Raw genomic sequence first — 117876 nt, 5'->3', positions numbered from 1 at the left:
GGTGTTAATCTGTCACGAGAACGAAATCCTAGAGCACACGACTTGGTTTTACGCGATTAAATAACATCAAGTACAAATACAGTGTCTCTTTGCCGCTGAAACATCGCGTCCCCGATTCCTTTACTTCCTAACAATCGATCCTTTCCCCCTTCCTTCTCTCTAACACCTCCCTTTTTCATCCCCCCCCCCCCCTCCCCATTTCTCTCTCCCTCACTTTACTCCCCTCTACCTATAATTCCCCCTCACTCTCCCCATCCCTCCCTCCCCCCCCCTCCCTCTTTCCCCCCCCCCCCCCCCCCCCCCCCCCCCCATCCCTGTGCCCCACCAGGACTCGCACCAATTTCTCCCCGCTCCCACATTCCTTCCTCTGGCTTCTCAATGTGCAATTTTTCAATCCTTTTGTCTCACACCTTCTGCTTTTATCTCTGGCCTTTGTTCTAACCGCCTGCCTATCAATTTTTCTTAAATGTTGCGATAGTACTTGCCTCAACTACCTCCTCCGGCAACTCGTTCCATACACCCACCACCTTTTGTGTGAAAAAAGTTACCCCTCCGGTTCCAATGAACATTTACCTTTGAGAATGTTATGTTTCTGCCTAGGACATGGCTGTAACATTTGTGAACACTTTTTTGTGGGGTTGAAACATTCTTTCTGTTTAACATAGATTAACAACACACAGTTAATAATTCTCTTAAGTGGATTGGAGCTAATATTGGATTAAAAATGAAATGCATTAAGAATCATTCACAAATCACATGAAGCAGATCTTGTGATGAGATCTGTTCAACCGAGTCCTTGTTAGTCTTTGGCTGTGCTTACTGTCAATCAAGAGGCAAGGAACTACATAAAAACATAAGGAATTGCAGGCACTGGTTTAACAAGCAACGTTAAAATCAGTGGTAACTAATGAGAATGAAAAATATAATCAACTGAGCTGTTTATTTACTGGAAAGCAAGAGGACTACAAAAGGTTTGATTATTAATCATATATAAGAAGATATTTCACTCCTGCCATCGGGAAGAAGACATAGAAGCCAGGAAACTGACATCCAGGATCAGGAACAGCTTCTTCCCTCCAGCTATCAGGCACTACAACCTCCAAATAAACTCTGAACAGCATAGATTCTTATGTGTATGTATGTGTGGTATAACTGTGAGGTTATCCACTTAGGTGGCAAAAACAGGAAAGTAGATTATTATCTGAATGGTGGCCGATTAGGAAAAGGGGGAGATGCAACGAGACCCGGGTGTCATGGTACACCAGTCATTAAAAGTAGGCATGCAGGTGCAGCAGGCAGTGAAGAAGGCGAATGGTATGTTAGCATTCATAGCAAAAGGATTTGAGTATAGGAGCAGGGAGGTTCTACTGCAGTTGTACAGGGTCTGGGTGAGACCACACCTGGAGTATTCCGTACAGTTTTGGTCTCCTAATCTGAGGAAAGACATTCTTGCCATAGAGGGAGTACAGAGAAGGTTCACCAGACTGATTCCTGGGATGTCAGGACTTTCATATGAAGAAAGACTGGATAGACTCGGTTTGTACTCGCTAGATTTTGGAAGATTGAGGGGGGATCTTATAGAAACTTACAAAATTCTTAAGGGGTTAGACAGGCTAGATGAAGGAAGATTGTTCCCGATGTTGGGGAAGTCCAGAACAAGGGGTCACAGTTTAAGGATAAGGGGGAAATCTTTTAGGACCGAGATGAGGAAAACTTTTTTCACACAGAGTGGTGAATCTCTGGAATTCTCTCCCACAGAAGGTAGTAGAGGCCAGTTCATTGGCTATATTTAAGAGGGAGTTAGATGTGGCCCTTGTGGCTAAAGGGATCAGGGGGTATGGAGAGAAGGTAGGTACAGGATACTGAGTTGGATGATCAGCCTTGATCATATTGAATGGCGGTGCAGGCTTGAAGGGCCGAATGGCCTACTCCTGCACCTATTTTCTATGTTTCTATGTAGTGTGTGTATATATTAATTTCTCTAACTTCAAGGAACCATTGCAGTACTTTCTCCGTCCCTCCCCCACAGGTCATTGTACTCAAAGATCTTATAGCGCTATAAGATCTTTGATTGTACTAGCTTCAAAGCTGTCTTGTTGAGTCTCATTGTATGTAACTCGTTTTCACCACAGCTAACAATGGCCTGTCTCCATTCTCATTGTTACTTTTTTTGCCTATCTTACATTCATTTTCCTCTATATCTTTCTACATCGTCATCTATATCTTTCCTGACTTTCAGTCTGAAGAAGGGTCTCGACCTGAAACGTCACCTATTCCTTCTCTCCAGAGATGCTGCCTTACCCGCTGAGTTACTCCAGCATTTTGTGTCTATCCACGGTGCAGTTCCTTCTTAACACATAACTAATATCTGTGAACTTCCGAATCATGTCCCATTGAGTTACTCCAGCGTGTCGTGTCTATCTGCGGGGTAAACCAGCATCTGCTGTTCCTCATGATATATGTATTTTTATTTCTATTTACTTGTTATTTGTACTGCACACTGAACGGACACTGGTTGAGCAACGTTTTTTTGTTTCCTCTGGGTATGTGAGTACTCAGGAAATAACAATAAAGATACTGATACTGATACTTCCTACACTCTCCGTCTGGAGAAGGATCTCGACCTGAAAAGTCACCTATTCCTTTTCTCCAAAGATGCTGCCTGACCCACTGAGGTACTCCAGCTATTTTTGTGTCCACTATGTTTACTATGATATTGCGCTGTGCTGCTGCAAGTAAGAATGTCATTGTTCTGTCTGGGACACATGACAATGAAACACTCTGCATGATCTTTGCTCTTGACGAGTCATCATGGTGTCGTCTGGGCGGGGCTTCAACCACAAGCCGTGTCATTGGTTCATGCTGATGTCACTCATGGCAGCGATCAGCCAATGATCGGAGGTCCCGCCCACACGTGACGCAATACAGGGGCGTCCATGCGGTTGCGGGGCGGAGCGACGCCGTGAGGGGGAGGGAGGGAGACGTTGACTGAGGGATGCGGGGCCGGGGCCGGGGCCGCTGCTGCCTTTTGCTCCTCTGCTGGCTGCGGTTAGTTTGCAGCAAGTTCGAGGCCGGCAAGTTAGACACAGACCAGGTAATGCACGTCCTACTGTTGACATTTGAACAAGATTAGGATAAGGTTGAGCCCAGCCCATTAAGCAAGGATCTTCCCTCCCAATGAATGTAGGGCAAATGTCCCACTTCCCTTTTATCCCAAACAAAATTCCTGCGACAAGGTCCCCCCTCAGCCAGAGTGCAGCTGATCTATTTGGGGGCATTGTAGGGAGATGCAATTACATGTTTGGCTCCTTGCATTAATTTATCCATAAAAAATATATAAAATGCCACCCTTCCCTGTCTTGTCAACTTCTGCGTACAATTTGGAGGAGTGTGTTGATGCCCATGATGAGTATTGATGGGCCATATTGATAGTTATTGAAGTTTGGACTCAAGAAACTGCAATGGTTTACAAAAAAAATGCAGATTGCTGGAGTAATTCAGCGGGTCCAATGGTACTTTTTCATTCTGTATGGCTTACCTTACTTTTTTTTATGCAATCAGATTGCATTCTCCTGCATTCATCAGGATTAAATTCTGCCTATCATTACTCTACTTACCAACTGAAGAATACTGTCCTGTATTCAAAGATTACTTGCTCGTCTACAATAACAGAACTAATATTGATAGACTGAGGAGTCTGAAAAAGGGTTCTGACCTGAAGCATCACCCATCCTTTTTCTCCAGAGATGCTGTCTGACCTGCTGAGTTACTCCAGCACTTTGTGTCCATCTTCAGTATAAACCAGCATCTGTGGTTCCTTCCTACATGTAATAACTAATATTGATGCCATCTGTGAACTTGCCAATCAAAGTTATAGAGAGAAGGCAGGAACGGGGTACTGATTGTGGATGATCAGCCATGATCATCCTGAACTTTCTGACGGAGCGACCGCAGGCAGTGAGACTGGGCCCGCACCTGTCCTCCACTATCACCCTGAGCACCGGCACACCAGAGGGCTGTGTACTAAACCCCATACTCTACTCCCTCTTCACTCACGACTATGTTCCTGCATTCGACACCAACACCATCGTGAAGTTTGCAGACGACACAACAGTGATTGGGCTGATCACCAATGGTGATGAAACAAAATACAGAGCGGAGGTGCAGAACCTGGCAGACTGGTGCACACGTAACAACTTGTCACTAAACACCTCCAAGACCAAGGAGCTGATTATTGACTTCAGGAGGTTCCATAATGGAGAATACGCCCCAATCTCCATCTACAGGGAAAGTGTGGAGAGAGGGTCCAGCTTTAAGTTTCTGGGCACTCACATTTCTGAGGACCTCACATGGTCCACCAACACCGCTGCGCTGGTAAAGAAGGCACAGCAACGACTGTTCTTCCTAAGGACATTAAAAAAGGCTGGTCTGCCCCAACAGCCGCTGACAACGTTCTACCGCTGCACCACAGAGAGCATATTAACGTATGGCATCTCTGTGTGGTATCTCAGCTGCACGGAGGCGGAGAGGAGAGCTTTTCAGCGCATCGTCCACAGAGCGCAGAGGATCATTGGGACAGCTACCAGCCTTGGAGGGCATCTACCACACACGGTGCCTCAGGAAGGCCCTCATCCATAAAGACTCCTCACACCCTTGTAACGGACTGTTCGAACTACTTCCCTCCGGCAGACGTTACAAGGCCTTCTACGCCCGTCCCAACCTCCAGACTCAGAGCCGCTATAGCTCTGGGAATAAAGCTGTTTCTGAGTCTGGAGGTTCGAACTACTTCCCTCCGGCAGACGTTACAAGGCCTTCTACGGCCGAACCTCCAGACTCAGAAACAGCTTTATTCCCAGAGCTATAGCGGCTCTGAACCGGCCCTGCTGAGTGCCCCCCATCCCCCCTGGACTGTCTCCCTCGGATGGTCACGTCACACAGCTATTTATTTATTTTACTCTTTTACGTCGGTTGGAAGCTGCATACTAAATCTCGTTGCACTGACGTGCAATGACAATAAAAGATATTATTATTATTATTATTATTATTATTATCACATTGAATGGTGGTGCTGGCCTATTGCACCTATTGTCTATTGTCTATACCATGTACATTCACAATTAAATTCTTAATGTATATAACAAACAATAAGGGTGCCAGTACTGTTCCCAGCGAGCAGCAAATACCTGAACTATCTCACAACTACAGGATCAGACCAAAATATTTGAGTCTTACCTCATCTTTGTTTTGAATGGTGGTGGACAATTAATAGCAATGTTACAAAATTTTGAGATTTTAAAAATTAAGTCTGCAATTTATCCCATCAAATAAAGCACAAAAATAAGTTTAATTTGACACCTAATTCACTTTCATATCTTCAGTATTAAAAATGTTATGGCCATTTTCATACTCGGAAATTAGCATCTTGTTCCCTATCGATTTTCCATTGACTTAACACAAAAGCTGCGATCGAGGACAGTGAAATGGCCATAACTTTCTTAAAAATTATGAGAACTGGAAGAAATGTTCAGTTATTATAGATTGAACCATTCTGAAACAAATATGAAACAATCTTACTTGGATGACCTGAAATTAAAGCATATAATTAGTTAGTTACCCAATTGTAGCTAATTCCAAACTTCAATTACTAGATCTAAACATCTATCCATTTCTTAAGAAAAGATTAACATTTTTAAATAGCCTAAGTGTCCAAATAACATTCACAAAGAATTCACAATAAAACATGATTTTTAAATCTCATTTACATTAATTTATAGGCCAATTGGAAGGAATTTAGTGTTAAATTGCTGTAAATTAATGGCCATTTAAATCAGCTTTCGAGTGGGATCATGTGGAACTCTGTGGAACGCGCTGGTTTAGAACATTCCCATTGCGGTAGATTTGTACCCCATATGCCCAGGAAAATACTACAGGATTTAATGGGGCCCCAAATTAGTTACTTGCAACATAAAACTTTGTATAAAGGGATCTTAAGAAGCGCTTTTTAATGTAAAAATAAACAACCTACCTTCCGTTGTCCCCAGTATGTGATCCGTCCCGTTGTCGGCGGTCGCGGGTTTAGAGGATAATTTTTAACGTACTATAACAATTAAATTAACCCATTAAATTTAAAAATAGCTCCAGCGAAAGAATCTCCCAGCGATTTTTCGTCAGCAACTAAGTAAGCTGAACAACCTTGATTTGAATAGTCTAGGGAAAATCGCGTTTTAAACCCGCCCCCCTCTCAACGGCGCCAAAATCACGCACACGGGGCAGGGACAGATCTGCAGCGACGCTTAAGGTAGGTTTTGCAACATACCCACAATTAAGTGGATAATGGAAAGAGGAAGTAAAAAGGCTGGTGAGGGATTGTCATCTTGGCTTAAATGATGGTGGACAATCAAACTGCTAATGGGAGGAGGAAGTAAAATGGCTGGTGAGGGTCTTAACAATGGTGATGCCATTGAATGATGAGGGGCAATCAGATGTGCCAAACAGATGATCCATCTTGGGTTTCTCTTTCATATCCTCATCACCACAGAAGCTCCTTTAGTTTAGTTTAGAGATACAGCATGGAAATAGACCCTTTCGGCCCACCGGGTCCCCACTGACCAGCGATCCCCGCTCACTAACACTATCCTATACCCACTAGGGACAATTTTTACATTTACCAAGCCAATTAACCTAAAACCTGTACGTCTTTGGAGTGTGGAAGGAAACAGGAGCACCCGGAGAAAACCCACACAGGACACGGGGAGAACGCACAAACTCCATACAGACAGCACCCGGTCGGGATCGAACCCGGGTCTCCGGCGCTGCATTCGCTGTAAGGTAGCAACTCTACCGCTGTGACTACCGTGATCCTTATCCGGCCCATTCACTGCACATAACAGCAAGGACTTGCTGACAACTCTAGATACAATATACTTTACGGAACCAGAGAACATACCAGCAAAAGTTCCTGGCTTCAGAACTAGCTGAACCTTTGGCCAAACTGTTCCGTTCACAAAAAAGCAGGACAGATCCAATTCAGCTCATTGCCAGCCAATGAATCTCCGTTCAATCATAAGGAAGGAAGCTATCGTTGATGGTGCTATCAAGTTATAGAGTTGTACAGAGCAGAAACAAGCCATTTATAAGCACCACTACCTGCATGATCCATACTGATTTTGAGTTCATCACAGGTTCTTCATCATCATTATGTCCACACACTGAAACTTCTGCACTAATAACACCATGGGACTGCTTTCACTCGAAGGAAGGCAGTGGTTCAAAACAGCAGATCACCATCGCCACCTCAACGGCAAGTGTAACGAATGCTGAAACAGGAAATGCTGGTTTGCAGGATATGCATATGCTGGTTTACACAAAATGACTCAGTGCTGGAGTAACTCAGCAGGCCAGGCAGCATCTCTGGTGAACATGGATAGGTGACGTTTGCTGGGCTTGCTAGTGACATCCATATGTCAAAATAAATAAAGGTTCAGTGGCATCTGCAAAAAGTAACTAAGGAAATGTTAATTAATAATGAAGGCCCAAGGAACTGCAAATACTGGAATCTTGAGTTAAGCACAGTCACATACATACACACACACACACACAATTAATATTATTAATTTGCTCGTTTTCCCCCATCCCCCGCACTATCCACTCTTGCATAACCCCCAACTGTGCAGGTGCGGCTAGAGAGAGAGAGGGAGGGGGTGGAGAGGGAAGAAGAGGGGGTAGAGGGGGTGAGGGGGTAGAGGGGGAGGGGGTAGAGAGGGAGGGGGTAGAGATTGAGGGGTGGGGGGCTAGTTCCCCCAAACGCAATAATCTACCACTCACCCATAGGTCCAAATACTCACTACCCCCTAGAGAGGGGAGGGGGGGCAGAGAGGGGGGGGGGGGGGGGCAGAGAGGGGGGGGTAGAGAGGGGGGAGGGGATAGAGAGGGAGGGGGAGGGGGGTAATGAGAAAGAGGGTAGAGGGAGGGGCAGGAGATAGAGAGGGAGGGAATGGGGGGTAGAGAGCGAGCGTTAGGAGGGCCGTGCAGCGTCACAGGGGAGAGCTGGTCCCCGAACGCAATACTCACCACTCACCCAAAGGTCCCAATACTCAGCACTCCCAAGAGAGGGAGGAAGGGTAGAGAGGGAGTGATGGTAGAGAGGGAGGGGAGTAGAAAGGGATGGGGAGGGGGTAGAGAGGGAGGGGGGAGGGGGTGGAACGGGAGGGGGTAGAGAGGGATGGAGTGGAGGGGGAGAGGGGCAGAGAGAGAGGGGGTAGAGACCCCACTCCATCTCCCTCTTCATTTCTCTCATCCTCCACCCCTCACTCCCATTCCCTGCCACAGCACCTACCCAGGTCGTAGAGCAGCGCCAGGGCCTGGAACTCAGCCTGGTTCTCGTACTCAGCCCGGCCCTGGCTGTAGACTGCAGCCGTCAGCTCGGCCACCGCATGGTCTCCAGTACAGGCCCCGACTTCATCTCCGGGCTCGTCCCTGACTCCGGCTCGTCCTTGGTTCCATGGGCGGCATCTTTTTCGGCGCCGGTCGCGGCCCCATCCCAAGCCCCGAGCTCGGCCCTCACTCCAGCTCCAGGCTCTGCTCCAACCCAGACCATTGGTGGGGCTCGGCCCGCAGCAGCAGCCTCCCCGCCAGGCACCGGGCCGTGGGCCGGTATCAATCTGATGACCCGAGCGAGGCCGCAGGCAGGCGTGGACCGGAGACGCCGAGCAAGGCCGGGGGAGGGCGTGGACCTGAGGACCCGAGCGAGGCCGCGGGCGGACGTGGACCCGAGGACCCCGAGCGAGGCCGCGGGCGGGCGTCGACCTGAGGACCCGACTTGCGTGTGCATTGTGATGTCAGTCTGTTTTTTAAATTTTTGTGGTTGGAGCGCTTGAGTCCCCCTCCCGCGTGGAGTGTCCCGTCGTGACTTGTGAGTTGATTGTGACGTCAGTCGGAATTTTTTTCTTCAAAATGAGAGCTTGCAAAATGTTCTAATATTTTGAAGCTGTTTTTAAAAGGTTAGTAACTTGTGAAATATAGGTTGAAATGCGACAGGGAGATATTTATCCGGTCCGCGGAAAAAATGTGAGTAGCATGTGTGAAAATGGGAAGACTTGTGGCCTAGGGTTTGGAAGAAAATAGAAATTAAGGAGATTAAAAGAAATAAAACAAAACCCTGGCGCACACAGACACGAGAACAAAGGGAAGTGGTATAATACTAGACTAAGGGGGGCCCAGCATCACACGGGAGGGCTGGTCACCCAACGCAATATTCCACCCTCTCCACCAATTCCAATATTGCTCGCCAGTGGGGGGGGGGGGAGAGCTTTCTGTTGCGCTAGTATTCTTGGGCTGGCAGTTCAGTCACTTACGGCTGGTGGGCTGGCAGTTCACTTACGGCTCGTGGGCTGGCAGTGCAGTCATTCACGCCTGGTACGCTGGCAGTTCACTCAGTCACCCCTCCTCCCTCCCCCCCCCACTCCTTGTCCTTCACACACACACACACACACACACTCATTCACACACACACACACACACTCATTCACACACACACACTCATTCACACACACACAGACTCATTCACACACATACACACACACAGACTCACTCAAACAGACACACACAGACTCACTCACACACTCAGACTCATTCACACACAAACACACTCATTCACACACACAGACTCATTCACACACACACATCACACACACACACACACACACACACCTCATTCACACAGACTCATACACACACACACAGACACATTCCCACACACACACACTCGTTTACACACACAAACAGACTCATTCACACACACACAGACTCATTCACACACACACAGACTCATTCACTCACACACACTCATCCAATACTAAAATGCCAAGTAACTTCAGAACGTGTTGAATATACAGTGTGTAAACCAAATGTTTAAAGCCTCCTGTAGAGGCTGCTGGTGCTGAAGCAAAAACGTGCAATAACATCCAACAAACACACTCACCATAGACAGAACAGCTCAGCTGAATTATTCAACGGCGCCTGCACTCAGCGCTATCTTGACGTCACCCTCTGAGTGAGCCACCATATTTCCGGGTTTTATAGTCCCTCCCCCCTGCGGGGGCAGCACAGAGAATGTCCCCTCAACGTGCGGCTGCGAGGGGGGGGTGAGGGGGGCGGCCTGCGGTGTCACCCACACACACTAACAATCCCCCGCACACACACACTAACCCCCCCCTGATATATTAATATTATTCATTCGCTCCTTTGATGGGAGAGGGGAGAAGAGGATGTAACTGATCCTTGATTATGCTGGTGACCTTGCCGAGGCACCGTGAAGTATAGATGGATTCAATGGAAGGGAGATAGACACAACATCCTGCAGTAGCTCAGCAGGTCTCAGCAGCATCTCCGGAGAAAATGGATATGAGAAGTTTCAGGTCATGACTCTTCAGACTTTTCAATGGAAGGGTGGCTCGTTTGTGTAATGGTCTGGGATATTTCAATAAGTCTGCAATTTATTGTGGTCGGATGGAGCTGTTCCCAATCCAGGCTATGATGCATCCTGATCAAATGCTTTCGTCAGCGCTTTTGTAGGTTGGTATGGAGATATGCCGTACTTCCATTCCAAGGAAGTAGAGGCAATTGGGTGCTTCCTTGGCCAAAACTTCCTTGTACCAAGGTTGAGTCAAATGCAATTTTATTTGCGTGCTAATTGGATCAGGTAATACTATACTTGTTTTTTCAAGTCAAACTCAAGTACAGTAGGTACAATAGAAGATGTAGAGTGCAGAATATAGTTCTCGGCATCATAGAGCATCAGTTCCATAGACAAAGTCCAATGTCCGCAATGGTAGAGAGGTGAATTGGGTAGTACTCTAGCTTATGGAAGGAATGTTCAGAACGCTGAAAACAGAGGGGACGAAGCTATTCCTGAGTCTGGCCGACGAGAGCAGGGAGAAGAAGGAATGACAGTATGCGACGTCGTATCAAGAATCAAGAGTGTTTTATCGTCATATGTCCCAGATAGAACAATGAAACTCTTACTTGCAGCAGCACGACAGAATATGTAAATATAGTACACTCTAAACAAAATAAAAAAAGAGAAAAAAAAGTACTGTGTGTGTATACATTACATCTACACATATGTTCTCTGGTCTCTGGTCCCTCCGTCCCCATTGTTTAATTATTCTGTATTTCTTGATTATTCTGTATCTTCTCTCTTTCTATTTATTTTTTCCTTATGTACAACTACTACGGACTGACGCAAAACTGCATTTTTGTTGTACTCATGGAGGGTGGCTGGGGGAAATTCAGACGCCTCAAGGTCTGACGGGTAAAATCTTGAGGAGGTGATGGAGCCAACCTTCCCCTATTGAAGGGGGGATAAAACACCTGCTGAACATATGTATTTGTGCGATGACATTAAAGTTGAATTGAATTGAATTGAATTGGCTGCTGTAAGGCAGCAACTTTACCACTGCGCCACCATGCCGCCCCCGTCTTCACTCTCTGTACATTATTTTTACTTAGATACCTTCTCTTGTCACCCGCTGGGATAACAGCTGTCTAAGCAGGCTCCAGCATGTGGAATTACATTTTAATAAAACACTGTTCAGGACCACAGTGGGCAGCACGGTGACAATATGGTAGAGCTGCTGCTGCTCCATCCATCCATCCATCCATTCATCATCCATCCATCCATCCATCCATCCATCCATCCATCCATCCATCCATCCATCCATCCATCCCATCCATCCATCCATCCCTCCCTCCCTCCCTCCCTCCCTCCCCTCCCTCCCTCCATCCATCCATCCATCCATCCATCCATCCATCCATCCATCCATCCATCCATCCATCCATCCATCTTGTTATCTTCTGGTTTGTGCGGTCATACTATTTACGCAAAAACAGTACACGATAGCGCTACGATATTTCACCAGGCTACTCACCGTTCTCCTGAGCTGCGAGGCCTGGATGGCCGGCGGACGTCTCCAACCGGACACAATTTGTGGAGGGAGATTGGGTCGGAGACCCAGCCCGAAGTTGGAGATGTCGCCGATGTCGCCAAACATAAAGCGGAGACTCTGATCCCGGTGGAGAATGACCAGCGCCCGCTGTGGGTCCCCATCGCAACGTCAGCTCCAGCCCCTTCCCCTCTGGTACCCCTCGCTGGCTCTTGCCCCCTTCCCCCGTGATGATATCACCCCTCCCCCCCACAACCTCCGCCTTTTCTCCGAGCTTCTCTTCCCCCTCACACACACCCCCCTCCTACCACCTGCCCCACCCCACACACTCTTCCCCCACCCCCCCCCCCCCCCTCCCCCACACCCCCCCTCCCCATTAATTGGGTGCCACAGTGGAGCAGCAGTAGAGTTGCTGCCTTACAGCGTCAGAGACCCGGTTTCGACAACGGGTGCTGTCTGTACGGAGTTTATACGTTCTCCCTGTGACCTCGTGGATTTTCTCCAGGCGCTCCAATTTTCTCCCACACTCCAAAGACGTATAGGTTTGTGGGTTAATTGCCTTCGCTAAAAATTGTATAATTGTCCCTGGTGTGCAGGATAGTGCTGGTATCCTAGGACTGCAGAAACCAAATTTCGTTTGAACTTCATTTGAGGCTCAAATGACAATAAATAAATTGTATTGTATTTTATTGTATATGGGAGGTCACTGGTTGGTGTGGTCGGAAGGCAGAAGGGCCTGTTTTCACGCTGTATCTCTAAAGTCTAAGCATTGATCATGCAGAAATATCCAGCAATCCACGTGATATCATTTACTGGAATAAAGAGTTCTAGTTCACTCACCAACAGCAGTTTTCTAACTGATTGCTTATCTTGGACTTGTTTAACAGTCATGCTTTGTTTCTACAGTTGCAGAATGATAAATTGGTGGGAATATTTGTTCATAATTGAAATATTGGCAAAGATTGTGGAATCATGTGACCTCTTGTGGGAAACCAGAGCATTAGGCACCTTATGTAAAACCTTGTTTTCTGTAATGTTCTATTTTTAGTTGTGCTCCTTTTAAAAAGGGTGCCTTTTGATTAGGTTTTTTTGGATTGACAACAAAGTCCCTTGTCTCTATGTATTACTTTAAACGAGGCGAGCTTACTGAGGGACAATTAAATTATCATTGCATGATTGACTTTGGACACTGCACAACGCTGAGTACTACCTCAGCAATTTTGATCTCTGTGGACTGTGCCTTTGGTTGCACTACAGATTAAGGTTACTTAGTATAGCTTATTAGTTTATATTATTGATCATTATGTACAAGTCCACTACCGATTTTCCGGCATCCTTGGCTCCAGGGCCTTTCTGGTTCATTCGTTTTGCTGGACCAACAGAGGTCTCAGCCCCTGAGAGGAATCCAACAGTACTGGAACAGTCCACTGAGAAGCCGAGATATGGGCCCACAAATTTGGCCTTGAAAGTCAGCTATAGGAACAGGTCTGCCGGCACCGGCCACATGGGCGTTCCAGGGCCTTGGCTGCAGGGGGAAAATTTGTCCCGTCAATCGGTGTGGAAGTCCTGATGAAGTTGAAATTGGTCGCCTCACCCAACTTAGGCGCCACATTTTCGAGGGGACCTGGGGGTGGTGGGGGGGAGGGCAATTTCAAGTAATATTGACTGGATTAAAGGAGGTGCCGGACCATAATTTGCCGGAAAATCCCTGGTTGACCTGTTTGTGTTGGGACTGCTCCCCCAACACAAGATTCCACCACTCACCCGTTCCCCCAATGCAAGCCGTTCCCCCAACGCAATATTGCACACTCACGCTAGCCCCCAACTGTGCAGGCACAGCTCATTTCTCCTCATCCCCTAACACTCCCTCCTCCTCCTCTTCACCCTCCCTCTTCAATCCCTAGAGAGGGAGGGGTGGTAGGGAGGGAGGGGGGAGCAGAGAGGGTGGGGGGTAGAGGGGGAGGGGGGTAGAGAGGGAAGTGGAAGGGGGGGGGTAGAGGGAAGTGGAAGGGGTAGAGAGGGAGAGTGAGGGGAGTAGAGAGGGAGGGGGTAGGGAGGGTGGGAGTGAGAGTAGATAGGGAGGGGGCATCTCCCGCCTCCACCCCCCCCCCCATCTCCCTCCACCACCCCACTCCCCACCCCATCTCCTTCCTCCTCATTTCCCTCATCCTCCTCCCCTCACTACCATTCCCTGCCCCAGAACCTTCGCAGGTCGTAGAGCAGCACCAGGGCCTGGAACTCGGCCTGGTTCTCGTACTCGGCCCGGCTCTTGCTGTAGACTCCAGCCGTCAGCTCGGCTGCCGCCTGGGCTCCAGTGCAGGCCCCAACTTCCTCTCCGGGCTCGTCCCTGACCCAGACCCAGGCTCGTCCTTGGTTCCAGAGGAGGCTTCCTTCTCGGCCTTGGTCCAGGCCCCATCCCAAGCTCCGGGCTCGGCCCTCACTCCTGCTCCAGTACCACCGTCCCCACCAGGCATCGAGCGCCGGCAGCCGCCGCCACTCCTCGTTCACCGCGAGCGCTGGAGTGTTCCGTCCTGCCTTGCGAGTGCGTTGTGACATCACTTGGGATTTTTTTTCTGAAATAGGTGAGTTTTCAGGGGTGTTTTTAAAACTTTAAACGATTAACAACTTCGGAAATATAGCTGGGAATGCGACGGGAAGATATGTATCGCCTCGACTGGAAAAATCTGAGTAGGATGTGTAAAAATGGGAAGGCTGCGGCCTAGCGTTTGGAAGAAAATAGGAATTAACCAGATATTGACACGCACACACATACACACACACACACTCAAACACACACACACACACACAAACACAGCCACAAACAAGATGAAGAGTTTTAGTAATATAGAGATTAATGGGTCTGCTAAGCTGCAGTAAGTATGAATCTCATTGTTCTGCTGCTGTTGCTTATAATAATTAAACACTCTTGACGACTCATGATCTGCTTTTGTATTTGATTTGTTTGAAATAGGTTTTAGCTGCAGTCAGATTTCACCTTGCCTGCTTTGACACACACCACACCAAGTGTTCCCTGGCTTTTCAAGGAGATGTTAATCAGTTGCATGCGCTTTAAGTGATTTGATATTGTCAGCTGTTTGATAAGGTCATCTATCGAAGGCACTGGGACTGAGTGTTTAGGGGTTTGGGTGGATTCCTTCGTAGGTTTGCAACCGATCTTCCAGCTTTGTGTGATTGTGCGGACAATTAAGAAACGGTACCCAGAGACGAAGAATATTGGTCATGTCTGTAGTAAGTCTTGAATGTTGTTGCAGTGGTTTATCTCTCCGAAGGCTGTTTATGGATTATATTGTTACCTGAGAGAAGATTTATGGTTTTGTCCAGTTTCTTTGGAGTTGAGCCAAATATGAGAAAATGAAGCTGAGGCAGTGCAGGAGATGTCAAAATGTAAGCAGCAACAGTGAGAAATACTCATAGGAATACAGTCAACTCCCCGACTTAAGCAACAGGTGACTTACGTAAACTCATACTTACATAAGCAATTATTTAAACCCGCTGGCTCCCCGGTGGTCTCCGCGTTGGAGCTCCCATGTGGTCTCTGCTTCGGAACTCCCCTGTGTTCTCGCTTCGGAGCTCACATGCATGTTGTCAAGGAGTTAGGACAAAGCCAAAAACAGAGAAGACATTTTTTCAGTTCAAACTTTACACAGTAAACAGTACAGTAAAACTCTAAATAAACCGCTATCTGAACATTGGGAAACCAGATAGCTGGGCAGTTGGTTCACCAGGTAATGTTTCATTTACTGTGTTCTTTCCACTCCCCTGCTAACACAATGGGGCCTCAGTCTCTGCACTCATTTTCCACTCACTGGAGCTCTGTTTTTTCTTGTTCCCTTTCGAACTACCTGGTTCACTGGTATGTATTAAATGTATTAAAATGTATTATCACCCTGTGTAACATCTTGAAGAAAGTGAATTAAAATACTGAGGTATTAATAGTAGCAATGTTACAAAATTTTGAGATTTTAAAAATCAAGTCTGCAATTTATCCCATCAGATAAAGCATAACAATAAGTTTAATTTGACACCAAATTCACTTTCATATCTCAAGTATTAAAACAGTTATGGCCATTTTCATACTCGGAAATTAGCATCTTGTTCCCTATTGATTTTCAATGGACATTACAAAAAAGCTGTGATCTTGGATAGTCAAAAGCCCATTTCTTAAGGAAAGATTAACATTTTTAAATAGCCTAAGTGTCCAAAGATTATTCACAAATAATTCACAATATAACATGATTTTTATATCTAATTTACATTAATTTATAGGCCAAATGGAAGGAATTTAGTGTTCAATTGCTGTAAATAAATGCCCATTTAAATCGGCTTTCTAGTGGGTTCATGTGAACGCGCTGGTTTAGAACGTTGACATCGCGCTGGATTAGTGCCCTCAAATGCCGAGAAAAATACTGCGGGATATAAAAAGCCCAAAATGAACTACTCGCTATAGATAACTTGATATATAGGGTTATATATATGCCCCATTTAATGTAAAAATAAGGTACATACCTTTAATTGTTTGCTTTATAAAACCCTGGGGCTGCGAGAGGTTGCGGAATGAGACAGCAATTTTAAAACTATTATAACTATATTATCGAGGCCTATAAAACTAATAATACCTTTTGCGACCGGGTCTTGCAGCGATTTTTCGTTAATGATTTACTAGGCTGAACATCTGCGATTAGTACAGCCTAGTAAAAATCGCGTTTTAAACCCGCCCCCTCCAAACAGCGCCAAAATCGCGGACATGGCTGTGGGCAGATTCCCAATGACGATTCATGTAGGTTTTGTAACATACCTATTAATAGAAATAACATGCAGTGATCTGTAAAACAGTAAAGAATGTTTTATTGTCATATGTCCCGAAATAGAACAATAAAATTCTTACTTGTAGCAGCACAACAGATAAATAAACACAGTATTCAGTGGAAACCAGAGTAAACAACAAAAATAAGTTCAATATATATAGTAGAACATGGAACAGTACAGAAGATAGACACAAAAAGCTGGAGTAACTCAGCGGGACAGGCATCATCTCTGCAGAGAAGAATGGGTGACGTTTCGGGTCGGGTCCCTTCTTCAGACTGGTTAGGGATAAGGGAAAAGAGAGATTTAGACAATGATGTGAAAAGATAAAGAACAATGAATAAACGATATGCAAAAAAGTAATGACGATAAAGGAAACAGGCCATCGACTTGGGTGGGGGTGGGATAGAGAGAGATGAAATGCCGGGGCTACCTGGTGAGAGAAATCAACATTCATACCACATATAAGCTCCCCAAGCGAAATATGAGGTGCTGTTCCTCCAATTTGCGTTTAGCCTCACTTTTCACAATGGTAGAGACCTAGAACAGAAAGGTCTGTGTAGGAGTGGGCAGGAGAATTAAGTGACCGGCAACCGGGAGATCAGGTAGGTTCAGGCAGGCTGAGCGAAGATGCTCCGCAAAACGATCGCCCAGTCTACGTTTGGTCTCGCCGTTGTATAAGAGTCTACATCTTGAACAACGGATGATGTTGGAGGAGGTGCAAGTGAACCTCTGCCTAACCTGAAAGGACTATCGGGGTCCCTGGACAGAGTCGATTGTTGATCTGCCTGTACGTGATCCATATCCCTCTGTTCCCTGCACTTCCATGTGCCTATCCAAAAGCCTCTTAAATGCCACTATTGTATCTGCCTCCACCATCACCCCTGGCAGTGCATTTCAGGCCCCCACCACTCTGCAAATAAACGTGCCCTGTACATCTCTATCAAATTTAACACTCTCACCTTATTGCTATGCCCTCTAGTGTTAAACATTTCCATGCCGGGAAAAAGGTTCTGACTGTCTACCATATTTATGCCTGTCATAATTGTATATACTTACTGGACCAAGTGGGACCCGTTGGGTCCCTGTCGGACGGGAGACCTGGTCCCCCAACGCAACCTGTTCCCCCAACAAAAATATTCCACCACTCACCCATAGCCCCCAACTGCGTAGGGGCTGCTCATTTTGCCTTATTCATCCTCCCTCATTTTTAACTTTTAAAAAAAATGCAATTGCACTTGCTAGCTGGCAGAACTCAGTGTACAGGGGTAGCAACATTGTTGCGAGCAGGGCTACAATCCCATTATGACATCATAATTGTAAGCACATGGAAGACATTTTTCTCAAATTGGGGATTTGTAAATTAAAAAATGTTAATAACTTGTAAAATATACCATCAATCTGAACGAAAAGATAAAAACACACCATAAGACACTTGTGAGTAAGGTGGTCCAAACATTTTAGTGCCATTGCGTATCATTTTGGTGTTATTCACGGCATGAATCACATGCAGACAGACAGACCGACGGAAGGACAAACAAGATGAGAGTTTAAGTAATATATATACTAAACCAAGTGGGACCTGTTGGGTCCCTGTCACACGGGAGGCCTGGGCCCCCAATGCAATATTCCACCACTAACCCATAGACCCACGGGAGGCCTGGTCTCCCAACGCAACCCATTCCCCAACACAATATTCCACCCGTTCCTCTAACACAAGCTGTTCCCCCAACGCAATATTCCAGCACTCATCCATAGCCCCCAACTGTGCAGGGGCAGCTTATTTCCCCTTATTCACCCTCCCATATCTATCTAAATAATATTAAAACTTTAAAACTGTGTGTGTGTGTGTGTGTGTGTGTGTGTGTGTGTGTGTGTGTGTGTGTGTGTGTGTGTGTGTGTGTGTGTGTGTGTGTGTGTGTGTGTGTGTGTGTGTGTGGTGTGTGTGTGTTTTGTGTGTGTGTTGTGTGTGTGTGTGTGTGTGTAAATAATGTGTGTGTGTGTGTGTGTGTGTGTGTGTGTGTGTGTGTGTGTGTGTGTGTGTGTGTGTGTGTGTGTGTGTGTGTGTGTGTGTGTGTGTGTGTTTCTGTGTTTCTGTGTTTCTGTGTGTTTCTGCCTGGCTTGTGGGTGCCAGCCTTTGATTCGTTGCTACGCCAACACCAGACCCACAAACGCCCAGATTTTTTCCATGTTGGTAGAGATTTCACTTTTCATTCCAAGTATCCATTCCTGATTAAATTTTGTCGTGTTTATGTACACATTTTTAATAAATTCCTTCTCCCCCCGCCCCCCACTCACTCATTTTGTCGCCTCCTGCTGGCCAGCGACCATAACGGCTGCTGGCGCCCGCATCTCGCCTCAAAGACGCCATTTAAAAACAGCCGCATTGCTGAGTCCTGAACGGCTTGAGTTGGAGGACCACGTCTCACGTGGGGGCTACGGGTAGGGAACGGCTGCGTTGGGGGAGCAGACCCAACGCGTCTGCACTTGGTCTAGTTAAACTTAAAAAAAATCCTTGCTGCCAGGAATATTTAAAAAATGCACTCTCTATCATTAAACTTTAAACAAATCCTTGCTGCCAGGAATATTTAAAAATTGCAACATTGTAGTTGGCAATTGCACTTGCTAGGGCGGGCAGGATTCAGTATCCTGGGATAGCAACGTTGTAAGTGGCAGTGCAGAGGGAAGACATCTTTTTTTCAAATTGGGGTTTTGTAAATTTAAAAATGTGAATAACTTGTGAAATATAACATAAATCTGAACTAAAACTTGATACAAACCACCACATGACAATTGTGAGTAAGGTGGCCCAAAAATTGTAGCACGATTAATGTACTGTTTTGCCGTAATTTGATGACATCACTGAATCAGAGATCACAGACAGGCACGCACACACATACACACACATAAAACCAAACAAGATGAATTTTAGTATAATAGATAGAAGATATCAAGTCTCCTCTCAATCTCTAATGTTGTAGAGAAAACAATCCAAATTTATCCAACCTCTCCCTGTAGCTGAAACCCTCTAATCCAGGCAGCATTCTGGTAAACCTGCTCTGCATCCTCTCCAAAGCCTCCACATCTTTCCTGTAATGGGGTGACCAGAGCAGCATGTAATACTCTCAATGTGGCCTAATCAAAGTCCTATAGAGCTGCATCATGACTTATTGACTCTTATATTTAATGCCTCTAGTAATGGAGGCAAGCAAGGCCTATTCTGCTGCCATCTTGATGCTGCTAAGCTATGAACTTGGACTCCAAGATCCTGTTGCATATCAATGTTGCTAAGGATCTTGCCATTAACTGCCTGGAACACATTGACTGGGACGGTGGTGGAGGCAGATACGATAGTGTTGTTTAAGAGGTTTTTGGATAAGCGCAGGGAATGAAGGTATGTTGATCAAGTACAGGCAGATGAGGTTAGTTTATCTTGGACTCACACTCAGGACGGACATTGTGGGCCAAAGGGCCTGATCCTGTGCTGTACTGTTCTATGTTCTACATCACTGAAACAGATGGTCAGCTTTTCATCAATAGTACCTGTCAGTACACAAATTGGTGATATGTTAAAACTTTATCAAGTACTTCATACTTATTTTATCCACCATCAATACATATCAAAGTAAGGTAAAATAATGCAGGGCAACTAAGATACTGAAAGTGAGGTGGAGGGGGTTAGGTAGAACACAAAGTTCTGGAGTATACCTTTTCAAACATTTATCTGTTTTCTTACAAACGTTATTATTTTATTTTTGTTTCAGAATTGGATATTTTTGACTAAATTTTGTTTCCTACCTGAAAAAGGACAGATCAGCTATCATATCAGATACCCCAAGGTAAGCATTAAATTAATGCAGTCTGAGTTTCTGATATGTGTGGAAATTATTGACGGGAATACTTCAGGTATATCAGTGAAATGCTTGACTGACTAATGGACCCAGAAATTAACCAACAATTAACCGACATTGATCGATCTAATACAGTATTATGTAACGTGTAAGAGATTTACATTCTCTTATTTATTTATGTATATCCTTTGTATTTTGTTGACTCATTTAATGTTTGGTCCAGTATAATCAAATATTAAGGTTTGCTCAGGAGGGTTAGCCTAAACAAGGCTAGAGAATTAGCCTATTATTTGCCTGGGTTCCTTGTTTCTTATATATCTATAACTCAATGTCATGCTGTGATATGATAGTTATACAGCGTGAAAACAAGCTCTTTGGCCGAACTTGTCCATGCCGACCAAGATGCCCCATCTGAGCTAGTCCCTTTTGCCCAAAAATCCTATAGCGAGCAAGATAACCTCTCCTGCTAAATGCAATGGGCTGACGTGTAGTACGCAACGGAGCGGAACATGGGCCTTTTTTTCATCCATTTCAGTAATCCGACCCGACCCGACTCGCAGTGTAACCAACGTTGCGGGGGAACAGTTTGTGTTAATAAATTATAATTCTGAAAATGAGACGATTTTTACCAAAGAACTTTTATTTTTACAAGGATGTTTCCGTAACCGGCTTCCATCTCCGCAATAGTATCTTTGCTCCGCTATTGGATCTTTGGTGCGGAGACGGAAGCCGGTTATGGAAATGGGGCCGAAAATTACCCATGAATCTGCCCATGATCGTACTACGTCTTTTTCGTTGAGTGATCTATCTTGCTTGCTATAGGATCTTTGCTTTTGCCCATATCCCTCTGAACCCTTCCTATTATCTCCTTAAATGTATCTCCCCAAATATCTTTCAATGTTGTTAAACCCACTGTATGACAAAGTTGCCCCTCAAGATCCTATTAAATCCTTCCCCTCGTATCTTAAAACTGTAACCTCTAGTTCTTGATTCCCCAACCCCATGGAAAGAAAATGTGTGCATTCACCCTATCCAATCTCCTTATGGTTTTATATGTGTATTTTTACAATACTGGAGAGATTTTGAGGAACAAGATTATTATTCAGGATTTTACACCAATATACTGTTCTTAACAAAAATCTACCCATCATGTGAAACCTTATAAATAACAGATATAAATTAGATAACTTCAAGACCGAAAATCAAAAACTTTTTTCATGACAGACAAATTTCATCGTTTTACCACCATTTTGGGCACCAAAAATGTGACATAAAAACTCTGCCACATTTAGTCATGAATATTTAATTCATAAATAAACTTCATATGGCAATAGACAATAGACAATAGGTGCAGGAGTAGGCCATTCGGCTCTTCGAACTAGCACCGCCATTCAATGTGATCATGGCTGATCATCCTCAATCAGTACCCCGTTCCTGCCTTCTCCCCATACCCACTGACTCCGCTATCTTTAAAAGCCCTATCCAGGGCTCTCTTGAAAGTATCCAGAGAAACGGCCTCCACCGCCTCCTCTCCGTTCAAAACCCCTTATTCTTAAACTGTGGCCCCTGGTTCTAGACCCCCCCTCTAACATCGGGAACATGTTTCCTGCCTCTAGTGTGTCCAAACCCTTAATAATCTTATATGTTTCAATAAGATATCCTCTCATCCTTCTAAACTCCAGAGCATACAAGCCCAGCCACTCCATTCTCTCAGCAAATGACAGTCCTGCCATCCCGGGAATTAACCTTGCACTCCCTCAATAGCAAGAATATCCTTCCTCAAATTAGGGGACCAAAACTGCACACAATCCTCCAGGTGTGGTCTCACTAGGGCCCTATACAACTGCAGAAGGACCTCTTTGCTCCAATACTCAACTCCTCTTGTTATAAAGGCCAACATGCCATTCGCTTTCTTCACTGCCTGCTCTACCTGCATGCTTACTTTCAGTGACTGATGAACAAGGACCCCCAGATCCCGTGTACTTCCACTTTTCCCAACTTGACACCATTTAGATAATCTGTCTCCCTGTTTTTGCTACCAAAGTGGACAACCTCACATTTATCCACATTAAACTGCATCTGGCATGTATCTGCCCACTCACCCAACCTGTCCAAGTCACCCCGCATTCTCATAGCATCCTCCTCACAGGTCACACTGCCACCCAGCTTTGTGTCATCTGCAAATTTGCCAATGTTACTTTGAATCCCTTCATCTAAATCATTAATGTATATTGTAAATAGCTGGCCCCTCATATATATAGGTTTTGATAATGATCTAGGGAAACATCTTCATCATTGCCAGGAGAAAAATACAGTAACATGCCTGGTAATCCACCTAGCAAAGATCCGATAACGGTTGTTGTGCTTGGTGTCCATTGTCGCAATGACCGTTATCGGGGTCGATACCTCCGTAAGTTAAACCACGGAGGCTCCAAACCTCGACTGCTTTTCACAAACCCCAACAAGGTATCCTATGGTAGCAGTGATTTTTGGGCAAATTAATTATTTTTTCTTATATTCAAATTTAATATATCAAAACCATCGTGGTGTAAAAAACACAACAACTGTTTATGATATATTTTCTGTCTTTTTAAAGTCAATAAAAAAAACAAATTGGGCATAATTGGTCATCAAAACTAAGAAACTGAGCCAATCTTCAATTAGGCAACACACTGTGTTGAAAATGTTTGTTTTTCTCTAATAATGGGACACAAAACCTTTGAGGGTCCACCGCAATGTACGTTTGTGTGTATGATCGTGTAACGTGCGTTGCGGTGTCCACTTAGATGGATGCAGTACAGTACATGATCGGGTGAATGAAGCGGAAACGGTGTTTGCAATTTTATTGTTCCATGTGATATTCATAAACATAGAAAGGAATAAGAAATACATGCACTTACTGTGCCAACCAGGTCACTGATGGACACCACGCGACAATCAATTTGTGTTTTCTGATGCCATTGTAACTTGCTATCAATATGCTATCTTTTATATTTTTCATTGATACTATGTCAGTCATGAACCCAATAAAGAGCTTGTTAACTTTTTTTGAAGGGATTTGAAATTTGACCCCCTTTGTCACATTATTGTGTGCCAGTATTGTAAAAATACACATATACTTCTCTATAGGATCACTCCACAGCCTCCTGCGCTCCAAGGAATAATGTCCGAGCCTAGCCAGCCTCTCCCTGTAGCTAGTCCTGGCAATATCCTCATAAATCCTCTCTCACATTTCCAGCCTCATAACATATTGAATGGTTAGTACCTCTCCAGGAATGATCTGAATTGCCTGGAATGAGTCAACACGTTGCTGGTACTGTATTTCCTAAATCTTAACATTGTTTTTAAACAGATGATATCAATTAAAGGGATCTCTTAAATAATGGGTATAACTTAACTCGCGAAATCCCATGAAATTAGGTGAAGCACTGGTTTTACTCATTGTTCAATGGCACTGTCTGTTGCCGACAATGGCATAACGGTAGATCTGATGTTAAACAAACAGCCAATTCCAAGGGTTAGGTTAAAATCTCCCCTAAGATTTCATGGTGTTAGTTTGGTACAAGCTCACTTTTTGTCTCTTCAATACTGACCAATCTTTTACATTAGAAGAAAATTATTTTGAGGATGGATCTGCTGAAAAAAGAAACGTATTTAGGCTAGGTGATTCCGATTCTGAATTTAATTTCGTTGTACCACTTGTTTTGAAATTCTGGCAGCAATCATGACTGGTGAATAAAATTATAATTGAAAAGGACTTTGGTGTAACACAGATGAAACACTAAAGCGATGCTGGTGGCTTTATGGTAGTATGAAGTAATTTGGATGGCCAAAGATATCCAAAGTGAATTTATTTTAAATTCTCATTCATATGCCTGCAATTTTTTCCACTGAGAATGATAATAATTAAACTGCTAACTTCATGGTTTGCCACTGCTATTAAATATGAACCAGTAGGAGATGTATCAGCACAATTCAGGCACTTTCTTTAATTGATCTCTCTCACTAACAACAATTTGCAAATTAGTGGTGAAAAATCGGATTTGCAATCGGTTACATTTGTAGAATATCTCGCAATCTATTATATATCAATGCAGCTTAAATCATTCATTTATATACAATTAAAATTTTGAAAATAGATATTTCAAGATTTTGTTATTAAGTATTGAAATGTTTTTATATTCTCTCTGAAGGAAAAACATGAAGTAAATTTGCTATTTTACTATGATGACAAGAATCAGTGGCCTTCAGTGTACAAGAATAGCTCAAAGGTAGATCTGGCAACAAGTGTAGTTTAAATAAATGCCGTATATTCATAAAAGCTTAAATATTTTACTGTTGGTGAGGTAGCCGTTTCTAATGGTAGCAAGCACTGTGCGCAGTGTGCGCATTGTTGTATATTTATTCAAAACACATTTACCACCACTAGGTGTAAAATGTTGCACTCTGTTTCAACAATGTTTGGAATTCTAGCATGAGTTTACAAAGTCTCGAAGAAGCCTCCATGTTTTTGTCCGGAATTCTAGCATGTGTGCAAAGCCTTTAAGCGTGTTTTTGTCCAGAGAATGGAAGGATTGCAGAAGATGTTGACTTTTAGAACTATTTTTTTCTCACCCCACACAAAGCTTGTTGATTGCCCAGATTGTAGCTGCCTGCGCATTGTCATCATGTGAATAGAAGGACAAACATTTAGCAGCAGGAATTTGACACATAGGCCCTTGAGCCTGCTCTGCAAATAAAACCAACACAAATCTGGTTTTGACTGTAGCTACACTTTTCCTCATGTTCCCTGTAACCCTTGGCTCTCCAATCAACCACAAATTGATTTCAACCTTGAATGAAACCAAAGTCTCCAAGACTCTGGGATTGAGAATTCCAAAGATTCCAAACTCCAGTTGAATCCCAAAGAAATTCCACTTCATCCCTGAATCGGATGTCAAGAGTTATGGAGAGAAGGCAGGAGCATGGGGTTAGGAGGGAGAGATAAGTCACCCATGATTGAATGTCAGAGTAGACTTGATGGGCTGAATGGCCTAATTCTACTTCTATCACTTATGACCTTGACCTAAATAGATCACTCCTTCTCCTGAAACTGTGTCTCCTTGTTCTGAATTCCCCCGCGAGAGGAAACATCTTCTCACAGTCTCCCTTGTCAAACCTCTCATCAATGTTAAATGTTTTGATAAGATTTTCATTCTTCTAAACTCAAGTGAGGATTTTCCTCAGAAGTCAACTTCTTTATCTCAGGAATCAACCAAGTAAACTCTCTTTGAACTGCCTCCAAAGCAAGTAGGTATACTGTGCATTCAGAAAGTATTCAGACCCCTCCACTATTTCCACATTTTGTTACATTACGGCGTTATTCTAAAATGGATTACATTCTTTTTTTTATCGTCAATCTACACATAATACCCCATAATAAAAAAGCATAAACAGGTGTTTAGAAATTTTTGCAAAGTAATTAAAAATAAATAACTGAAATATCACATTTACATGAGTATTCTGACCCTTTACTCAGTACTTTGTTGAGGCACCTTTTGCAGCGATTACAGCCTCAAGTCTTCTTGGGTATGACGCTACAAGCTTGGCCCACCTTTATTTGGGTAATTTCTCCCATTCTTCTCTGCAGATCCTCTCAAGCTCTGTCAGGTTGGATGGGGAGTGGCGATGCACAGCTATTTTCAGGTCCCTCCAGAGATATTCGATCGGGTTCAAGTCCAGGCTCTGGCTGGGCCCACGCAAGGACTTTCACAGACTTGTCACAAAGCCACTCCTGCGTTGTCTTACAAACTACATGCTGAACGATAATTTTCTAAATTTTATTTTTTAAATATATAAGAATTTTTTTCCACTACTCTTCAACTACTTATGCCTCTTAGGCTAGTTTCACTTTTTTGGTAAGATAAGATAAGATAAGATAAGATACATTTATTGTCATTTGGACCCCTTGAGGTCCAAACGAAATGCCGTTTCTGCAGCCATACATACAAACACATAGACCCAAGACACAACATAATTTACATAAACATCCATCACATCGTTGTGATGGAAGGCCAAATAAACTTATTTCTCCACTGCACTTCCCCCCCCCCCGATGTCAGAGTCAAAGTCAAAGCCCCCGGCTGGCGATGGCAATTGTCCCGCGACCATTTAAGCCACGCCGGGTGGTGCGAGGTCGCACACCGGGTCTTGGTGTTAGAGCCCCCGGCGTGCGCTCGCAGAGTCCCGCGGCCATTCCGCGCGGGGCGGTGGTGTCAGGCCCCGCTCCAGGAGCTCTTCAACCCCGCAACTCGGGCGGGGGAAGTCGCCGTTGCGAGAGCCCTGAAAAACGGTCTCCCTCCAGGGAGCCGCGGGCTCCCGGTGCCGCCGACCACAGACCTGTCGTTGGGGCCTCCGACTCTCCGGTCGGGCCGCAGCAGCAGCAGCAGCGCTCCTCCACCGCTCCAACCGTTCCGGACTCGGCCAGCCCCGCGACGGCGACGGTGAGTTGTAGCACCAGAGTCCCCGGCTTCTTCCTGTTGGAGGCCGCTCCTCGTTGCGGCCCCAACGACAACGGAAACCCGACGAGAAAAGGTCGGGTCTCCAGTGCTGATTCAAGGTCATTGACCTGAATATTTGGTTTTGTCTTTCTCTGTACAGATGCTGTCTCAAAATCTCCACATCCAAACACAAAAACAGTTTCTTCCCACGAGCGGTAGCTCTACTTAACAGCCGCACTACACCACTACATTCTGGTCAGACACTTAGGAACTCTCCACGTGCACTTTAGACATCTACAAGTGCAATATATTGCAAAGCTGCCCCTTTTTAGACTTGCACTTTATTTTTACATTTTTTTAATTGTAATTTTGTTTTTAATTGTCACCTGTATGTTGTGTTTTTACCATGTGCGAGCAAAGCACCAATCAAATTCCTTGTATGTGTACCTACTTGGCTAATAAATTGATTCTGATCTGATTTTGATTTTCAGTATTTCATTTTGATGTTAACTTTGGCTTGATTCTGCATATTCATACTGACTCAAATCTAAACATGTTTAATTAGAACTGCTGGAGTAAAGAAGTCGTGGCTGCAAACGGAAACAATCAGCTGTTCAACCTCACGGATGGCTTTGCATTGTCTGGTTGTCAGGTATGTACTCAGTATTAATCTGTATTTATACTCTTTATGGTGGGAATGTTAAAATGAGAGGAAGCAAACATTTCTTCTTTGGGAAAAGGTGGGAGTGATGGGTAACAAATGTAGACGAGAATCCAGAAGAATAAAATAACTGTTCAAGATTGATCACAATCACAGTTACATTCTGTGGACTGAAATAGTGGGGAGAAGAAATATGCAAATAAATTAGAGGAAAGTAAAATATATGCAATAATAATTCATGGGTGATCTCAACCAGCTAGTAATTAACTGACCCAAAGTGACAGATTAAGAGAAGAAGGGACGGGAGATTTATCATTGTTTGCAATGAAGCTAAACAAAGGGGCACTTACAGTCACAAGGAACTGCAGATGCTGGAATCCTGAGTAAAACAATGTGCTGGAGTAGCTCAGCAGGTCAAGAAGCATCGCTGGAGGACATGGATAGGTGGCATTTCAGGTCAGGATCCTTTTCACACTACACTAATGTGGATAAATTGGAGTTGATCAGAAATTCAAGTAGGGAATATTTAAACAAAAGTGTGTACAATGATAAATATTTTAAGTTAGTGTGTTGCTGGACTGGAGGGCCTGAGCTATTAGGAAAGGTTCAGCAGGCTCGGAATTTATTCATTAACGTGCAGGAGGATGAGCGGTGATCTTATATGGGCGTACAAAATCATGAGAATAGATCAGGATGACGCACAGAGTCTCTTGCTCGGAGTAGAGGAATCAAGAACCAAGGACATATGGTTAATGTGAGGGGGGGTAGGGGAGATTTAATAGGAACCTGAAGGGTAACTTTTCCACACAAAGGGTTGTGTGTGTATGGAACGTGCTTGTATGGAAGAGGAGATAGTTGAGGCAGGCACTATGGCAATGTTTAAGAAACATTTAGATAAGTACATGGATAGGACAGGTTTAGAGGAATATCGGCCAAACGCAGGCAGGTGGAACTCTTGTAGATGGGTTATGTTGATTGGTGTGGGCTGAAGGGCCTGTTTCCATGTATTATGACTCTATGACTCTTTTAGTAATGGAGAAGAGTATAACAAGTGATGTTAACCTGCAAATGAAACCTTTTAAAATAATACTTAGGCCAGAGTACACATATTGTGCCCCAAAAAACTACTCAAAAATATCATGGATAAATAAAGACCTGAAAACAAGACTGTGGAGGGTGGAGTACAGTGAGAACTGCAGAGAGCATGACAAGGACGAAAATGGAATGAAATCACACAGGAGCATCAATAAAATATTCTACATGCATTTCAATAATAACAAGAGAACAATGGTTTGGGAATAATTCCATTAAGAAATGCTCAGGATGAAGTCAGAGGCTGTAAAAGCAGAATGGCAGAAATATTAAATAACCATTTGAGCTTTAGTATTTGCTGAGGACAGATCAGATGGATATAAGATAATGAGATTTGTCAATTGAGAATGCAGTTATTTTGTAGTTGATATAGGGAATGGTATGTAATTAGATTGGAGTATCAAAGCCCATTTTCTACTTGGCTCAGCCACTATCCCTCTTGTTTTTGACGAGCGTTGATTAACGGCTGTGTCTGGGAACTGAGCACTTGAACTAGTTGATAATCCCACCAACGGTGTACTGAAGGTGTACGTTTTGTTAGAAGTCACTTTATTCCAGATAAAGTGTTGAATTTGGGTTGTGGTTCATAAGTTCATAAGACATAAGAGCAGATTTAGACCATCGGCCCATCGAGTCTGCTCCGCCATTCAATCATGGCTGATCTATTTTTCCCTCTCCACACCATTCTCCCGCATTCTCCCCGTAACCTTTGACACTCTTGCTAATCAAGAACCTATCAATCTCTGCTTTAAATATACCCAATGACTTGTCCTCCACTGCTGACTGTGGCTATGAATTCCGTAGATTCACCACCCTCTGGCTAAAGAAATTTCTCCTCATCTCCAATCTAGAGATACATCCTTTTATTCTGAGGCTGTGCCCTCTCGTCCTAGACTTTCCCACCACCGGAAATATCCGCTGGTTGCCTGTTGCTATGATGAAGATGTTGTGAAAGATGCTTACAGGTGACCACAAGGAAAGCCGACCACGATAACTTAGCAATTCCCATGATGCTAACTTCCCTTTTCTGACATTATATATTATCAAGGGCTATTTCAGAAGGATTTCAGCTCAGGTACTCGATCCTAAAGAATCCAGTCAGTTGGCAAATTCAGAAGAAAACATTGAAAATTACAACTGCCATTTAAAATATTTTAGAAACTCCGAGATTGAGATTGGAACTAACATGTAGATTTAGTGTTCGAGATGAAAGAATTGTAAACTTTTCTAAAATATATTAAAAAATATATAATATTTTGAAATATTTACCTGGAAGTAAAGTTCATAATGAGCGCCTGTAAGGATGCGACAGGTAAGCCCGCACCCTGCTCAGCAACATCAACCTTTTCTTCCGTTTGACGCCACTGCCATTTGTGCATATGTGTAGTACACAATTACTGCCAAAGGTGTGTTAAAGGTCTCAGTAACATCACTGACGACTCTTATCATTTATCCCCATGCAGGTGGTGGATGTGAATGGAATAAATTACACAGATTGTCAAAAAAAACTCAACTTCCATTCAGCGAGGGAGAGATGGTGGTTCCTTGCAGCCAGTAATTGTAGGGTACGATGTTCATTTTCTTCACTGATTACCAAACATAAATCATGCTTTTCCACTGAAGAAATATTGTTTATGTTTATTATTGTCACATGTATCGAGATACAGTGGAAAACCTTGTTTCCCAATCCATCCAGGCAAATATACGATACGTAAATACATGCGTACATCAGGTAGTGCAAAAAAGAAATAGGCCAGAATGTAGTATATAGTCTTGCATCCTCAGAGAAAGTGCAAATAAAAAAGTGCAAAGTCTTCAACGAGGTAGGTTGGGAGATCAGAAATTCATCTTGTCATGTGAGAAAACCATTCAGGTGTCTGATAACAATGGGAAAGAAGCTGTTCTTGAATTTGATAGTAATTGCTTTCAAGCTTTTGGGTTTTCTGCCCGACGGGAGAGTGGAGAAAAGAGTATGACCAGAGTGAGGATGGTTCCTTGATTATGTTGGCTGCTTTGCAGAGGCAGTGGGAATTGTAGACAGAGTCAGTGAAGGGTAGGCTGGTCTGCGTGATGGACTGGGCAGTGTTCACAATTCTCTGCAATTTCCTGCTATTTAAGGCAGAGCAGTTTCTGTAGCAAGTTGTGACGCATCTGAACAGGATTCTTTCTATGGTGTAAAAGCTGGTAAGAGTAATAATTGCACACGCAAATGGCCCATATCCCTATTAAACCTTAGACAGGGCACCTTGGTTGGCATGGACGAGTTGGGTTGAAGGGCCAGTTTCCGTGCTGTGTGACTATGAATCATTGGGAACTTGCAATATTTCAGCCTTCATGCCCATCTCAGCCTTCTGAGAAAGTAGAGGCATTGGTGGATTTTTTTGAACCAAGACGATTTGCCAATGTTTACATCCAGGAACTCATCACTCATCACTTCATTGTCTTGAGTACAGAAGTTGGGAGGTCATGTTACAGTTATATAAGATGTTGGTGCAGCCACATTTAGAGTATTGCGTTCAGTTTTGGTCACCGTGTTATGGAACAGATGTTGTCAACCTTGAATAGGTTCAGAGAAGATTTACCACGATGTTGTCAGGACACGATGGACTGAGCTATGGGGAATAGATACGGTGAACGCACGGAGTATTTTGCTCAGAGTAGTGGAATCGAGAACCACAGGACATAGGTTTAAGGTGAGGGGGGAAAGATTTAATGGGAACCTGAGGGGTAACATTTTTTACACAAAGGGTGTGGGTGTATAGAACAAGCTGCCGGAGGAGGTAGTTGAGGCAGGTACTATTGCAACATTTAAGAAACATTTAGGCAGGCACATGGATAGGATAGTCCCAAAATCAGGCAGGTAGGACTGGTGTAGATGCGGCACATTTGGAAGTTGGCAAAGTTTCCCTGTGCATGTGAACTCGAGACTCTATGAGCTTGCAGGTATTAGGACCTCCGCAGGATACATGACAGGTATGATTGCAAACATTAAGCATTATTGATACAGACATTGGTAGACATGGCTCCATGTAGTCCCAAAAATCAGGCAGGTATCATGGTTGGATGGGACTCCAAACATTCACCGTCACTGACCTGCCTTCCTCGACACTCTCGGGAGCTTGAAGTACTTGACATTTCCACCTCCGCATTATTGGGCTGAAGGTTGATTGTTTCCACTGTGCCATCGCACTTTGTTTTTGCTGACAGTTTCCAGAGGGAGACGAGCTTGGACGTACTTGCATTTCCACCTCAGCATTATTGATCCCACCCCGGTTACAGACACGCGGTTGAATACTTCACCCTGTTTCCCGAAGTCGATGATCAGCTCCTTTGTTTTGCTGACATTGAACGTGAGGTTGCTTCCTGACACCATGCCACCGAGCTCTCTATCTCCGTCCTGAACTCTGTCTCGTCATTGTTTGAGATCTGGTGCACCACTGTGCCGTCATCTGCAAACATGTAGATGTAGTTGGTTGAAGTAGGATTTGGCCACAGAATCATAAGTGGACCGGCTGTTTAGTAAGGGGCCGACGATGCAGCTTTGCAGGGCAGCAGTGCTGAGGAATATCGCGGGGAAGTGTTGTTGCCTATTCCTGCTGATTGTGGGCTGCAGGTCAGGAAGTCAACAAATCAATTTGCAGAGGGATGCTTTCTTTACGGAGTTTGCATGTTCTCCCTGTGACCGTGTTGGTATTCTCCAGGTACTCCAGTTCTCTCCCACACTTCAAGGACGTACAGGTTTATAGGCTAATTGGCTTGGTAAAATTGTAAATTGTCCCTAGTCTGTGTAGGATAGTGTTATTATGCGGGGATTGCTGCTCGGTGCCGAGTCGGGGTGGGCAGAAGGGCCTGTTTTCATGCTGTATCTCTAAGCAATTTTTTTTTTTAATTGTCCTCTTCAAGAAACCATAATTGAAGGGAAAGGTGTAGAGATAGTGGAGCTAATTACATTGTTTAAGAGGGAACTGCAGATGCTGGAGAATCGAAGGTTACACAAAAAGGCTGGAGAAACTCAGCGGGTGCAGCAGCATCTATGGAGCGAAGGAAATAGGCAACGTTTCGGGCCGAAACCCTTCTTCAGACTGATCGGGGGCGGGGGTGGGTGGGGACAAGAAAGGGAAAAGGAGGAGTAGCCAGAAGGCTGGGGGATGGGAGGAGACAGCAGGGGGGCTGAGGAAGGGGAGGAGACAGCAAGGACTAACAAAATTGGGAGAATTCGATGTTCATGCCCCCGGGGTGCAGACTCCCCAAACGGAATATGAGGTGCTGTTCCTCCAATTTCCGGTGCTGCTCGCTGTGGCCATGGAGGAGACCCAGGACAGAGAGGTCGGAGGCGGCGTGGGAGGGGGAGTTGAAGTGCTGAGCCACCGGGAGGTCAGCTTGGTTATTGCAGACCGAGCGGATGTGTTCGGCGAAACGATCGCCCAACCTCCGCTTGGTCTCACCGATATAGATCTGCTGACATCTAGAGCAGCGGACGCAATAGATGAGGTTGGAAGAGATGCAGGTAAACCTCTGTCGCACCTGGAACGATTGCTTGGGTCCTTGAACGGAGTCGAGGGGGGAGGTAAAGGGACAAGTGTTGCATCTCTTGCGGTTGCAAGGGAAAGTGCCCGGGGAGGGGGTGGACCGAGAGGGAAGGGAAGAATTGACAAGGGAGTTATGGAGGGAGCGGTCTTTGCGGAAGGCAGATATGGGGGGAGATGGGAAGATGTGGCGAGTAGTGGGGTCACGTTGGAGGTGGCGAAACTGACGGAGGATTACTTTTTGTATGTGACGGCTGGTGGGGTGAAAGGTGAGGACTAGGGGGACTCGGCCCTTGTTGCGAGTGTGGGGATGGGGAGAGAGAGCAGTGTTGCGGGGTATGGAAGAGACCCTGGTGCGAGCCTCATTTATGGTGGAGGAGGGGAACCCCCGTTCCCTGAATAATGAGGACATTTCAGATGTCCTGGTGTGGAACGCCTCATCCGTGGAGCAGATGCGGCGTAGACGGAGGAATTGGGAGTAGGGGATGGAGTCCTTACAGGAAGCAGGGTGGGAAGAAGTGTAGTCCAGATAGCCATGGGAGTCAGTGGGTTTATAGTGTATGTCGGTTAGAAGTCTATCACCTGCATTGGAGATAGTGAGGTCAAGGAATGGTAGGGAAGTGTCGGAAATGGTCCAGGTGTATTTGAGTGCCGGATGGAAGTTAGTGGTGAAGTGGATGAAGTCAGTCAGTTGCTAATTACATTGTTCTAATCACTGATGTTAAGTAAACCTGGAATTTTGTGGGAAGGTAATGATTAGAAGCGAGGCACTTGCTCCTTCTACAGGCGAGAGTTGGTGGCGATGCTTATGCACATTCCAGCAGATGTCACTGGAGTAAGTTGATTTTGTTGCCGTGTGCCTGTGAAGATAGCAGCTTCTCTTCATGAAGCAGCTGGGTATATGGTGGAGAATTAAAGGACCCAAAAGACTATTTTTAAATACAATGCCACCCGTCATTGTTTCATTGTTCTGCTTTGTGCTTTGCATTCATGTGTAAAAAGGAATGCTTTTATTTAGTAGGTTCGCATCAGTAAATCCAAGAATGTCAGTGGTGCGATGCTGTGAGAAACTGATCTGCATTGTCAAAAAATACAAGTTATATGAAATCATGGAAACACACAAGAGTGTAGGTGCTATAACATTGAACAAAAGGGAAGCGCTGGAAGAAGCATTAGAAGACTGAGCAACATTAAAAAACAGCCTGGTCTTACAACAACATGGCAAGAAAGCAGCTAGACGAACTACACAAATTATAAAGCCATAAAGAACTGCAGATGCTGGAATTTTGAGCAAAGAACAAGGTGCTGGAGGAACTCAGCAGGTCAGACATCATCTATGGAGGGAATCTGTGAAGGGTTCTGGCCCAAAACGCCGCCTGTCCATTCCCTCCGCAAATGCTGCCTAATCCACTGAGTTCCTCGAAAGCCTATAGACCCAAGAATCTGCAGGTGCTGCTTTGCGAAAAAAGACACAAAGTGCTGGAGTAACTCAGCGGGCCAGGCAGCATTTCTATAGAACATGGATAGGCGATGTTTTGGTTCAAGATCCTTCTTCAGTATGAAGATCCCAAACATCGCCTATCAAGTGTCTTTTGTTTCCTCCTGCATTTTGAGTTTTGCTTATACATAATAAACTTTCCATGGAAACAGATCATTCAAGAGCAGTAAGGAAGAAGATAACTGTTCAAAGTGACACATGGCAAACTATAAGCCCTTCACAAAGGGAGATCAGTTTCCTGGATGTTTTGCTAGCTGCACAGTGTGGTCTTCTGCACTTCCACTGAATGCGTCATAATCTAATGTATGCTCAGTTTTTTATGTATTACCCTAGTTGGTTTACCTAAACTGTTTCACATTACAATGCAAATATATTATAGGTAATTTAGATCAGAGATACAGCGTGGGCCTACCGAGCTCACGCCTACCATCGATCACCCGTACACTAATTCTAGGGTATCCCCATTTTGCATTCTTCAGACTAATGGAAATTTACAGGTCAATTAATCTCCAAACCTGCATGTCTTTGGAATGTGGGAGGAATCCAAAGCACCCAGAGAAACCTCACGCGGTCACAGGGAGGACGTACAAGCTCCACACAGATAGCACCAGAGGTCAGGATCGAAGCTGGGTGCAGCTCTACTGCTGCACCACTGCCGCCCTTTGATGGAAGAAAATCTGCTTCAACAAGTAACAGATTCAGTATGGGGTTCAAATGAAGATGGCGACATGGCCTTATTTGGAAGAAGGTTACTTCCAGGAGAGGGATATATTTGGGAGAGTCTTGCTGGTTGGGCCAGGTAGTTGGGACATGAGGCACCAATAATCAGCTGTTGAAACTTGGTAAATCTCAGACTTCACCCACGTGTTATCAAATGTGTAAACTGAAGATTTACAGTCTCAGACGATGCCACAGCTGTCTAGTCTGGAATTTCACAGTATAGTGCTGTGGAATTGCCTCCCACAGCTGAGATCCATTTAATTTAGTCTAGGCCGGGGGCATTGGGGGAAGAGATGTCTTTAGTATTTTGCTTTAGTTTAATATTTTTTGATATTTGTAAGTCTTTCAGTTAATTGGATTTGAATATTTCATTAAAAAAAAAATTTTTAACATAAAAATATCAAAATAATAATCACTAAATGTTCTCATGATTTTGACAGATGAAAGTCTGTGCATCTCCACCTTTCCCCAGTTGGAAACACTGCGAAGGGTGTTCATGAGCTTGGGTTTCTTTGTCATCTGGTACCTTTGTCCCACAATGTTGCCGCAAGAAAATAATTTAAAAAGTGGAACAGCCCTACTTTCGTACCCTCCCCTCTACTTTCAGTCTGAAGAAGGATCTCGACCCGAAACGTCGCCCATTTTCTTTCTCCAGAGTTGCTGCCTGATCCACTGAGTTGTAGTATTTGGGCACTTTATGCTTCTGCCCATCTTGAGCATTGGTTTTCATTTTTTTTAGCATTGCATGACATAATTATAGGATGAATGATTTGCTTGTTTGCACTGAACAGGAACATAGTGTCAGAGAGTCTTACAGCGTGGAAACAGGGCCATCGGCCCAATTTGCCCATACCGGCCAACATGTCCGATCTACACTAGTCCCACCTGCCTTCTTTTGGCCCATATCCCTCCAAACCTGTCATATCCATTTACCTGTTTAAATGTTTCTTAAACGATAGTACCTGCCTCAACCATCTCCTCTGGCAGCTCATTTCATACACCCACCACCCATTGTGTAAAAAAGTTACCCCTCAGATTCCTATCAAATCTTTCCCCCCTCACCTTAAACCTATGTCCTCTGGTAAGTAACGGACAAAAGAACAGGCCATTCTGCCCCTCAGGATGTTCTGCCATTCAATAATCTCATGACTTTTCAGTCTCATCCTGAAAACTCTCCCTGCTCTCTTTCCATACTCCCCGATTCCTTTGTTGTGCATATATCTCTCCGTCTCTGCCTTGCATATATTCATAAAACACTGAAATCATGCTCTCTGCGGTAGAGAATTCCAAAGAATCACAGTCTGCAGGGAGACAAAATGTATTCTCTTACATCTGTAACACCTTATTCTGAAACTCTGCCCTCCAGTTCTAGATTCTCCAGCAAGAGAAATATCCTCTCAGCTGTTTGAATGATCACTTTTCAGAACAACGGCACTCAGACCACTGGTCTGACTCTGAGTCTATCTCTGTAATTCCCTTTCCCATTCCAATTCTAATCTCTCTCTGTCTCTTCCTGCTCTGCTCAAGTTCAAAGCAGGCTTGAGGAAGAACACAGTGGCACAGCTGTAGAGTTACTGCCTTACAGCGCCAGAGACCTGGGTTCAATTCTGACCTTGGCTGCTGCACATTTTCCCTGTGACAGTGTGAATTTTTTCCGGGTGCTCCGGTTTCCATCCTCATACCAAGGATATGCAGGTTTGTGGGTTAATTGGCTTTTTTTAATTGTCCTTAGTGTGTACGATAGAACGAGTGCACATTGGTCAGCATGGACCTGGTGGGACAAAAGGCCTGTTTCCATGCTGTATTTCTAAACTAAACTCAACTAAACCCCTCATGTTGCCACAAGAGACTGTAGATGCAGGAACCTGGAGCAAATATGAGTTGCAGGAGGAACTTAGCAGATCAGGGAGCATCTAAGAAGAGAAAGGGTATCTGGATGGTCCAAATAAAAGGCTCTGATCCAAAATGCCAACTATCCATTTCCCTCCACAGATGCTGCATGACCTGCTGACGTTTTCCACCATTTTCTATTTTTTTAATGTAAGATAGCAGTTACTTTTATTGTAACCATAGCTTTAAGATAATTATTTGTCTGTTAAGCAGCTTGTAGTGTTACAAAGCATACAAATTAAGTTTCATTTCTTTTATTCCGTGTGTATGCATGTATATGTGACTAAATTTGTAAAAGCCAAATCTCCTTTACAATAGGAATAGTTGCATTGATGTATTTTCGTGTCATATACCTATGTCAATCATAAACAGTGTAAATTGATGAGATTAGTTGGCCATATTTATTATCAATGATCTGTATTCGATTTTATGTTCTTTGCATTTTAATTAGGGTGGAGGAATAACTTTGGAATACAAAATTAAAATGTCGAATGGGAACTCGTTGTGGAGAAGACAATTTTCTGCCAACCAGATCGGTAAGGATGTTCAGTATCGTTTTTTGTTTTGTTTTTATGGCAGTGATCAAACTAATGGTAATCTCTATCTTTCCTTCTTGCAGGCATTCTTGAAGTACACATACTTTCAGTGTTGTTATTCGTAATTGTACTTGGAGTTTGTATTTATTTTGCCTGTAAGTAACTGACAATTACAAGCTGTTGTATCTGGTATAACTTTATAATGATATCATTTTAAAATAAGCCTTTTAAAGTTTTCATTTTTTTTAATAGATTATTTGAAGAGAAGACATTTACTACATTCTAGCTATCAGATGCTAATGGTCTCAATTGGAACAGAAGGTAAGACCTCTGTCAATCAGCAAAGATAAATTAAATGTCAATGTATAGTTTTTTGCATAATTGATATAATTAATAAAATATCAATGTACTTGCTTTAAGCTATATCCATTAAATCCTTTTATGATGAAAGGGCCCAGAAGTTATGCACAGATTTGTTGAGATGCTGCTTTCAATTCAAATAGTGACAGTGGGAGATATTGGTTTTGATATTTTCTCTGGAACGTCAGAGGTTGAGGGGAGACTTGACAGAAGTATGCCAAATTATGAGAAGCATAGATATAGGGTAGACAGTCAGAAATTTTTTCTCCCTAGGGTGGAAATGTCCAACATTAGAGGGTATAAGGTGAGAGGGGTAAAGTTTAAAGGAGATGTGCAGGGCAAGTATTTTTTTACACAGAGGGTGGTGGGGGCCTGGAACACGCTGCTGGGGATGATGATAGAGGGAGATACGATAATTGCTTTCAAGAGGCATTTGGACAGGTGAGAGGGGAAAACTTTAATGGAGATGTGCTTGGTATGTTTTCTACACACAGAGAGGTGAGGGCCTGGAATGCATTGCCAGGGGTGATGGTGTAGGCAGATACGATTGTGGGGTTTAAGAGGCTTTTAGATAGACACATGACAGGCAGAGTAGATCAGTTTAACGTGGCATCATGTTCTGCATGAACATGGTGGGCGGGTCGGAGCTGTACTGTTTTATGTTCTATCTTTTCCCTTAGGTTTGTAACAAGGGAATTGCCATGGTGAGATCAGTAATTACTTGGGGAAGTTGGTGACCGACCATTTTCATTTTCTGGGTGACCCACTAGTTGAGTTCAAATTTTGGCAATGCACTGTTGTGAGCATCATTGGGACAAGTCAGTTCCCAGCATAAACAACACCAGCAAACAAGTAAATCTTGCACCAATATCACCACCATATGATAATGGGAACGGGCATGAATGAAAAGTGCAAAGTTGCTCAGAATCATATTAAGACTGCATATCTGCTACATCCTGTGTTCCCCATGTGGCCTCCAATACATCAACGAGACCAAGCGTAGACTTGGCAACTGTTTTGCCGAACACTTGAGCTCGGTCTGCCAAGGCCTACTGGATCTCCCGTTTGCTAACCATGCTAACTCCTCTTCCCATTCCCATACTGACCTTTCTGCCCTGGGTCTCCTCCAATACCAGAGTGAGGCAACATGGAAACTGGAGGAAAAGCACCTCACCGATGGGTAGCTTATAACCCAATGGTATGAACATTGAATTCTCCAATTTTTTTGTAACCTCTACCCATCCTCCCCACTTACCCTTTCTCCCCCAATCCCCCCTTCCAGCCCCCCCCCCCTTTTCCCCGTGCCCACCTGGACTTGCACCTATTTCTCCCCTCCACCCATACTCCTTGATCCGGCTTCACAATGTGCAACTCTTCAATCCTTGCCCGCCACGTTTTGTCCTGTCTCTCCTCTCTCCCAACTTTTCTTCCCTGCTCTCCCCCAATCTCACTACAATCAGTTTGAAGAAGGGACCTGACCCGAATTGATACCTATCCAATGTTTAAGAAGGAACTGCAGATGCTGGAGAATCGAAGGTACACAAAAAAGCTGGAGAAACTTAGCGGGTGCAGCAGCATCTATGGAGCGAAGGAAATAGGCAACGTTTCGGGCCGAAACCCTTCTTCAGACTGATCGGGGGCGGGGGTGGGCGGGGACAAGAAAGGAAAAAGGAGGAGGAGCCCGAAGGCTGGGGGATGGGAGGAGACAGCAGGGGGACTGAGGAAGGGGAGGAGACAGCAAGGACTAACAAAATTGGGAGAATTCGATGTTCATGCCCCCAGGATGCAGACTCCCCAAACGGAATATGACCCACTGACTCCCATGGCTATCTGGACTACACTTCTTCCCACCCTGCTTCCTGTAAGGACTCCATCCCCTACTCCCAATTCCTCCGTCTACGCCGCATCTGCTCCACGGATGAGGCGTTCCACACCAGGACATTTGAAATGTCCTCATTATTCAGGGAACGGGGGTTCCCCTCCTCCACCATAAATGAGGCTCGCACCAGGGTCTCGTCCATACCCCGCAACACTGCTCTCTCTCCCCATCCCCCCACTCGCAACAAGGGCCGAGTCCCCCTAGTCCTCACCTTTCACCCCACCAGCCGTCACATACAAAAAGTAATCCTCCGTCAGTTTCGCCACCTCCAACGTGACCCCACCACTCGCCACATCTTCCCATCTCCCCCCATATCTGCCTTCCGCAAAGACTCCCTACCTATGTTCAAGACACCTCAGACACTCTCCGTCGTCTCCGCGCATTCCATTCTCTAGGCCCTCACCCCCTCATCTTCACCATGGACGTCCAGTCACTCTACACCTCCATCCCCCACCACGATGGTCTCAAAGCCCTCCGGTTCTTCCTCGACCAGAGAAGCAACCTATACCCAGCCACTGACACTCTCCTCCGCCTAGCGGAGTTGGTCCTTACCCTCAATAACTTCACGTTCGACTCCTCCCATTTCCTCCAAATTCAAGGCGTAGCTATGGGCACACGCATGGGCCCCAGCTATGCCTGCCTATTTGTCGGTTACGTCGAGCAATCATTGTTCAATACATACCAGGGCCCCATCCCCGACCTCTACCTCCGCTACATCGACGACTGCTTTGGTACCACCTCCTGCACCCGCACACAACTGACTGACTTCATCCACTTCACCACTAACTTCCATCCGGCACTCAAATACACCTGGACCATTTCCGACACTTCCCTACCATTCCTTGACCTCACTATCTCCATTACAGGTGATAGACTTTTGACCGACATACACTATAAACCCACTGACTCCCATGGCTATCTGGACTACACTTCTTCACACACTGCTTCCTGTAAGGACTCCATCCCCTACTCCCAATTCCTCCGTCTACGCCGCATCTGCTCCACGGATGAGGCGTTCCACACCAGGACATCTGAAATGTCCTCATTATTCAGGGAACGGGGGTTCCCCTCCTCCACCATAAATGAGGCTCGCACCAGGGTCTCTTCCATACCCCGCAACACTGCTCTCTCTCCCCATCCCCCCACTCGCAACAAGGGCCGAGTCCCCCTAGTCCTCACCTTTCACCCCACCAGCCGCCACATACAAAAAGTAATCCTCCGTCAATTTCGCCACCTCCAACGTGACCCCACCACTCGCCACATCTTCCCATCTCCCCCCATATCTGCCTTCCGCAAAGATCGCTCCCTCCATAACTCCCTTGTCAATTCTTCCCTTCCCTCTCGTACCACCCCCTCCCCGGGCACTTTCCCTTGCAACCGCAAGAGATGCAACACTTGTCCCTTTACCTCCCCCCTCGACTCCGTTCAAGGACCCAAGCAATCGTTCCAGGTGCGACAGAGGTTTACCTGCATCTCTTCCAACCTCATCTATTGCGTCTGCTGCTCTAGATGTCAGCAGATCTATATGGGTGAGACCAAGCGGAGGTTGGGCGATCGTTTCGCCGAACACCTCCGCTCGGTCCGCAATAACCAAGCTGACCTCCCGGTGGCTCAGCACTTCAACTCCCCCTCCCACTCCGTCTCCGACCTCTCTGTCCTGGGTCTCCTCCATGGCCACAGCGAGCAGCACCGGAAATTGGAGGAACAGCACCTCATAGTCCGTTTGGGGAGTCTGCATCCTGGGGGCATGAACATCGAAGTCTCCCAATTTTGTTAGTCCTTGCTGTCTCCTCCCCTTCCTCAGTCCCCCTGCTGTTTCCTCCCATCCCCCAGCCTTCGGGCTCCTCCTCCTTTTTCCTTTCTTGTCCCCGCCCACCCCCGCCCCCGATCAGTCTGAAGAAGGGTTTCGGCCCGAAACGTTGCCTATTTCCTTCGCTCCATAGATGCTGCTGCACCCGCTGATACCTATCCAAGTTCTCCAGAGATGCTGCCTGACCCGCTGAGTTACTCCAGCACTTTGCATCCCTTTTTTTACCCGCATGTACACTATTTTCATCTGTGCAATGTCTGCAATTCTGATGATGCATGGTCAAATTTCTTGAAGAAAATTTTATCATGTTATCAGTCGTGAAACAGGGTATGTGAATATTTCACTATTTTTGCCTATTAAAATAATTTGATGGAGACACAATACTTAAATGTTTCTTAGTTGTACTCTTTGAAGCTGCTCGGTACTTTGAAGATATTGTTCTCATTTTTTATAAATTACTTTGAAAATATATCTGTGACAGCACAGTTGGTGGTAAGGAATAAAGACAGTAATGGATAGAAAAGTGAATGTTTGAAAATGAAAGATATGTATAATTTGTTATTTTTCATATCTTTCTAGTTCTAGGTCATTTCTTCTTAGGCATTCACTTTGGCATTTATGCACTGAATGGTGTAGGTTGTGAGTCTGTCAAAATAATCGGTAAGCAAGCAGTATTAATGGCACCATGTGAATATTTCAGTTTCATTATATAGCTCTGTCAAAGAGCGAGGCATCTATTAGTGAACATAATGATATTACATTAATAAGTCATCTACTGCATTACAAATATGATCATATAACTGCTGATAAAATTGAATTGTGCAGTATCAGAATGCAATTGCAAACTCTATTACATTTCCTTGGCCTACGCTGAGAACTAAGGGGGTTGCTGTCGAGACCTAAGAGAGACTCGGCACGGAGGAGGAGGAGGAGGAGGAGGGGACAAGAAGGGACCAACATTACTTAAAGAGTACTTTTTGTAACTTTGTCGACTCTTTTCTGTACTTAGTATGCAAACACAAAGAATTTCACAGTACCTAGGTACATGTGACAATAATGTATCATCATCATCATCATCATCATCATCATCATCATCATCATCATCGTCATCATTATTTTATTTGCAGTTAAAATAATATAAGGGAAACATGTGGAATTGTGGAATTTATTGCCACAGACGGCTGTGGTGCCCAAGTCAACGGATATTTTAAAGGCGGGAATTGACAGATTTTTGATTAGTGCAGGTGTCAGGGGTTATGGGGAGAAGGCAGGAGAATGAGGTTGAGAGGGAAAGATAGATTAGCACCGTTGAATGGCGGAGTAGATTTGATGGGCCGAATGGCCTAATTCTGCTCCTAGAACATGAACTTATATACTGTATACATCGTAACTGTTATTCTGCTAATGATGTTCAAAACTTTCCTTTATCCATGCTGTGACATTTCTGTAAAATATTTGCCAATTTTTCTTCTGTTCATTTCTGTTCTTTTCTTCTGTTATTTCCACAGGATGCTTGTTGCTGGTGATTAGCTATTTACTGCTTGTTCCAATGCTTCTCCTAATGAGCCATGGATTTACAATTACAAGGTGAAAATCATTCACATACAATTTAGTAGAAATGTTAGAGTTCAGCTGAAGATTAGTAAAATAATTTTAAAGTTACGAACAATTTTGAACTGCCATTCCTCACCAAATGGATAAAAAACAGACAACACGCAGGACACAAAGTGCTGGAGTAACTCAACGGGTCAGGCAGTGACTCTGGAGAACATAGATAAGCAACATTTCGGATCTCTCTGAGTTATTCCAGCACTTTGTGTCCTTTTTTGTAAAGCAGCATCTGGAGCTCCTTATTCCGACAGAAAACTCGGCAGGTCAGGCAGCATCAATAAAGACACAAAATGCCGAAGTAAATCAGCGGGTCAGGCATCATATTTGGAGAACATGGATAAGTGACGATTTGGGTCGTGACCTTTCTTCAGCCTGAAATGAAACGCCACCTATCCAATAAGAATTTAGCGTAGTAGAATTTCGGCCCAACTTACCCACACCGACCACCATGTCCCTTCTACACTAGTCCCACCTGCCTACATGTGGCCCATAACCCTCTAAATCTATCCTATCCATGTATCTGTCCAAATGTTTCTTAAACATTGTGATAGTACCTGCCTCAACTACTTCCTCCGGCAGCTCGTTCCATACACACATCACCTTTAAGACTAGGAATTGCAGTAAAACAAATATGGTGGATTTTGTTTAAGCAAATTATAACACAATATTTATAACACAATATTTTTTATTCCATGAAACTAGGACGAAGATTCGCCATTCTAGTGCGGTTGCTATCTGTTTGGTGGTGGTCACCTTTGCAATTATGTACACCTGGTTTTTCATTGATGAGAAACATGTAAGTGGTTACAGATGAGACCTTTGAACTTTCACTAAGCATTCTTAGCATTAGGGTACTTAATGTCATTTATAGTGTCGGAGCCTGAGGTATAGTGAAATTCATTTTTGTATACAGTTTAGTACAGGTATCACTACAAATAAGCACTTAGATATATCTTAGAAAAGCATCTCAGATACAGTACCCTCCAGTGAATACTGTTCTTCACCTGTTAGGTCAAATCCAAGGAGTATTATACGTTCCTGATCTCATTAGTCATCATCCATTATTGCAGCAGCGGCAGAAAGGGTGCTACTTGCATTAGGATACGTTTCCTGTAAAGCACTACCTGGTGAGGTTGATGATGCTAGGCCCAAGTGCCAGCAGCTACAACAGTAAATCTGTCGAGTAGCCTGCACTGAATCTGCATAATATTATATTAAGTTTTTACTTTAGTTATTGTCACATGTACCTCGGTAGGTACAGTGCAAAGCTTTTTTGTTGCGTGCTAACCAGTCAGCGGAAAGACTATACATGATTACAATCGAGCCATCCACAGTGTTCAGATACATAATAAAGGGAATAATGTTTAGCGCAAGATAAAATCCATTGAAGTCCGATTAAAGATGGTCCGAGGGTCTCCAATGAAGTAGATAATAGCTCAGGACTGCTCTCCAGTTGTTGATAGAATTGTTGATAGCAGATAGTCCAGTCATTATCACTCTGCTCTGTAACAAAACTAGCTGTGCAGGAATCTGTGGCTCCATTTACAATATTATTTCATTGACACACTTCAAATATATGTTGGCCGTTTGATGATTTTTGAAAGATTTCAGTAAGAAAACCCCCTTCTACTGCTTTTAGGGAATTCTAAAATTTCAAGAGCACACTGGAAATCCCCTCCGGAAGTCCTCCTGAAAATGTGGTGCCCAGGCCGGGTGAGGCAGCCGAGCTCAACCTCATCTGGACATTCGTGGCCGATCGGCAGGTTGAATTTTCACCCTGTGGCCAGGGCCGTGAAATACTGACCCGGCCGGAGCCGGCAGATCTGTTCTCGCAGCCGGACTCCATGACCGATCGGTGGGTCGAATTTTCCTGCTGCGGCTGGGGCTCTGGAACTCTGGCCTGGCCACAGCCGGCAGATCCATTCCCATAGCTGAGGCCGACATTACAGGCTGGTAACTCAGCAGCCTCGGCGCTTTGTTCCGGTACCATTTGACTCCTCTCAGAGGCTGTGACCTCTGTTGGTCCAGCAAATCCAGCAAGGCTCAGGAACCAAAGCTGCTGGAAAATCGGTGGTGGACCAGTATTGAGAAAGGGAAGAAACCTAAACACTCCTTTGGATGAATGTGCATCGGAACTAGATTTAGTGTTGAATGCAAATAGACTTGTTTTTAATAGGCTAAATGAAATAAAAGGCCTAATCTCAGCATTTATATATTAATATGAAATACATTTTGATTTGTACAGCTTATAGATCCAGGAAGGATACAAAGTTTATTTGAATCCTCTGTTGGCTATGCTATGACCACCTTACAGTTTCTGGCAGCATTTTGGTTTATACAGTCAACATATAAAATCATGCAAGAGCATCCTGAGAAACGGCCATTTTATCTTCTCTTCTTCCCTGCGTTCACTTTTTGGTAAGTTACCCTAACAGGTAATTGCACTGAACCTTTATGAGTGAGATGTGTGTCATCCATGGCTGTTATTCACTTCGGCCACTCTAACAGCTGATCCCAAATCCACGACTCTACCACCATCAACTGTAAGCATGGGGAACATCACCCACACCACGTTACTCTTAATTCGCACGTCATCTCGGACTTGAAAATATTTTGGCAGTCCTTCATCGTTGCAGGATGTAAATTGTGCAACTCAGTCTCTCAGCGCTGTGGAAGTATCTTCATTAGAGATACTGCAGTAGTTTAGCCGTGGAATCGTTTACAGGGATATGAGACAAACGCGGGTAAATGGGGCCTCTTGGTCGGTATGGAAGAGTTGGGCCAAAGGGCCTGTTTCTGTGCTCGATGAATCTAGGTGGCTCATCACACCTAAGGTTCAATTAAGGATGGTCTGCCTACTTGTCCCAAAACAAAATGCAGGAATTCTCTCGCTAAATTGACTTTGCACTGTGAATTATAATTGGATAAACTTGTGCACCTACTTTATCTGATTCTCTTCCTGAAAGGTTTTTTGCAGTGCCTGTTAGCAGCCTTTTTGGACAATTTATGATTCCAAACTGGAAACGTGAACGTGTCATGAGTACAGTTTTGCTGCTATTGAAGTTCTACGTCTATGCTGTGATGTTGGTAGGTAAAGAGCTATAAACATTTACGCTGCTGAATGCAACTTAATTGTGCTGGACTAATATGCATTTCATAAGACCATAAAAAATAGTAGAATTAGGCCATTCGGCCCATCGAGCCTGCTCCGCCATTTGATCATGGCTGATCTATTTGTCCCCCTCAACCCCATTCTCTTGCATTGTCTCCTGTAACCTTTGACACCCTTACTAATCAAGAACCTATCAATCTCTACTTTAAAAATACCCAATAACCTGGGCTCCATAGCCGTCTGTGGCAATGAATTCCACTGATTTACCATTCTCTAGCTAAAGAAATTCCTCCTCATCTCTCTTCGAAAGGTACGTCCTTTTATTCTGAAGATGTGCCCTCTGGTCCAAGACTCTCCCACCACAGCAACCATCCTCTCAGCATTCACTCGATCTCAGTCTCTCTCAGTCTGAAGAAGGGTCTCACCCCGAAACGTCACCTATTCCTTTTATTCAGAGATGCTGCCTGACCCTCTGCGTTACTCCAACATTATGTGTCTATATCCACCCCATCTAGGCCTTTCATTATTCGGTAGGTTTCAATGAGATTCCAGCCTCATCTTTCTAAACACCAACGAGGACAGTACAGTATCATTTGTTCTACTTTATCATTTTGTTGTATTAAAAACATTTGAAATGTTGATATCCTGAGAAAATTCTTAGCATAAACATAAATGGGTACATTTTCACAATGAAAATATATGCTCATAACGTACTTTGGCAATGGAGTCATTGCTTTCTCATGGCACGCTAGCAAGGATGGGTTAGAAGCAATGTCAAAGAGACCACTGTTATATGGGATTCCAGGTCAGTTGCAAACTCAAGAAGACACAGTGGCACAGCGGTAGAGTTGTGCCTTCTGGGCCTGTCCCACTTACGCGATTTTTCAGCGGACTGCCGGCTGAAAAACCGGGAAAACCGGGAACTGGAACGGTGACTGTCAGAGTGGAACATACACACACACACACATCGCAAAGGTGGGGGTCAGGGCAAGCGGGGGTGGGCGCTGTCTGAAATTCACATGGTGCAAAGCGAAGATGACACACCGCGATGAACAGGAAGGTTAAGATGGCTAACACAGTGTACAGTAAGTCCTTTAAAAGATGGGGGGGGGGGGGGGGGGGGGGGGGGGGGGGGGGGGGGGGGGGGGGGGGGGGGGGGGGGGGGGGGGGGGGGGGGGGGGGGGGGGGGAAGAAGGAGTGTACACAACTGTTAAGAAGCCAGACAACTTTTAATAAGCCAGAGATACACAGATGTGAAGTTCGGCGGACATTTAACATTACCGGTCGGTTTTCCTTGGTTCTGAAAACTCCTGCTGACGTTTTTTTTCCTCAATGAGCCAATGAAAATGACCGGTCAGCAAAGGCGATTAACTAAAACCACCCACGACTATCTTGCCTACCTACAACTACATGGCGACCCGACTACTACAACTGCACTTACGACTACAGGATTATTGATTATCTTCATGGCAACCAATTTCGCAGAAAATCTTTCACCATGTTGAAAAATTTGCACCGACCATACTGAGGCCGCGACTAGTTCCCAGAATGCGGGAACTCCTCGCGACCATGAAGGAGACTCACCATAGACCACCAACATGTAGCGACTACGGGGCGAGCGCAAAGTCCCTGCACTTAGTCGCCTAAGTGGGACAGGCCCATTAGAGCGCCGGAGACCCGAGCTCAATCCTGACTACGGGTGCTGTCTTTACGGAGTTTGTACATTCTCCCTGTGAACACATGGGTGTCCTCCCACATTCCAAACAGTTCAGTTTTGTTGGTTAATTGACTTCAGTAAAAAATTAGAAATTGTCCCTAGTCTATAGAATAGTTCTAGTGCATGGGATGATTGCTGGTCAGCGCAGACACAGTGGGTCAAAGGGCTTGTTTACCGTACTGATGTATCTCTAAAGTCTAAAGTGATTGCACCTAAATTATTGTGTGTTTATAAAATACAGCAGTTTGAATTAAACACAGTGGTTTATTAAATAAATGTAAATCAAAAGGAAAGTAGCAATTTACCCTACATAAAATTGACATGATTTTCAAAATTGGCAAATCACGTGTAGTTTTAGTTAATATTTGAACGTATTCTATCATTCATATAAATTTTGTTCAGTTTCTAACCAGGCCATTCCAAACAAACGCAAGATTTCCCTTTCACATTGACACCTCACGGATCGCACTTATGAGATATGCTTCGGAATCCCAGGAAAGCTTTGTAAAATTTGGACGTCGTGTATGCAGAAATATCAGCGTCACGAGCTTCATCAACAGGGAATCCAGAGGTACCACTGCTAATGGGCCCAAAAGATGTACCTTGCAGGAGGTAAGGTAATAGTTATTCCCCGAGTTTAATTATCTAAATTTAAAATATTCCACCCACTAGAAATCTCAAAAACAAGGCAGAAAATGCTGAAAATACTTCTCAGGTGAGGCAGCTCAAGTGGACAAAGAGAAGCAAAGTTAACATTTCAAGCAGTAGACCTTTCCACTAACTTGAAATGTTAACTGTTTCTTTCTCCACAGATACTGCCTGTTCCTTTGAGAGTTCCCAGTATTTTATTTCATTGGGGTCTTAAGGCCCTGTCCCACTTTCCCGAGTTACTCACGAACTCTCCCGAGTTTTCCCAATACACTAACACTATCCTACACACAATTCACAATTTTACCAAAGCCAAATTAACCTACAAACCTATACGTCTTTGGAGTGTGTGAGAAAACAGAAAGCCCACGCGGTCATGGGTAGAACGTACAAACTCCGTACAGACAGCACCCACAGTCAGGCTCGAACTTGGGTCTCTGGCGCTATAAGGAAACAGCTCTACTGCTGCACCGCCATGAATTCTCCTGTCCATGCCTCTCCCAATCACTTGGTCAGTAATCTTTGGTTGTTGATTTCTTCTTAAGGAAATTAGGCCCTTTCTATCTCAGTTGTCATTGTTCAAAACAAAATTCATCCATTCTGTCCCATGTTTCCTCATAGCAAAAGTTATCTTGCCCCGGCAATGTCTTCGTAAATCTACCTGGTACACCTTCTTAAGCTTTCATTATCCTTGTAATATAGTAATCAGAACTGTATGTAGTAGTGCTAGACCTTTGGGAACTAGTAATTTAAACATTAGGATGACCCATCCCCTCCACTCAGTTATTCTGTAATTCAACTGGTAAAGGAGGATTACCAACAAAAACTAATCAATACCCTTGCTGAAGCAATCTTTGAATAAGTGAGCGAATGAAACTTTAAACTCTCCGTTTCTAGATATTTTGAACCCAGTATGTAGATGCAGTGGACGCACTGCTATTCTTTATATTATGCGGCTGGACGAAGGGAGGATGTTGGTTTGCAGGTCGACCAAGGTAGGCGACAGCTGTAGCCTGGGGCTTGCCTGAATTGAGCCCCACTCATAACAAGTGGAGTGTGGACTGGACGTGGAAAATGGCGCAAAAACATGCGCCTCACAAGCGGGATCAGTGAACTATTTCTATACAATTGCTAATCGGGGATGCCAATACACTACTGTACTGTTTGCAAGAAAATAATTTGACTGTGTGTTTGCACTTTGCATGTGTGACAATAAAGCATCATTAAACCATTGAACCATTGCTAGGATTAGTATTTCTACATACATACATCTCTTGAAAATATGATCAAACCACATGAAGGGCCTAGATTTGTTTTAGAAGACACGACTACCATTGGAAAGTGTGGGAAAGGTGGATTGGATCACACAACACATGGTGATTGAGGCTGCAGATTGTCAAGGGAAGGGAGGCCTGAAGGGCATAAGAACTTTCAGCATTTACAAGCGGGAGATGAATGACTTTGAGCAATCCAAGTCTGCATGATGATGCAGTGAGAGGGATTTAGATTATAGCCCCTATCCCACTTTCCCGAGTTACTCAAGAATTCTCCCGAGTTTTCCCCTTGATTCAAACTCGGAGAATGTCCGTAGCAAGTCCGTAGGAGTCCGTAGATATTTTGTAGCGGCTTGTAATGCCAGCCGTAGGTACTCGGGGCATCAGGTAAGTCGGGACGTTTTTTCAGCATGTTGAAAAATGTCCACGAGTAAAAAAATAGCCCCGCGTACTTACGGCTGGCATCTCCGAGTTTGAATCAAGTGAAAAACTAGGGAGAATTCGTGAGTAACTCGGGAAAGTGGGACAGAGGCTTAAGGCAGGAAGATTTAGCAGAAAGTTCCAGTGCTGGAGTAAATTAGCGGATCAGGCAGCATCAGTGGAGAACATCCATAGGATCCTATCCATGTTCTCCAGAGATGCTGCCTGACCCGCTGAATTACTCTAGCACTTTGTGTCTTTTCTTTGTAAACCAGCGTCTGTAATTCATTGTGTCCACATTACTAGGAAGTTACAAAGTGATAAAAATGTTAAAGGTGAGGAAAAGGTCGTATTCTTATTCTGACACATTCTAATCAATTTCATCTATTTAATGCTGACATTGTTTATTGCTTCAAGTTTTTTTGCCAGTGCCTAGATATTTGATATACTCTGATATGTAATTGTGCTATCCTTTACCTTATTTCTTTCATTATATAGGATGCAGATATGACCAGAGATCTCTTGGAAAGAACTAATAGTCAGATTGATTGCAGATTTGAATTTGCTAAAATGCAAGAGGTATAACACAGTAAATCTTTTCATCAAAATAATCTTATCAATTAAAACTCTAATTATTTAAGCAGTAGACACTCTTCAAATGTTTGTAACTACTATCTGATCTCCTTTCACTCAGAGGGTGATCTGCTTTTGTACAGAGTGTAATGGGTATATGATCTACCAAAGGTGGTAGTTGAGGCATGTATCATAACAATATTAAAATTATATTTAGACAGGTACATATGAAAAGGAATGATTTAGAGGGATGTGATCCAAACACAGGCAGGTGGTTCTAGTGTAGATGGGGCATCTTGGGCAAGTTGGGCTGAAGGGCCTGTTTCCATCCTGTATGACTCTATGGCTATGACTGTATGATTCCTTTGGCATTGCTCAGACTGTGACCTGGCTGTTGGGATGCTTAATTACTAAATGAGAGCTGTATGTTTATCTGACCTGGGATAACTCTGAGGAGAATTTATTAATTAGTAGTTTGTGCATTCTTAGTTCTTGTCCTTAATTAGAGGACAACTTATTGAAGTCAGAAGAAGTAGGAAACAACTGAGTTCTTTAATGGATGACTTTGGCATTACAGACTTGGTCATAAGTTTAGTTTAGTTTAGAGATACAGCGTGGAAACCGGCCCTTCGGCCCACCGGGTCCCTGCCGACCAGCAATCCCCGCACATTGACATTTTTACATTTACCAAGCAAATTAACCTACATACCTGTACGTCTTTGGAGTGTGGGAGGAAACCAAAATCTCGGAGAAAACCCACGCAGGTCACGGGGAGAACATACAAACTTCGTACAGACAGTGCCCGTAGTCGGGATCGAATCCGGATCTCCGGCACTGCATTTGCTGTAAGGCAGCAACTATACTGCTGCGCCACCGTGTCGTACATAAGAGTCATATAGCATGGAAACCGACCCAACTTATCCATGCTGCCCAAAATGCCCATCTAAGCTAGTGCCATCTGCCTGCATTTGACCCATATCGCTCACCCTCTCCTGTCCATGTACCTGTCCAAATATCTTTTGTTATTGTACCTGCCTTAACCTCTGGCCACTCATTCCATATATGTACCACCCTGTGTGTGAAATACTTGGCCTTCTGGATCCTATTAAATCTTTCCCTTCCTACCTTAAACCTATGCTTTCTAATTCTTAATTACCCAACCCTACGAAAAGACAGAGTGCTGGAGGAAACCAGAAGCATGGCAATATCTATGAAGGGAATGGGCAAGCGACGTTTTTGGTCAGGGCTCTTCCTCAGACTGTTGAAATGAGGGGAAGAAGGTGGAAAAGAGAAGTGGAATGGGCGGGGAAGGAAAGCCTGGCAAGTGATAGGTAGATATGCATTGGGGGGTGATTGGAAGATGGTTGGAGGTGGTTACAAAGACTAGAGGTGAAAAGAAGAGAAAAGAGTGTTAGTTAAAGAAGGGGAGCAATTTAATGCTGGAGGGAAGGATATGGGTGGAAGGAGAAGTAGGAAAGAGGGGTTTAAATGAGAGATAGGAATGGGGTTGGGAAAGTAACGTACATGGGGGAAAGGAGCAGCGTGCCTGGGATGGCGGAGAGAAGGGTGCACACTAGTGTGGGTGGGGCAGAGGAAAGAGGTGGGGTAGGGGGTATTACTTGAAACTGGTGGTCAATGTTCATACAGTTGGGTTGTAAGCCACCCAAGCAGGAAAGCTTTGTAAAATTTGGACGTCGTGTATGCAGAAATATCAGCGTCACGAGCTTCATCAACAGGGAATCCAGAGGTACCACTGCTAATGGGCCCAAAAGATGTACCTTGCAGGAGGTAAGGTAATAGTTATTCCCCGAGTTTAATTATCTAAATTTAGGCCCAGTTCTTCCAGTCGGAGTGGGCCTCACTCTGGCAATGGTGGAGAGGGGAAAAGGAAGACCTTGCCGATATTGCTCTCCACACTGTCCTCTCCCACCCCCTCTCAGTCAGGGCACTGTGTTTTCGGAAATACTTGATCAGGTCCCATGGTTTTATCTACCATCTTTTGTTTATCTACCCTCATAGGTTTCAAGTACAGTACTTTGAAAAGTACTTTACCACAGACATATTATAGAAAATAGAATAAGTATTAAATTTCCAATAATTTTAAATTGTCAGCCATGATATATTGTCAACCATATATAGACACAAAGTACTGGAGTAAATCAGCAGGTCAGGCAGCATCTCTGGAGAAAAAGGATTGGACATGTTCCAGGTCGAGACCCTTCTTCCAGGTCACTTTGTGCCTATGATATAAACTGACATTTGCAGTTCTTTGTTTCTACCATATATACAGCATATACAGTTTGCATTTAAAGAGGAAATTTAAACCTGGTGAAAAATAAGCATGTGAAAAAATGCTAGATGCACTCAAGAGGCCCTGTCGAGAGAGAATCATGGGTCGTTTCAGGTTAAGGATCTTTCATTAGAACTCTAATAAGAGTTCTAATAAAAGTTAACTGACCAGAAATATTAATCTAGTTTTCCTCTCTCCATAGCCAGACCTGTTAAGGATTTCCAGCATTTTCTGTTTTTTATTGTGTAGAGCTTTGTGACTTGCGTTATGATTGCCAGCATGGGGAATTTGGAGAAACGTATGTACAAGGTTAAAGAGAAGATCAGAAATGATGTTCGAAATTACTAAGGTTTATGTTAAATTAAGTAGGGGAAAATATTTCCATTGACACAAAAGTTAGCAACCGTTAAGATTATGTAATGTCTGGTTCAGGTATTAACTTGTTTCTCTTTTTGTTTAATTGAGACAAACCTGCAGATTTAATGAAGAAGTCACTAAGATCTCCACTCACAGCAAAGCCGCGGATTGGTTTGGATGCAACTCTGATGCTAAAAGTGAACGTGTAATGTCCAATGTAACAGCATTATTGTTAGTAGTTGGTCCGAGTTTACGGCCATAATCAGCACACCACGTTCAGAAATCTTATGTATTCCCCACTTATTATTTAAACTCTGTATTTCAAGCATGCTCTCTCACACTGGAAATAAATATTGCCGTTATCATGGTGAAACATTTGTTTTTATGTCGATAATTGAAAGACAGTACATTTTTTTCAAAGTAAGGGTTTGAATGTGGATGACATATATCATGAAACTTCAACTTCCTGAATAGGAATTATCTTTGTTTACAGATAAGCTATTAAAAACTTCTGTATGAATAGAACACTAATGAAAACACTCATGAATTCTTAGTTTTGAAATAGAGCGTAGAAGCGGGCCCTTCAGCCCACCATGTCAGTGTGCTCATTAATAATCACCCGTACATTAGTTCTATCTTACATACTGGGGACAATTAACTCTCAAGCCTATGTGTCTTTGGATTGTGGGAGGAAACCGGAGTACCTGGAGAAAACCCACGCGGTCATGAGGAGAACTTCGTACAGACTGCACCTGTACTCAGATTTAAACCCGGGTCTCTGGCGCTGTAAAGCAGCAACTCGAACGCTGCGTTACTGTGCCGCTGTTCTCTAAACTGTACATTTTTGCAAGAAGTGGCAATAAATGCATGATTTTTAGTTGAAGAGGGGCTTTATAGATTCTATACTTCTCCTGGCATTGATGTTGCATGATTCTCTGAATATTTACACTATTTTTCATTTTGTATAAGTAGAAGTTGCTCACATTAAAAGGGCCATTGCTCAGAAACCTCTCTGCAAATAGTAATTGAACACACTGGTTAAATTCTGCTTGCAATGCCTGAATAAGCTTGTAATATATGTCCAGAATTACACACGAGTGCAGCCATGCAATTTGTCTTTCGCAGTCTTATTACCTCCTGCATTCACAGCTCTTGCCATTGGTTTGACTTCCTTACTGCTTTGTGACCAGCCCTGTTGGGTTTAGTGTGCTTTTGATCCAGTAGCCCCTGAAACCCAGAGATATCATTCTCATATACTTATCTCCATTAATTGTCATTTGCCATTCATCAGTTTGTTCTAACAATCTGTAGGAAGGAATCTAAACCGGGGCAGTGAATAATTAGTACGGGTGTCAGAGGTTATGGGGAGATGGCAGGAGAATGGGGTTAGGAGGGAGAGATAGATCAGCCATGATTGAATGGCGGAGTAGACTTGATTGGCCGAGTGGCCTAATTCTACTCCTATGACCTAACTGCAGATGCTGGTTTATACCAAATATAGACACAACTGCTCTAGTAACTCAGCGGGTCAGGCAGTATCTCTGGAGGAAAATAATAGGTGACCTTTCGGGTCAGAACCCTTCTTCAGACAATCTAACAATCTTTTGTGGGTTTTTTCTATTTAATATGTGCCAAACGCAGGCAGGTGGGACTAATGTAGATGGGACATGTTGGTCAGTGTAGGCACGTTGGGCCAAAGGGCCCGTTTCTACACAGTATGACTATAATCTGCCCATGCTCTAGAATCCTATACAAAAAGATTGTTTTTACCCGATTGTAAGGGATTTGTGTTTGAATACTTTTGAAAAAAGTGAGAATGTACAGTCTAGAATTTTAACAATTGTGCCAATCTGTTTGCTGAAATGTTTTAGGACAAGGAATTGTTGACATATATAATATTTACTGTCAATTTTAAAACAACATCCCAGTTATTTCAGCACCCCTGGTGCAGTGAAACAAAGTATTACTAATCAAAAATTGCTGCAAACAATTTTTAGACTTCATCTATCTGAAGAAGGGTCCTTGTGTTCGTCTTTACATGCACTGACTCTGTCCACCCTCTAAACTTGCTTTGGTTTTCAATCATCCAACCAATGCTTTCTACTAGGATCACTTCCTTCATTCATTCAGCAGGCTCTCAATGTTATTGCCAATGATAACTACAGTTTCTGGTGAAATCATGGTAAGATGTGCTCTCGATTCAAGAAATTGAAGAGAGTGGTGTATGTAGTCCAGTCCATAACACAGACTAGATTGCGTACCATTGACTCCATCTACATTTCACGATGCCTCAGAAAAGCAACCAACATAATTAAAGATAGACAAAAATGTTGGAGAAACTCAGCGGGTGAGGCAGCATCAACGGAGCGAAAGAAATGGGCAACGTTTCGTATCGAGAAGGGTCTCGACCCGAAACGTTGCCTATTTCCTTCGCTCCATAGATGCTGCCTCACTTAGAATAGAATAGAATAGTTTCTTTATTGTCATTGTAACATGGACCATGTACAACAAAATTTTAAATGTCAGCCAGTCAGTGCAGCATTCAAACATTTCTAAAAGATAACGATACATACACGGTAAAATAATAAAGATAAACAACTAAATAAATATCACGAACACAGCACGCATACACACCCAACCCTCCATCCTTCTGTCGATTTCACAGTGTACCACAGTCCCTTAGTCTGTATCGCCCCTGCGTTCCTTGGCGGCTACATTTAGTGCTTTTATAGCAGTGGGGTAAAAACTGTTTTTTAGTCTGTTCGTCCTTGTCCTTGTAGATCTGTACCGTCTGCCTGACGGCAACAGTTCAAACGGAGTGTCCGGGGTGGGAAATGTCCTTTATGATATTCTGGGTTTTTTTGGTGCAGCGGGAACTGTGTAAGTCCTCCAAGGTAAGGAGAGGGCAGCCGACAATCCTCTGGGCGTTGTCAATGGCCCTCTGGAGCGCTTTCCTCTGAGCCGCTGTGCAGCTGGTGTACCACACGCATACACAGTATGTTAGTATGCTCTCAATGGAGCACCGATAAAAGGACAGCAGCAGTCTCTGAGTGAGGTTGTTCTTCCTGAGCACCCTCAGGAAGTGCAGTCTCTGCTGGACCTTTTTCAGCAGCGCAGTGGTGTTCACGCTCCACGTCAGGTCCTCCTCAATATGGATTCCCAGGAAGCGGAAATCCGCCACCCTCTCTACACAGTCCCCTCTGATAGTCAATGGTACCATGTCCGTTTTGTTCTTCCTGAAGTCTATTATTACTTCCTTTGTCTTTAAGGTGTTGAGGAGCAGGTTATTTTCTTCGCACCACACTGTCAGCTGCTCCACCTCATCCCGGTAGGCGTACTCGTCCCCCCCTTGCTGAGTTTCTTCAGCATTTTTGTCTACCTTCGATTTTCCAGCATCTGCAGTCCCTTCTTAAACATAATTAAAGACTTATCCCACCTTGGTCATTCCTCCTTCTCCCCAGTCCCATCGGGCAGAAGATACAGAACCTTGAAAGTGTGCACCACCTGGCTTATGAACAACTTCTTCCCCTCTGTTATCAGTTTTCTGAACTGTCCTTCCATAAGCTAAAGTGCTGCCCGATTCACCTCTACCCCATTGCGGACATTGGACTTTGTCCTGGAACTGGTGCACTACAATGCTGAGAACTAAAGAATAGAATATAATAGTTTCTTTATTGTCATTATAACATGAACCATGTACAACGAAATTTAAAAATGTCAGTGCACCATTTAAACATTTCTAAAAGCTAAAGATACATACAAGGTAAAATATTTAAAAAAGATAAACAACTAAAATAAATATCATGAAAATAGCACGCATAAACACCCAACCCTACATCCTTCTGTCGATTTCACAGTGTACCACAGTCCCTTAGTATGTATCGCCCCTGCGTTCCTTGGTGGCTACATTTAGTGCCTTTATAGCAGTGGGGTAAAAACTGTTTTTAAGTCTGTTTGTCCTTGTCCTTGTAGATCTGTACCGTTTGCCTGACGGCAACAGTTCAAACAGGGAGTGCCCGGGGTGGGAAATGTCCTTTATAATACTCTGGGATTTTTTGATGCAGCGGGAACTGTGTAAGTCCTCCAAGGTAAGGAGAGGGCAGCCGACAATCCTCAGGGCATTGTCAATGGCCCTCTGGAGCGCTTTCCTCTGAGCCGCTGTGCAGCTGGTGTACCATACGCATACACAGTATGTTAGGATGCTCTCAATGGAGCACAGATAAAAGGACAGCAGCAGTCTCTGAGTGATGTTATTCTTCCTGAGCACCCTCAGGAAGTGCAGTCTCCCCTGGACCTTTTTCTGTATTCTGTATATTCTATATACAGAACTATATTCTGCACTCTCAATCTTCCCCTTTGTTGTACCTATTGAGATTGACTTGATTGTATTTATGACTAGTAATATCTGATCTGATCTGATAACATGCAAAACAACGCTTTTCGCTGTGCATCAGTACACGTGACAATAATAAACCCGAAGATAAACACAAAAAGCTGTAATAACTCAGCGGGTCAGGCAGTATCTCTGGAGAAAAAGAATAATAAATAAGTAAGTAATTTTTATTTATATAGCACTTTTAAATCAAATCACGTTGTAGTCAAAGTGCTTTATAGAAAAGAAATGAGATTACCATACATCCATATAAAATAATAGGTAACATTTCGGGTCGGGGCCCTTCTTCAGACCAGAAACGTCACCTATTCCTTCTCTCCAGCGATGCTGCCTGACCCGCTGAGCTATTCCAGCATTTAGTGCCTATCTTCAGCGCAAACCTACATCTTGCAGTTCCTTCCTATGCAATTATTAACCTATTCCCCACCTCCACCCCCCAAAAAAATCTTAACTCAGTAGAAATTGAAAAAAAATCTAAACATTGCCGTGTCTTTTCTCTGCATTGTGGATCAGCAGGCAGGAAAGGCAAGTAAAAACAGCTGTCAAGTCAGATAAAATGAAGAAGTTAGAAGATGTTGATCATGTTTCATAATATTGACCCTGTCAACATCCCACCTTTAAGAGCTGGGCGGCGGGAATGGCAGCTCATCACCGATTGGCTGCCACGGTGCATCCACTGGCCGGCGCCGCACTGGTCCCGCCTCCTGACGGCTCCTATAGGTCGGGCTGGACGAGGAGCCGGCGTTGTATGGCTGAAGGTGCTGTCAATCAGCGGCAGCGTTGCCTGCGAATGTGAAACTAAAAGGAAGCACGGAGCTCCGGCGCTGCTACAGTTCAGGCCTTTTGTTTTTGGAAAATCACTGACAAGGGGGGAACGATTTGATTTTGTGCTGAAGATTTATCCTTATATGCAGAGGTAGTGAACCAACTTTCATGTGCGAGTTGCGGTTTAAGAGCTGCGTTTTGCTTTTAAAACGTTTGCGTAAGGACTGGGCTGCAGAGCTCTCTTTTTCTAGCTGCAAGTGTCCTGTTGCAAACATAATACTGGCGTAATACTGTGCCATCAGAGCCTTCACATCATGCTTTGCTTTAGTGTTTTGTAATCCACAGTCGATTATTTATGGGAGATAAGAACCTGGGGGCAGGCGTTTTGCCTGCCTAGTCATTGCCTTGTTTTGGGCCCTGGGTCGTCAATGAGAAATCAGTGAATGAAAGGTTTTGTTTTTAACGGGAGGGAAGTGGAGAGGCAGCATTTCCTGTTAGAATCAGTTCACTTCAAATTAATGTTAGGAAACAGAGTGATATTTCACCGTCCCTTCCAATCGTGTGGTTTAAATTGCCTTTTAATCACGAATGGAGAAATGGATTAGTAGTTCAGCTAGAGCCAAGAATATCCATCAGATTCGGAGTTAAGTGCAAACCCTAAAATCTATTATCCAGAAGACCGTTGTTTCTCTTTCCCCATTGATTGAGTTAAACGTAGACCATCTAACAGCTTTTAATCTAATTGCTTTGGGACCGAGAATCAGAGGACAGAGGTTTAAGGTGAGAGGGGAAAGATTTGATAGGAACCTGAGGCATGCTAACGGCATGTTGGCTTTCATAGCAAGAGTAGTTGAGTATAAGAGCAAAGAGGTCCTTCTGCAGTTGTACAGGATCCTGGTGAGACCACACCTGGAGTATTGTGTGCAGTTTTGGTCTCCAAATTTGAGGGAGGACATTCTTGCTATTGAGGGACTGCAGCATAGGTTCACAAGGTTAATTCTCGGGATGGCAGAACTGTCATATGTTGAAAGAAGGAGCAACTGGGCTCGTATACGGAATTTAGAAGGATGAGAGGGAATATTATTAAAACATATAAGATTATTAAGGGATTGGACACACTAGAGGCAGGAAACATGTTCCCGGTGTTGGGGGAGTCCAGAATCAGGGGCCACAGTTTAAGAATTAGGGGTAGGCCATTTAGAACAGAGATGAGGAAAAACGTTTTCACCCAGGGAGTTGTGAATCTGTGGAATTATCTGCCTCAGAAGGCAGTGGAGGCCAATTCTCTGGATGCTTTCAAGAGAGAGTTAGACAGAGCTCTTAAAGATAATGGAGTCAAAGGATATGGGGAGAGAGCGGGAACGGGGTACTGATTGTGGCTGATCAGCCATGATCACAGTGAATGGTGGTGTTGGCTCCAAGGGCCGAATGGCCTGCTCCTGCATCTATTGTCTATTGTGGCGTAATATTTTTGGCGTAACATCTCCATGAAAGTGTAATTAGCTTGGGATTCATACATAGAATGAAATCTTGAATACAATGATAAGAAAAATACACAATGTGTTCCATGTGATTGGATGTGTATATACCTGGGGACATTTAAAAGGACAGTGTATAAAATCATGAGAGGCATAGATTGGGTAGATGCAGAGTCTCTTGCCCAGAGTAGGTGAATCGAGGTCCAGAGGGCATAGGTTTAATGTGAAGGGGAAATTATTTAATAGGAATCGGAGGGATAATATTTTCACACAAATGGTAGTGGGCGTATGGAACCAGCTGCCAGCGGATGTCGTTGAGGCAGGGACTATCCCAACGTTTAAGAAACAGTTAGGTAGGTAGATGGATAGCACAGGTTTGGAGGGATATGGGACAAACGTGGACAGGTGGGACTATAGCTGGGACATGTCCTGTGTGGGCAGGTTGGGCCGAAGGGTCTGCTTCCAGGCTGTAGCACTGTATGACTCTTATGACTGACTTGCAGGTGCATTTTTACCTGTAACAACATTATCTTAAGTTGTGGAAGATGTTTGATGTCAGGACATTGCTGGTAGAACATGCACCTACAGTTATAACCCAAGTAAAACTCAATCTTTGCGATACATCAGTTCACTTTAGCTTATTGTCACGTGTACCGAGGTACAGTGAAAAGCTTTTGTTGCTTGCTATGCAGCCAGCAGAAAGATAATCGATGATTGCAATTGATCCAATTACAGTGTATAGATACATGATGAGGGAATAATGTTTAGTGCAAGGTAAAGCCAGCAAAGACCAATGATAGTCTTGAGGGTCACCACTGAGGTATTGTATTGTATTGTATATCTTTATTGTCATTTCCTGAGCATTCGCATACCCAGAGGAAACAAAAAAACGTTGCTCAACCAGTATCCATTCAGTGTGCATGAAAAATAAATAGAAATAAAAAAAATACATGTATTTTTGGTAGATGGTAGATGGTAGTTGTGGTAGGATGATTCAGTTGCCTGATAACAGCTGGGAAAAAAACTATCCCTGAATCAGGAAATGTGGGTTTTCACACTTCAATACCTTTTGCCTGATGGGAGAGGGGAGAAGAGGGAGCGACTCGCCCTTGCTTATGCTGCTGGCCTTGCCGAGGCAGCCTGAGGTGTTATTGGAGTCAATAGAAGGGAGGTTGGTTTGGGCTGCATCCATAATTTGCTAATTTCTTGGATGGAGCTGTCCCAAACCAAGCTATGATGCATCCTGATAAAATGCTTCTATGGCGGCATCTGTAGAAGTTGGTAACATACCAAACTTCCTAAGCCTTTTAAGGAAGTAGAGGCGTTGGTGTGCTTTCTTGGGCATTGCTTCAATATGGGAGGTCCAGGAGAAGTTGTTGGTGATATTAACTCCTAGGAATTTGAAGTGAATAACGGTATTGGTTTATTATTGTCTTGTGTACCAAGATAGAAACATAGAATTAGGTGCAGGAGTAGGCCATTCGGCCCTTTGAGCCAGCATTGCCATTCAATATAATCATGGCTGATCATCCAAAATCAGTACCCGTTCCTGCTTTCTCGCCATATCCCTTGATTCCTTTAGCCCTAAGAGCTAAATCTAACTCAATACAGTGAAAAACAAATGACTTGCTCAGTCTGAGGAAGGGTCTCGGCCCAAAACGTTACCTATTCCTTTTCTCCAGAGATGCTGTTTGACCCGCTGAGTTACTCCTGTATTTTGTGTGTATCTACAATGAATAACTTTGTTTGGCATGCTGCCCAGGAAATTCATACCATACATAGGCAAGAGGTACAGAAGTGTGATAGCACACCTCCAGATTCAGGGACAGATTCTTCCCAACTGTTATCAGGCAACTGAACCATGCTATCACCAACTACAGAACGGTCCTGAGCTACCATCAACCTCATTGGAGACCCTCAGACTGTCTTTAATCTGACTTTACTGAACATTATCTTGCACCAAACGTTATTCTCTTTACCATGTACACTGGATGGCTGGATTGTAGTCATGTCTAGTCTTTCCGCTGACGAGAACGCACGTAACAAAAAGCTTTTCATTGTACTTTGTTGCATTTGACAATAAACTAAACTAAAACTAAAACTACTACAGGTAGTGCAAAAAGATAAAGGAAAAAGAGTGTAGACTATAGTGTTATAGCCACAGAGAAAGTGCAGATAAAAAAAATGCCAGGGCTGCAAAGAGGTAGATTGGGGGAACAGGAATGCTTCCTTGGCTTATGAGAGACACATTCACGAGTTTGATAACAGCGAGGAAGGAACTGTTCTTGAATCTGGTGGTGCAGCTTTCAAGCTATTGCGCCTTCTGCATATTAGAAGTTTGTACAGTTGGCATCGGGATGGATGCTAGTGGTTTTCTTAAAGAGGTGGGAATCTTTGAATGGAGCATGAAAGAGAGCATTTAAAATGGCTTAAAAAACTTTGGAACTTTGTTGAGACATTGAATGAGATTGTGATATACATTGTGTGGATGAAATATCATTTCTGTATTGTGCAGTCTACGATTTATGTAGTAAAGCATATTTATGTATTAATTGCATTTTAATCCTTGTGTAGGATTTAACAGGAAATATTTCATTTGACAAACGGGCAACCTTTGTCATTTTAGCTGTCTAGAGATGCAGCAATTTTATTTTCTCTTTTTGGAATCATTTATTCTTGGAGAAAGCCAAATTATGACAAGGGTCCTGTGTCGACAGATCAAATAACAAGGGAGTGGGTTGAACCATCTCCTAATCTGAGTCAAATACCCTGGTTGCTCAAAACATTCTGTGGGATGTTACCAGCTAAAGACAGAGCAGATTACAGGTCATGTATTAAAACGTTGCAGTTTTATGATGCATTTACGATTTATGAAATGTTGCAGGTTTTATGATGCATGCAGTCAAGGATTAATTTAATTTAGAGATAGAAAATAGGTGCAGGAGGAGGCCATTCGACCCTTCGAGCCAGCACCGCCATTCATTGTGATCATGGCTGATCGTCCCCAATCAATAACCCGTGTCTGCCTTCATAGAATCATAGAAATAGATACGGCATGGAAACGGGTCTATCGGCCCACTGAGTACATTCCGAACATTGATCAAGGATTTTAGGTGAATATATAGTTTACAGATACAGCATGGAGTCTGTATCTGGGCTCATGGACTCCATTGAGCCCACGTTGACTATCGGTCACCTGTTCACACTAGGTCCATATTCTCCCATTTTCTCATCCACTCTTTGCATTACAATTTAATTTAGAAATACAACATGGTACCTTTGTCCCACTGAGTCCACACCAACCATTGATCACCTCTTCACACCAATTCTATGTTATCTACTCCCTACACATTAGGGACAATTTTACCAGACCAATTAATCTACAAACCAGCACGTCTTTGGGATGTGGGAGGAAACTGGAACACCCGGAGGAATTCCACATGGTCACAGGGAGAACTTACAAACTCTGCACTGACAGCACCCGGGTCTCTGAGGCAGCGGCTCTACATGTGCAGCAGAATTGCTGCTGCTTCATGCTGCTTGTGGTAAAAGCGTTCACTTCAGGTGCTGATAAACTGTGTGTTTAAATGCTCCATTCCCACATACCATGGCTGGTGTTGCTTTTCTTTCTGTAGCATGCTGTCCTGGCGGAATTGGTACAGTTCCCAGTACCTGGGGGGGCAAGCTGCCTCTCGCTTCACCGATGGAAGCTATATCTTTGCTGTGGATCCAGAGGAGACGTTGTCCCAGATGATAAACCGCACACTTGCAGATGACACAGCGGCAGCAGTAGATGAGGATCTGGACTCCGCCGTCTTATTTGGAAACCTCCGAGGAAATATAGTTGGATTGCGTTATTATACTGGTGTGGTAAGATCTCTTTCTCCCACCCTATTGTGATAGTACTAACCTGTATTTAAGTTATTGTCAAGTCACGTTTATTGTCAAATGTACAGTAGGGCACAGCTACAAAGTAAAATTTAAAGAGTTCTACAGCATGGAAACAGGCCCTTCGCCCAACTTGCTCAATCCAACCAAGATGCTCCATCTACACTGGTCCCATCTGCCCGCATTTGGTCCTTATCCTGCACCTATTTTCTATGTTTCTAAAACCTTCCCTATCCATGTACCTATCCAAAAGTCTTTTAAATGATGGTTTTAGAAACCGTTTCAACTATCTCCTCTGGCACCTCGCTTCATGTACCCGCCACTCTCCGTGTGAAAAAAGTGCCCCTCGGGCACTATGTCCTCTGGTTTTTGATTCCCTGCTCTGAGCAAAGGATTGTGCATTCACCCTCATCTATTCCCCTCATAATCTTATACTCCTCTATAAGATCACCCCTCAGCGTCTTGCGCTCCAAGGAATAAATTCCTAACCTGCCCAACCTTTCCCTATAGCTCAGGCCCTCGAGACCTGGCAACAAACTCGTAAAACTTCTCTGCAGCTTTCTTTTCCAGCTTAATGACATCCATCCTTTGGCAGGGTAACATAAACTGAACATAATACGCTAAGGGGGCATAATGTCTGTGTCCATGTCCTTTGGAGGGACATAGATTCAGACAAACACATAAACGCAAATCGTACACAAGTTACACACAAAATCTCCAAAAGAAATGTGATAAAAAACAAGAAATTAGTGCAAAAACTTAATTATAACATACCACAGTGCTACCGTCACTTATGAAGGTTATTAACTTGTTGCAGAATTGATTTAAATGTAGAAATCAAGCTATTAAAAAATAATAAGCATAAAGGGTGACGAAAGGAAGCAGGAAGACACAAGGGTGTCAGATTAGGAGAGAAGAGGAGTGAAATGTAACGCCAGAGGGAGGAAATAGGGGGACATGGAGCTGGTGGGAAGGGAACAATGTAGTAAACCTTGATGTGCACTCTGGTGGGGCACTGGAAAGCGAGGGAGCATAGTTTGTAGAGTGCGTACGTTGCTGTAGGAAGCACCCACTGAGGATGCTGATGTATTTGCTGACAGACTGTGTTCACTGTGTTTGAGGCCTAAACAGTATGGGGTTGCTACGCTGTTAACTTGCTTTTAATGTTGTTGTCAGGTGAGCAATAATGAAATGGTTGCACTTCAGCGGGATCCGAACAATCACTATGACAACAATGCGGTCCGAGTGAATAATGTGAACGGCATACAGGTGGGACACATCAAACGTGAGCTGGCAGCTCCACTGGCCTTCTTCCTGGATAACAAGCTGGCGAGGATCGAGGGGTGAGTCGGCATCTTCATTCCTGGGAGACGCCCATTGTCCAGGAATGCACTTGGTTACACACACAGGGTTAATTAAGCTGTGGGCCGATCATTGAAAATGTGTCTAGAATTTAACTTTCGTGACCTATGTCTGGGAACTACTTGAAATTTTGCACAGATTTAGATAAAATATATTTGAGAAGGAAGTCATAACTCGTCAGTGCCAAAAGTTGCACATTAATTAATTAAGTTAATTTGAAAATGAGATCGAAAAAGTAAGCGCCATCTAGTGTTCAATGCATCGAACACTAGATGGCGCTTTTACAATCTCATTTTCTAATATGTGAATATGACTGGAGTTATATATAATTATATAAATAATATGATGAATATAATTGTGAGTGTGTATTTTGAATGAGACTGCCGCAGCGGTCCGGCTCCTGAACCAGCCTAATTAATGGGTGAGGGCAGTTCCTGTGCGTTCCCCCGTTTACTGAACCCCACTGACTGCCAGTGTGCAGGGTGGGGGTCACGACAGTAGTGGGACTGGGGCAGTGCCAGGCTGGGGGAAGGCTAAGGCATCTTCCACTGCGGGGAAAATGCCAAACCCTAACTCGCCCTCCCCCTTCCAGAGTTGCCCACGGCTGGAGCTGGAGCCACTTTGGGACTGGCTGTGCGCTCCGTACGTGTGGCCGCTCAGCTCGTCCATCTCGGCCAGCATGCCCTTCTGGATCACCATGGTGATGATGGTGGGGAGCAGCACTACCGTGCACGTCGCCCGGGCAGCCTTCAGCACCCTCATAGCGCCGGCTCTGTCAGTCCAGCTCGCTTGTTGCAACACCGGCCGGCCGACAGTCCGCCCCGCCCCTCGCAGCATCCACGGGGGCCCGACAGCCCGCCCCACCCCTCGCAGCATCCACCGGGGCCCGACAGCCCGCCCCACCCCTCGCAGCATCCACCGGGGCCCGACAGCCTACCCGATCTTTCACAGCACTTACTGGCGGCCCGACCGATGCTTCACAGCATCCACTGGTGGCCCGACCGACCGACCAATCCAAATCCTAACCCTAGCTCTACATTTTTATTTATCATTTTTATTTAACAGTTCACATCATAACTTTACAAAGATAAATCAATTGTCAAACAAAATTATCAGCAAGGTTAGCATTACCTTTATTCCTTCGAAACCTTGCTATTGTTTTGATGTAATTAGGAGGCAGCCATGATCCCAGAGTGCTCACTGCATAGCTACCATGAAACAAAGCGTGTGATTGGGCAATTGGCTTCCGACGCAATGTCAAACGTGCATTGATTGGACAATTACTACTCGGCAAATTGGAGGTTTTCTCGTATTTTAAAAATATGTGCAGGTTTTGTTCTTGACGAGTTTTAGGTATGATTTCTATAATATTTTTACACAATATGCTAAAAATTCAGGTAGTTACGTGATTTGGGTCACGAACTTAAACGAAAAAGCACCTCGGCCCACTGCCGTTAAGTTGTTAAGTGTGAGGTGTTGCATTTTGTGAGGTTTGAGGATGTGGTCAGGATTTGAGGGCCTGAGTTTTGGGAAGAGGTTGGGCAGGCTATGGCTTTATTCCTTGGAGCACAGATGGATGAGAAGTGATCTTAAGGCAGCGATCTTACGGTGTATAGCAGTGATCTTATCGAGGTGTATAAAATCATGAGGTGAATAGATAGATAAGATGCACAGTTGTTTACCCAGAGCATATAGGTTGAAGGTGAGAGGGGAAAGATTTGAAAGGCATTTGAGTGGCAACCTTTTCACACAGCGGGTGGAATGAGCTGCTGGAGGAGGGGTAGTTGAGGCAGAAATTATACCAACATTTAAACTACATTTGGACAGGTAAATGGACAGGAAAGGTTTAGAGGGATATGGGCCAAACGCAAGCGGGTGGGGCTAGTACAGATGGGGCATGTTGGTCGGCTGAGGCATGCTGGGTCAAAGGGCCTGTTTTCATGCTATATGACTATGAAGGAATGATGAATCTTAGTCGCACCTTTTTTAAACATGGTGCCATGCTGAACTTTTAACGGTTCAAATTGACAGGTTTATTGGTTGCTATAAATTGCCAATTGTGTGCAGGTGAATGGTAGAATGTTGAATCTGTGAATGGAGCCTGCATAGACTTGATGGGTTGTAATAGTGTCTTCCATGGGGTAAGGGAATTTCTGATCTTTGATTTAAAATATGTGAATGAAACTGTATGTAAGGAAGCTGCTTGTTCAGTGGTAATTCTTATCACATATAGATGAGGAATATTGTGTGCAGTTCTGGTCGTCCTGTTACAGGAAGGATATGGAGGCTATGGAAAGGGTACAGAGGAGGTTTACCAGAAAGATGCCTGAATTAAGAGGCTTGGATCAGTGTGTGTGATGATCCTTACCAGCAAAATCACTGCTGGAAGGACTCAGGGCAGCACAGTGGGGCAGCGGTGGAGTTGCTGCCTTACTGCGCCAGAGACCTGTGTTCGATCCTGACTATGGGTGCTGTCTGTACGGAGTTTGTACGGTCTCCCTGTGACCGCGTGGGTTTTCTCCGGGTGCTCTGGTTTCCTCCCACGCTCCAAAGACGTACAGGTTTGTAGGTTAATTGGCTGTGGTAAAATTGTAAATTGTCTAGTATGGGTAAGATAGTGTTAGTGTGTGTGGACTGTTGGACGGGGAGGTCTCAGTGGGCTGAATGACCTGTTTCCGCACTGTATTTCTAAACTAAACTAATCTAGAGGAGAGTGACAATCTTTGGTAACAAATTGGTTGTCTTGTTTATCATTCATCTGATTTTCTTTGCTATTGAATTGAATCGTGAATAAAATCAGGTGGCGTGGTAGGGCTCTCGACTCATTATTAATCCATGCCTGCTTCGGGGGTTCAAATTGAAATGCTGAATCCTTAAATGGGAGTAATGTAGAGTCTGGCAATAAATATGTCAGGCTGCTCTATCGGGAATGCTTCCTAGTCCCATCTCCACATCAGCAGTGGTTTAAGCTGCAGGGTGGCAGCTTGCCTCCTTGGTTTGTAGAATTAGTCTTCAGTGTTATTATTTGTTTTGCTGAGCCCCCGAGGCGCTGACATTTTGAAAAATACAACTTGGGACTACTGGCTGCAGCACGGAGTTGAGAAGTTAACTTTGCAGTGGTGGGTGATGAGGGGGGGGGAGCTAATGATCTCAGTCCCGTGGCGATTGCTCTACTGGTGTTGACGCCCCAGAGCCTGAAGCGGAGTTTGGAGCGTCGTACATTGACAGAGGGGGATTCCTGCAGAGTCTGGACACCATTGCGCCACTGAGATGCGTTTCCATGCTTGGTTGCAACGCTGCAGATTTGCTGTCGGCTGTGGTTTTACTAACAGTATAATTTCAGTCACTGACTTGGGGAATGGTTTAGGTTTTGGGTTTATTATATTGCCACGTGTACTGAGGTGAAGTGAAAAGCATTGTTTTGCATGTTATAGTTCATGTCATAGGAGCAGATTTCCACAGCCATCCAAGTCAATGAATTCCACAGATTCGCCACCTTTGACTAAAGAAATTCCTCCTCAACTCCTTTCCAAAGGTACGTCCTTTTATTCTGAGGCTGTGCCCTCTGGTCCTAGACTCACCCATTGGTGGAAACATCCAAACAGATCAAATACACTATACATAAATACAATCGTCAAATTCAAGTACAACAGGTAGAACAAAGGTGAAAATCAAAAGTGCAGAACATGGTTCTCAACATGTATAGAACATTTAGAAATGCTGCTATACTAACAAGTAGGATAAAAGTGTGACACGGCAGTGCAGCGGTAGAGTTGCTTCCTTACAATGCCAGAGATCTGGGTTTGATCCTGACTAAGGTATTGGGGGTTCAGTATTGATGTGGATAGAGAACTGGCTGGCAGACAGGAAGCAAAGAGTAGGAATAAACGGGTCCTTTTCAGAATGGCAGGCAGTGACTAGTGGAGTACCGCAAGGCTCAGTGCTGGGACCCCAGCTATTTACAATATATATTAATGATTTGGACGAGGGAATTGAATGGAGCATCTCCAAGTTTGCGGACGACACGAAGCTGGGGGGCAGTGTTAGCTGTGAGGAAGATGCTAGGAGGCTGCAAGGTGACTTGGATAGGCTGGGTAAATGGGCAAATGTATGGCAGATGCAGTATAATGTGGATAAATGTGAGGTTATCCACTTTGGTGGCAAAAACAAGAAAGTAGACTATTATCTGAATGGTGAAAAAAACATTTTTCACACAGTGGTGAATCTCTGGAACTCTCTGCTACAGAAGGTAGTTGAGGCCAGTTCATTGGCTATATTTAAGAGGGAATTAGATGTGGCCCTGGTAGCTAAAGAGATCAGGGGGGTATCGAGAGAAGGCAGGTACGGAATACTGAGTTGGATGATCAGCCATGATCATATTGAATGGTGGTGCAGGCTCGAAGGGCCGAATGGCCTACTCCTGCACCTATTTTCTATGTTTCTATGTGGCCGATTAGGAAAAGGGGAGATGCAACGAGACCTGGGTGTCATGGTACACCAGCCATTGAAAGGAGGCATGCAGGTGCAGCAGGCAGTGAAAAAAGCGAATGGTGTGTTGGCATTCATAGCAAAAGGATTTGAGTATAGGAGCAGGGAGGTTCTACTGCAGTTGTACAGGATCTTGGTGAGACCACACCTGGAGTATTGTGTACAGTTTTGGTTTCCTAATCTGAGGAAAGACATTCTTGCCATAGAGGGAGTACAGAGAAGGTTAACCAGACTGATTCCTGGGATGTCAGTCAGGACTTTCATATGAAGAAAGACTGGATAGACTCGGCTTGTACTCGCTAGAATTTAGAAGATTGAGGGGGGGATCTTGTAGAAACTTACAAAATTCTTAAGGGGTTGAACAGGCTAGATGCAGGAAGATTGTTCCCGATGTTGGGGAAGTCCAGAACAAGGGGTCACAGTTTAAGGATAAGGGGGAAATCTTTTAGGACCAAGATGAGAAAAAAAAATTTCACACAGAGAGTGGTGAATCTCTGGAATTCTCTGCCATAGAAGGTAGTTGAGGCCAGTTCATTGGCTATATTTAAGAGGGAATTAGATGTGGCCCTTGTGGCTAAAGGGATCAGGGTGTATGGAGAGAAGGCAAGTACAGGATACTGAGTTGGATGATCAGCCATGATCATATTGAATGGCTGTGCAGGCTCGAAGGGCCGAATGGCCTACTCCTGCACCTATTTTATATGTTTCTACGGGTGCTGTCTGTACAGAGTTTGTACCTTCTCCCTCTAACCGTGTGGGTATAACCCAGGTTCTCCGGTTTCCTCCCACATTCCAAAGATTAATTTGGTTTTGGTATAAATTGTAAATTGCCTCTAGTGTGTAGAATAGTGCAGTTGTATGGGGATCTCTGGTTGGCACGGAGTCGGCAGGCCGAAGGGCCTGTTTCCGTGCTGTATCTCTAAACTATAAGATTTAAAAGAGTAGAACGATTGTATGGGATGATAGCAGATCCTTCTCAGGGTGGCACAGGCAAAGAATCGCCACGCTCCGGGGCCATCTTTGGATCGTGCGGGGGTGGAGTGGGCGATGACTGAATCACTACCGTCTTCTTTCTTTTCCCCTCAGGGTTGTCCCGTACGGTGCTAACAATGTGTTCACCATGCCCGTGCAGCTTTCCTTCTGGGGCAAAGAGGAAAACCGCGCCGCTGTTCTGGAGAAACTGAAGATTCACGGCTTCAAACTGGCACCGCACAACAAAGGTAAAATCCCATTGGTCCACGGACTCCGTAGGTGGGGGGGGGGGGGGGGGGGGGGGGGGGGGGGGGGGGGGGGGGGGTGCGGTGGTGGTTCTTGTCTGACAGGCCGTTGTAACCTTAAACCCTGGTTAGGTGAGGAGTCTAAGTTGACACTGGCAGCGGTAGAGCTGCTGCCTCACAGCACCAGAGACCAGGGTTCGATCCTGACTATGGGAGCTGTCTGTGCGGAATTTATACGTTCTCCCAGTGACTGCGCAGGTTTTCTCCAGGTGCTCCGGTTTCCTCCCACACTCCAAAGACGCACAGGTTCGTAGGTTAATTGGCCTCTATAAATTTGCCTTAATGTGTAGCGAGTGGATGAGAAAGTGGGATGACAGAGAACTAGTATGAACAGGTGACCACCTATCCTGTACACTGCACAATGCTCCCAACCCATCAATAAAAACAAGTCTATTTGACCAGCATTCTTGCAGGTCTGCTTCTGACAGGAAATCAGACTTGTAGTTCCACAATTCCTATTGTGACGTTACATATCTTTATGTAATTGAGGGCATTTTGAAATTGAATCACTGTAGTAGCAATGATCGCAACCAGTTTCCACCCTAAGATTATTTATACTTGTTGGCTGTGTGGTTAATATTGACCAGGGCACTAAACCTGTCATGAATGAGCTTTAGGATCTTTCACTCCAACCTGTGAGGGTAAGTCCGGGACCAACAGAGAGTGGCTTCCCCACACTGCAGCGATCCTTCAATAATGTGTGTTTGATGGCCTGTATCTGCTGGAGTGTAGAAGGTGGGGGGGACCTAATTGAAGCTTACCGAACAGTGAAAGACCTGGATAGAGTGGATGTGGAGAGGATGTTTCCACTAGTGGGAGAGTCGAGGACCAGAGGGCACAGCTACAGAGTAAAAGGATGCAGCTTTAGAAAGATGAGGGGGAATTTATTTAGTTAGAGGGTGGGGAATTCATTATTACAGACGTGCGTGGAGGCCAAGTCAATGGATATTTTTAGGGTGGGGATTGACAGATTCTTGATTGGTAAGGGTGTCAGGGGTTACGAGAAGAAGGCAGGAAAATTAGCTTGAAAGGGAAAGCTAGATCAGCCATGATTAAATGGCAGAGTGGACGATGGGCTGAATGGCCTAATTCTGTTCCTAGAATTTATGAACATATTGTGTTAGACTAGATTTACCTCAAACACTCAAGTTCCCAGTGTGCCCCGAATTCAACAGTTTTCAGACTCTGGTGTGCTCTTGTTGAATCAGTAACACTTTATCCGTCTACTTCAGGCATCATGCACTTCCCCACTAAACCTCCTCTTCAACATAAACCGTGCTGAATATCAGCATCTTCTGCGATTTTATTCACCTCCCTTCAACGTGTCTCCCTCCCTTCTGTAGTTGTATGACCAAACGTTGGAAGGATAAACAATGGAGCAGCGGTAGAGTTGCTGCTGTGCAATGCCAGAGATCTAGGTTCGATCCTGACAACAGGTGCTGTCTGTATGGAGTTTGTACGTTCTCCCTGTGACCCTCGTGGGTTTTCCCCAGGTGCTCCGGTTTCATCCCGGCTTGAAAGACATTCAGGTTTGTAGGTTAATTGGCTTGGTAAAATTGCCCATAATGTGTGTAGGATAGTGTTAAGTGTGCAGGGATCGCTGGCCAGCCCAGACTCAGTAAGCCGAAGGGCCTATTTTCGCACTGTATGAACCAAACTAAACCTGAACTTTTATTAACAATTGATATAGTGTGTGGTGTGGACAGTGTGGACAGAATCTGAAGAAGGGTTCCGACCTGCATCGTCACCCATCCTTTTTGTCTAGAGACGCTGCCTGACCCGTTGAGTTACACCAGCACTTTGCGCCCATGGACAACACTTGTATTTGGTTGATGCAGACAAATCGCTGGGATGTATAGCAGCCTGACCTTTCATGTTGTTAACAGGCAGTGGGATTGCTGAAGCGTGGTCTGGAATGGGTTCTGCAAGAGCTGGACCAAGCTACAAAGCTCCTGTGCACACAGCAGTGCAGATGACAGCAGAACAGGTGAGCGTTTAATTCTACACGGCAGTTCCTCAGTTACTTTAGTCGAATTAGCCACATCACCTTCAGGGAGCTTCCACACATATTTTGCAACCAGGCTGATATACAAGTGGAGCGGCATGGTGTTGCGGTGATAGAGCTGCTGCCTTACAGCGCCAGAGACCCGCATTCAATCCTGACTACGGGCGCGGCCTGTATGGAGATTGTACGTTCTACCCGTGACCGTGTGGGTTTCCTCTGGGTGCTCCGGTTTCCTCCCAAAGACAAACAGGCTTGTCGGTTAATTGGCCTTTGGTGAAAAATCGTAGAATTTCCCTCGTGTGTGGGATAGTGCTAGTGTAACGGGGATTGCTGGTCATTGCCGACTCGGTGGGCCAAAGGGCCTGCTGTATCTCTAAACTAAACTAAACTTAACTAAAAAAATGGAGCACTGTTCCAAGCTACAACTGATATGGAATTAAAATATTTGATATTTCCTGAGGTACTAGCCAGCATAATTGCATGATTGTTAACTCAATGGTTCATAAGTTATAGGAGTAGAATTAGGCCATTTGGCCCATTAAGTCTAATGCTCGATTCAATCATGGCTGATCTATCTTTCCCTGTCAACCCCATTCTCCCCATAACCCCTGACACCCGTACTAATCAAGTAATCAACAATGGTTCTTTATTATCGCATGCAGCGAGGTGAAATTCTCTTATTTGCATACAGTTCAGTAAATTATTACTATAAATAAACACAATTGCTGATTAAGTGTAAAGTGTACTGAGACCATCTATTCAAGTTACCCGGTTATGGCACCATTTTCAAAGTCCCAGCTGCCGGCCCCTTTGCAGCCGTCTCCTCTGTCCGGATCGTCCAGTGAACTGTTGTCCTCTGCTAGCCCGGCCACCTTCAACCTTTGTGCCCCAGGGGTTCCTCCTGCAGCCAATCTTGAGGGCACAGAAGATAAGACTTACTTCTTACTGACCCTGACTTTGTTCTTCTTACTGACCCTGTGTTCTTGCATCTGACGTTGCCGACTCCCTCCGCCCTCCTCTCAGGGATGAGCAGGGGCCGGGCTCGGCGGATTTCATCTTCAGGCGGGTTCCTGTTACTGTGGCGGGCGACCCAGGCCGGACGAATGCCCCAACGATCCTTGTCCCAAACAGTGGTCGACCTCCAGGGAACTACAGAGAATAATTGTTCTTTTGCTGCTCCACATGAGAATTGTTCATTTCTTTTTACAGCTAAAGAATGAATTTGATAAGATATTTGAAGATCTGAAGGAGCATGATAAGACTCAGGAAATTGAACCGGCTAAGGTAATATGAAACGCTTTTGGGGAAATACATATTATTGTGAAATCTTTTGAGCTACTGTGAAGCAACTTGGAATTTTTCACACCAAAAAGCTATAGAAATGGGAATTGTTAATTTTTGTACTTTGTGTTATGTGTTGCACAGATCAATAATGACAACAGAGTAAGTATTTAAACACTAGTTTTACTAAACATCAACGGACATTGTACAGAAGACGGACATAATGCGCTGGAGCAACTCAGTGGCTCGGGCAACATCTCTGGAGAAAAGGAATAGTTGAATAGAAATTGGGTTTTGGGTTGGAACCCTTCTTCAGACTGAAAGTAGAGTAGGTGGAGGATACTGGGGTTAGGAAAAGGCTAGAAAAGGCTTTTCATTGGTATCATTTAAAAATAAATTGGATAGGCATATGGATGAGAAGGGAATGGAGGGTTATGGTATGAGTGCAGGCAGGTGGGACTAAGGGGAAAAAAATTTGTTCGGCACGGACTTGTAGGGCCGAGATGGCCTGTTTCCGTGCTGTAATTGTTATATGGTTATATGGTTATAGAACAAAACAGAGCATTGTCCATCCCAGTAACCTAAATAATGGCTGCTGCAAAACTTACCCTGTCCCCGCGCAAGCCCTGTGTCACCGTCCTCCAATTGATCAGTGTTGCCAATTTACTGCGCACACATTTACCCATGACATTACTGACCCACATGCACGGATGTTGACTCTTCAGAACAGTTTATCTTGGTCTTAAATAATTGCTTTTATGGAATTGGGCCCAATTTTTGACTCGTGGCCCACCACAGTGATTAATGTTGACCCAGATTTTTGTTCCCTGACGAAAATCTTTTACTTTGACAAAGATTTTTGTATCTTCTGTAGCTCTGGTCAAGGTTCCAGAGGTTTGGAGGGTAGCCAATATTGTTCCTTCAATGAAGATGGGAAATAAGGCCTTGCATCAGTGGCAGGGTAGCTGTTGCAGAGGATTCTTAGATATAGGATTTACATTTGGAAAATAATGGATTAATTAGGGAGAGTCAGCATGACTTTGTGCCGAGTCGAACTTGATTGTGTTTTTGAGAGTATAATGAAGGTGATTGATGAGGTTAGGGCAGTGGATGCTGTCTACCCGGACCTTTGGAAGGTATTTGACTTCACCCTCTGACTAGAGAAATCCCTCCTCATCTCCTTTCTAAAGGCACGTCCTTTTATTCTGAGGCTATGCCATAAGTTCATGTTATAAGGTATAGGAACAGAATTAGGCTATTCGGCTCATTCAATCATAGTTGATGAAGATAGGCACAGAGTGCTGGAGCAACTCAGTGGGTCAGATCATAAAATATGGCAATGATTTGGGTGTGTCAGAGTCTCTAGGTCAGAGGTCTCGCTCTCTAAAGCAGAGGCAAGAACCAACTTTTTTTGCCAAAGCAAACGTTTTCCACTGTTCTTTGGTACAAGTGATTTGTGTTCTAAACTAAGCTAAACTGTGTTCGGCTGTTTGATTTACACGTCAGTGGAAACTGCCCTTGAAGCACCTTCTTCCAGCATGTGAGGTTACAGTGTTTGGACGGTTTTCGTTGGCAGGCAGTCCTCACACCGTTGCTGCCTCACCAGAAGCAGGCGTTGGCCTGGATGATACTGAGGGAGAACAATACTGACCTCCCCCCGTTCTGGGAGCAGAGGAGTAACATGTACTACAACCTGCTGACAAACTTTGCCGAGCGCGAGAGACCCGAAAATGTTCGCGGGGGCATCCTGGCCGATGACATGGGCCTGGTAAGAGACCGTTCCTCTATCTATATCGCCCTGTATTACCTCATCTTGTAGAACCCTTATTCATATCATCCTTATCACATTGCATCAACTTATCACCCATATCACATTATATCACCTTAGTAGCTGTATCGTCTATATCACCCTGAATTCCCTGTATATCCCTGTATCACCCAAATCACTCCGTATCCCCCGTTTCACCCATATTGCCTTGTATCAGCTTATCACCCATAACTGGTGTATTCCGGTGGTGCCCATTACTTATTCAAAGGTTAAAATGTTCTCCCTTTACTATCTCATGTGAAAGTACACCAAGGCTGTTTTTTTTTTTAATATGCAAGAAGGAACTGCAGATGCTGGTTTTGTTTGTTTATTTGTTTGTTTATTTTTTAATTTGTATGTTTGTTTATTTGTTCCGAACAAGTAAAGACATAAATAGGAATAAATAACAACAACAAAATCGAAATAGTCAAACAATTGGACATTCCAGGCAATATTTGCAAAGCAATGAAAAGCATAAAGCAAAATTTAAATGTCCAACACTTTTTCTTTACAAGCTCGAAAAGGAGTGAGAAGAAGAATAACTTATTTAATCTCACCCCTTCTCCCTAAACTCTTCTTCCATATTTAATAATGAATTAATTAATAATAATAATACCCCAGACAATTTTTAGAGATGCATACAGGCATATATATACATACAACTGATATACACATACAAGTGATATGTATGAAGTAACCAAAAACATAAATTAATAATAAATAAAATAATAATAAACACCTGTTTGTCAACCATCCCCTTCATCCCTGTATCTTGTGAAAAAAAGTTTTTTGTATGTCATTTTGAACTGGTTCATATTTGGACATTGCTTTAACTCCACATTCAAACTGTTCCACAATTCTACTCCACAGACCGAAATACAAAATGTTTTTCTGGTCGTGCGGACTCTTTGTACCTTAAAATTAAATATTCTTCTTTAAACCAAGATAGACACAAAAAGCCGGAGTAACACAGCGGGACAGGCAGCATCTCTGGAGAGAAGGAATGCCTGACGTTTCGGGTCGAGACCCTTCTTCAGACTGCTGAAAAAGGGTCTCAACCCGAAATGTCACCCATTCCTTCTCTCCAGAGATGCTGCCTGTCCCACTCAGATTTTTGTGTCTATCTTCTCTTTTAATATATTTGGAATTGGGGCAGGGATAACAGTACAATCTTGTTTCCCATTCACAAAACGCTGCTTACACACAATCCACAATGTGCTTGCTGCTGCAAGTAAGATCTGAATTGCTCAGGTGTCGGTTCATATGACAGTTAAACTCTTGACTCTTCTAATCTCACAATAAGGATACTGCTTTGTATTTTTTCTAGGGAAAAACACTGTCGACCATTGCGGTAATCCTCAGCAACCATCACCGTGGAAAGCCGCTTCCTATTGAAAAATATACAACGGAGGTAGGACTTTATCCCGATGTATTCCATTGGGTTGAATTTGGGCCACAATGATTATTACTGAAGAGATGTCACTATGCAATGGGTATTAATGGTCAAATAATTTTAATAGATAGTAAATAGATGAATAACTGATATTGTTCTTTTACAATGGCCCCATGCATTATTGTCTATTGCCTGTGCCACAGTGCTGCCCCTATTTTAAGTCACTAGTTACAAGAAATTAAGTTAGAGTGGCTCAGCTGGTGAAGTTGCTGCCTCACAGCGCCAGAGATCCAGTTCGATCCTGGGTGCTGTCTGTGTGGAGTTTGCACGATCTCCCTGGGTTTCCTCCGGTTGCTCTGGTTTCCTTCCATATCCCAAAGGCGCGTAGGTTTGTATGTTAATTACGTCTAATGTGTGGGGAGTGAATGAGAAAGTGGGATAGCATTGAATTAGTGTGAACGGGTGATCGATGGTCGGCATGGACTCAGTGGGCTGAAGGGTCTGTTCCCATGGTGTAAGTCTAAAGTATCGTGAGGCCTAAACTACATTGTACTCCTTGTGTTAATACTAAGCTCATGAACTACAAATCTGTAGTTCCAGGACAACCTAACTTTGTGGTGTTGTAAAACTTTTAGCTACCAGGATAAACCTTGAAAATAATAAACATTGGCTTTCCATCCTCCCAAATGTAGGAATTATCTGGCTACATGGAAATGACGGGAAAGACTTGCACAGAAAGGTCCAACAAGGCACCATCCAGTACTTCTGAAGTACAATCTGGTAAATGCTTCGTCCTTTCAGTATGATCAATGAACATGGATTTTAGCAAACAACAGGCTACCATTAGGATAACCTAATTTTATTGTGTGGTAAAATCTGTAGCTAGCAGGAGGCTTGGTAGGCCTGAGTTGGTAGGCCTAATAGCTTGGTAGACCTGGGTTGAGTTGTAAAATGTAATACTTCTTATCATTTCTACCATTGAAAATTGCAACTTTGCTTTTTGATGTATTTATTTTAAAAGTTATACGTGTGAGTGACTTTATTTCATCTGACTGTGTTGTTCTATACCAAGAGATACAATTTCATTTCCATGGCAACCCTTCTTCCACCAACTCTTTCCAACACCTTAGCTCCACAAGTGGCAAGTTTTAATGTATGAGCGTAACTTGGCTGGGGGTTGGTGGTGTCGAAGGCAAATTGATCACATTGTGGTATGAGCCTGTCACATCCGTCCTTTTAATTTGCTTCTAATTATTTTAGAGTTTAGGATTATTCCTTATTGTGGATTCACTTTGACACCTATCCAGCTTGTTCATTTTCAGAGTCTAGTTTAGTTACAGATTCAAGTTACAGTTTGGAAACAGGACCTTCGGCCCACTGAGTCCATGCTGACCTGTGATCACCTTGTACACCAGCACTTTCCTACACACTAGGGACAATTTACAATCTTTACTGAAGCCAATTAACCTACAAGCCTGTACGCCTGCGGAACACCTGGGCAAAACCCAAGCAGTCACGTGGAGAACGTACAGACAGCACACCCATAGTTGCGATCGAACCCGGGTCTCTGGCGCTGTAAAGCAGCAACTCTACCGCTGCACCACCATGTCGACCCGAGTTACAGAGACATCCAGCATGGAAACAGGCCCTTTGACCCAACCTTGTCCATTTTGCACAAGACGCCCCATCCAAGGTTGTCTCAATTGTTTGTGCCTGGCCTATATCCCTCTAAACTTTTCCTGTCCACGTACCTGTCCGAATGTCTTTTAAATGTTGTTATTGTACCAGCCCCAATCACATCCTTTGACGGCTTGTTCCATATACTCTCCCCACTCTGTGTTAAAATGTTGTCCCGCTGGTTCCTATTAAATCTTTCAACTCTCATTTTAAACCTATGTCCTTTAGTTTTTGACTCCCCTATCCTGGGAAAAAGATTCTGTACATTCCGCTTATCTTTCCCCAGCACAACTTCTCCCTAGAGCTCACGTCCTTGAGTCCTGTGAACATCCTTGTAAATCTTTGCGCACTTCCTAGCTTAATGTCATATTTCCTACAGCAGGATGACCAAAACAGAACACAATACTCCGTGTGATCTCACCACCATAAGGTCCCCGCTCTATACCCAGTTCCCTGACGAATGAAGCCAGCATGGCAAAAGACTTCTTCACCACCCAATCTACCTGCAACAACACTTTAGTGGAACTATGTACCTCTTAGATCCCACTGCGACGACCTAATCCGCGAGTTAAGAAGAGTGTCTTCGACCTTCAAGCTCAAGGGCACTCGCCTGGAAAACCACGAGCTGGATCGACCGACCACACCACCACACCACCACACCACCACCACACACCCACACACCCACACACCCACACACCGCAAAGGTGGGGGGTGGTCAGGGAAAGCGGGGAAGCGCTGTCTGAAATTCACACCCACGATGAAGAGGAAGGTAAAAGATGGCTGCACAGTGTACGGTAAGTCCTTTAGAGCGCGCGGAGGGGGTGGGGGGGGAGAGAGGGTGAGAAGGAGTGGAGACACTTTTAAGAAGTTTAATAAAGTTTAGCGGGCATTTTACCTACCAGTCAGTTTTCCTTGGTCCTGAAAACTCAATGAGCCAATCAAAATGCCCGGTCAGTGAAGGAGATTGCATAGGGCTGCCCTCGACTGCCTATAACTAAATAGCAACCCCACTGCACTGTGAGTTAAAAAGAACCATGAAATTTTACTCGTGGAAAATTTTTCAACATGCTGAAAAGTTTTCTGCGACCTAGCAAATCATAGGTCCTCCTAGGACCACGTGTCGACCATGCTGCGAGTTTGAGTCGAGGGCAAACTCTTCTGAACTCGCGGATTAGGCACCGCAGTGGGACAGGCCCTTTAGTCAACCGTCGGCCCACCGATCAAGATCCCACTAATTCTTGATAACCATCTTCGCTGTCTACAATATCGCCCATTTTAGTGTTATCTGCAAACTTACAATCATGCCTTGCACATTCTCATCCAAATCGTGAGTATAGATAGCAACAGCAATGGACCAGCTCTGACCCCTGAGGCACACCACTAGTCACAAGCCTCCAGTCCAAAAATCAATCTTCCACCACCATCCTGTTTTCTACCACAAAGACAATGCTATATCTAGCAATGTTACAAAATTTTGAGATTTAAAAAATCAAGTCTGCAATTTATCCCATCAGATAAAGCATAACAATAAGTTTAATTTGACACCTAATTCACTTTCATATCTCAAGTATTTAAAAAGTTATGGCCATTTTCATACTCGGAAATTAGCATCTTCCCTATTGATTTTCTATGGACATAACAAAAAAGTTGTGATCATGGACAGTCAAAAGCCTATAACCTTCTTAAAAATTAAGAGAACTGAATGAAATTTTCAGTTATCATAGATTGAACCATTCTGAAACAAATATAAAATAATCTTACTTGGATGACCTGAAATTAAAGCATATAATTAGTTAGTTACCCAATTGTAGCTAATTTCAAACTTCAATTACTAGATCTAAACATCTATCCATTTCTTAATAAATGATTAACATTTTTAAATAGCCTAAGTATCCAAATAATATTCACAAATAATTCACAATAAAACATGATTTTTAAATCTCATTTACATCAATTTATAGGCCAAATGGAAGGAATTTAGTGTTCAATTGCTGTAAATTAAAGTCCATTTTAAATCGGCTTTCTAGTGGGATCCTGTGAACGCGCTGGTTTAGAACGTTCACATTGCGCTGGATTTGTGCCCTCAAATGCCCAGAAAAATACTGCGGGATATAAAGAGCCCAAAATGAGCTACTCGCTATAGAAAACTTTATTTACAGGGCTCTTAAGAAGCCCCTTTTAATGTAAAAATAAGGTACATACCTTTAATTGTTTGCTTTATAAAACCCTGGGGCTGCGAGAGGTCGCGGGTTGAGAGAGTGATTTTTAAACTACTATAACTATTATACAAGGCCATAAAAACTAATAATACCTTTTGCGACGGGGTCTTTCAGTGATTTTCCGTTAATGATTTACTAGGCTGAACATTTTCGATTGCAACAGCCTAGTAAAAATCGCGTTTTAAACCCGCCCCCTCTAAACAGCGCCAAAATCGCGCACACGGGGTGGGGCAGATTCTCAACCACGATTCAGGTAGGTTTTGTAACATACTTACTATATCCAGTTAGCTAGCTCTCTCTGGATTCCTGATTGCTCAGCACTTTAATTCCCTCTCCCATTCCCAATCTGACCTTTTTGTCCTGGGCCTCCTCCATTGTCAGAGTGAGGCCCAGTGCAAATTGGAGGAACAGCACCTCATATTTTGCTTAGGTGTCTTACACCCCAGCGATATGAACATTGACTTCTCTAACTTCAAATAGCCCTTGCCTTTCCTCTATCTCCATCCCCTCCCCCTTCCCAGTTCTCCCACCAGTCTTACTGTCTCCGACTACATTCTATCTCTGTCCCGCCCACTCCCCTGACATTGGTCTGAAGAAGGGTCTCAACCTGAAACGTCCCCCTTATTCCTTCCCTCCAGAGATGCTGCCTGTCCTGCTGAGTTACTCCAGTTTCCTGTGTCTATCTCCCTAGATTCCATGCAGTCCAACCTTCTAGAGCAGCTTACCATGTTGAACCTTGTCAAAAACCTTGATGAAGTCTATATACCTTAGACAATGTCTACGGCACTGCCTTCATTAACTTTCTTGGTTGCTTTTTCAAAATCCTCTATCAAAATTGTGACACATGATCTTTCACCTACAAAACCATGCTGACTTTCCCTAATCAAACCCTATCTTTACAGATGCATGTATATCTTATACCTCAAAGAATCCTCTCCAGTAACTTTCCTGCCACAGGTATTAGGCTTGCTCATCTATAGGTCTCTTCTTTAAGAGCACAATATTAGCCACATTCTAGTCATCAGATGGCCCTCGGGTTCCTATTAAATCTTCCTACTCTCACCTTAAACGTATGCCCTCTAGTTCTTGATATCCCCACAGTCCGAGACAGACACTGCATGCTATCTTCCTATGGGCCTCGCTATTTTTGGACAGCAGAGGGCGGCACAGTGGCGCAGCAGTAGAGTCGCTGCCTCACAACACCAGAGACCCAGGTTCGATCCTGACCTCGGGTGCTGTTTGTATGGAGTTTATACGTTCTCCCTGTATCCGAGTGGGTTTTCTCCGGGTTCTCTGCTTTCCTCCCACTTCCATAGACGTGCAGGTTTAGAGGTTAATCGACTTCCATAAATTCTCCTTGATGTGTAGGATAGAAATAGTGTACGGGTGATCACTGGTCAGCATGGACTCAGTGGGCCGAAGGGCCTGTTTCCACGCTGTATCTCTAAACTAAACAAAAAAAAACCTAAAACTCTGTTGTGGTTTAATGTCTCTGAACATTCCACCCCCCCCCCCCCCCCCTCCCAAAAATAAAGAATTGTTAAGCATCCATCCATTCACTAATCCTTTTCACTAATGCTGCTTTATAGATGCTGACAACAGAGAAAAGGTCTCTACGATCGATACCACAGGAAACGTTGGTTCCTCAGGATTCGATATATTCACTTCATCACATCCTAAAAGGTAATGAGTTGTAACGTAAACATGCATTGTTTCATCTTGTTACTCATTCCTGCCTGTTATTGTTAATTTGCATCATTTTCATTTATTGCTTAAAGCATGGAAACAGGCCCTTCGGCCCACCTAGTCCATGCCGACCGAGATGCCCCATCTAAACTAGTTCTATTGGCTTGCATTTGGTCCTTATCCCTCTAAGCCTTTCATATCCATGTACCTCGTTTAGTACATACAATGTCTACATTTTGAAATCACTTCATAAACGCTAATGGGCTTTGGATATACTAAGGTTAAAAGGGGCTATATAACAACATTTATCTTTTCACTAAGATTTTTAAAATAAAATTTCCTGCTGTTACTGTGCTTATATTTTATAAACAATACATTACTCTGTAGGAAGAAAGCGGAGAACATTAAGTACACTTACAGCAGCGACTCTGAGAAGGATGAAGAATCTCCCCCTATACCGAAAAAAGGCAAGTGTATGTATCATTAGAAGACCTCATCAATAAAAGTCATTCATCTCAATCTTGTTTTTCACTAAACTACCTAAAGCATTATTTGGCGATACAAGGGACTGCAGATGCTGGGACCTTGAGTAAAAAGACAAAGTGCTGGATGAATTCAGTGTGTCAGGCAGCATCTGTGGAGGAAAATGGACAAACTGTCTTGATCTAGAAACGTTATCTATCCATTTCCCTCCACGGATGCTGCCTTGCCAACTGAGTTCATCCAGCAGGTAGACACAAAATGCTGGAGTAAATCAGTAAGTCAGGCAGCATCTTTGGAGAAAAGGCATACGTGACTTTTCAGGTCGAGACCTTTCTTCAGACCCTCTTTAGTTCCTCCAGCAGTTTGCACAATCTGGTCATTTTCCAGTTTCTGTTTGCAAAGAGGCAGCTGGTGTGTTTGTAGAAACCAGGAACCACAGATGCTGGTGAATATACAAAGTGCTGGTGTACATCAGTGCGTCAGGCAGCATCTCCAGAGAACATGGATAGGCGACGTTCCGTGTCGAGACCCTTCCTCGGACTCTATTAAAAAGCTCTACGTCATGGATGGCCCGCAACTCGTGAAGGTGGGGGCAGAAGGGTCAAAGGTAAGGCCTCTGTTGAGGACCCAAAACTTTGCCTATCCATGTTGTCCAGAAATGCTGCCTGAGCCGCTGAGTTACTCCAGCACTTGAGTCCAGTTGTTGTGTCTCCAGTTTTAAGCGCAAGGGCACTTAATTGGCTGTGACATTGGGTGGGTGGGTGGATGTTGTGGTGAAGGCGATATTTAAAGGCAGGAATCTCTTGAAAACTGACCAGGTTATCATTGCTTTGCAGTGAAAGCGCGAGCAAGAGGTACGACGGTTAAGGAAACGGAATGGAAGCCGCCAAACACTGGGAAAAAGGGTAAGCCGGGAACAAAACACACACAGTAGCAAGAATACGAGTTTATTTTGAAAATAGATACAAAATGCTGGAGTACATCAGTCGGTCAGGCAGCATCTCTGGAGAAATGTAATAGGCGATATTTTTTGGGTTGAGACCCTTCTTCAGACTGGGAGTCAGGGGAGAGGGAAACTAGAGACATGAAAAGGTTCAGAACAAATCAGAGCCTAAAGAAAGATCCCGGCCCTTAACATCACCTATCGACGTCCTCCAGAGATATTGCCTGACCCACTGAGTTACTTCAGCACTTCGTATGCTAACCTTGTAGATTTGAACTTTTTGCGAGAAGATAAATGGTGACAATGAAGAAACTCATTTGATAAAATCTCTTTCAATGCAGCTGTTACCGAAGGTGAATCGCGCTTCAGGTGTGGCATCGTGGAGGACGTTGAATTTACCACCGCACTTGGTGGCAAAGTTTCCACCTCAAAAAAGATGAAGAAAGGTAAAAATTTAGACCATCTCTTCAGACTTTAGTGATACAGCGTGGAAACAGACCCTTCAATCCAATTGGCACACACCAGCCAACATACGTATCTCATTTACAATAGTCTCGCCTGCCTGCATTTGGGCCATTTCCCTCTGAACGTACTTGTCTAATTGTTTCTTAAACGTTGCGATAGTACCTGCCTTAAGTACCACCCCTGGCAGTTTGTTCCATACTGCCACCACTCTGTGTGGAAAAAGCTACCCCTCAGATTCTTATTAAATCTTTCCTCCCCTCATCTTAAACCTATGTCTTCTGGTTCTCGATTTCCCCCTACTCTGGGTAAGGGACTCTGTGCGTCTACCCGATCTATTCCTCTCATGATTTTATCCACCTCTATTGGATCATCCAGCAGTCCCAGCCTGCTTAATCTTTCCCTCTAGCTCAGACCCTCGAGTACTGGCAAATCCTCGTTACACCCACTGTGAAAAAAAAACATGCCTCGCGCACCTCCTTTAAACTTTGCCCCTCTGTCCTTACAGCTATGCCCTCTAGTATTTGATTTTTCCATCCCAGGAAAATAATGCTGAACATATAGAACTTCTCCCGCAAGCTGTTGGGGTTAATCACACAGCCCTGTGGTTTCACCATTAGTCAATAATATCTTTGTCAAGTGCCTACCCAGTTGTTTGTGCACGTTCATAATGCTTCAACTATGCCTTAAAGCTGAGAACTTTCACAATCTGATCTTCGGCTAGCTAAAATTTAAAAGACATTTGGACAGGTACATGGATAGGATAATTTTAAAGGGATTTGGGCCACATGCAGGCAGCTGGACTAAGGGACTAGTGTAGATGGGGCATCTTGGTCGGCATGGGCAAGTTGGGCCGAAGGGCTTGTTTTTTTGCTGTATGATTCTAACCAGCCCTGTTCACTTCTCCTCCGAGATTTGTTCCCATCCCATTACAACCTTTGCTGCTTCATTTAATATTCTCGATCAAATAGGTAAAATTCTAGTCACAAACTTGACTGAAGAAAATGAACATGCATTAATGGTATTGCCTTTAGATGGTGCTGGTGAAGCATGAGCGAGTGCCATAATCTAATATTTCACAAGAGAGATGTGGGAATATTGCTTCAGAACTGTAGATTAAAGGGAACTAAATGCCTTATGCTTTCTCATGGCAGAGGAGGAGGCCATTGGCCCCTTGAGCCATGCCAGCTCCCTCGGGCAAAATACCCTAGTCCCATTCCGCCTCTCGATCTCCTTGTAGCCTTGTGCCTAATTCTCATTCACGTTCTATCAATTCCCCTTTGATTTTATTTCTCACCCACCTACGCAAAAGAGCAATTCGTAGTAAGTAGTTAACAGATCAGTGTATCTTTGACAGACACAAAGTGCTGGAGCAACTCAGTGGCTCAGGCAGCATCTCTGGAGAAAAGGAACAGGTGACATTTTGGGTCGGAACCCTTCTTCAGAGTGAAAGTATAGCAGCAGAGGGCAGTGGCGGTTGCAAAAGGCCTGAACAAATCCGGGCCGGTAACAGATGACCAAGCAATGGCCCATTGTTGGCTGGGGAAGAGATTATAACGAAGGGATGCAAGGATGCGAACAGTGGAACTAGTAGAACGACTAAGGTGGGGGTGGGGAGGGTGAGAGAGGGAATGCAGGGGTTACTGGAAATTGGAGAAATCAATGTTCATACCACTGGGTTGTAAGCTGCACAAGTGAAATATGAGGTGCTGTTCCTCCAATTTGTGTTTGGCCTCACTCTGGTGTGGAGGAGGCCCAGGACAGAAAGGTCAGTGCGGGGATGGAAAGTTGGCTTAAAATGATTGGCAATCGAGAGAGGAAACTGGAGCACCTGGAGAAGGCCCACGCGGTCACAGGGAGAACGTACAAACTCCGCACAGACGGCACCCGAGGTCAGTATTGAACTCTGACCCCTGGAGCTGTAGGGCACTACCTGTCATATCAGCATGCTGCTCTGGGCACTGAGCCGATTGGAAACATGGGGTAAATGTTTAGAATCGGTTATCAAAGAACAAGTATAAGAAGGTGATTAGGGGATAGTCAAATGGGGAATTGGGAAGGAATACAAAGAGCACAATGTTTGTGATGTCTTGTTGTGTTTGACAGCACTGGGCCTGTGCTCGCTGCAGTTTAGAAGGATGAGGGGGGGACCTTATTGAAACTACCGAATAGTGAAAGGCCTGGATAGAATGGATGTGCAGAGGATATTTCCACTAATGGGAGAGTCTAGTAACATAGGCAATAGCCTCAGAATAAAAGGATGTACTTTAAACAGGAGATGAGGAGGAATTTCTTTAGTCAGAGGGTGGTGAATCTGTGGAATGCATTGCCACAGACGGCTGTGGAGGACAAGTCAATAGATATTTTGAAGGTGGAGATTGACAGATTATTGATTAGTAAGGGTGTCAAGGGTTATTGGTAGAGGCCGAAGAATGGGGTTGAGAGGGAAAGATAGATCAGCCATGATTGAATGGCAGTCGACTTGATGGGCCGAATGGCCTAGTTCTACTATAACATCAACATGAAATGGTCATTGAACATTAAGGATGCTGCTTTGAAGAATTGTTACCACCTTCATTTTGGTGTGTGGTGTGTGGTGTGTCTGTTTGTCTTTTTTCCCTGTGACCGCGTGTGTTTTCTCCAGTTGACTCCCACACTCCAAAGACATGCAAGTTTGTAGGTTAATTGCCTTCTGTGAATTGTAAATTGTCCCTAGTGTGCAAGATAGTGCTGGTGTATGGGGTCATGGCTGGTCGGGGCGTGGAGATAAGAGTCTGTAGAATGTTGCCTGACCCGAAAGGTCACTTATCCATGTTCTCCAGAAATGCTGCTTGACTCGCTGAGTTACTCCAGCACTTTATGTCCTTTTTTGACTGTCTGCCTTACTGCTTCAGAATCAGAATCGGTATGCTTTATTGTCATTGCATGTGTCACATACAACGATATTACTGTGTCTCTCCATTTAAAAGAACTTCAAACATCCACATACTCATATTTTTTACACTCCCTCCCTCCCCAAACCCACCCATAGATTCACATTTACATAAATTAACACTGTCTCCCTCCCCCCCCCCCCCCCCCCCCCCCCCCCACCCCCCCCCCCTCCTTCCCCATAACCCGCTCCCGAGACAGAGTTCACTTCCAAGATTGCTGATGGGTAAAAGCTGTTCTTGAGTCTGGCAGTGCGTGACTTTAGCGACCTGTACCTTTTTCCTGAGGGCAGCAGTGTGAAAAGGTGGTGACAAGGATGTGTAATGTCTTTCACGATATTACAGGTCCTGCTGCGGCATCTGGAGTGGTAAATGTCCTCCAGAGGGGGCGGGGGAGTCCAATGATAACCTGGGCAGTTTTTATCACCCTCTGGAGAGCTGCTCTGTCAGCTGCTGAACAGTTCCCAAACCAGGCAGTTATGCAGTAAGTCAGTATGCGTTCTACCGAACAGCGGTAGAAAGACTCCAGCAGTTTAGCAGACAGGTGGGCCTTCCTCAGTGTTCTGAGGAAGTAAAGTCTCTGTTGCGCCTTTTTTACAACTATAGCAGAGTTCACAGACCATTTAAGATCCTCACTGATGTTGATCCCCAGAAATTTAAAACTAGGAACCCTCTCAACCTCCTCGCCCCCTATCTCCAGTGGCCTGAGCTCCGCTCTATGTCGCCTGAAATCAGTGATGATCTCCTTTGTCTTTTTAGTGTTCAGAGAGAGATTGTTGTGAGCACACCACTCAGAAAGTCTGTGCACCACCTCTCTATAGGCGACCTCGTTCCCATTTGAGATGAGCCCCACCATGGTTGTATCGTCCGCAAATTTTACGATCCTATTTGCGGGGTGATGGGGCAAGCAGTCATGTGTGTATAGGGCGTAGAGGAGCGGACTGAGCTTGGCTGCAGAGTTAGATTTTAGCAGGTATTACAAAGAGGAGATAAAGAGGGGGCTTGGCAGCTGAAGGCACACTACCCACTGTGAGTGGCATCCACAAATGCACCATTCAGCCAACCTGTATCTCAGTTTACAGACATCATCTGACTTTACAACTGTTTTGTGCGCAGTCCTTGAAGTACTTGTGGTTTGCATGTCCAATATCTGCAGTTATTTTGTTTTCCTTAGGTTGTACCAGTATACAGACCAGCATGAAGTCAGCATTCAGCACAAAGGCAAAGTCAACCCTGGTTATTTGTCCACTCTCAGTGCTCAGTAACTGGATTGTGAGTACATCATGGCCGATCGCTTTCTTCAATATCTTCCTTTATTATCGTTGCAAAGTGTAAAGATCAAACTTGGTGAAATGACTTGGTGGAAAAATAAATCTGTCTTTCAGGATCAGTTTGGCCAACACCTGTGTCCTGATGTGAAGCTGAAGATGTACCTTTATTACGGCTCTGAGCGAAATAAGGATACAACGTTCCTTGCCGAGCAAGATGTGGTACTGACGACCTATAACACATTAACGGTGGATTACGGGGTAGGTACTCAGCAGCTGAACTCCACGTGGAATATAGAGTCCTAGTGAGTTTAAAGAGAGTGTGGGAAATGGGGGCCCTGGTGAATTTAAAGGGAGACGCATTCAGATGAGCCAGTTGGGGAACCATTGCGACTGCCAACCCATCAGATGCTGGATTGTCGGAGTTTTGCAGCAGATTCCAGTAAAAGCTTTGTGATCTGCCATTTTGAATGCAGACGTGCTCTGGAACTGGTATTGAGGGGAGCACTAACCCGACAGCAAGACTGCATTGCTGGGCCGACGGGCTGCCTATTGATTGAATAGACCCGGTCAAGTTAGGCATGTGCCAGAGGACAGAGCTTGTGGTGCAGTTGCAAGCTGAGATGGTGGTATTTGTTCCCATCGGGTAAGGAGAAGAGGCAGGCCAGGAGAATGTTGGAGTGGATGAGCACAGTTGATGGTGGAGGCAGGGACGTGTAGTGTAAATTAGTTTCAGCGAGGTTGAAGATTGAGAACTTTATTTTTGGAGCCATTACAGGCTTATTATCTTGTCGTGGCAAAAGGAGAGGCACTTTTGATCCTGACCCTCTTCCCTCCTCTCTTCCCCCAGCACAGTCAGTCAGAAGGAGGGTCCCGACCCGAAAAGTCATTCCACCCCCCCCCCCCATGTTCTCCAGAGATGCTGCGAGGCCGACTGAGTTACTCCAGCTCTGTGTGTCTTTTATTTTTATGGGGTTATTCCCTTTTCTTGGCAAGTGGAAGTTCAGCATAGTGGCTTAACTCGTAGAGCCACTACCTCACAATGACAGGAGACCCAGGTTTGACCCCGACCTCAGGTGCTGTGTGCGTGGAGTTTGTTCTCCCTGTGACCTGCGGGTGCTCCGGTTTCCTCCCCATCCCAAAGGGTTTGTTTGGTGAATTGGCACTCTGTAAGTTCCCCCTGGTGTGTAGGGTGTGGATGAGAAAGTGGGAGAACGTGGAACTAGTGTGAGCGGTGATTGATGGTCGGCTTGGGCTGGGTGGGCCGAAGGGTCTGTTTCCATGCTGCATCTCTTAACTAAATTAAACTTGTTATCAGCCTGGTTGTGACCCGTGGTAATGCTAAACCAAAAGCCAGCTTGATTTCCCTGCCTGCCAAGGATATAAGCATCAGAGTGACACTGCTCTGCACCTCACTGGGTTTATAATATCTAATGCAACCTGGATGATGTAATGGTAGGAAGTTTCAGCATCGGAGTGCCGCATCTGTGGAAGTTTGCACAGCAGACGGAATGGGAAATGATCTGTTAGAAACCGTTCGGGAGTGTTTTGATAATTCCCGTGTGGGTTAAAATGATGAGTAGGCATGGATGCAATATTCCTGCAGAATTAATAATGCAAGAGAGATGTAATCGGAGTAGCCTCCCAGTATACAGTGCCTCAGCAGTCATGTGAGTCATTAGAGGGTTGCGAGGAAGTTTCCGTCTGTCAGCACAGAGATTTTAATCCTAACACAGGATCGTTAGTTCCCAGTCAATATTACTTCCATTTTAGTTTAGTTTAGAGATACAGCATAGAAACAGGCCCTTCAGCCCACCAAGTCCACGCCGACCAGCAATCACCCCGTACGCTAGCACTATCCCACACACTAGGGACAATTTACAGTTTTTTGTTTTTTTTTACCAAAGCCAATCAACCTACAAACCTGCACGTCTTTGGAGTGTGGGAAGAAGCCAGAGCACCCAGGGAACACCCACACGGTCACAGGGAGAATGTACAGACTGCACCCGTAGTCAGGATCAAACCGGGGTCTCGGGCATAAGGAAACAACTCTACTGCGCTGTATCTCTAAAAACATAATGACCTGAAACCCATCCATTTTCTCCAGAGATGCTGTCTGACCCGCTGTGTTACTCCAGCCATTTATGCCTGACTTTGGTATAAACCAGCATCTGCAGTTCTTTGTTTCTGCATCTGCAGTTCCTTATGTCTAGCCAAATTGTGGTGATTTGCTGTTCGTTATAGTAAATATTATAAATTTGCCCTGGCAGAGTGGAAGCGCCAGCCCCTTGCATAAGGTGAAGTGGCTCCGTGTGGTACTGGATGAGGGGCATACTATCCGAAACCCCAATGCCCAGCAGACCAAAGCAGCCCTGACTCTAACTGCTGAGAGACGATGGGTGTTAACAGGTATAGTTGGGGGTTGGGTACTGTGGAGGGATTTGATCATTGACTGAGGAAAGGACTTAGGATCTCACTGTGATCTTGCTATTAGTGCACTCTACTATTGAAGTGTGAATCGAACAGAAACATCTATGATCTTTCAGCACAGACAGTTATGTAGGTTGTAAAGTAACAGTCTTGATCCTCAAAGTTGTACCCTGGTATCTTACTAAGTTACATTCCATTAAAGGACATTGAAACTGTTCAATTAACTTTTTGTAACTTTGTCGGTGCCAGAAATGTGGTGACTCTAGTTTAGTTTAGTTTGGCTTAGTTTAGTTCAGTTTAGTTTAGAGATACACCGCTGAAACAGGCCCTTGAGCTCACCGATTCTGCGCCGACCAATTCCGTATTCCGTTTACAAACTTCACTAGGTTCCCACAGAATGAAATGCTGCCCATGTTCATGACAAAACGGAAAAACAGTCTAGTTCTTCCCACAGCTCACACAACAAGGTCCAATGTCTGCAATGGGGTAGAGGTGAATCGGGCAGTACCCGAGCTTATGGAAGGACCGTTCAGAAGCCAGATAACAGAGGGGAAGTAGCTATTCCTGAGTTTAGCTTTCAACCATTTGTACGTTAAGCACAACAGGAGCAGGGAGAAGAAGGAATGACCGGGGTGGGATAAGTCTCTGATCAAGTGGGCTGCTTTTCTGAGGCCGCGCGACATGTAGATAGTCTGTGGTTGGATAGTCTGTAGAGAGTCAATGGTTGGGGGTCTGGAAGCCTGTATGATATACCGTTATTAATACAATATAATTCTGCTGCAGGCACACCAATTCAAAACTCCTTGAAGGATCTCTGGTCCATTCTTTCATTCCTGAAGTTGAAACCATTTACAGACAGACAGTGGTGGCACAGAACGATCCAACGCCCTGTGACCATGGGTGATCAACACGGCCTCAAGTAGGTACTTTTTGAAATGTCTGAAGAAGGGTCACGACCCAAAACGTCACCCATTCCTTCTCTCCAGAGATGCTGCCTGTCCCGCTGAGTTACTTCAGCATTTTGAAATGGAGTTGTGTGTGATGGAAGGAACGAAAGGGCGGCATGGTGGCGCAGCGGTAGAGTTGCTGCCTTGTGCCAGAGACCCCAGTTTGATCCTGACTACAGGTGCTGCCTATACGGAGTGTGTACGTTCTCCCTGTGACCTCGTGGGTTTTCTCCTGGATCTCCAGTTTCCTCCCACACTCCAAAGACACATTTATAGGTTAATTGGCTTCTGTAAAATTGTCCTTGGTGTGTAGGGTGGAACTAGTGTATGGATGATCGCTGGAGAGCACGGACTCAGTAGGCCGAAGGACCTGTTTTTACGATGCATCTTTAAACTAAACTAAATGGGTAGAGGCTATTTTGAGACTGCAGATGTCTTTGGTGCAGAGAACTGGCCCAAACTTCAACTGGAGGCTCAGACCATAAAGGTGTATAAAGACGGGAAGGGGAGGAAGGGGTCGGGTGGTGGGGGAGAGTGTCAAAGGAAAGCCGACAAGTGTTGTTTCTAAAGAGAACAAGGGTGATGATCAAAATATTTAGTGCTTGATTGCTGTAATGTGGCAAGCTGGATTTGGGATTAATGAAGAACAGGACCTGGGAATAAATAGATGGGGCCAACTGTACGGAGTTTGATGTGCTTTTACCTGTTGTTCTTTCTGTGACCAGACTCTGGAACGTGGGTGTTCGGGTGGTGTTTGATGGAGAAGTTTTAACTTCATACCTTTCTCTGGAGTGCACTCTGACTTGGGAGCAGACCTATTGTGGGTGATACATTCCCATGGTCATTGTCTATCCTCCCTCACAGGGAGAATTGCAGATAAGACTTTTCAAAAACAAAATGTCACAACTAAGAGGAAAAAGAGAATTTCTGAGATGTTTAGTTTTTTCAGAGTTTTCTGTAGCATGGAACAGGCGAGGTGAATAAGGAGCAAGATTAGGCCAATCATCTCCTTGAAGCAGCTCCACCATTCCAAACGATCATGACTAACGTCATACAGCAAAGAAACTGGCCCTTCGGCCCAACATGTCCACACTGGGCAACATGCCCCATCCACACTAGTCCCACCAGCCTGCCAAAGCCCATATCCCTCTAAACCTGTCCTATCCATGTACTTGTCTAAATGTATCTTAAGCATTGGGATAATACCTGCTTCAACTACCTATACTCTAGCAGCTCGTTCTGTACACCCACCACCGTTTGTGTAAAACAAAAATTACCCCTCTGGTTCCTATTAAATCTTTCCCCTCTCACCTTAAACCAATGTCCTCTGGTTCTCGATTCTCCTCCTCTGGGCAAGATACTGTGCATCTACCCGATCTATGCCTCTCTTAATTTTGTACACCTCCATAAGACCACCCCTCATCCTCAAGCGCTCCAAGGAATAGCGTCTTAGCCTGCTCATCCTTTCCTACAGCTCAGGCCCTTGAGCTTTGGCACCATCCTCTTAAATCTTCTCTGTACACTTTCCAGCTTGACATCTTCCCTATAACATGGTGGCTAAAACTGAACACAATGCTCTAAATGCTTCCTCACCAACATGTTATATAACTACAACATGACCTCCCAACTTCTATACTCTCTGATCAAATCTTGTCCTCTCGTTCTCTCCCCATGTTTAAATGCCAGTTGATTGTTTCCTTCACTGCATTCATATATTCCACTTGGACATGGGTAGAGAACTCCAAAGAGTTACTAGCATTCAAAATAAATTATTTTTTCTCGTCTTTCCCCCCCACCCCCATTGTTCCCCTCTCTTCCCTGTGCCCAACCTGTCTGCGCACCTATTTCTCCCTTCCCCCTCCCGCCCCCTTCTACTTATATTCCTTCCACTGACTTAACATTTTTTACGCATCTTCTCTCCTTGTCTCCTTATCTTACGCTTTTTGTCTTTTCATCTCTGGCCTTTGTACACCACCTGCAAATCAACCCCCACCACCATCCCTCACCTGTATCCATCTATCATCTGCCAGGCTTTGTCCTGCCCCTACCTCTCTTCCAGCTTTCTCCCCTCTACTCCAATCCGTCTGAGTAAAGGTCTAGACTTGAAGCCTTTCCATGTTCTCCAGGGATGCTGCCTGACCCCCTGTGTTACTCCAGCACTTTGTGTCCTCTTTTGTAAACCAGCATCTGCAGTTCCCTGTGTATCTTTCTCATCTTCGTCTGTAATGGGCAACAACTTATTTACTGGAGAACCTCCCCTCAGCATCGATCCCTTCAATCTGCCTGAGGTTGTTGGTGAAACCACCTCCTTGCAGACCCCAGTAGGTTTAGGTGCCAATTAATCAGCCTTCCTTCATGTATCAACTTCTTTGTCCCAATGAAACTTCCACGCATTGTCTCCAGTGAAAGTATACTGTTCAAAATGGAGATTCCAACTGGAGAATCACAAAAGTAATTTATCCATGTTCATTGGTATAACTTAGCCAGAGGGTGGTGAATATGTGACATTCATTGCTACAGAGGGCTGTGGAGGCCATCAATGGATATTCTTAAGGCGGAGATTGACAGATACTCGATCAGTAAGGGTGTCGGGGGCTATGGGGAGAAGGCAGGAGAATGGGGTTGAGAGGGAAAGATAGATCAATCATGCTTGAATTGCAGAGTAGATTCGAAGGACTGAATGGTCTAATTCTGTTCCTAGAACTTCTGAATGTATTAACTTATGAACCTTACCATATGGACATAGGAAGGATTCATACTTCTACAGAAGCTTGATAAAAGTATATACAATTATGAGAGGCACAGATAGGGTAGTCAGTCAGAACCTTTTTCCCCAGGGTGGAAATATCAAGTACTGGAAGGCACAGCTTTACAATGAGAGAGGCAAAGCTTAAAGGAGATGTGCGGGGACATGTTTTGTGTACAGAGGGTGGTGGTTGCCTGGAACGCACAGACGGGGTGAAGGCAGATACAATAGTGGCGTTTAAGAGGCTTTTAGATAAGTGCATGGATACGGAGGGATGTGGAGTACGTGCAGGCAGTAGACACGGGTTTAACCTGGAATCATGTTCCGCATGGACATTGTGGGCTGAAGTGCCTGTTCTGTGTTGCACTGTTCAACGTTTTCCTGCGTATTTATTCCATAGACGGCTTCAAGCATTGATAAACAACATCACCTTACGAAGGACCAAAACCAGCAAAGTCAATGGCAGGCCTGTAATTGAGTTGCCGACACGTACCGTTTTTATTCAACACATCACCTTGTCCGACGAAGAGAAGCAAATATATGAATCTGTAAAGAATGAAGGTCGGGCAATTATTGGCAGGTGAGCCTCATAAAGAAACCCAGAACACTTGTGGAATGGTTGTTGAATAATATTAACAAGCTACTGGAGGGTCACAGAGGGCCAGGCAGCATCCACGGAGGGAAATAGATAGATGACGTTTCACATGCTCATAAATTATAGGAGCAAGACTAGACCATTCGGCCCATCAAGTCTACTCTGCTATTCCATCATGGCTGATCTATCTATCTCACTCAACTGCATTGTCCTGTCTTCTCCCCTTAACCCCCTTCAGGTTGATTCAACATTGTCAGTCCATTTCCCTCCATAGATGCTGCCTGGTTCACTGAGTTCCTCCAGTAGACACAAGGAACTGCAGATGCTGGTTTACCAAAAAAAGACACAAAGTACTGGAGTTTCTCCAGTCAGGCAGCATTTCTGGATAACATGGACAGATGACGTTTCAGGTCAGGATTGTTCCTTAAACCTCACCGATCATGTTCTCCAAGGATGCTGCCTACCTGTTGATTTACTCCAGCACCTTGTGTCGTTTTTTTGTAAACCAGCATCTGCAGTTCCTTGTTTCTCACTGAAGAATAACATTTTTGCTTAAAGTATTTATTTCCATGAATGAAGCTTTATAAAACGTTGATCTTTTATATTGCATTGTAGCTTTTAGCAATAAATTGGCAAATTTACAGGAAGGTGGCTGTTTTTAATTTAATGCATGCCTATACCAAGTATATTTTCCAGATAGGCTTTGATATCCTAGTAGAAACAAGGAACTGCAGATGCTGGTTTACACAAAGGATTAAAAATGCTGGAGTAACTCAGTGGGCCAGGCAGCATCTCTGGAGAACGTCACCATAGATAAGTATCGTTTCAGATGGGGACCCTTCTTCGGAGCGGGGGAAGTGAAGGACAGTGTTTCACTGTTATTTCTCTGTGTGGTTGTCCAAATTAGGCCATGTCATAGAAGCAGACGAGGCCATTCAGCACATCAAGTCTGCTCCGCCATTCAATGGTTGTCCCCCTCTCAACCCTTCCAGGCAAGGGGTCACAGCTTAAGGAGAAGGGGGAAATCCTTTAAAACCGAGATGAGAAGCACTTTTTTCACACAGAGAGTGGTGAATCTCTGGAACTCTCTGCCACAGAGGGTAGTTGAGGCCAGTTCATTGGCTATATTTAAGAGGGAGTTAGATGTGGCCCTTGTGGCTAAGGGGATCAGAGGGTATGGAGAGAAGGCAGGTTCGGGATACTGAGTTGGATGATCAGCCATGATCATATTAAATGGCGGTGCAGGCTCGAAGGGCCGAATGGCCTACTCCTGCACCTAATTTCTATGTTTCAACCCCATTCTCCTGCTGGGAGAGAGGAGAGGCAGGACAAAGTGTGAGAATAGAGCAAGGGTCTACACTCAATACTAAGGAGCACCAATGTTGAGGGTTTGGCTGGTGGATCTCCAACATCATACACTTGATCCTGCCTCCCCTCTCTCCCAGCTTGAACAAAGAAGGGTCCTGACCCGAAACGTCACCTATCCTGGTTCTCCAGAGATGCTGCCTGACTCGCTGAGTTACTCCTGCACTTTGTGCCCTTTTTTGATATCTAAGTTATGGGAATGACATTTAGTGGACAGTAGTTCAGAGAGTAAAAGGCTGTCTTTCGCTTTCATTGCTCTGTGGTCGTACAAATTAGACCATAACTCATAGGAGCAAAACAGAGCAGGGCGGCACAGTGGTGCAGTGGTAGAGTTGCTGTCTGACACCTGGGGTTGATCCTGACTACGGGTGCTGTCTGTATGGAGTTTGCACGTTCTCTCTGTGACTGTGGGTTTTCTTCAGGTGTTCCAGTTTCCTCCCACATTCCACAGAATATGTAGGCTCTGTGTATGGGTGATCACCGGTCAGCATGGACTTGGTAGGCCGAAGGACCCGTTTCCATACTCTATCCCTATACTAAACTAAACTAATTTAGACCAAAAAACTTGGGTACAAAATTAGGCCATTTGGCCCATTGAGTCTACTCCGCTATTCAGTTATGGTTGATCAATTTTTCATCTCAACCGCTTTCTCTTGTCTTCCCCCCCCCTCCCCCATAACCTTTGATGCTCTTCCTAATGAAGAACCTATCAATCTCAACTTTAAACATGGTATGTGTTCAGTGACTTTAAACATTAGAGATACAACATGGAAACAGGCCCCTTACCCCACCAAATCCATGCCGACCAGTGATCATCCCGCATACTAGCACTATCCTACACACTAGGAACAGTTTACAATTTACAGAATCCATTAAAAATACAAATCTCCACATCTTTGGAGTGTGGGAGGAGATCGGAGCACTCGGAGAAAACCCACAAGGAGAACGTGCAAATGCCGTACAGACAGTACCCGTAGTCAGGATCAAACCAGGGTCTCTGGCGCTGTAAGACGGCAAATCTACTGCTGAGCCACAGTGCTGTTCTGGGGGCAGAGCATTGTGATTTCACGTCTATAAAGCTATGTTGAGACTGATGAAATGGACAGGGAACAATGGATAAAATTCAACTCAAAGGTGCTCTGAATTTTGGAAGGAAATATGAGGAGAGGTTTAAAAGCAAAACTCAATGTAACAGTCTTTCTCTGGAGTGTCAAAAGACAAGGGAAGATTTTATAGAAGTATATAAAGTTATGGGGAGGCATTAGTGATTGAGGAGTACACCTCTTAGCTCTCTGTACACACTGCTTTCAAATGTTTGTGTAGCCACGGGTTAATGATTGCCGCCTTTCCAACATGTTTCAGATATTTCAGCGAAGGATCCGTTTTCACACATTATGCCGATGTCCTTGCGATCCTGGTCTGGTTGAGGCAGCTGTGTTGCCATCCGCGTCTGTTTGCAAACTCTTCAGCTGTCATGTCCTCCACAGGTAGGAGGGAGCAGATTCCTGCTGAACCCCCGCCAGTGCCTTTGTCTGAATGAAATGGGAGACTCCTTTGGGCGCCTCTTGTAGTCGAAGCCCAGGAGGCAGCGGCTCTGTGATGGAATTCTTCAGCGGGTCAGGCTGCATCTGTCCGCCAAGGCCTACTGGATTTCAGAATATAAGGACGTTCCTTTAGGAAGAAGATGAGGAGGAATTTCTTTAGTCAAGTGGGTGGTGAACCTGTGGAATTCATTACCACCAAAGGCCGTGGAGGCCACGTCAATGGATATGTTTAAGGCAGAGATAGATAGGTTCTTAATTAGTACGGGTGTCAGGGGTTATGGGGCGAAGGCAGGAGAATGGGGTTGAGAGGGGAAGATAGATAAGCCCTGATTGAATGACGGAGTATACTTGATGGGCCAAATGGCCTATTTCTGCTCCTATCACTTACTAAACCTATCTCCTGGCTGCCAACCAGTTTAACTCCCCTTCCCATTTCCATACTGACCTTTCTGTCCAGAGCCTCCTCCATTGCCAGCGTGAGGCCACACGCAAACTGGAGGAACAGCATCTCTTATTCAGCTTGGCTAGTTTACAACCCAACGGTATGAACATTCAGTGTAGGAAGGAACTGCAGATGCTGGTTTACACCAAACATAGACACAAAATGACAGAGTAACTCAACGGGTCAGGCAGCATCTCGGGAGAAATAGGTAACTTTTTGGGTCGAGTCCCTTCTCCAGACTCCGAGTCAGTGGGGAGGGAAACGAGAGGTGTAAAAAGGTTCCATACAAATCAGAGCCGGCACCAATGGTCAAGGAGCTCACAATGGTCCATTGTTGACTGTGGAGGGGGTGATAACAAAGGGATACAAACAGTGAAACTAGTGGGATAACTCCCCAAGTTTCCCCTTATCTCCCTGCTACTCTTCCCTCTCCCAATTACCCTTCCCTCTCACTCTTCCCACTACCCATTTTCCCGTCTCTCTCCCACTCCCCTCGTCGCCCCCATTTCCCTTTCTCCCTCCCTTTCTCCCTTACTTCCCTCCCCCCATTTCTCCTTACTGCCCTCTCATTCTCCCCATCTGCCCCCTTTTTCTCGTAGACAGTGCCACTCCTGATGAACTGAGGGAGAAGTTGGTGAAGAAGATCAAACTGGTTTTGAACTGTGGCTCGGACGAGGAGTGTGCCATCTGCCTGGAATCACTGACATTGCCAGTAATCACACACTGTGCCCATGTTTACTGCAAACCCTGCATCTGCCACGTCATTCGCAATGAACAGGTTAGTAAAATGTAACGTTACTTAAACTCTTCTTTGAGGATCTGGGCGATTTCTATGAGAGCTTGTCATAGAGACACACAATGTGGTAACAGGCCCTTCAGCTCAATTAGCCCACACTGGCCAACATCTACACTAACCTCACCTGCCTGCATTTGGCCCATATCCTAAACCTGTCCTGTCGATGTACCTATCTAAGTGTTTCTTAATGTTGCAATAGTACATTCCATAACTACCTCCTCCAGAAGCTTGTTCCGTACACCCACCACTCTTTGTGTGAAAAGGTTACCCCTCAGATTCCTATTAAATCTTCCCTTTCTCTCCCCCCCCCCCCCTTATGTCCTCTGGTTCTCAATTCTCCTACTGTGAGCAAGAGACTCTGTGCTTCTACCCGATCTATTCCTCTCTTTTCCACCTCTACAAGATCACCCCTTATCCTCCTGCTCTCCAAGGAATAGTCCTCGCTGCTCAACCTCTCCCTTTAGCTCAGGCCCACGACATGTTTTAACATTGGTGAAATAAATTGTATTAGATTTCTCTGACTGGTTGCTAAAACTTCAATGAAAATCCTCTTCAATTATTTGTCTTGGGGTGAAAGCCAATTCCTGTCATAGGAGCAAAATTAGGCCATTTGGCCCATCGAGTCTACTCTGCCATTCAATCATGGCTGATCTATCTTTCTCTCTCAATCCCAGTTTCCTGCTTCTCCCCCAAACCCTTGACACCCTTAAACTCCACCTTAAAAATACCCATTGACTTGACCTCCACAGCCGTCTGTGATAATAAATTCCACAGATTCACCACCTTCTGGCTGAAAAAAATCTTCCTCATTGCCTTTCTAAAGGTACCTCCTTTTATTCTGAGGCTGTGCCCTCTGGTCCTAGACTCTCCCACTAGTGGAAACATCCAACTTTTGTTTGGAAGTGTCTTGCTTGATGGTAACTAAAAGCAAGTGATTGTTGAATGGCCCAATTATTTGTTAGTTGTTAATTGCTCGTTGTGTCTGCTCAGTGGATGTTTCTTGCTGTGCATGTCTCCACTAGCCTCAACAATGAACTGTCATGGTTACACAAAAAAGCTGGAGAAACTCAGCGGGTGCAGCAGCATCTATGGAGCGAAGGAAATAGGCAACGTTACGGGCTGAAACCCTTCTTCATGGTTGCAATAAGGACCTCATTTTTTTGGGGGGGGGGGGGGGGGGTTATTAATTTATTAAATTTTTGTATATTATTTAATAGTAGGGACAATGTTTTCACACAAAGGGTGGTGGGTATATGGAACGAGCTGCCAGAGGAGGTAGTTTGGGCACGTACTAATATGACATTTAGAATATTTGAACAGATACATGGCTAAGAAAGGCTTAGAAGCATATGGGCCAAATCTGGGCAGGTGGGACTAGTGTAGATGGGGCATCTTGGTCAGCAAGGGTAAGTTGTGCCGAAGGACCTGTTTCCTTGCTGTATGACTCTTTGGTAGTATAGACTGCTACACAGTGGCACAGCGGTAGAGTTGCTGCCTCACAGCGCCAGAGACCCGGGTTTGATCCTGACTATGGGTGCTGTCTGTACGGAGTTGGTACGTTCTACCTGTGACCGTGTGGGTTTTCTCCGGATGCCTCCCACACTCCAAAGAGGTACAGGTTTGTAGGTTAATTGGCATTGGTAAAATTTTAAATTGTCCCTCGTGTGTAGGATAGTGCTAGTGTACGGGTGTTCGCTGGTCAGCTCGGACTCGGTGGACCGTAGGGCCTGTTTTCGTGCTGTATGACTGACTGCTACTGGACAATGAATAAAGTCAGTGTTCCACCTAATATCATTGGATTCATTGGGCCAAGGGGCAGTTTAGTTTAGTTTAGAAATACAGAGCAGTAACAGGCCCACCGAGTCCGGCCAGCGATCCATGTACACTAGCTCTATCCTACACACACTAGGGATAATTTTACCAAGCCAATTTGGCTACAAACAAGATAGACACAAAATGCTTGAGAAGGATCTCGACCAGAAACTAAACCATTCCTTCTCTCCAGTGATGTAGCCTGACCCGCTGAATTACTCCAGCATTTTGTGTCTGCTGTGTAAATCAGCATCTGCAGTTCCATCCTACACAGCCGGCAATCAATGCTGTATCAATCTATCACTCTATATGTTACCTATGGACATTGTGTTTGCAGGCCAGTAATACTGCTGCAAGTAGGAACTTCATTATCTTGTGCCTACGACAGTTAAACACTCTTTGACCCTTTCTTCCAACCCGTCTCTGCTAGCCCACAGCCAGGTGCCCCCTGTGTCGGGCGGAGATTCGCGTGGAACAGCTGGTGGAATGTCCTCCTGAGGAGATGGACTCGGCACCGCTTGACAAGACCCAGCAGGCCTGGGTCTCCAGTTCAAAGGTGAGTCACAAGCCACGCATTCCCATCCACCATGTGTGGGAGAGAGACACTGATGCTGGGGAGGGGAGAGACAGCGGACGTCATCTGTGGAATGTAGGGGAGAGACGGCTGCTCCAACGCTTGTGACCTATGTGGGAGCTCACATTTTTTATGAACTTGACAGCAAGCCATAGTTGAGATATAATCCCAAAGTTAAGACTAGCTGGATCACCAAATTTGGGCAATCCTGCCTGTCGCGACTTTAGGATTATACTTGAGAAACGCAACTGGGCATTTACAGTTGCCGTGGGAGAGGATTCCACTGCACAAGAGAATTTAAATCCAAAATATTTGAAGATAGAAAATGTCTGGAATTCTTTGCTTGATTTTCATTGCACTTCCTTTACATCGCTTTACAGAAGTGGGTTTGTTATAGGGCGGCGGTGTGTTGCAGCGGTAGAGTTGCTGCCTCGCAGCGCCAGAGACCCGGGTTCGATCCTGACTACGGGTGCTGTCTGTACGGAGCTTGCATGTTCTCCCTGTGACCTCATCGGTTTTCCACAGATGCACCGGTTTTCTCCCACATCCCAAAGACGTGCAGGTTGCTAGGTTAATTGGTTTTGGTGAAAATTGTAAATTGTCCCTAGTGGACGATGGATATTTAGGAAAGTGCTGATGTATGGGGTGGTAGCTGGTCAGCGTGGACTCAGTGGGCCGAAGGGCCTGTTTCCACGCTGCATCTCTAAAGTCAAAATTAATGACTTTAGAGACACACACTTTACAATTTTACCAAACCAATTAACCTACCAACCTCTACGTCTTTGGAGTGTGGGGAGAAACTGAAGCATCCGTGAAAATCCCCGCAGGTCACAGGGAAAATGTACAAATTCCATACAGACAGCAGCCATAGTCAAGATTGAACCCGGTCTCTGGCGCTGTAAGGCAGCAACTCTACCGCTGCGCCACAGTGTCATCTTATTTTGATGATTATGCTCCCTCTGCAAACCTGCGAACCTCTGAACAGAGGCTTCTCTGATTTTAATTTTGCCTTTTAATTAATCTTGCTTCCTAAAAGCACAGGACTCCCGAGTCTGTTTATCTTTCATGGCACTGTAGATAATTCTGTCCTCTTTGTAAATTGCCAAAAGGTGTACAAGGGGTCATGGATTTTTTTTAGAATTACGTGACGATCAAACTCTAGCAGGTGTACAAGCATATAATCTGCGATATGTACATCCAGGAATTAGTTGGAGGGATGGGGACAATTGGAAGTACATGCTACCAAAACGAGGGGCCATTCTGAAAGCGGTCAGAAAGATATTTCAATACGTTGGTGTAACTTTGCTCTTTGCAATTATAGGTGGATGCCCTGATGCATTCCTTGATTGAACTTCGCAAGCAGGACCCCACCATTAAGAGTTTGGTTGTGTCACAGTTCACAGCCTTTCTTACTCTTATAGAAACTCCTCTGAGGTAGGTGAAATTTTGCACATTTACTTTTAGTTTTCTTCTCAAACAGGCTGTCTCCAATAGTTAGCGGAGCCACAAGGAACTGCAGATGCTGGATTCTTGAGCAAATAACAAAGTGCTGGAGGAAAATCAGCGGGTCGGGCGGCATCTGTGGAGAAAAATGTAAGATGATGTTTTGAATCAAGGTGCTCCCTCAGCCTGAAGACTGAATTTGAAGAAAGCACTCGACCTGAAATGTCACCTGCCTATTCCCTCCGCAGATGCTGCCTGACCCGCAGAGTTCCTCTAGCACTTTTTTTTGTGCAAGAGTTAATGTTTGATTACTATGCTGCACTCCCCGTGTAGTAACTATGATCTATGGGTAAGGAAACCCAAATTATATGCCACATGTACTGTAGTTCTTCCAAAGCAAAAATAGTCTTCATTCATTTAGATTAATTAATTTAATCTAAACTAATTGAATTTAGTTTATTGTCGCGTGTACCAAGGTACTGTGAAAAGCTTTTGTTGCATGCTAATCAATCAGCGGAAAGACTATACATGATTACAATCGATATATGAGATCAAAGGAATAATGTTTAATGCCAGATAAAGTCCAGTAAAGTCCGATTAAAAATACTGAGGATCTCCAATGGGTAGGTAATAGCTCAGGACCGCTCTCTAGTTGTTGGTTGGATGGTTCAGTTGCCTGATAACAACTGGGAAGAACCATCCCTTGAATCTGGAGGTGTACGTTTTCACACTTCTGTACCTCTTGCCTGATAGGAGAGGGGAGAAGAGGGATTGACCGGGGTGAGACTGGTCCTTGATTATGCTGGTGGCCTTGCCAAGGCAGCGTGGGGTGTAAATGGAAGGGAGGTTGTAATTTAGACTATATTGTACTTAATTACTTCAGCTATTTCATCGGGCTGCAAACCGGTGCCTTGGTCGGAGTTGGATTATGCGTGCACACCTGCTTTTATCTTTTCCAGACAAGAAGGCTTCAGCTTCTCCCGCTTGGACGGCTCGATGCCTCAGAAGCGACGGATAGTCGCCATCGACTCCTTCCAGAGCAGCAGCCCGGGGTTCACCAACCATCATGCTCCTGTCGCTAAAGGCTGGCGGCGTTGGGCTGAATCTCACGGCAGCTTCCCGCGTGTTCCTCATGGATCCTGTGAGTGGCCGGGAATCCTTCACACCCATGCGGCCTCAACCATTTTACACAGTCTAACCCATGCAGTTCCCATTACTTGTGCTCTTTATGAGATAACTCTGTTTATCCCCGTTGGTGAGCAGGTCCTGAATATCTAGTCCATACCCCCAGTACATCTGGCTTCCTTCCCAAGTGTCTCCAAACAAAAATATTGAGTAGCTCATAGGACAGGGAATCCTCTTTACCATTTAAAAATTTCTGATGAAATTCAGAATGCAAACTTATCCAAATCCAATACTCACACTTCTTGGAGCGAACCATCGGACATCGGTTTGGATGTTGGGGGTGGGGGTGAGTGAGTTATTTGTGATTAAATTTAACTTCAATCGGACTTGTTTGTGTAAACTAGCTGATTCTATATTATCCCACTTTCGTATCCACTCCCTACACATCAGGGGTAATTTACAGAAGCCAATTAACCTACAAACCCACGCAGTCAGGGGGGAAACATGCAAACGTCACACAGTCAGCATCTGAGGACAGCATCAAACCCAGTCTCTGGTGCTGTAGGGCAACAGCTCTACCAGTTGAGCTACCGTGCTGCCCTTGGCTGTTAATCCTTACGGAAAGATTAATTCCAAGGGCATGGAACCAGACCCTTTGACCCACCAAGTCGATGCTGATCATCAGCGATCCATTTTAAACTAATTCTACAACAATCCCCATTCAAATCTTCCCACATTAACATTCCGTGCTGACTTCCACTTTAGGGCCATCTTACTGTAGCCAGTTAACCTGCTAACATATTAGGGATGTGGGTGGAAACTAAAGCACCAGGTGGACACTGGCACAGTCACACTGAGAGTGGGCAACTCCACACAGACAGCAGCAGAAGTTCTAAGAGCACAATTAGGCTATCAAGTTACTCTGCCCAGCAATCTTTCTGCATCCTATCTAAATGCATTTCGTTGTCTCTCTACTGTACACTGACAATGACAATTAAAATTGAATCTGAATCTGAATCTCTTTCCCTCTCAACCCCATTCTCCTGCCTTCTCCCCATAACCCATGACAACCCTTACTAATCAACAACCTGTCAATCTCGGGAAGTCTGGATTGAACCTGGATCTCTGGAGCTGTGAGGATTTTCATTCATTAAGTACTTTTGGGTGTCTGTGGGAAGCAGTCTTGACACGGGTTGTGCCTGCTGCCAGGGTTGGTAATGAGTGTTATTGCAGTAGCAGCAGTGCAGTAATTTATTGTTGTACCCAGGCTTGGAATCCCGCTGCAGAGGACCAGTGCTTCGATAGATGCCACCGGCTGGGTCAGACGCGAGATGTAGTCATCACCAAGGTAGGTGCAACTGCCCTTCACAAGGTTAGAGGGAAAACGACTGCACTGTAGCCACTGGGGTAACCTGCATAAAGCCCAAAGGAGCTGCATTTTTATTCCTCTCTCATCACCTCCTCCCTCATAAACATCGGACATTTGGTGCAAGGCATTTTACATATCAAAGAGATCAATCTAGCTTCTTCTCTGCTTCCTCTCTTGTCACTTGGGAGACAAATGTTATAGTAGTCATTATCTCAATACACAGCAACCTGAGGCAAACCTAAACTTGCCTTTCTGTATTATTCTATTGGAGAAAAGCCTAATTTGAGATTAAATGTAAGCTGTAAACTAGCCCAGGAACCAATTTAATATCTTCTTATATTTTTAACTTAATTCAGCCTTATCACTTCCCTGCAGATGCTGCCAATCCTGATAAGTGTTTTTGGCAATTCCTGGGATGTAGAGTTTCAGAGGTACAGCACGGAAACAGGCCCTTAGGCCCTTAGCGTCTGCTCCTATCAGCGATTACCCTGTACATTAAAACTATCCTACATCTACACACTAGGAACAATTCACAATTTTACCGAAGCCAATTAACCTACAAATCTGTACGTCTTTGAAGTGTGGGAGAAAACCCATCATGGTCACAGGGAGAATGTACAAACTCGGTACAGACAGCACCCGTTGACAGGATCAAACCCAGGTCTCTGCCGCTGTAAGGCTGCAACTCTACTGCCCTTTATTTTCAGATTTCCAGCATCTGCTATTTTTTAAAAATCTTACTTTTGAAATCCGAATGTGTTGAAATCACACAGGTCAGGCACCATCTGTGCTGAATAGTTGATGTGTTTAGTTTAGTTTAGAGATACAGCGCGCGGTTCAAGCCTTTTGACTCACCGAGTCCACGTTGACCATCGATCAGCCGTACACTAGTTCTATGTTATCCCATTTTGTGGTCTCGCCAAGTATAATTATATGTTTATAATAAACATATAATAATAATTATACCCTGTATCATTGCAGTGAAATACCTTTATTAGGAGCGGATTTGAGGACAAGGGCACAATGTACCATTGCCTTAATGATCTGCCACCCCTGTTTATTGGGTTTCAGTGACGTGTGTACAAGAACCCTCGGTCCCTTTAACCTTCAAAGCTTCCAAATGTGCCGTTATTTAGGGTGCAACAGTGACGCAGCGGTAGAGTTGCTGCCTTACAGCGCCAGAGTCCCAGGTTCGATCTTGAGTATGGGAGCTGTCTGTATGGAGTTTGTACGTTCTCCCCGTGACCGCGTGGGTTTTCTCCGGCTGCTCTGGTTACCTCCCACATTCCAAAGACGTGCAGGTTTGTCGGTTAATTGTTCCTGGTGTGTAGGATATAACTATTGTACAGGGTGATCACTGGATGGCACAGTCCACGCTGTATCTCCAAACGAAATTAAATAAAATCTAAACAAAGTTCTCATAGTGAATCAGATGAAGTAAAAATAAAAGATTATTTCTGTACCTGTAGATTGGGCTACTTTCTGCTAGTGACTGGGAAGGAGAGCGGAACATGTGAAGTTAATTTTGTTTATACGGTCATCTCTCTTTATGTTGCTATGCCTTGGGAATTAAATTGTTCATTCTATTAAAGCTGTTCAAGCTTTTCCACCAATTAATAAGTCCTTTGTAAAGAGTGCCGAGGAGGTTTACCGGAATGATGCCCGGATTAGGGGGTATTAGCTACAGGGAAGAGTTGAACAGACTTGGATTATTTTCTCGGGAACCCCAGAGGCTGCGGAGAGACCTGATAGAAGTATATAAACTTGTGAGAGGCACAGATAGAGTAGACAGTCAAAATCCATTTCCCATGTTGGAAATATCAAATACGAGAGGGCATAGCTTTATGGTGAAAGGGACAACATTTAAAGTAGATGTGCGGGGCAAGTTTTTTTTTTTTTTAGAGGGTGGTGGGTGCCTGGAACGCACTGCCAGGGGTGGTTTAGTTTATTTTATTTTAGAGATACAGCGTGGAAGCAGGCCCTTCGGCCCAACGAGTCTGTACCGACCAGCGATCCCCGCACATTAACACTAGCCTAGGGACAATTTACACATACCCCAAGCCAATTAACCTACATACCTGTACGTTTTGGAGTGTGGGAGGAAACCGAAGATCTTGGAGAAAGCCCACGTGATCACGGGGCGAACATACAAACGTCTTAGACAGCACCCGTAGTTGGGATCGAATCCGAGTCTCTGGCGCTGTAAGGCAGCAACTCTACCGCTGCGTCACCGTGGTCGCCCGTTGAGGCGGATATGTTAGTGGTATTTAACAGTCTTTTGGCACATGGATATGCAGAGAATTGAGGGAGATGGATTATGTGCAGGCAGATAAGAGTTTGTCTTGGCATCATGTTTGGCCCAGACATTGTGGGCCGAAGGGCCTGTTCTTGTGCCGTACTGTTCTATGTTCTTACGTTTTGTTTGTTTGTATGCAGTTCATCGTGAAGGACTCTGTGGAGGAAAATATGATGAAAATTCAGAGCAAGAAGCAAGAACTTGTTGTGGGAGCTTTTGGATCCAAACAACAGCAGCAGATAAAGCAGAGTCGCATTGAGGAGATCAAGATCTTGATCAACATGTAATGCCAGTGTCTGCTGGCTAAAATGTTTTATTTTATTTCCTTCCGTCAAAGAAAACGCAATAATTGAAATTTTAAAATTTTGGCAGTTTTGCAGCCTGAACAAATTTGAATGAGAAGGCAACTTTAATACAAAATGTATAACGAGTTCTGTAAGTTTAGAGTCTATAAAACAAATCCAGTTTAATATATGTGCCAGTTTCTTCTTCAGATGGATGAACTGCTGCAGTCAGAAGTGCCAAGCCTTGGATGTGACGTTAAAAACATAGAGATTAAAGTAATTTTTGTCAAGGGAAATCTAACATACAACCAGTATTTACTCTTGCATTTCTTCCTCGTTCAACAAATGTTGTTATGTTCATGATGTTCCCGTGCGTCTGCAGTACCTGCCTGATGGCAGTGAGTTCACTGTGGGAGGATTGATGCACGTTTAACATGGGACGAGATCTGACCTGACTTTGGCAGAGTGGTAGAGTTGCTGCCTTACAGCGCCAGACCCGGGTTAGAGCCTGACCATTGGTGCTGTCTATATTTGTCCGAATTTGTCCGATTTCCCCATGACCGCTTAGGTTTGCTCCGGGTGCCCCAGTTTCCTCCCACATTCCAAGGACATGCAAGTTTATATATTAATTGGCTTCTGTAAATTGCCCCTAGTGTGTAGGGTAGAACTAGTGTTTGGGAGACCGCTGGTCGGCGTGGACTCGGTGGGCCGAAGGGTCTATATATCTCTAAACTAAACTATAAACTAAAGGAAACTTTGTCTCAACTTATCCCTATGTTGTTGTAACAGTGTAATCCAGCTAGTTTAGCTTATTAGCCCATGTACCGAGGTACAGTGGAAAGCTTTTGTTGCGCTAACCAGTCAGCGGAAATACTATACATGATAACAACCAAGGTGTCCACAGTGTGCAGATAACATGATTCTTAAATTTGTCCGATTTCATAAGAAACAGGACACTGGAGCAGAATTAGGCCACTCAGCCCATCACTCTGCTCTTTCGTTCATGGCTGATCTATTTGTCTCTCTCAACCCCATTCCCCTGCCTTCTCCCCGTAACCTTTGACACCCTTACTAATCAAGAACCTATCAATCTGCTTTAAAAATACTTAATAACGTGGGCTCCAACACCGTTTGTGGCGATGAATTCTGCAGATTCACCACCCTCTGGCAACCTTCAGGTGGCATGGTGGTCCAGTGCCGGAGACCTGGGTTCGATTCCGACTACAGGTGCTGTCTGTATGGAGTTTGTACATTCTCCCCGGGTGCTCCGGTTTCCTCCCACATTCCAAAGACTTGCAGGTTTGGAGGTTAATTGGCTTCAGTAAATTGTCCCTGGTGTGTAGGATAGAACAAATGTATGGGGATTGAGAGCTAGAGGACATAGGTTTAAGGTGAAAGAGGAAAGATTTAATAGGAATCTAAGGAGTAACTTTTTCACACAAAGGGTGGTGGCTGCATGGAATGAGCTGCCAGAGGAGGTTGTTGAGGCAGGGACAATTGCACCATTTAAGAAACAATTATGTACACAGGATGGGACAGGTTTAGAGAGATTAAAGGCTAAACACAAGCAGGTGGAACAAGTATAATTGGCCATTCTTGTCAGCATAGGCAAGTTGGGCCGAAGAGCCTGTTTCCGTGCTGTATGACTATGATAAGTAAAGTTTAGAGGGAAGGGTCATGACTCAAACATCGCCCATTCCTTCTCTCAAGAGATGCTCCTATCCTGCTGAGTTATTCCAACATTTTGTGTCTAAGATTTAGAGGGATATGAGTTAAACCTTTGGTTGACATGGATGAGTTGGGACCCAAGGCCTGTTTGCCTGAATATGCAGTGCATGCAGCAGTGTGTTGCACTGGCCAACAAGTGTCACTTGCTGCAGGGAGGCAGAAACCCACAGCACTGCTGGCACCAACTGTAAAAATAAAGAGGCCCAGTTACTCTTGTGTCTGTTACAGACAGCAGACGACACGCTCCCCCCTCCCCTGCTGGCATCATCACGAGCCTGTCATTCTGCGGGTTACACAAATGCCTGGCCACAAATCTGTATCTATCGTGGCTCAGCCGCTGCGAGCTGTTGACCCCTGCTCATCAGCTGCTGTGTTAAATAAAACCCAATGTTCACACATGTTTCGCTCCTTCACACGGGCCATTTATAACCACGCACGATGCAACACAGCTCTGCTGCCGGTAGGAGGCGTGGCAGAAGGCTGGCCATAGTACATGGATCGAGTGGATGTGGAGAGGATTTTCCTACTAGTGGGAGAGTCTCGGACCAGACGCCATAACCTCAGAATAAAAGGTCGTACCTTTAGAAAGGTGATGAGGAATCCCCTTAGAGGGTAGTGAATCTGTGGAATAGGTGATTTTTCGGGTCTCATGAAGGACTCCGACCCAAAATGTCACCTATTCCTTTTCTCCAGAGATGTTACCTGACCCACTGAGTTACTCCTGCACTTTGTGTCCTTTTCGGTTTGTAGGTTAATGGTCCTTAGTAAAATAGTTCCTCGTGCAATTAGTGGATGAAAAGTGAGATAACATAAAACAATGTGAAAGGGTGATGAAATCAATGGGCAGAAGAGCCTATTTCCATGTTGTATCTCTAAACTGATAACTACATGCAACTGATAGAATATGGCTGGGGTTTGGTGTCATACCATCTTTCAAGAAGACAAAACAAGACTCTACAGAGGCTGGTTCATACACAAAAGGACACAAAGTATTGGAGTAACTCAGCGGGACAGGCAGCATTGCTGTAGAACATGGATAGGTAATGTTTCAGATCAAGACCCTTCTCTGATGTGCTGAGTTACACCAGCATTTTGTGCATGAACCAGCATCTACAGTTCTTCGTTTCTTCCGCTAACTGATTAGCACGCAACAAGAGCTTTTCACAGTACAGGTACCTCGGTACACGTGACAATGAACTAAACTAAATTTCACTAAGTTAATGGGAAAAGAGTGCCCATGGGCATGAGGTCAGAGGTATAAAAGTTCTGTAATTGTTGAGGAATTCATCCAGTGTCCTTGTGATATTTTTGCATCTACACTTCGCTAAAAGGGAACCTTAACAAACCTCTGGAGCAATCGGGGGAATTCTGAAATTCTCCATTATTGGCAGGAATCAGCACATAGCAAGAACATACTTTCAAAAGAAATCCAAAACCTAAATGACATGATGAGCAAAGTGTTTCTTCCATGTTTATACTGAAGCACGCTTCTTTTAGCCACAGCTTAAAACCTTAAGTGCCATCAGGCCTGAGTGATTAGATATCATGGATTAGAAAGGCCCCGACATAACATTGTTCCCTCAGGACTTCCGTGACACTTTTAGCTGGTGAGTTGCTCTGTTCCAGCTGTTGCACAAGCATATCTTAGTTTTTCTTAAGAGGCACAGCTTAGAAACAGGCCCTTCGGCCCACCGAGTCCACACTGACCATCGATCACCTGCACACTACTATGTTATCCCACTTTCTCAACCATTCCCTACATTCTAGAGGCAATTTGGTGGGAATGGGAACCAGCCCAAAGACTCATTGGTCAGTGCGACTGGGAACGCTCCTGAAGGCTTGTTGGTCAGTGGGGCCTGGCAAAAGGCTCATCCAACAGCGAGGGAGCTGGAGACATCGGGCACTAGGAGTGGGGCAGAAGGAGGATGAACCGGGGAAATGCCTCCAGCACTTTTGTGGTTGGCTGCAGGAGGCACAGCCGTGACGCAAAGATGGCCGGTCGAGGAGAGGGACGTTGGTCCATGGTAACTGCTCCAGTACATCAAGCGCACGGGCCCACTGGAATTTGGACTCAGTATAATGGTACCCAAAATGGCAGTGCCCACATGCGTAAAATATGCAAAAAGAATTTCATTGTGTAGTTGCATATGTGACAAATAAAGGATTATTGAACCAGCACTGAACAATCAAATGTTGGCAGCCTTGTCAGCTGGTGGAATGCAGGGGGCGACCTCTCAGTTCCATGCGTTGGGTGTTCTCCATCGACCCATGGATGGCAGTGGTCATATTTCTTCGCAGAAAAAGTATGAAACCTCAATTGCAGCAAGCAAGCCTTTCCGATCATTCTGCAACTGCAATTGAACCCTTTGCGAAACACTTCCAGGAACTACAGTTACATCAGAGGCACTATTTTAGGCGAGGCATCACTTGACTTGAGTAGCAAATCACCGTGGCTGACGTGCAAGGCACCAGAATGATTTATGGGACTAGGACTTGCTCACCAGCTAAAACTGGGAGCTTAAGTAGTTCAAAAGTCTGGCTGGTACATTACAATCAGTGGCATGTATTTAAGTGCATAGGATACGGGCTTTACATTTTTGAGTTTAGAGATAGTGGAAATAGGCCTTTCGGCCCACCAAGTCCGTGCCAATCAGCAATGACCCTGTACACTAGCACTATCCTACACACGAGTGACAATTTATCCTACACACGAGTGACAATTTATAATGTTTATAACCTTTGTTTTTGGAGTGTGGGAGGAAACCAGAGCACCCGGAGAAAACCCATACGGTCACGGGGAGAACATATAATATCCATACAGACAGCCTCTGCAGTCAGGTTCGAACGCAGGTCTCTGTCGCTGGAAGGCAATGCAGCCCCTTTCCCCGATATGTACAATCCTTGTTTTCAACACCAGTAGCATGTCCTTGTTATCTGAATAGTTGATGAATGCTCTATAGATAGTTGATGTCATCTGTTCAAGATCCAGTTTGCTTTCTGACTGAATTTGTGGAAAATCTCACTCATTCAGCAATATCATGATAGCAATAGCCTTGGGTCAGCAGAAGACTCTTGCCTACCCAGTTTGAGCAGAAGGCTGAGAGTTTAAGTCTTAAATCAGAGACTTTGGCACTAAATCCAAGTTGATGCTCAACTGTGGTGCTGAGCGAGTGTCACATTGTCGACATTTGTTTGGGTAAGTTCAGTATTACCTTGCAGGTAGACTTATGAGATGATACAGCAAATGGTACTCCAACCAATGTTTATCATAGCAAATAAACTGGGTTACATTGTCAATAGGGAGATTAATGTGCACAACACAAATAGGAAAGATGTTAAACTGGAAAGAGTACAGAAAAGATTTACAAGAATGTTGCCAGGACTGAGCTATAGGGGAGAGGTTGAGCGGGCCAGGACTTTATTCCTTGGAGTGCAGGAGAACGAGGGGTAATCTTATAGAGGTGTACAAGGTCATGAGAGGAAAGGATAGGGTAAATGCATGGAATCTTTTACCCAGAGTAAGGGAATAGAGAACTAGAGGACATGGGCGTAAGGTGAGGGGCGGGAGATTTTATAGAAACGTGAGGGGCAACTTAAAAAAAAATACACACAAAGGGTGGTAGGTGTATGGAACAAGCTGCCAGAAGATGTATTTGAGGCAGGACTTTTCACAATATTTAATAAATATTTACACAGGTACGTGGATAGGATACGTTTAGAGGGATTTGGGACAAATGCTGGCAGGTGAGACTAGTGTAATTGGGGCATGTTGGTCAGTATAGGCAAGTTGGGCCAAAAGACCTGTTTTCATGCTGTATGGTTATGATTCTAACATGGTCATGGATATATAATACCTGCTCCATTTGCTCAAGAAAAGTTTATTTGTAAAGCACTTGGGACATCCTGAGATCATGAAGGTATTGTGGATTGGTCGAAGCTGCAACACTGATTGCTGCCCAAGCATTCTATTTGTGCTTTGCCATTACAGTTATACGCTGCCTCAATGCCACTTCTGAAATAATCCAGATTTTCATTAATGTACCAACAATTGTATTGTACCAACAACAATGAGAGTTTAGACTTCATCCTGACCGCGGTCTACATCCCATCCCAGGCAGACATCCGTCTAGCATTGGAGGGGCAACAAGCACCAGACAGCGTACCCCGAATAGTTTACCACCAGAGCTGGGGACTTCAACCAAGCCAACCTGAAAAAACGCTCCCAAACTACCACCAACATGTCGCCTGCAGCACCAGAGGACGAAACACCCTTGACCACTGCTACACGACCATCAAGGATGCCTATCGCTCTCCCTCGCCCTCACTATGGGAAATCCAACCATTCAGCAGTGCTGCTTCTTCCTGTATACAGGCAGCAACTGCACAGCGCACCCCCAGAGGTGAGGACTGCACAGAGCTGGTCTGGGGAGGCAGAGGAACAACTACAGGACTGCTTGGAGTCTGCAGACTGGGCAATGTTCAAGGACTCGACAATGGACCTGAATGAATGCACCACAGTCGTTACAGACTTCATAAGGGAAATGTGTGGAAGACTACGTTCCTACCAAAACCTTCCGAGTGTTTCCTAACCAGAAGCCTTGGATGAACCAGGAGATCTGCATTCTTCTGAGGACCAGATCCCGTGCATTCAGGTCTGGTGACGCAGAGATCTATAAGAAGTCCAGATACGACCTTGACAAGGCCATCAAAAAGGGCAAAAGGCTCTAAGCTGGAGGATGAGACGGATGTTCGGCAACTGTGGCAGGGTTTGAATGCCATCAACCTCCTACAAGGCGAAACCAGGAGGCAGCTCGAACGACAGCGAAGCATCACTCCCTGACGAGCTCAACGCGTTCGACACACACTTTGATAGGGAGAACACTGATGTGCCTTCCCGAGCCCAAATTCGCCCTGATGGTATTACAGTCACAGTGGCCAACGTCAGAAGATCCTTCAGAGGGGTGAACCCTCGGAAAGCGCCTGGACCTGATAGTATACCCGGTCGAGTTCTCAAAACCTGTGCAGATCAACTGGCTGTGGTTTTTTCAGACATTTTCAACCTCTCACTACTGAGGTCGGAGTTTCCCACCTGCTTTAAGTGGGCGTCAATAATACTGGTGCCCAAGAAGAGTAAGGTGACGTGCCTCAAAGACTATCGACCAAAGGCACTAACGTCTCAAGACAAGTCAAGAGAGTTTATTGCCATATGTCCCAGATAGGACAAATAAATTCTTGCTTGCTGCAGCACAACAGAATATTGTAGGCATACATACAGAACAGATCAGTGTGTCTATATACCATAGACTATATATATATACACATAAATAAACAGATAAAGTGCAATAGGCTGTTATAGTTCAGAGTTTGTTTGAAGTTGTGTTTAATAGTCTGATGGTTGTGGGGAAGCAGCTGTTCCTGAACCTGGATGTTGCAGATTTCAGGCTGTGGTGATGAAGTGCTTTGAGAGGTTGGTTACGGTGGATATCAACTCCTACCTCAACAAGAATCTCGACCCACTGCAGTTTGCCTGCCGTCACAACAGGTCAACGGAGGATGCGATCTCACTGGCTCTCCACTCCGCACTGGACTACTTGGACAATAAAAACACTTGCGTCAGGCTGTTGTTTATAGACTACAGCTTGGCGTTCAATACCATCATCCCCTCCGAGCAGGTTACACGAGGTGTGGTGTTGCGGAGCTCGCGTCCAAACACAAAAACGAGTGTGTTTATCATCTTTTTGGGAATTCGGAGGAGGTCCAGCGGAACATTTAAACATCCTTGAGTATCGCTGGGACGTTCCAGAGACTTGTTTTAAAGTTCCTGCGTGTTTTGGGACTGCAAGCAGTATTATCAGCTAACTGCGTAGCTCCCACAACTGAGGCTGGCAACCTGCAAGGAAACTGTGGCGCAACAAAAGGGGGAGAAAATCTTTCTGGACTTTTACACCTGCGTCCGGAGCAACCCCCCCCTTACTGCCTCGTCGGTGCTGACCGGGCCGGTCTGGCTTAGTGCGGTGTGGGAGGTTTTATACACCTGCACCGTATCAACCTTCTTCTGTGGCCTTGGAGCCAGGAGCTGACGAAGCCTCCTTTCCCTCGGCAAGGCCGACAGAGATAGGAGGCTTCCACCAACAAAGACTGCAAGCAAATCCCTTTAGTTGCTGCAGGAGCAGCGAAGGCCGTCTGGGATTGTCTGCGAAGGTCAGCAGGAGAGCCGAAACAGATGGGCGAAGAGGGATCTGGGCCTTCCTGGTGCTATGCAAAGGCGGCTGCTGCGGCTGCTCCTATTGGGGCCCAGTTCCCCATGAGGAACCCGTCTTTTGAGCATGGGATAAGGTGCTACTCCCCCCCCCCCCCCCCCCCCGCCAGATTAACCCAGATGACTGCGCGGCTGCCGTGACCGTGGCGGCCAAGCCCGCACGTGTCCTGTACCGAGGCAGGATGTTTGGGATGGCCGTGTTCTTCCTCGAGTCCGTTGAGGGGGTGAACGCGGCAGTGAGTAAAG

At 44.6% G+C, this 117876-nt stretch overlaps 2 protein-coding genes across 2 annotated transcripts; both read left to right on the top strand.

The window, feature by feature from the left end:
• Positions 1–2995: 2995 nt before the first annotated feature.
• On the top strand, positions 2996–54892 carry tmem145 (transmembrane protein 145). Its single transcript, XM_055645705.1, has 16 exons — positions 2996–3094; positions 20531–20605; positions 24811–24888; positions 27662–27748; positions 30313–30414; positions 37935–38019; positions 38103–38174; positions 38272–38340; positions 42648–42728; positions 43577–43655; positions 44382–44475; positions 45925–46097; positions 46646–46766; positions 48911–49120; positions 51349–51429; positions 54179–54892. Exons 1-16 carry the CDS (start codon positions 2996–2998, stop codon positions 54194–54196), a joined length of 1524 nt encoding a protein of 507 aa, XP_055501680.1. The 3' UTR covers positions 54197–54892.
• Positions 54893–59089: 4197 nt separating this feature from the next.
• On the top strand, positions 59090–109933 carry hltf (helicase-like transcription factor). Its single transcript, XM_055645704.1, is given in 26 exon segments — positions 59090–59379; positions 64342–64576; positions 65771–65937; positions 71531–71664; positions 73608–73708; positions 74936–75010; positions 76584–76775; positions 78142–78225; positions 78900–78987; positions 83693–83786; positions 84177–84256; positions 85109–85177; positions 85557–85661; positions 89782–89879; positions 89993–90136; positions 92146–92284; positions 93089–93224; positions 96399–96578; positions 99321–99445; positions 100544–100722; positions 102983–103108; positions 104448–104560; positions 105529–105616; positions 105618–105710; positions 106962–107042; positions 109500–109933. Coding segments are annotated over 26 exon segments (3081 nt in total). The 5' UTR covers positions 59090–59371; the 3' UTR covers positions 109647–109933.
• The last annotated feature ends 7943 nt before the right edge of the window (positions 109934–117876 follow it).

This window comes from Leucoraja erinacea, chromosome 14 (assembly GCF_028641065.1).
Source record: "Leucoraja erinacea ecotype New England chromosome 14, Leri_hhj_1, whole genome shotgun sequence".
In the NCBI taxonomy this organism is placed as follows: Eukaryota; Metazoa; Chordata; class Chondrichthyes; order Rajiformes; family Rajidae; genus Leucoraja; species Leucoraja erinaceus.
Note: the sequence above shows the minus strand (reverse complement) of the source record. Positions and strands in the feature narration are given on the sequence as shown.

Excerpts from the sequence above, each read along its gene's own strand:
- tmem145 (XM_055645705.1), top strand. The coding sequence starts at position 2,996 with ATGCGGGGCCGGGGCCGGGGCCGCTGCTGCCTTTTGCTCCTCTGCTGG. Across the intron at positions 38,175-38,271 it reads AGTTTGTATTTATTTTGCCT|ATTATTTGAAGAGAAGACAT; the intron begins GTAAGTAACTGA and ends TTTTTTTAATAG. Across the intron at positions 42,729-43,576 it reads TGAGTCTGTCAAAATAATCG|GATGCTTGTTGCTGGTGATT; the intron begins GTAAGCAAGCAG and ends TTATTTCCACAG.